This window comes from Salvia splendens, chromosome 16 (genome assembly GCF_004379255.2).
Source record: "Salvia splendens isolate huo1 chromosome 16, SspV2, whole genome shotgun sequence".
Taxonomy (NCBI): domain Eukaryota; kingdom Viridiplantae; phylum Streptophyta; class Magnoliopsida; order Lamiales; family Lamiaceae; genus Salvia; species Salvia splendens.
Window position 1 is genome coordinate 8,779,504 of NC_056047.1, and position 140,452 is coordinate 8,919,955.

General features: G+C 37.5%; 13 protein-coding genes and 1 long non-coding RNA gene across 17 annotated transcripts in view; 6 read left to right on the top strand and 8 right to left on the bottom strand.

Annotated features, from left to right (window-relative positions):
- LOC121769997 (paired amphipathic helix protein Sin3-like 3) overlaps nt 1-2,292 on the bottom strand; it is a 7,757-nt gene extending 5,465 nt beyond the window's left edge. Inside the window, exons 1-7 of one of the 3 annotated variants that reach the window (XM_042166789.1) lie at nt 1,954-2,292; nt 1,681-1,846; nt 987-1,142; nt 715-901; nt 530-628; nt 272-439; nt 27-183 (exon numbers count right to left, since the gene is read on the bottom strand). In XM_042166789.1, coding sequence (XP_042022723.1) covers nt 27-183; nt 272-439; nt 530-628; nt 715-901; nt 987-1,142; nt 1,681-1,754 — 841 coding nt within the window. In that variant the 5' untranslated portion in view covers nt 1,755-1,846; nt 1,954-2,292. Of the gene's footprint in view, nt 1-26; nt 187-271; nt 440-529; nt 629-714; nt 902-986; nt 1,143-1,680; nt 1,847-1,953 lie in introns of all 3 variants that reach the window. The other 2 variants (XM_042166790.1, XM_042166788.1) reach the window with 2 other exon arrangements.
- Nucleotides 2,293-15,475: 13,183 nt separating this feature from the next.
- LOC121771788 (glycosyltransferase family 92 protein RCOM_0530710-like) lies at nt 15,476-17,487 on the top strand. The gene has a single exon (XM_042168669.1). It carries the CDS (start codon nt 15,493-15,495, stop codon nt 17,293-17,295), a length of 1,803 nt encoding a protein of 600 aa, XP_042024603.1. The 5' UTR covers nt 15,476-15,492; the 3' UTR covers nt 17,296-17,487.
- A 404-nt stretch (nt 17,488-17,891) lies between these two features.
- LOC121771787 (G-type lectin S-receptor-like serine/threonine-protein kinase At4g27290) lies at nt 17,892-21,372 on the top strand. The gene is made up of 7 exons (XM_042168668.1): nt 17,892-19,481; nt 19,574-19,711; nt 19,795-19,952; nt 20,016-20,226; nt 20,313-20,550; nt 20,618-20,768; nt 20,849-21,372. Exons 1-7 carry the CDS (start codon nt 18,215-18,217, stop codon nt 21,161-21,163), a joined length of 2,478 nt encoding a protein of 825 aa, XP_042024602.1. The 5' UTR covers nt 17,892-18,214; the 3' UTR covers nt 21,164-21,372.
- Nucleotides 21,373-22,835: 1,463 nt separating this feature from the next.
- LOC121772339 (serine/threonine-protein phosphatase PP2A catalytic subunit) lies at nt 22,836-26,889 on the bottom strand. Its single transcript, XM_042169401.1, has 6 exons — nt 26,317-26,889; nt 25,165-25,279; nt 24,269-24,377; nt 24,113-24,190; nt 23,468-23,659; nt 22,836-23,391 (listed from the first exon to the last, which is right to left on the bottom strand). The coding sequence occupies exons 1-6, from the start codon at nt 26,567-26,569 to the stop codon at nt 23,218-23,220; spliced, it is 921 nt and encodes a 306-aa protein (XP_042025335.1). The 5' UTR covers nt 26,570-26,889; the 3' UTR covers nt 22,836-23,217.
- A 1,901-nt stretch (nt 26,890-28,790) lies between these two features.
- Nucleotides 28,791-30,345, bottom strand: LOC121771140. Its single transcript, XR_006043943.1, has 2 exons — nt 29,915-30,345; nt 28,791-28,981 (listed from the first exon to the last, which is right to left on the bottom strand). It is a non-coding gene; the product is annotated as an uncharacterized LOC121771140 (long non-coding RNA).
- A 738-nt stretch (nt 30,346-31,083) lies between these two features.
- Nucleotides 31,084-42,980, bottom strand: LOC121771650 (phospholipid-transporting ATPase 3-like). Its single transcript, XM_042168478.1, has 27 exons — nt 42,287-42,980; nt 40,981-41,046; nt 39,624-39,685; nt 38,346-38,427; nt 38,129-38,239; nt 37,602-37,679; nt 37,294-37,390; nt 37,022-37,128; nt 36,648-36,713; nt 36,255-36,376; nt 36,088-36,169; nt 35,925-36,002; nt 35,735-35,851; nt 35,428-35,574; nt 35,250-35,354; nt 34,752-34,894; nt 34,582-34,683; nt 34,436-34,499; nt 34,135-34,347; nt 33,827-33,992; nt 33,656-33,735; nt 33,317-33,556; nt 32,707-32,928; nt 32,463-32,630; nt 32,009-32,371; nt 31,815-31,921; nt 31,084-31,727 (listed from the first exon to the last, which is right to left on the bottom strand). Exons 1-27 carry the CDS (start codon nt 42,449-42,451, stop codon nt 31,403-31,405), a joined length of 3,678 nt encoding a protein of 1,225 aa, XP_042024412.1. The 5' UTR covers nt 42,452-42,980; the 3' UTR covers nt 31,084-31,402.
- A 4,815-nt stretch (nt 42,981-47,795) lies between these two features.
- On the bottom strand, nt 47,796-50,361 carry LOC121771359 (transcription factor BHLH089-like). Of its 2 annotated transcripts, XM_042168148.1 has the most exons (6): nt 49,940-50,360; nt 49,494-49,685; nt 49,238-49,303; nt 48,534-48,602; nt 48,362-48,427; nt 47,796-48,275 (listed from the first exon to the last, which is right to left on the bottom strand). In XM_042168148.1, exons 1-6 carry the CDS (start codon nt 50,201-50,203, stop codon nt 48,147-48,149), a joined length of 786 nt encoding a protein of 261 aa, XP_042024082.1. In that variant the 5' UTR covers nt 50,204-50,360; the 3' UTR covers nt 47,796-48,146. The 2 variants fall into 2 exon arrangements, with proteins under 2 accessions (XP_042024082.1, XP_042024083.1); XM_042168149.1 differs by lacking the exon at nt 48,534-48,602 and having other exon boundaries at nt 49,940-50,361.
- An 11,568-nt stretch (nt 50,362-61,929) lies between these two features.
- Nucleotides 61,930-65,545, top strand: LOC121772108. Its single transcript, XM_042169087.1, has 9 exons — nt 61,930-62,316; nt 63,031-63,108; nt 63,209-63,664; nt 63,891-64,026; nt 64,133-64,295; nt 64,382-64,510; nt 64,745-64,939; nt 65,139-65,261; nt 65,383-65,545. The coding sequence occupies exons 1-9, from the start codon at nt 62,127-62,129 to the stop codon at nt 65,488-65,490; spliced, it is 1,578 nt and encodes a 525-aa protein (XP_042025021.1). The 5' UTR covers nt 61,930-62,126; the 3' UTR covers nt 65,491-65,545.
- Nucleotides 65,546-73,776: 8,231 nt separating this feature from the next.
- LOC121772662 lies at nt 73,777-78,920 on the top strand. Its single transcript, XM_042169851.1, has 4 exons — nt 73,777-74,477; nt 76,999-77,601; nt 78,089-78,368; nt 78,622-78,920. Exons 1-4 carry the CDS (start codon nt 73,857-73,859, stop codon nt 78,657-78,659), a joined length of 1,542 nt encoding a protein of 513 aa, XP_042025785.1. The 5' UTR covers nt 73,777-73,856; the 3' UTR covers nt 78,660-78,920.
- A 4,092-nt stretch (nt 78,921-83,012) lies between these two features.
- Nucleotides 83,013-85,472, top strand: LOC121772496 (dnaJ homolog subfamily B member 4-like). The gene is made up of 2 exons (XM_042169622.1): nt 83,013-83,971; nt 84,739-85,472. The coding sequence occupies exons 1-2, from the start codon at nt 83,469-83,471 to the stop codon at nt 85,184-85,186; spliced, it is 951 nt and encodes a 316-aa protein (XP_042025556.1). The 5' UTR covers nt 83,013-83,468; the 3' UTR covers nt 85,187-85,472.
- LOC121772497 (thioredoxin H2-like) lies at nt 85,412-86,194 on the bottom strand. The gene is made up of 3 exons (XM_042169623.1): nt 86,003-86,194; nt 85,798-85,920; nt 85,412-85,712 (listed from the first exon to the last, which is right to left on the bottom strand). Exons 1-3 carry the CDS (start codon nt 86,144-86,146, stop codon nt 85,581-85,583), a joined length of 399 nt encoding a protein of 132 aa, XP_042025557.1. The 5' UTR covers nt 86,147-86,194; the 3' UTR covers nt 85,412-85,580.
- A 1,160-nt stretch (nt 86,195-87,354) lies between these two features.
- On the bottom strand, nt 87,355-90,785 carry LOC121772243. Its single transcript, XM_042169263.1, has 4 exons — nt 89,976-90,785; nt 88,911-89,113; nt 87,909-87,983; nt 87,355-87,801 (listed from the first exon to the last, which is right to left on the bottom strand). The coding sequence occupies exons 1-4, from the start codon at nt 90,673-90,675 to the stop codon at nt 87,460-87,462; spliced, it is 1,320 nt and encodes a 439-aa protein (XP_042025197.1). The 5' UTR covers nt 90,676-90,785; the 3' UTR covers nt 87,355-87,459.
- Nucleotides 90,786-102,918: 12,133 nt separating this feature from the next.
- Nucleotides 102,919-104,793, top strand: LOC121769718. The gene is made up of 2 exons (XM_042166457.1): nt 102,919-103,585; nt 104,125-104,793. The coding sequence occupies exons 1-2, from the start codon at nt 103,062-103,064 to the stop codon at nt 104,540-104,542; spliced, it is 942 nt and encodes a 313-aa protein (XP_042022391.1). The 5' UTR covers nt 102,919-103,061; the 3' UTR covers nt 104,543-104,793.
- A 5,762-nt stretch (nt 104,794-110,555) lies between these two features.
- On the bottom strand, nt 110,556-112,486 carry LOC121772323 (homeobox-leucine zipper protein HAT5-like). The gene is made up of 3 exons (XM_042169373.1): nt 112,102-112,486; nt 111,640-112,022; nt 110,556-110,937 (listed from the first exon to the last, which is right to left on the bottom strand). The coding sequence occupies exons 1-3, from the start codon at nt 112,202-112,204 to the stop codon at nt 110,653-110,655; spliced, it is 771 nt and encodes a 256-aa protein (XP_042025307.1). The 5' UTR covers nt 112,205-112,486; the 3' UTR covers nt 110,556-110,652.
- Between the last annotated feature and the right edge of the window lie 27,966 nt (nt 112,487-140,452).

The window sequence follows — 140,452 nt, forward strand, 5'->3', positions numbered from 1 at the left end:
CAAAATCTCACTCTTACTGTACCTACCTTTAGGTAACTGGTCATTCACAGAATCATCTCTGCCTGCAAATTTTCTTGCACTGTCCAAGTTATCATCATAATCACGCTCAGTTTTGTTCTCTTTTGTATTAACTCCCCATTGCTCAGAATCAGGGCAAGCAACAAACTGGTCACCTGCAGCAGGCTTCTGGAACAAATGTGCCAAAAGAGATTTATTTATTTTGCATAACCAAGTCAACCAGAAAGCAGTGATTCACTAAAGTGAAAGTGACCTGCTCAATGGGTTGTGTCATTGTCATGGGAGAGCCTCCACTACTCTGCAGCAAGATATGATTTTTAACGGGTTGGGCATGATGGACGGGGGCGGCAGAAGTAGTATGAGGTAAAAAGTGAGTGAACTCTATGAGTAGGTCAGCATGATCCTGAAAAAGAATTGAAACCTACAAACAAGCATCAAGAAATCACCACTCAAGAACATTATACCTGTTTATAATTATACATAGTATGAATATGAACTCTGAGTAGAGTACCTCCTGATAGACTTCTGTTATTGACATATTATTTTTTCTGTATATATTCAAGATGTCAAGAAACGCATTGTATACATGATGATCACCCTGAAATCTAGTCTGCAATTAGGTTAAAATTTGTTAGACCGCAATTCTGATGGAGAAACAAGAAACAGAGGACTATAGTGGCATGTTCGCAGCTGCACCTTTATTTTGTTTACAAAACCAATTGCTTCTTCAAAATCTACCGGCTTCTTTTTTGGAAGTGGTTCATCCTCCTCTGGGAGGGTAATCTCGTATCCCTTCGGTAAAAAGGCATTGAAACCAAGAATTAGGTCTCGGTCCCCTCTAAATAGTTCCTTCACTTTCACTATAACACCAGATGTATCGATTCTACATCCAGAACAACCAAACATAAATAAACACATTAACATTATGAAATCCAGACTAAGACATAAAAAGAAGAGCACAGTTCTACCTTTGAGCCTTGAACTCTTTCATGACATCGAGAAACTCATTATACATGTCCCCTTTGTCCTGAAACTTTTCCTTCACAACTTTGAGGTACGACAAGGCATCAGTTGTCTGGAGCTTCTGAACACTTCTTGCAGTTGACATCTGGGCTTGCCCGGAACTTTATCGTCCACCGAAATATGCAAATTTCAAATCCTTATCAATGCACAGTGTTCATAATAAAAGAAGGCAACCTTCCTTGCCTCGAATAAGCAAATTTTCATATCCATGACGATGCATAACCATTACATTATCGTCCCAAAAAAAGGAGCAGTATAAAGCCAATCTTCTGAATCATATAGTATATCTTATAAAAATATCACTTTCCAGACAATCAGACTTATGCAATCACTCGAGATTCAATTCGCCTCTCAGTTTCTACGAAAAAACAAGCACAGTCCGTAACAGGAAATACACTGAAAGCTCGAAATATTGGCATAAATTGCAAACACAAAACACCACTTCAATGATAAAAAAAAGTTCACACTAACAGCCAAAAAAACGGAGCACCACTACAGCTAGAGATCAATCTCATTGCTAAAATCCTAACAGCACAAAACTAACCAATCACAAAAACTCAACCAACTAATCATCAAACGGCAAAAAAAAAAATAAACGCATAAAATGAAAAGGAAGAGAGAGAGAAGAAAAAGTCTCACGGTTCAGTTGGAGAAGGAATGGCAGAGCCTTTGGGCAGAGAATTCACAAACACATCATCTCTAGACCTCTTCATCGCTTTGCACCAGAAAAATTATCTCCTAAAACAGATTATAAATTTACCACATTTTATTAACTTGGACTAGAAAAATTCCTGATCCAAGAGGCCTGCGGGAAAGCAATTAATAAACAATTAAGCTAGCAGCAATTTAAACAATGATAATTAGATCTATTAAGCGGAAAATTAGAGAGTAATCGTGAGCCTTAATCCATACCTCGAGGAAGATCGCCTCTAATCGAAGAGGAGAAGAAATCGCGATAGCAATTCAAATTACTTGAATTATACGAAAAGTATAACCCAAAAAAGGCATTAAAAAGCTTGGAGCTTTTTGCAGCAATGGATCTTCGGAGTCTGGCTAATGAGCGAGCACAAAAGAGTTCATTATAGCAGAAATGGTGTGCATATATAGTTTTATAAATTTATGCTCTGCACAAATTATGCAATGCACAGAAGGATTTTGATTTTGGAAGCGGTTTATAATGATAATTGATAGTCGTAATATTTATATTTAGAGAGAGAAAGAGGAGACGAGATTTTACTCTGTTTTCATGCGTCCTTTTTCTATAATTTACTCTACACAAAAAGGGGAGATGAGAACAAGGACAATATAGTCGAAATTTATAAGAGGGTATTTTTTGGAATAAAAAATGTAATTGGGATTAATCCATTTAATTTAGATTGAGGGATTAAGATTTATTATAACATTTCATTTTTTATATTTTTGAGTTAGGCTCGTAAGTTGATTAAAGAAGAAAAAAAGACTAAAATTGGTCATTTACAGATATTTTTTTTAAAAAAAAGCAAAAACTCGTTGGTCCAACGTAATAGTGTATTATTTTCTAGTCTTAAACACGTCTTCTGTCCCACGTTACTTGAATCACTTATTTATTATACTTGTTTTGGAGAAATGATAGTACTACTAGAATATTTAAAGTGGAGTAGATGATAGTAAAGGGAGAGAGAATACTTCGAAGAAGACTATTTTTTATATTATTCTCTCAACTACGTTTTCACCTGATTAATGAGTTAAATATGTCACATGAAACCAAATGCGGAGTAGAATTTTGCAAATGTATGAAACAAATTTTTTACTTTGGTTTAATTAATTAAAATAGTATTTCTACTACATTTTATTTTACTTGTAATACTCTCAATTGGACGTTAATTTTTTAAGTAATGTTAGATATGAATCAAAATATCTGTGTAGAACCTGAAGTTCACTTAATAATGCAGGACTGAAAAATTAGCTAAATATACGAAATTGATTTTGGACCTCTGTCAAAAATTAAATGTACTATAAACCTTATTTTTGTAAAACAAAATATATGTCATGCATTTTTAATAGTACATGTATTTATGAAAGTTATTTCATTCAACATCAACTCAAACACTATAGTAATAATCTCCAATAAACATCGACGTAAAAAGAAGGAATGATGAGCACGATTTTTAGGTGTAAAAAACAAAACATGTTATGAAAGTATTGAATTTAAAATAAAGTATGTACACAGTATTAAATTTTTGGCTGGTCTGTTTTTTTTAAAAAAATTAATAATAGTTCTTTATCTATTCCATGGTGATTCAAACTTCTTACGATCGAGGTATCTTACCAATTAAATTGTAGGAGTATTTTATTATCATAAAATTTTAGCTAGTTCAAACTCGGTTTATTGCACCAATAAAAGTACTACTACCAGTATAGATCTATCCATCATAATTAAGAGTTTAGTTTTTTATTCAATCTAGCTCATATTTTATTAATTTTGTATTAAAAATTTATATCTCGTTATCAAGATTATTAATAGTTGGTGAAGAGAGTATATTTTGAAACATATGATCTTCGTTGGTTGTAGATTATATGATTTGAAATGTCAATTATTAGTAATTTCGTCATGTTTTATCATGTTTAAGATGCCGGAATTTTATAATAAAAACAATTATCCACTCTCACAACATAGGAACTATCATGTGAACCATGTATACAAAATTCTAGTACTATTAAGTTAATAGCAAAACATGATAATAGTATATTAGTTTTCAGGGGAATAATGTATTATCTCCGAGCACAAAATTATGAATCGTATTTGTCAGTTGTTGTCTTTAATTTATTTTTAATAATTACATATCATAATCCATAATTTAGTGTTCAATTTTATTTTTATTAATTATACCTTATTCAACACCGAAGAAGAAGACAATAACAAACGTTCTCGGTCGGTGATTTGATTTGTGTCTTTGAAAATTAAAATGGAGCGTTTGGTAATAGAAAATTGTTATTTGAACTGCTGAAGAGGTCTATATTTTCCAATGGTGGAGTTGGGTTAGTTAAGCTGAAGAAGGTGAGGTTTATATTATTTAGTCTTCATTCTTCAACATTACTAATCTTGTCTACCAAACAATTACTTTAATTAAGTCTGGATTAGCATCATATCTAGGGCTAAACTAGTTTATGTGCCTAACGATTAACATTACTTTAAAGTTTAAACTCCAAATTATATATGCTTTGTCAAAATTGTTATGAATTATAAGAAATATTTATCTAAATCTCAAATTATTGACGTTGTAATATAAATATCATGCTCCTAATTTTTGGATTATATTTTTGATACATCGGGAGTATTTTCTATTAGTTCGAGATATTTTTGATAAAAATGGATATAATTTGGAGATTAGTAATATTTATCAATATAATAATTATATTTTTTTTTATCTAAAAGTAAAGATGTAACTATGCACGCTCCTAAATACTTAGCCACATTAAAAAACAAAACAAAATTTATTATGTACTGTATACAAAGTTGTGATGTGATAGTGTGGTGTGTTCACAATTAGGAATTTAGGGTTAGGGAGTAACGAGATTTTAGTTGGGCCTTATATTGGGCCTGGTCATGTACTATGGTGGGCCACTAAGTCCTCACAACTATTTGAAAATTTTGTATATTCAAAAAACAGCTAAGGTCTAAACTTTTAATTTGGTATGTACTACTAGTATTCCACTTATGTGACAAATGAAAATCACAAAAATTCCCCAATGCGACTTACATTCTATCTGTGAGATGGTTTACCAATTAATTATTGTACTCCACTATGCTTACTTATGTAACCGTGAATGGCATCCTTCATAAATCATGTGGAGTGCGTAGTTTACACACACACAAAAATTGGATCTACGATTTTGGTTTGATATACTCGAATTTGTTTGACATTTCATAGAAAAAAACACAGAGAAAAATGAAATTGGGTCGGATTCTGAGAATCGTAAAGATTTGGGCGTGATTAGAGGTGTGATGAAGTGAAGGTACAACTAATGTTATCCATTTAATCATAGTAGGGGGAATCTGCAGTGAATTTGGTGGGGGGTTATTGATAATTTGAAATCAATTAATCATAGGATTACGACATCCTTAAAAGTTAAACTACTAGTATGATGTATACGTGTACAAAAGGGCTGCTACAAAATTAATTTTAATCGAATTGAATTTTAGTGGTTGCCAAATGCCAGCTCCTTATTCGCTTTAGCCCACTAGTTTTCAAATAAAACACGTTTTCTCTCCGCCAAGGAAATTTGCATTACACGAGGAAATTCATAGTGTAGGAAATTAAAATAAACAAATACTATATGATTATTATAGAATCATGTTCAACTCATCCTTAACTATTTTATTATGAACAAATTATTAGTATTAGTAAAAAGTATGATCATATATCATAGAGAAAAACATTATTGATGGTGTAAAGAAAAAGCATATTCCGTTTGAGAATTAACTATGTATGATCCGATCAATAAATATTTACCGTTTGCAAATGATTTTCTTATAATACAATTGTACTATAGTATATTGATAATGCCATATGCATAGATTAAATATGGGTATTATTCATAACAATGACAAAAAAATCAAGTAGGACAAGCAACTAGCTAGTTTTAGAGAGTAAATACATGTTAAATAAATAGTAGTGCTAATTGTAGTTATATACTTCAAAATGAATCACATATTTTTGGGCAAAGCTTATCAAAAAAAGTTATAGACAGGTTGTGAACACAAAGCCTTTGTCGTCTATACTTTTCCAGTTTTCCTTAATGTGGCCACGTAGCATTTCCCAATATATAACTACTATAATCACATTACTCAGTCATTATTTTCAAAATTACATTATGCACAAATATGATATTATTACGTTACTTCCAAATGGAATGGGCACATGACAATCGTTGACGTCTGCTATAGAAACAAATTAAGTATGAATTTAAACAACTAGTATCAATTTTGTTAATGGTATTTCTGCTACCTCCAATTTCAGCACATCTATGATTTTAATATAGTAGGTGCAATTATATGTAATGGAAGATATGCAGCATTTATAGAAGTTCGTATCCTGTATCCATACAATTATATCATATTGATAGTTTGTTGTCACATTAAATCTACATAATTTAATATTCACATTGTTGTTGTAACATTAGTAAATATTCCTAGATGAACTTATTGGTGTGATAAATTGTAAGAAAAAAACTAATCAATATATGACCCTACATATGCACAAAATTAATGCAGTTGAAATGGAAACGACTTTAACTAGAGGATGCACATAATAGTGTTATATGCATTAATATGCTATAAAATAAAATATAATAATCGAAATAATTAATAAGGAATAAGTGATGGATTCTTCATTCTTGCATGCCTGCAAAGTGTGGTATAGACCGCTTTACACGTAACAATCCCCAACTTGCAATATAAACTAATGAAATTTAGAATTTGTTTATAGACTACTATACAAGCACCTTTAATCATTATGGGAGTAAATTATGCAACACACCTAAAATTCCACTTGCACATACCCTTTATATAGTTGACAAAAAGAGTGGGAATTCAGCAAAATTGCCCTTCAAAGAGGATTTATTTGGTGGTTTTCATTAAAAGCATAAAGTCGTTACTTTACTTCGGCAAAGTAGCTTCCTTGCCACACAATTACTCAACATATCAATTTAGGACTTTGGAATTAGGAAATGCCATAAAAAAAATATAACAATATCTCATACTTAAAGGAAATAGGAGTATATAACAACATTTGGAATAAAATTAAAATCATATTCCTTCTATATAATAAGTGCATTTGGGCCACAAAACTTGACCTTTATTTCAAAGGCGACTTTTCAAATGTATAGTTTCATAAAATAAGGCATCACAAATCTTAAACAATCAATGTTTTCATGGTATATGTATATATATTTTTAAAATATTATTTTGATTTACATTTTGAATACACACACAGTTTGTTACTCCACATTTTCTACTAAGAAACACTAAATTATCCACAGGAGAGATTAATTTTCATTAAACTTATAAAACTTCAATCTCATTTGAATCAATAGTGATCAATTTTTTTTTAACATGTCAATTTTACTACAAATAAAAAAATCTAATTATAGAGCATTCCTAAACTAAAAGTCGAATCATAATTATATGATGCTGTAACTCGTAAGCAATGGACCAAAAACATTGAAATGGAAGAAAACATTGAAAATTCTGTAATACCGTTTGACGAATCAAATCATATGGAATTTTTGTAAAACCCGACAGCTTGCAGATTCGCAGCAATGAAATGGAAGAATCCATATTTTTGAGTTTTAAGGAAAACGCGTTCACTGCCCAAAAATGTATCCCTTGATTCTCTCCGACATTTACTGCGCTTCGAGAAGAAACTACTCAACTGCGCTGTCGGTATTTAGACAGATCTTCCCCGGGAAATTCGGGTTTATGGGGGAGTTTACACTAAATATTACGTAAATGTACCCATTTTGTTATCTATTCCACAAATGGGAAAAACGCCAACCACATTGGCGTTTTTATTAGTAAATACGCCAACGTCATTGGCGTGTTTTAAGGTAAATACGCCAACGATGATGGCGTTTTATACTTGTGCCGTATTTTGGGTGTATGCTCTCGGATTGTAATTACGATTAAACACGCCAACTTGGTTGGCGTGTATAAATAAAAAACGCATTTGTAAATGGCGTGTTTTCTTTGTTGAAACGCCGAACATATTGACGTTTTGTAAAAGACGCCAACCGGAGTGGCGTATTTACTTAATCATGAAAAACGCCAACCTGAGTGGCGTGTTTAATCAGACTGATATACCAGGCGTTCCTCCCCCAAATCGCGAAAACCTCACAACACACAGCCTTCGCGATTTCTCCAGCTGCGCGCCTTCTCTCCGTGATTTCGGCCTACATTCATCAATCGGTGCTATTCTCCCCCAAATTCATCTATTTTATTCGGTTAGTATGCTTACCTTTTACATAATTATAGTAATTGGTGGATAGCTAGGGTTTGTAATGGGTTGTGAATTGAGTAGAAATATTATGCATTTTGGATTGGTTGAATGATATTATTGTTGATTATTATGTTGGATTGTGTTGGGTTTAAGTTAATTTGTGTATAAATTTGATTATAAGCCTAAACCCTAGGGTTTTTATAGCTAAAAAATTGGGCAAATTGTTTTGATTTATGTGGGTTTTGGTTGATTAGTTTAGATTGTTAAATTTGTTTATATTGTTAGGTTTGTCAAATTGAAATTGGACAAATTGAAAATGTTAGATTAGGCAAAATTGAAATTGGTAGGTTGGGCGAATTGTTAATTGAAATTGTTAATTTTGTGTAGGTGAATTGGTTTATGATTTTGAATGTGCAATGTTGTGTAACTTGCTTATTTGATGTTGGTGTTCAATTTTGTGATATTGGATTAAATTGTATCTAATTATTGAAATGGTTTATGGTTGGTTATTGTTGAATTTGGTTTATGAAATTGGATTAAATGTTATGGTTGGTTATTGTTGAATTTGAATTATGTAGGTAAATTATGGCATCATCTTCAACCTCTCGTCGTCGGCTTGCATGTGGTCCTGCGGATCCATCTGTATTATATTTTCAGAGACAACACGTCTCTAACAACATATGGGCAGGAGTTCCATCCGAAGATGTACGCTGCCGACGATTTGAAGGAAAAATTTGGGATGTTCCCATCCAGCAACATGTCTTGGCAATAGTGGACCAGATGGGGTTTGGGGGTATGTTAAGGTGTGGTAAACCAAAAGAAATTGACCACCATCTTATCACAGCTCTGATTGAACGTTGGAGGCCAGAGACTCACACGTTTCCCTTTCCAGTCGGTGAAGCGACTGTGACACTGGAAGACGTGGAGGTCTTATGGGGCCTGAAAGTTGATGGAGAGGCTCTGACAACTTACATCCCCCCGACGGACGCGGGATATTGGACAGACAGGTGTATGGATTTTCTAGGATTCATACCGGAAGCATCCGAGTTGAAGGAAATGGCTTTTAAGCAGACGAGCTTATCGCACCAATTGAGGATTGAGCTGTCTGATGACCACGAACACTACATATATGCTCAGCGGGCTCGTATCTATTGTCTGCTATTACTTGGTGGTCTGATGATCCCCAACGCCACCGGAAATAAAATTCCGTTCTTCTACCTACACTTTTTCATGGATATAGAACGGTGTTCTACATATAGCTGGGGTGGGGCGACGCTTGCTTGCTTGTACCACAATTTGTGTGAAGCGGCCGTTGGTAAGAGGACGGATGTAGGGGGAGCCTTAACTCTATTACAACTTTGGGCTTGGGAGAGAATCCCAAATATTAGACCGAGGATGCTAGATCCCGTGCATACAGACTATCTACCATGTGCAAGCGCGTAAGTTGTTCATTAATTGCGTTATTAAACTTAATGTTCATCAATTTTCGTGTTCTTCGCTCATAATTTAAATTTTTTAGATGGAATGGCCCGGCGTCATATGTAAAAGCACCCGGACATTGTGTTGAAAATTTCCGAGATCAGTTCTCCATGATGCATCCTAATCAGGTACTTCATATATTTATAAAATGTTTTTGGTTTTTTGTTTTTTGTTTTTATGGAAATTATTTTGAAAAATTTGTATCACATGTAGTTTATTTGGAGGCCTTATCTCCACCGGGAGTTGCCGGAAAGTTGTGATGCCGGTCGTCCTATATGGATGTCGATCACAACGCTTATTTGTTGGAATCTGGCTGAGCCACACCGAGTGTTGCGCCAATTCGGGATTGTCCAACCGTATATCCCGGATCTCCCCCGGTTCCACGGTTCTGATTTTTTGAAACAGGATCGTCGTGGAAAAGCTGGTCGGAATTGGGTTCAATGGCACGCCAATTATATACAGGAGTGGGACAACAGACACTTTACGATATGGACTGATCTGGAGGACAGTACTGAGCATGTTGCAACGGAAGAATATATGAATTGGTTTCGCCAGATCACTGTGGTGTATTTAACCAAACCCGGCGTGCATGCTGAACAGGGATTCCACGAAACGACATCTTCTCATAACTTTACGGTACATTATTTATACTTAACTAAACCCTGATTACTTATTTAAATTCATATTATGATATGTACTTAACTTTAAAAAATTGTAGGTGGAGACGCTTCACAATATACGCCACTTTCTAAGTGGCCGAGCTGCGACAGGACATTTCTGTCCGGATATGGAAACCATTTCGAGGATGGTTGAAGAAGGACTGCAGATATCCGGGGAGCCTCAGCTGATGGACTATCCTCCTTCGCAGCGCTCTGCAATGGACGTGGACGTACCCATAAGGCAAAAGGCAAAACGACGAACCAAGCAGAAAACCACCCGCGGAGAGTCGTCATCTCAGTTCGTACACAACTCCGATGACGATTTTGAGGAACCACCTCCGCCGAGCTCTGCAGTTCGAGGCCGTCATTCTATTAGCCATACCGGTGGTACCGGAGAAGATATTGGCCTCAGTGATGTCCCCGTTTCTCCACCGCGGTCGTCTGTGCAGGAGGATCTTGAGAACGCTGTTGTTCAAGATACTCCTCCCTCAAGGATCCCTAAATCTACATCCACTATTGGGAAGGGGATACGGCGTCTGTTTATGCGGAAACATCGTGACGATTGAACTAATTTGAACTCTTGATATTACTGTAATTTGATATTGATGTTTTTTCATTTGATTTGAACTCATTGATTTTAAGTCTTTATGATTAAGTCTTTGGATGTCTGAATTATTATTTCCTAGTAGAAATGAAAATGAAAACAGGCAAATAAAGAGATATTGGCGTTTTTGTGAATGTAAGTCTTGTGAAAAACGCCAATGCTATTGGCGTTTTTAAGTTAGTTTATATTTTGCCCGTTTTTTCTACAACGAATGCGGACATTCTGAACAAACACGCCATTCCAGTTGGCGTTTTTAATTAAGACGCCATTCCCGCTGGCGTGTTATTTAAAAACGCCAACGCCATTGGCGTTTTTAAGTTAGTTTTTTCTTTGCTCGTTTTTTCTACGCCGAAAGCGGACATTCTGAACAAACACGCCAGTCCCGTTGGCGTGTTTCAGCAATAACACGCCATTCACGTTGGCGTTTTAAAGTGAAAAGACGCCAATTAAGTAGGCGTCTCTTTAAACACGCCACTCACATCGGCGTGTCCTATAAAAAACGCTCCCACAGATAGAGTTTTTAATCATTTCATCATTATTCAATATATAAGTACATACAAATATTACCCTATACATTAGTCCAAATCTTGCTAAATACAGAAATCCAATATTACACAATGCATACGTTCAATTGTCTCGCCTTTTCCGCGTAAAAAAGCTACGAATCCCCTTCCCGATTCTGGCGGTTGAGAGTCTAGACGGAGGAGTCTCTCGCACAACGACATTCTCTAAATCAACCCCAAAATATTCGTCTCGCACAGAAGACCGAGGTGGAGAATGTGGGACATCACTGAGACCGATGTGTTCGCCTGTACCACCAGTGTGGCTGACAGAGTGACGACCTCGAACTGCATATCTTGGTGGAGGTGGAGGCATAAAATCGTGATCGACATCATCAGTGTGACTGACAGAATGACGACCTCGAACTGCATATCTTGGTGGAGGTGGAGGCATAAAATCGTGATCGACATCATCAGTGTGACTGACAGAATGACGACCTCGAACTGCATATCTTGGTGGAGGTGGAGGCAAAGAATCGTCAGCGGCATCATCTATCAACTGAGTATCCATCCTTGGTGGAGGTGGATGCATAAAATCGTCAGCGGCATCATCTACCAACTGAGTATCCATCCTTGAATGAGCATTCGGGCAGTTGCGCCTGTCGTGACCTGGTTGACGGCAATGTTTACATCGGCGTCGGGCTCGTGGCTGGTCAGCTTCACGGACATCCATCTGATTAGGAATCCTAGTAGTACGGTATCGACCGCGACTTTTAGGCATTAACTGAGCTCGTGAACATTGCAAAGTCCATTCAGGCACGGCCCAATAATCTTGGTGTCTGGGTGGATTGAACACCGTAGAATATTGGTGTACCCAAACACTTGTGCGGTATACGGGATCAACAAGCGACAGCATGTTGTCGTTTCTAAAACGCGCAACTGCCGCTGCATGTGAACATGGAAGTCTCCACATCTGCCACTTTTGACATTTGCAGTGCGAGTCCAAGTACTTTACCTTCCACTTATTAGCGCCCTTTCCACCAATTCGACGCTTTGTTCGAACCACATAATGCCCTGCAATTGTGTTGGGTGCTCTCACATTATGCAATTGACCTTTTGCATCATTTTTGCACACCTTTTCATGTGCCCACGGGGTAAGTGGTGTGGCACACTGTGTTGATGCAATTGACCGGTCATTGAACCATTCTATTGTCCTCCAGAATATCATATCAATGCAAGCTTTAATTGGGAGTTGTCTTGCGCCTCTCAACACATTGTTGTAAGATTCCACCATATTAGTGGAAACCTCACCCCATCTTTTGTGTTTGTCATACGCCAGATTCCATTTTTCTAACTCCACGGCATCAAGGTACTGCAAAGCCTCGTTGTTGACGTTTCGAAGTAAACGACGTCTGATCTTAAACTTGCGCTTCTTGGTAGCAATACCAATTTTCCAAACAAGTCTTTTGACCATGATACCTTTGTGATTCTGCAAAACATTCTTTCTAACATGTACCAAGCAAAATCTGTGATGACCCACATTGGGTTCTTCTTTCCATATGGGAGAATTCATTGCATCTATGATTCCCACATGCCTATCAGATATGACACATATTTCATGCTTTGCTACATGAAGTCTAATGCGTTCCATAAACCAATTCCAACTTTCTTTGGTTTCCTCATCAACAATGGCATATGCAACAGGCAAACATTTCTTATTAGCATCAAATCCAACGGCAATAAGAATTTTACCTCGACATCGTCCACGTAGATGAGTTCCATCAACCGTTAAAACTGGTTTGCATAGTTGAAAAGCCTCCACAGCTGGTCCAAAAGCCCAGAATACGTACTTGAATACCTTGTTCATACCATTGCTTAATATGTCATCGTGCATCCATTCCACAATTGTGCCAGGATTTTGTCTTTGCACTTCATTCAAATAAGCTGGTAAAACTTTGAACGACCACTCCCATCCACCGTATACAAGCTCAATCGCTGTCCTCCGAGCATACCATGCTTTCTTGTAACTAACTTTGACATGAAATCTATTTTCAATATCCGCCACAATTGCTTTTACCTTGTAGCAAGGATCGTTTTCTATCTGATGGCGAACACTCAACGCTATCATACCCGACGAAAGATTAGCGTGGCCATTATAGTTACGATCCCCCATGCAAGTATGAGCAGTGCTGAACACTCTAATTTGCCAGTGTTCATCATGCTTCCTCAGTGTTGCTCGGCACTCCCACAAACATTTAGGTAAGGACGTATCTTTCGGATTTCCCTGTGGCCACTTACAAACTGCATGCCATCTCTTTCCTTTACTTTCAACAACTGTATATTGTCGGATTTTTTCCAAATGCCAATGAGTCACAGCTGCCTTCAATTCCAACTTCGTTCTAAATTTAGTATGCAAACCGACATTGGTAGGATCCTTTTCACTCCAATAATGCACACTGGGATCATCACGCTCAAAGTTTTTGGGATCAAAACTATCATATGGACCTGGTAAGGTGCGAAAGTAGTTGATTCCAGGCTGTGGGAACTGTGGAACTACTCTTCCTCCAACTGCCCTTCCATCAACTGATGTTTCTCCAACTGCTGTTTCTCCAAGTGGAATGGATGGTCTTGAAGCAACAAATTGTTCATCATCCGACGGATCACCATCTGAGTCTGTACTAACCGTGTCGGAATCTTCAGAATTATAAGGTGATTGTGGATCAAGAAAGTCGGCTTTATCAGGACCTATTATGTCCTCCACCACATCACAATTGTCACGATCCCCTAAATGCACGCCTCCAGCTTCAAAATCTTGTGTTGCAGCTAAATATGGTTCTTCGGCTCTCGTAGACGTACCAACATCAAAATCTTGTGTTGCAGCAAAATATGGTTCTTGGGCTCTCGTTGACGTACCAGCATCATAACTTATGACATGATGACTATGATGTTGAGTAATTGCCGAATACTCAACATATAATTCAATTACACCTCCAATAACCATACTCTCACTAAACATTAGTTGCATGCATACTTCTTCTAGTTGAACACCTATAAACGTGACTCCGGATCCAAAGCATATAGTACGTTTCCATATTATTTGAATATTGTTTTCATATATGCTTATCCCCATCCTTTCACAAATTTTTTCCACAAGGTCATCGTACGAAATTGTTTCATCCAACATAATGAATCCTTTAGCAAAAGGAGGATCATACGAAATAACTGCTCCGGGAATTATCTTTCCACCCCAATATAAATTGACACACCACGTCATACTATCTGCAATAATGTAAAACACAAATAAATATGTATTATTTTTACATTCATCATTATGTAGAGTCAGCCAAAAAATTGACAAAATAATTCTATTAAATACACTACAATATGTATTATCATAACAATCCATAAAATATACTATAACATATAATAGCATAACAATTGGTCAAAATATTTCCATTAAAATATATAATATCATAATAATCCATCAAAATATTAGTGTACCCATAATAATTGGTCAAACTATTATATTAATTACACTACAATATATATTATCACAACAATCAATCAAATATTGGAAGACTAATGTTTAGAAGAATGAGTCTAAAATTTGATAGACTAACCGATTAGAAGGACTAATGGTTGAAAGAATTAGCCAAATTCAAAATATCCACGCTTAAATCCACCACCGGGTCGACCCGAGCGAAAGGTTTTTATGCGTTTGGGAAGGGTTTTCGCGTTTTGGGGAGGGAAAGTGTTTAGGGTCGCGATGTTGGGGGAGATCTGATAAGGATATGGTTCAACAGAAACACGCCGCTCAAATTGGCGTTTTTAAGAATAACACGCCAACCTCAGTGGCGTTTTTATTAGTAAATACGCCTACTGCATTGGCGTTTTATTAATTAAACACGCCAACTACATTGGCGTTTTAGCTTAAAACACGCCAATGAAGTTGGCGTTTTTTACCGCCGCTGTATTTGGCGAAAATACACCTCCAATACGACGCGAAGATAAACGCCAATGAGGTTGGCGTTTTTACTAATAAAAACGCCAATGTGGTTGGCGTTTTTCCCATTTTTGGAATAGATAACAAAATGGGTACATTTACGTAATCTTTAGTGTAAAGTGCCCCATAAACCCGATTTTCCCGATCTTCCCCACACAAAAACAATTATCTCTCTAAACATCCTTCTTTTCATCCCAAATCACTTAGAAAAAATAAAATAAAGTTAAAAATGGAGTCTTCCGATCAACGCCGCAAGCGGAAGCGCTTCCTCAAACCCTCACATTTGCTGTCTGTGAGATTTCCGATTGTGTTTATCGGGTTTTTTAGCTTTCTCACTCTTCTTTCTTACACTAGCCATTCTACCTCTTCTTCCTTCCGCCCGGTTTTGGTGGTGCCGAGCTTATCTTTATTGTCGTCTTCTACTTCAAGAACGGTGAAATCGGTGAGGGAATTTGGTGGGTTTTTCTCGCCGCTGAGAGTTGAGAGTAGAGTTCTGTTTCCGGATCATGTTTTGTTGATGGTGGCTGGCGGTGGGGGAGTTGGGTCGGTGAAAAGGAGCGGTCTTGATAAGTTGGAGTGTGTTTACTATGGTAATGATGGGTCTGTGAAGAAGAAGAAGAAGAAGGTTTTGTCTGCTGATGAATTTGATGGGTTTAGGTCGATTGTGAGGTGCCCAATTGGGCCTCGGGATTGCTGTGAGGCTGTGCATTTGAAGAGGGTTGGTAAAAACGGGATCTTGAGAGAGAGGGATAGGAATCAGACGGTAAAATCATGGGATAATGTGGCGTATGCGGCTATGAGGGATGGGGAAACTGCTGTTGTGTTTGTGAAGGGGTTGAATCTGAGGCGGGATAGAGAGTCCAATCCCAGTCAGTTTAGCTGTCATTTTGGGTTAGGGAAGCTTGATGGTCGGAGTGGCCGTTTCTCCCTTGTTGAGAGGGCGATCACGGCGGCTCAGGAGGTCGTGAGGTGCCCCTTGCCGGAGAGGGTGATTGCAGGTCTTGATAAGGGTCATGGCGTTCGAGTCACTGTTGGATTGAGGCCACCACGGCCTCGTGGTGGAGGCCGTGAGCGCATGCTTATGCCGTCCGTGGCCAAGATTTTCCATAACGGGAGTGGGAGGAGGATGAGGAAGGAGGGGAAATTCGAGCTCTGTGTGTGTACTATGGTGTGGAATCAAGCCTCTGCAATTCGTGAGTGGATAAAGTATCATTCTTGGTTAGGAGTCGAAAGATGGTTCATTTATGACAACAATAGTGATGATGGGATTGATAAGGTTGTTCAAGAGCTTGATCTTGAGAATTACAATGTGACTAGGCATGTATGGCCATGGATCAAGACTCAGGAAGCAGGGTTCTCACATTGTGCTTTGAAAGCAAGGGATGAATGCAGTTGGGTTTCGTTTATGGATGTGGATGAGTATTACTATTTCCCTTATTCGAATTCCGGACAGGATAGGTTCAGGACGTCAGGGTTTGCGCCTCAGGGCTCGCTACGTGCATTGGTGGCGAACCTCTCATCTTCCTCAAGTAGCATTGGGGAGATCAGAACATCTTGCCATAGCTTTGGCCCATCGGGGCTGAAATCTCCCCCCTCACAGGGAGTCACCATAGGGTATACCTGTCGGGTGCAGAGCCCTGAGAGGCATAAGTCAATTATCAGGCCAGACGCGCTAGACGCCACCTTGCTCAATGTGGTGCACCATTTCCACCTGAAGGAGGGGTTTACTTACCTCAATCTACCCCAAAGTAGTGCTGTGATCAATCACTATAAGTACCAAGTGTGGGAGGTTTTCCGGGCAAAGTTTTACAGGAGAGTTGCGACTTATGTTGCTGACTGGCAGCAGAACCAGAACGAGGGCTCTAGGGATCGAGCTCCTGGGTTGGGGACAGAGGCCATAGAGCCGCATGATTGGCCGCAGAGGTTCTGTGAAGTTTGGGATACAGGGTTGAGGGACTTTGTTATGGCCAATTTGGCTGATGTCTCAACTGGTTTACTGCCATGGCAGATGCATTCTGCTTCAACTGTTTGAGGCTCGTTGTAAATGAGATAATCACATAATACTCGATTCTTTGATTGGTTCTTTCACAATTTGTATCTCATTTTTTGGTTCTTTATAGGCTTTAGATTTTGATACAGGAAAAGTTTATATAGTTTTGGTTACTCTTGTGAGATGTAACTTTATTTGATTGATCACTTAGATATATGAATTCCTTCTTTTTGACTTGGGTCTTTTATGGTAAGATTAGATGAACTTCATTTGCAGAAACCAGACAGCATTCTGGTTTTTATGATTAAAAGGTTGAATCTTGGATAAGACAAAGCTCCAAGAATCCATTTTTAACAATATGAACCAGAATCTAATTTCAAGAATTTGATTGCAAGATTGTGCATCTTGCAACTCATGAAACATGCTCATGGTATTTGAATGTCTGAGACTAAACATCATGTTCCATTCATTAAATTTTTTCTAGCTGTTTTAACCCAACTTGTTCAAAATTTTTGATGCCATGTACTAATCATTTCAGGTCAATTTTGTTAGACTAATGTGTCCCGGATAACAGGTAAAGAAAAAGAGGGTGTGGGTCCAAATATCTTGACTTATCAGTATCCAAACTTTAACTCATACTAATTGATTCCATTTCCTAAAATGTCTCGATCCCAAAAAATCAAATTTTAACTTGGAGTAGCAATTTCCAGTGACAAGATTAGATTAGATTAGCTTCATCGATGCTGCAGATTTCCATCCTGATGTCCGAGCTGGCAGCGGTGAAAGCTCCGGTTTGGACCGTTGAACGGGTCAAGTAGAAGAGTCTTCGCTTTAGGACAAGAGCAATGCAGTTGCTGCCATTAATATGTTGTAAGCTGCTACTGTTTTTGGCTGTGCTATTTGAATGAATATTAATTCGATCTTCTGCTGAAAATAGAGAGGTGTTTAGAGATCTAACACCATGGAAACATTCTTTCGAGTTATCTCTTCACTAGTTATCACAACATCCTTGTTGTCTTCTGCTGAGAAAATGTCTCTTGCAATGGACACCATAGCTGCTACTGATGTCATTAGAGATGGAGACACGTTGGTCTCGTCCGGTGGGAGCTTCGAGATGGGATTTTTCAGCCCGGGAAGCTCCAAGAATCGGTATGTAGGGATATGGTACAAGAAGGTATCGATTCAGACTGCTGTTTGGGTTGCCAACAGAGGAACTCCACTCAGAAACACATCAGGTGTGTTGAAATTCATCGAACCGGGAACCTTGGCTCTTCTTTTTGAGTCCAACCGCGTTATCTGGTCAGCCAACACGTCGTCTGCAGTCAAGGATCCCATTGCTCAGCTGCTCGACACTGGAAACCTCGTTGTCAGAGACGCGAATGACCCTGAAAAGCTCCTCTGGCAGAGCTTTGATCATCCAACCGACACCCTTCTCCCGGGGATGAAGCTTGGTTGGGACTTGGCAGCTGGTGTGGAGTTCTACCTCTCGTCGTGGAAGAGCTACGATGATCCAGCATCTGGGGATTTTACATACCACTGTGATCCCACTGGTTATCCGCAAAATGTTTTGAGACATGGTAAAGATAAGAGGTACAGTACTGGACCATGGAATGGCCACACCTTCAGCGGCTTACCAGGCTTGAGGAGAAATCCAGTTTTCAGATTCGGATTAGTTATGAACGAGAACGAGGTGTACTATCACTACGAGCTTCTCAACACCTCAGTGATTTCGAGGTATGCTTTGAGTCAGAGTGGGGTTGGTCAGAGATGGAGTTGGGATGATCAAATGCAGAGTTGGCGGATTTATCTCACTGCGCCTACCGATAACTGTGACTTTTACAATCTCTGCGGCTCGTATGGTGTTTGTAACACGGCCGTCTGTGGATGCTTGGAAAAATTCGTGCCTAAGGATGAAGGGAGTTGGGAGCGTGGGAGCTGGTCGGGTGGGTGTGTCCGGAGAAAGCCTCTGGACTGTCGGAGTGATGCCTTCGTGAAGTACTCTGGTATCAAGCTACCGGATACAGAGCATTCTTGGTATAATCGGAGTATGAATCTCGAGGGATGCAAGGAGCTATGCTTCAAGAACTGCTCTTGCACAGCTTACACGATCATAGACGCTGATGCAGGAGGCCCTACGTGTTTGCTTTGGCTCAACGATCTCGTTGACATCAAACAACTGTCCGCGGATGGACAAGATATCTACATTCGAATGGCTGCTTCCGACTTAGGTGAAATAAAACATTTCATCTGAATTCTAAAGCTTGTTTTCTGCTGTATTTGTTTTTTTCATACATCATTATCTGAATGAAATGGTATGCAGAATACGGAGGGAGGAGAGGGAAAGTGGTTCTCATCGTGGTTTTGACTGCGTTGGTAGCATCGTTACTTCTGCTATGCCTCGGCCTATTTCTGTATTCGCATAGAAGAAAAAAGACTGATCTTTTGCCTAGGAGAGGAGGTAGGCGAGATGATCTAACCATTGATGTAACTTCTCCCTTTCAGACCGAATTCTAAACCCCCTTGCGTCGTTTAATGTTGCAGGCAGCTCTACGCGTGAAGATGTGAATGATTTGAACGACGAAAGTCATAGCAAAGACTTGGAGCTGCCCCTTTTCGAGATGTCAAAAATCTGTAAAGCTACTGATGATTTCTCATTCAATAGCAAGATTGGAGAGGGTGGATTTGGCCCTGTTTATAAGGTAAAGATAATTGGTTGTAAAATTTTAGGCGTCGTGTAATGAGAAACGAGATTTTGAGTGCAGGGCGTGCTGGAGGGGGGGCAGGAGATCGCTGTCAAAAGATTATCAAGAACATCCCTTCAAGGAGTGAACGAGTTCAAGAACGAAGTAATCTGCGTTGCAAAGCTGCAGCACCGGAATCTGGTGAAGCTTCTCGGGTGCTGCATTTGTGGGGAGGAATACCTTTTGATCTATGAGTATATGCATAACAGAAGTCTGGATTTGATTCTATTTGGTAGGATTGCTCGTCTCAGGTTATCTACGTTCGTTCGATCTTTTCACATTCGTATGACGTTTAAGATTCAAGAATTTGTTTGGCAGATCCATTGGGAAGCAAGTTGCTTGGTTGGCCAAAACGCAACCACATCATCAATGGCATTGCTCGCGGCCTTCTGTATCTTCATCAAGATTCACGCCTCAGGATCATTCACCGGGACCTCAAAGCCAGCAACGTGCTGCTGGACTCGGACATGAATCCAAAGATATCAGACTTCGGGCTAGCTAGAAGCTTCGGGGGAAATGAGACTGGAGCCAACACGAGCAGAGTCGTGGGAACATAGTAAGATTTCTTGAATAAATGAAGCTAGTTTTGTTGAAAGTTGAACTAAAAATACTTGGTGATGCAGCGGGTATATGTCACCGGAGTACGCAGTAGATGGGCTGTTCTCGGTAAAATCGGATGTCTTCAGCTTCGGTGTTCTAGTGCTGGAGATTGTGAGTGGCAAGAGGAACAGAGGGTTCTCTCATAGAGATCACTTCCACAACCTGCTAGGACATGTAAGTTGTTAAGAAGCAACAACCCTATCCCTATGCATCAAAAAGTGTGGACTAGTTAACAGAGCTTCGAATTTGGATAGGCATGGATGCTCCACGTTGAAGGGAACGCGTTGGAGCTGATCAAGTCGTATCACATCAAGCCCGAGTACTTATCAGAAGTGGCGAGAGCAATCCACGTTGGCCTTCTGTGCGTTCAGCAAAGCCCCGAGGACAGGCCAACCATGTCCTCGGTGGTTCTGATGCTGCTGGGGAACCAAGGTGAGCTGCCTCAACCTAAAAAACCTGGCTTTTTCACCGAGAGAAATGTAACCCACACTGACAACTCCTCGCTCAGTAGCTCCAATGCTTACCATTCCACAAATGAGATGAGCATTACGCTGCTCGAGGCTCGATGAAAACAATATTCATGCCTTCATTTTGCATTAGGTTTCGAGATTGAAGATTAAATTTGGTACCATTTCCCATTTCAATCACTACCTTTAATCAAGGACTAGTATCTACCAAAAATTATTTAATATGGACTATCATTTTATCATTGCAAAACTTTAACATCCCCAAAATATTTGATATATGCATATATATTTTTTCTAAAGTTTTCATCCTATTTTTTTCTCTATCCGGCTCTATTATTAATAAATCTATGTCTAACTCTACTTTTGATAAATCTATATTTTCACTTTGAAATAAATTTTTACAATATGCTTCCAATACACTCCCTCCTTCCCCAAAGAATATGCACTTTGGATTCGGCACAGATTTTAATGCAAAATAGGAAAGTAAGAGAGATGGAGACAAAAAGTAATTAGAGTGAAAAGAGTTTCCAAAATTGAAAAGTGCATATTCTTGTGGGATAGACTAAAAAGAAAAGAGTGCATATTGTTGGAAATTCGAGATCGGAGCAAGATAAAAAACGATTCAAGAACACGAGGATATAACGTGGTTCGGCCTTTCGAGCCTACGTCCACAGGAGAATCACGAAACACCTTTATTTCTCATTATCGAGGTTTACAATCATACAACTCATGAGTACACTCAAGAATCAACAATCTATCTTCTCTCAAGAACTCACATCAATAAACGAAGATGATACTCACTTGATTCCTCACAAAGATAATGCACTCACTCTCTCAAGTTGTTGATTGTGTTATGAGCTCTCAGCTGAATCTCTCGCTCAATTCCCAGATTTGGAGATGCTCTTCTCTCAGCTAATATGTGCAACACGGCAATACTTACAGGAATTGCATTACTTCATGCAGTTGAAACTGTCGCTGCAAGTCTAACAGCTTAGTAGCCGTTGCACAACTAAATCTTGAACTCTTTCTTCTTGATCATGTGTTGCACACTCCACGCTCGGTTCCCATGCACGATCACTCGTTATCATCTCAAAACTCCTAACACATATTCTTGTGGGACGGGGAGAATAATAACCAAACTCTTTTAAGAATTTATGATGTTTGCACCAAAACATAGTTCAATGACATTTCTGAAAATAGTCCCAAAACTCTTTCTTTATATTAGTATAGATTTTGTAATAGATTTCCACTTTTGATTTTAGTTGTAATTTCGTTGTTTGATTTCAGTGTAGACATTCATTAAAAGCCAATTGCTACAAAAAAAATTTAGGACATGAATGAGATTCTATTATTGTTCATCACGAACTCCATTAATTTCTCACAAATAATGACTAATAAACACTATTGCTAACCTTACAACTCAACAACTATGTTAAGAAATTAGATTATTCCAAGAAGAGATAGTAATCAATGCAAACTCTAAATATTGTACAAATTCAATATCATAATCTGAATCGTTAGAAAATGTTAACAGAAGACAAAATAATAGTAACAAAAAATATCAACACAGTGTCAAAAGTTGATGCTTTGTTGACATTACATTGACACAATATTGACATTATATTGATATTCTGTTGATATTATAATCTTAAAATTTTATACTGTATTGACATTGTGTTCATATCAAAATCGTTGAGGAGCTTATACAATATATAAAGTTTACATTTTATCACCCTATTCCAAGAAAGCTAAACAATGTAAATATATTTGTCTGTCCCCTTACCATAATCACTTCATTAACTCAAAATATTCAAAGAAAATCAATCTAGAAGCTAATCACTCCAAGCAATGAGTTTATTTTTCAATGCTATTTGTGAGATTTCTGAAAACTGGATCCTATCAAAGCCTTTTTAAATTACAGAACACCATATAAATTGTTTCAGCTTTGAGTTGGATTTGGGACAAAATATACAAAATACTCTCCCTGCCATGGTTAGTACCGGTGAGTATCTCAAGAACAAAACGGGAATTCAGGAGCTGGGCCTAACTCCAAACAAAGAATGATGTTGACAGTAATCCTCGAATAACAACACTCTTTTTCTCTTAAGACACATCAACCGTAATATTAACTGCAAGCATGCAACGGACCTTAGAGCTCACAAGAAGTAATCTGGAGTCTTGCGAGTTGTGTCGGGCTCAATTTGCCGGGGAGCTGGGTCAAACTGAAGGAAGTTCTGCTCCATGTGCTCCCCAATTTCAAGTATTGCAGCCATGTTTCCGCAACGGTAGCAGTAGTTGGGGGCGCTAAACACTGTCACCACATTCTTTTCCTACAAAAAGGAGGTAAATGGATAAGTTTGGATTATTGATTTCCACAAAAGATTGATCATTCAAACCCAATCCAACCTGACACCAGTTATAACCCTCCATGACAAGCTGGTGAGCCCTCGAAATTAGGGTGAGGCCATTCGTGTGGTTGAACTGAGCAGCTATATCCTGTCCAAAGGTGTAGCCAGCCCCACGTGGTGATATGCCCCATCCGCAACGATCATCTGGATCAGACCATAAAAGGTCGCACATTGGCCCTTCGTGTGGAACCTATCAGGACATTGAAGAAATCAACTCAGGGGAAAAACAAATTAATAGACCATTCTATCAAGGCCATTAATTTTTAAAGCAAATCAACATTTAACTCTAAAAGCCAACAACAGACATGCGAGCAAAATGAAGATGAAATTTTAGGAAGGTTACCACCTTTTGTTTATTGCAAGAAAATAACAAAAGGTTTTAGCATTCCAATTTGCTAAAAATTTGCCGAAACAACATATCAGCCTCAAAATGAAATTGGAGACTAGCACTCAAATCAGAATATGGGAGCTTTTGCACTCAAATGAGATGACAAAATTAAAATCTACCCCTCCCACACTATGCAAAAAAGTATACTAAATCATAAAACACAAATATCATGATAGTTGATAATAATGAGACACTTGAAAGCTTTTGTAGTCGTTCAGTAAAGGAAAAAAAAAGGAAAACGAAGCTCAGTTTTACCTCCTGTATGCGATCTAAAGCTCGAATATTATCCAAGGTGTCAAGTGATGGTGAAAGACCCCCATGTAAACAGAAGACCTACAATAAGACAATATCATCAGATACAGTAAACATGCTATAGTTAATACAGAGGTGCTGCGTTGTCGTCAACCAAACCTGACTCTCAATAAGTGCTGTCAATGGCAAATAATCAAAAAGGTCAGTGAAAAACTTCCATACGTTGGCATTGCCATACTTCCTCAAGCACTCATCATAGAATCCATACCTGATACAAGAACAGTGTGTAAATGATCCGTGGACATTCCATGTATAAAAAAAAGTCAAAATCTAAAACTTGAATTCTGAATTATTGTTAATTTTGTCACTTCTTAAATTTTGTACTTTAGGAATTTCTGCGGACCTCTTCCATTGACATGCCTAAATTAGAAGAGTCCCTCACAAATTCAACAGTTGCTAAAAGTGCGGATAAAAAAAACCCTACAATGACTTTAGACATCAGATATCCGATTTTATTTTAATTTTTAATTCAGCATTTTGTTAGGCCAGAAATCTTTATACTATAAGAGAGTTATGCATCAAATCTTAGAGCATCTTCTTTGTGTAGAATCTAAAACAACACAGACACCACTAGAATCACCCTTGCACTGCCCCTTTGGAGAAACTAAGGACAAAGAACATCACAGGAGACTAAAATATAAATACTGATCATGGACGCCTATACAAAATCGAACAGCCTTGTACCCATATTTTGCCAAATGGGTCATCCCTAAGCACATTTCAAAAATAGTTTCCCTTATACTCAAAAGGTAAATTCATAAAGCAAAAGAATCAATCCTTTTCGCACACCAGTAATTACCGGGATAACCAACATAATCACCCAATAACATTATCACTTTTTTATGACACATTTGGATGTCAGTTACCCTAGGAGGATATGGAAATAAAATCATTTTTTCATGGACTATAATATTTGCACATCATTAATTGGAACTAGACATCCATCAAAAGAAATATGATAGGAAGGCCATAGTTGAATAAAATAGATGTCATACACTTGAGTGATTTGCCGGCTTTCATGGTTTCCTCTGAGGATTGTGATTCTATCTCTATAGCGAACTTTCAAGGCCACTAAAAGTGTGACCGTCTCCACCGAGTAGTACCCACGGTCTGCAGTATGCATGTTTTGTTAATCAGATGCTATGATGCACTTAGCAAGACAGAATGACAGAGAAGATCACATAAAGCAAAACCATTTAGATATACGCAGCAGTGCGAAAAATTATGAAAAGAAAAGGAACGAACAATGAAAGGTGAAAAAGCAAAATCTCCATTAAAGGATATTCTATTATGCACAAGCAAAATTATCCCATCTCCACAAATAAGTAAAATGTCTAGAGCCAATCTCAGTGTCATCTTGGAATAAATAATAACTATGTCATCGAGGAACAAATAATGAATACGGCATCCAGGAATTAATAGTTGAAATAATGACTAGGTCGTCCAGCAACAAATAACGGATACATGTCCAGTAATTAGTAGTTGAAAATTATACGTTTCTAAAGATAAACTTTCTCAATTACAGGTCAACTTTCCACATAAGCATCTGCCTTTATATAAAAGAAACCACAACAAGATTAAAACAATTCAGTATAGTACTATAGCCACGGCAGCCAGCATTCAAACAAGGCATAATGCAATCAGCTTGAAACAAATATACAATCCCGCTTTTCTGCAATTGACTGGAATGAAGCAACTCCGTCGTATCAGAAATTTCTTGCTCCAAAATATCAACGTCATGTTTAGTACACAGAAAACAAGAAATTTACTGTGTCTATATAGGTAAATCCCAGCGATCAACTTAAACAATAAAATTCCAGCTGACCAGCACGTCAAATAGCTCAATAAGTAAGCTACAATCTTCACAAGCTATGACAACTAGCAAGGAACATATAATGATATTTTGCATCAGCTACACAATATAGTATAGGATCATCTTTTACTTGCAATTTCCTAAAGACTAACCAAGACGAACACGCTATTCAGCTATGAATCAATTCAGACATCCACGCCCTACGAATCAAAAATTAAAACGAGCAAGAGAAAAAAAAACTAGAAAAACAGATACTTTAAATTACAAAAAAAAACAAATTTGCCCCGACAAAGAACCAATTAAAAAAGGCCTCAATAAGCTCGACAAAACTCACCGACGTAGTCCCCCATGAAGAGATAATTTGTATCAGGAGCATTGCCGCCAATCCGGAACAGCTCGATCAGATCGTAAAACTGTCCGTGGATATCGCCGCACACGGTGACGGGGCATTTCACGGGCTGCACATTCCACTCCTCCACCAGAATCGCCCGCGCCTGATCGCACAAAATCTTCACCTCCGCCTCCAATAGCGGCTTGCACTCCATCAATTGCTCTATTTGCCTATCCAGATCCCCATGCCCCGGCATTTTCGCCTCAAAAAAAATATACCAGCTGCCTAATTACCGATCTAAAACTCCTTTAATACAACAACAAAAGAGAAAAAATATTTCGGCCGCCGAATTAACCGAGATCTAGAATCGGAGATTTCTAGGAAAAAATATCACAAACTCTTGATGATTTTTCCGACCTGAAACTCGCAGTCATTCTGTGATAACATAAATTGATTAGAAATTTTCTCTACATACAGGAACTGTATGTATATATTGAATGGAGATCTGTGTGTGCATCTGTTTGTTGCGGTGTGTGTGTGAAGAACAGACGAAATGGTGGAATGCGAAATGAAACTCAAATGAAATCCAAATGAAAGGAAATTAGAAATTTCTCGCCCCGCGCCAAGTCGGGTCAAACAAAAACGGTGAGCTCCACGTGGCGGCCTGGCGGCTATAGAGAAAGTTTTTCTAGGCTGCGCATACGGCGTAAGATAGCAGCCCATGTCCTCGTATAAAATATGGGCCGGGCTATTTATTTCGTCGGACTAATGGCTAAACTTTTTTTAAAACATTTGAAATAAAATTACTACTAAATTTTTATTACAGTAGTGTTTTATCGAATAGGATGCTTGATCAATTATACAAGTGTTGTTTGGCCATAAATAAAAGTATATAACTGTAGTTTGGTAGATTATACAATCAAATGGCCACCAATCTAAACGATTACGATTCAGTTTTTGATGAACCGAGCTTTACAATGTAATTCAATCAAAACTTATAGTAAAAATAGGAATAAAAATATAGATACTAATAAATCCATGATCAATTAAAAGAAGAATATATTGTTATAGTACTACCAAATAATAATTGAGGTCAACCAAACCAGTCAAAACTAAATGGTTTAGTTGGACTTCGCTAAAGCATAAACCTATCCAACTAGATGTAACTAATTTTTTTTAGAAAATTGTGTGTACAAATTTATATGCCTTTTTCAGGTTAGAGAATCTAAAAATAACTTTGCTTGCAAGTTTGAATGGACCAAAGACCAAAACAGTGTCACTTCCCCTAATAAAGAATCTATCAAAAAGACTAAACCCACAGCCACAACCAACTTTATTTTCTTCCTTTATTAATCTAATTTTCACCTTTAAATGGGTGATTCCCTCTTTTTTTTGGTGTTTGGAACAGATGCCATCTTCACAACTAATAACTTTAAAATATTTAAATAGGCTAAAGTCTATTTTTGATCCCTACATTTAGTCTAAAAAACTTTTTGGTCCTTTACATTAAGTCTGTGACCTTTTGGTCTCAAACAATATGTTTTGGTCTATACTTAACTTTTCCGTTAAAATTAATTGTCAAATGTATTTAACCAAATTAATGACTTAATTATAATATAATTAACTTATTTAATTTAATTTTAAAATTTATAAAATATTTTTTTACTTAAAATAATAATTGATTATTATTAAATGAAAATTTACTTAAATAAAAAATTGACTTAATTATAATCTAATTAACTTAATGAATTATTATCCTAAATTAAAATATAAAAACTACCTCTTACTTAATGAAAAAAACATTTACGGGACTTCACCCAAAAATAACATGGAATATTGATTGATATTTGGGGATGGATTGAAAAAAAGTATGGTCGCGTAAATGTTAATTTTATACCAAAAATATCATAAAATATTGTTTACTTTTTGAGGATGGGTCGAAAAGAAGTATGGTCCCGAAAATGCTAATTTTATTTTATATAAAGTCCCGTAAATGTTAGTATTTTCATAAAATAAGAGATATTTTATATTTTAATATAGAATAATACTTAATTAAGTTAATTTGGTTACTTAGAAATAAATAAGTCAATTTTTATTTTAAATAATTTTTAATTTTAATTCATTTTTATTTTTTAAGTAAAAAATATTTTATAAATTTCAATATTAAATTAATTAGGTTGATTAGATTATAATTAAGTCATTAATTTGGTCAAACATGTTTGACCGTTAGTTTTAACGGAAAGGGGTTAGGTTTGGACCAAAACATATTGTTTGGGACCAAAAGGTCACAAACTTAATGTAGAGGATCAAAAAGTTTTTTGGGATAAATGTAAGGGACCAAAAATGGACTTTAGTCTATTTAAATATTATAGAAGCAAAAGCTTATATGTTACTCTTGTTTTTTTTATTTGGCGGGTAAAACAATTGTCTGATTGTTTGTCTTTTTTTCTCTTGGTATTATAAGATAAGATAGCCAGTAATAAAAAATGTAACTAATTAAGAAAGTTCGATTATATTTTTTCACATAGTACAAACGAGATGGAATCCTACAATTAGGTTGAAATTATAACTAGTCTAATGTGGCTTATGTCGCACATCATTTGTAGCCGAGGATCTCGTCTCGTGCACCTAAGCTTTGCCCGGTGGTCGACGAGAGCTGCCAGTTCTTCTGTACCAAATAAAAAAAATCAATGAAACTACATGTACATCGTCATGCTATATTTATAAATTAGACGTGTACAATTTAGTCAGGTGAAATATAAGTACAATTAATAAAAATTAAAAATTCTGGCTTGTACTATTAAGTAGAGTACGTACATAATTAGAAGGTAAAAAAAATAAAGTGGATGGGGGAAATGAGGAAACTCAGACACAAAACCAACATGAAAAGTTGAAAGCCCTCAAAAGTGTAGATAAAAATATGAAATTTATAAATGAGCTTTAATAAATCTGTCAAAGAAAGGATAAAGCGGTAGTGAAACTCTTTTTTTTTTTTTCTGCTTTATTTGCAGAGTCTAATTTTGATGATAAAGCAAACTTTGTCATGAAAAATCTTAATTTATCGTGCAAATAGCTGGCAAATGCAAAACTCTAGCTCTTTATTGTGTTTTGAATATAATCACAAAACAAAATAATGAAATTATGCAATTCTTAAATTAGTCGTTTGAGAGAAAATGAGAAGAAGAAAAATAATTGACTGCTTTGAAAGTCCTTCATACCGAAAAAATTGTCGTCAATACATAATACTACTAGTATAACGGATAAATATAATCTCGACGTCATTATTGTGTGTGCATTTTACTACACAATGGGAATCAGATAAAATAGTACTTATGACATTATTTTTTAAAAAAAGGAAGAAATTATATTTTTTTTGTATTTAAGAACAATTTTGGACAGACAAAATTACAATTATTTGTATAGAAAATCGGAAAAAGAACAAAATACGATCGTCGGGTGGGGTTGTGCCGGAGTCTTGGTTCTGTCTCTAATAATAATAATAATAATAATATTCTAGCTAACGGCATGTAATACACGAATGTAGTAAAACTATATTTGACGTGATGTAGCATATGAATCGAAAATAATAATAATGACAAACCTGTTATGAATGGGGTCAGGTCCATTGGGAATTTTTCTTTTGTTGACGTAGTTGAGATCAAATTTGGAAGAATCCCAAATTTGCTTCTCTCTTGCAATATTCCTTCCCAATTCGCGATGCTTCCAGTTTCCGGCAGCGGCGGCGATGATCGAGACCACCACGAGGAGCTGCAGAAGCAGGTGGAGGACCTTACTCATCTTTCTCTCTATTTATATACTACTACGAGGAATTGTCCTATAAATATGAGGTTGAGACAGATGTTTGCTTGTTAATATGTATGTAGGATTTGAGCTAATAAAATGATTTTCAAATTGGAAAAGTGGAGAGATATTAAGTAATGGTTTATCTTTACTGCATGGCTCTAGCTTGGTTGGTTTCTTTATGGCTTTCGACTGATTCTCTCTACTTTTCTCGAGCCGAGAGAGAGAGAGATATGGGAGAGAGTGGTAGCACTTGCTTTATAGTGTGGTATTACAAGGGTTTAGATGAGGATAGACGTATCGACATAGGGATGTATTCAGATTCATAAGTTAAATAGTGTTCAAAATCAAAACACTTATAGTTCATTGGATCTTATGATCTAATGGTCAGATTAATGTCATGTGTCATCTAATAATGTAACTTAGCTAATACTGTACTATTTTAATAAAATAATATAGCATTTTAGTCTAATAGTGTAGCTTGACTAATAATGTAACATCTTAGTCTAATCTTAGTCTAATAATGTAACTTATCACAACCATCCAATCTAAGGATCCAATGGTTGAAATTTGCTTTTATTTTTTTACAGAATTTCACTTATTGACCATAGTGCGTCCCGATAGACATATATTTAGTGAAACATCAAATATTTATGAAAGAACATGCTTAAGTTGGACTAGTTACTTACCATATAAGAATAAGGCCAATTCAATAAATATAAGAAAACAGAGATTATAAAAAAAATTAACTCGATCATATACAATAATGTTACGCATATATTTGACATGTTTTCTAAATTACTACACATAAACGTATATAACTAGTTGTACAGCATACATATACAATAAATTAAGACACGCACATGTGTGTGTGTGTGTGTACAAATACTATTATAAGTCGTGATTGGGTTCTTTAGATAAAATAATACTCCTTATTTAGGTTTAAATTAGTAGTGGAAATGAGATGAATAATCAGAAGAAAAAGCAGAGCACTAGAGATTGAAGAACCTCAGAAAAAGGAATGTATATTGTGCAATTACCAAAGAATCGCACTACAACTATATACTGAGCTTAAATTAGAAACTTTAAAAGTTGGCCAAGGTAGAGAGAGAGAGAGAGAGAGAGAGAGCTACAGCCACTATGAATATTACAGCCACTATGAATATCAAACAAAAATTCCTAACATGAGAAATTGCTATAGTTGTTTGGATATGATACATTCGAATCTACAAATTGCTATATAGAAACTGAGGGGATAAAAGGGTAAAATTTGTACAAACTTGTATGATTAATTCCTCTGTGGTGTTCTAGGGGTTCTCGGCGTCTTCGGCTTGCTCCTCATGCTGGCTCTCCGAGCCACATCCCACGCCTTTTGTGGCACGAAAACGCCAGCTTGAGACGCGAAGAACGACTCATAACCAGGGGAGTCGAAGGCGAAACCTGTGTGCCTCGATTTCTCTCCTGGGAGTTGCATTATGGCGTAACTGCGCACCTCATCTGGGGTGAGTTGGCTCTGTCCGACCTCGAGTAGTCCGATCCTGCTTGTGTCCGCCTCGTGCCTGTGGATTTCTTGAACAATCTGGTAGTCATAGGGGAAGAACCAGCGCTGCGCCCTGAAAACAGAGTAAACGAGAAACGCATTGAACAAAGGAGAGGAAACACCATATATAGTGATGGGGGATATTGGTCCTAAATCTTACCCCATGTATAAGAAGTCGCAGAAAAGTGCGGCGACAGGGACGAGAATGAGAGTCAGGTAGAAATAGATGGTACTCATCAGGACATAGATGACAAAATAGATATTCTCCTGCAGAATATGGGGAGAAACGCAGAGGTTAGTGTCAGCATCTGATTGGGATGAAGGGTGTTTGAACGAATGGTAAAGAAACATTACCTGCTCCTTGTTAGGTAGGACGATACCCGAGTAGATGAAGACGAATATGAACCAAAATAATATGCTTCCTCCAACGCTAATGTGATGCCATCTCGTAAGTGTGTTGCACATCATGAGGAGACGCAGATTGACAGTCACAACAACGCAGGTGAAGGCCATCGTACTAACGTCCCACAGGCCAAATAACTTGCCGGATGAATTAATGGCCCGTTTACTTGAAGCAACAACAAAGTAGTAGAGAACCAGTGATTGATAGATTGCAAAGAAAGCCCATGTCGCCACGACTCTCCATCTGAAAAAGGCATTCCTAATTCCTTCCTTGTACAGCTCAGGGTATTTCTTCGAAAGGTTAGCGCTCACATCCTACAGAAAATGCGTGCAAGAAATAGTGAATACTTTACACAACAAAATTGAATAAGTTAGTCACCGACATGATAAAGCAAACATTCAGAACCTTGTCAAAAAGTCCAATAATGATCACAGGTAGGGCTGTGAAGATGACATTGTAGAGGGACTGGAACCAATCATCATATAACCTTTGGCCAGAAAACCCAGTTTCGAAGGTGAACCAAAATTGAGTGAGTGTGAATGTTAAGTTCTTGTAGAAGAAGTACGTCACAACCTACACAGAATTTTAAGATGATAATTGTCAGTCTAGAAAGAATGTTATCAGTAGGTAAAAATCTAGAAGAACAAACCTTGCATATTCTATGATAAGACCATCGACCATGCACCAGAAGTAAATCGGTCAAAAAGCGGAACTGTGCAATTGCAAAATCACTGGCCATCACCGCTTGCATACCTTCCTGCCCACTTATTCCTACACCAACATGAGCAGCCTGAATCATGCTAACATCATTAGCACCGTCACCTATACTAAGGGTAATCTTGTTTGCACCCTTTTTAACAAGGCTTGTAACCTGAAAGCAGAAGACATTATGAAGTCAGCTCTCAAGTTTGTTTAGTAGATGGATGAGGAGAATCAATGACCATAAATGAATGCTGATTGGCTAATCAACTCCAATTAAAATGTTATCTGTTATGAGGGTCATCACCAACAGATGAGGATAATAGGAACCTTCGGAATTGTTGGCAGTGCCTTATATCTAGAAATAACAGGAATGAACAAGAGAGGACTAAAGTGGCGTGTCCATATCGTGGTGGAAAGCTATCTGAAGCAATTTGAACTCATTTAGACATGTCATACTTTGATTGAGTTATGGTAATACCTCAACCATAAGTCCAGCCCTTATTTACTAAAGTGAGCAAAAAATGTGTAACATGAAGATGCCACCTTAAGAACCTTACTTGTGCCTTCTGCAGTGGAGAAACTCTGCAGCAAACTACAGCGGTGCAATTCAAGCTGAAATTTAGGAGCATTCCGCGTAAACTGGGGTCCAATGCATACATCAAACACTTCCCATCAATTATTAGTGCCAATTTTGGTGCTGAATCCATATGAAGAAATTTTTGTGCTTCTTCATGACAACTTTTAAGCTCGTTCTTCACCACCTCCTTCATATAGCGTGCTAGCTCTATTTGATCACCCTATCATTCAATTAACAATAGGTTAAGAGGTGGGATACAAATGAAGGCTTATGCAACACATACTAGATGGGAAAAGCATGAGCGGGAAGTATGACATGCCTTATCTTCAACTTCTCGGATAGCCTCAGTTTCTGAACTGATTACAAATTGCTTCATGCCATTATTTATTAACTTGCATGCTGCAGTAAACACATATAGTATCATAAATCAGCTAAAAGTTACTAGGTAATCAAACCAGAAAGGAAAAAATGAAATCACCAACTTCACTACCATATGCAATATTTATTGCTGTTTCCATCTTGTCTCCTGTTAGAACCCAAATTTTGATTCCAGCTCGAGAGAGGGTCTCTATGCACGCTGGTACTCCATCCTGAAGCTTGTCTTCAATAGCAGTACATCCAATCAAAATAAGGTCTTTTTCTATTTGTTCTGCAACCTGAAATTTTGTTATGTTGGGCTGTGAATACGGATGACCAGCTAAGCAGATTGACCAAGAAATTGTTTAAGCAGAATACAATTAGTAATGCAAAAGAAAATTGCACCGGACCACAAACATATATAAAAAACTGTCTACATACTTCATCCAATTTCTTCTCTCTATCCCGCAGAGCAGATTTTGCGTGAATATACTTCTCATTCCAACTTTCATATACATCAGGCTTCAAATTTTTATAAGCCAAGCAAAGAGTACGTAACCCAGAGGCTCCAAATTGCTCTAAGTGCTCCCTACTCATTCTTTTCAAATCAGGATTACCATCCGCCAACCTCTCGTATATCACAGTATCCGCACCCTGTAGGTCCATCATAAATAAAGCTGTCAGTTTATTGCTCTTACTTAATTTCTAACCACCATATACAAAAAATGGCTCAGAAAGTAACCTTGCAGTAGAGTACAAGTCTACCATCAGGATATCGGCAAACAACAGATTGGCGTTTCCTTGTACTAAACCATGCCAAAGAGTTGGTTGATCAAAAACAGTAGTGATAAAAAAAAAATTGCTGAAGCAAATTGAAAAAATGATTACCTGTTAAACTCAAGAACATTTAAAATTTCATAAGGAACATCCTGGACCTTTCCCATCTTGTCAACGTGTGATTCCCGGACATAAATCGTTGTGGGGGTACGTCTGCAGGAAATCAACCCGTTTAAGCAATAATGTCCTCAGATAAGTAAAAAACCACAATGTTCACATACCTATAGAAGAAAAAGCCAAAATTCTTCGCAGCTACTACCAAAGCAGCCTCATCAGGTGATGCAGCTTGATATCGAATCCTCTCAGGGGATTCATCACCTTCTGGAAGCACAGTATGGCATATTGCTAGGCACCTAAAGAATTCCTACACAAACAAATAAGAATAAGTAAAATTTTCAGATAAGGAATACTCATCAAGTAGAGGAATCAGCAGAAGAAGTAGATGAATAAAGGCGTGCAGTAACCTAAAAAAATTTCAGCAGGAACCCTCTTACAGAAGCATAAATAAATTGACATGATAACATAAGTTCAGTAGTGTTTCCAAAATACACAAAAATTGAGCATAAAAAGATAATAAAAAATATTATCATTTCATAGTTGTGAACATTGAACATGAGAGATGAAAATGCTGGATATTTCAGTCTATGCAAGTTGAGAGCATGGGTAAAATTTTCAATAGATTTAAGCTATCAACTTTTTCCTGAATTAAACCAACATACTTTGCAACAATCGGGATTAGGTTCATTCCTCCAAGCTCCTCTCATAAGTCGTGCATCATCAAAGTTGAAACCCTTTTCACTTGCTGCACTTGATCGCTTCTGAGCCTGAAATCAAAGGCATAAAATCAAGACATATAACACCTCACGTTTTAAAACTTTATTGGCAACTAAAACTTACATCAACTTTAACACCAGTCCTTTGAGCCGTTCCAATCTCTGTTTCACTGACACCTGTACCATATACCTCTCCTCCAATTGAACATTTGAAAAACTCCATTAAGTTACGAGTCAAGGTCCCAGTTTTGTCAGAGAAGATGTACTCCACCTATCAAAATAACAGATAAAAATGAAACAAAACAAATCTCCTGAATGGGTTCGTGGACATATTTTAAGTATTACATAGAACACTTATGCTCAATCACTTTCCAGCTCATAGAAAGAAAAATGAGAAATTCCTTATAAGGTCAGCAAGGCAGCACATCTACCTGCCCAAGTTCCTCATTTAAGTTAGACGTCCGTGCCAATGCAGGGGTATTGCTCTCAGCATGGTACATGCGCAAGTCATTGTTGATGAATTGGGTGGATTGGATAAATTTAATCATCTGAGGTCAACAATAAATCTCTTCATATTTAACAACAGTAGCCCCGAGAAACAGAAATAACTGCGAAACTTACCTCCACAGAAACATACAGAGAGATTGGAATGATTGGTGAATACAGAGTTATAAGGGTAAAAAACGTCAAGATAGCAACCTATAGAGCACAAAAGATAAAACAAAAAACTGAGAAAATGGAAAAACGTCATGGCAGACAAGAAATGAAGGCAATAACTGCATACCACAAATCTGTGGTCAGGATCAAACTGTGCCTCTGATGTATCAAATCTCAAATAGTAATACTTGCTGTTTATGAATACACCACTGAAAACATCAAGAAAGAGTCGCATACATATCTTAGAAAATGTAAAACAAACTAGGTAGAAAACTTCAATGATGATAGGCAAACCTGCCAATGGATCCCAAAAGACACATGCAGAAAAGCACAGTAAATAGTGCAAGTATAAGCTTGTCAAGTTTCTTTTCTAAGGTGCTTCTTTTGGAAGGGATTTTCATGGAGTTCATCATAACCTGAAATTAGAAAATTGCAACCACTCATATACACAATATATGAAGTACGAGAAGAACATTAAACATGATTACATAGTCTTAAATAATATAGACTTAGTGTTCTACAGAGTCTGCGAGGGTAAAAAATTATTCGATGATCTCCCAACAGCCATAGATACATCCGAACATTACTCAAGGTAAGTATTTTCCACCACAAGGGAAGTTACAAAATATCAAGTTGCTAGCAAAGAAGAAAATAAGATAAAAATAACAAGTAGATAACTGAAGATACCTTTGTCTCATGTCCTGTAAAAATGACAGCACCTACAATGTACTCAGTATTTCTGAGACTACACCCCTGGAAACATGTGAAACACTCAATAAGAGAGAATCGACTTGAAACTCAACTGGTATAATAATAGCAATTATAGACAATAGGTTGAAATTTTAGAGCCAGATTCTCAGGACATACATACATTAAGTATATACAAGCACAATTTATGCAGATAATAACTTCAGGAAACTACAAAATTGAGAGAGAGAGAGAGAGAGAAAGTAAACAATCTCATCCAGTAAGAAAGGTTACTTCAATCTAGCAACTACAAAGGAAAAATAAAATGGAATCTGATATACTAAAGAGAGAGGGCCAAAGATGCGAGTTCATACACGTAAAAGAAGTTGGTTTGGACTGAGAGGCAAGATTTGTTTATCAATGATCAAGTTTCCAGTGAAGGTATATAGAGAATTATTTGGTTGCTCACATTGAACCTCACCTGCATCACATCAAAGAAAAGGGCTTGTTAGTTTTTATTTCCAAAAAACACCCTGCCAATTGTTTAATACACTAGACACTCAAAAATGTTTCTTCTAGTTATTTTTTCATCAACACCTATAATGAAAACTTTTTTTCAAGCCAGGCGACAAAGAGTCAACATAACCTTTGAATTCAGAAGCTTTGTGTGGTGACACAAAATCCCACGTCCTTTCCGGTGCCTTCCGTATCTTCAAGTTAGTTTCTCCATCAAGATTTGCAGTCTGCAAAAGAACCATTATACAAAAATGAATAATAGAATGAACAAAAAACACATTGACACGTGCAGATCATATTCATTCAATGCGCACAAACACACGGGAACAAGAAATACAGAAAATGACAGATGAAGTCTTGAACCAGATCTTCAAGTATGAATTATTTACCATAAATTAAGGTTAGAAAGGCAATTGCCATAAAGCATATGGTGCTAACCTCAACATAGCAGACACCGTCAGGGTTTGTGCTGGCAAGGAACATTAAATCGGCAGGAAAGAATCCATCCTGATTCACCTGTGATGGGACAAACAATCATTTAATTAGCAAAACAATCAGACGAGTAACTATATATGAATTTAATAAAAATACTTCATAAATTAGTCTTAGAAAAATAACATCTAATGGTTTCTACCATTTCCCCATTGAGTGCATATATACACAAAAGTACCATATACTGACCATTAATAGAAAAGGGAATCTGGTTAGAGGTCCAAAAAAACCCACTTGATTTCGAGTGCACAAGCCTTTAATGATTCTGTGGGACTAAATGCATTTATAACTTCTTTAATACATTAATAAACATTCAATACTCTCTAGTATTAAACTGCTAACATGTTATCTGTTTCTAAACCACAGAAAACTAGGTAGGTTTTTTACATTTAGACAGCATAAAATTGAAGGTCTAGCCTTAGCAGGTTGAGATTAGCTACTTGGCCGAGAAAAAATGAGAGCAGCTGGCTTACTCTGATAATATCTCCAACCTGCAGCTTCTTCCAAGGAGTAGGTACCCAATTCCAGTCTTGCAACACTTCTACGTTGGAATTATTGATTGACATGTCATTTTGGAAACGTTTCTTCATGTAGGAATCAAAAGAAATACAAGGAAAAAACAATGTGAGCTACTGGACTTGGATTTTTCTCTGGTAGGTGGCTGAACAGAGGAAATGATTCTAAACTCACCCAATCTTCCCACGCTTCCTTTACGAGGGACACAAGAAGCACCAGTGACAGTGGAAGCACATTTGTAATTGGACTTACAGGACTGCAAGGAAACAAAACTTCATAAGATGATGCATTGCAGAATAGTTTGTTAACTCCAAATATGTGTCCAGATATCAGACTGGGTATTACCAACAAAAGAGAATAGTAACGGACACAGCCTTACTGAAGAATGTAAAGTGGATTCAGCTAGTTAATTAAAAGATGCTTTGAAATGGCCATGACCCATGACCCCCTCCTTCGGGACCTCAGACTTATAAATTGGCCTTTTTATGATATAACAGTTTTAGTTCAAGCATGTAATTTAGACATTATGCGATTGGAATGCTGTTACTATTATATACTACTAGAGAGTGTTAACTTTGGCCTGCACTGAAGGAAGCAGTAAAGATTTAGTTCGGAATCAGTGTTGTTAGGGTCACGGGTCGCACCGGGGCGATTGAGTGAAATTTCGGGTCGCGGGTCGACGAGTCGAATGGGTCGAGAGACCCACGAATCGGACATGCTAATAGTGCAAAAATTGCATAACATGCTGAACTTTTATTTTTATTGACCCACCATTGCATTCTTTTTAATATAAATAAACTATAGAAAGGTTTGTGCTCTTATTATAATAAAGATAATGTATTTATAAGAAATGAAGAGCCGAGTAAGAGAAAGAGAGAGTTGGAGTACTCCATGTGTTAAATATTACTAGTAGTGTTTATGAGTAATGAGAGAGAATGAGAGACTGCCTATTAATTATCATAGGAGAACGTGCACCAGCAGACCTGCACAACTATTTAATAAATCATTTATGTAATCTAGAAGTGTACATGCTGTATTCCATTTATTAGTAGTATTTAAATATTATGGGACTGTTCATCTTCTTCAATTTCCTTTCTTCTTCATTTGACTGCGACCCACAGTATCGACCCAGTCGCCCCCGCCGACCCAGCCGCAACCCCGTATCTCGATCAACCCACCCAAGTTGGGGCGGTGCTGGCTGCGACCCGGGCGACCCGAGCGACCCAAACAACATTTTGACAACACTGTTCGGAATGCAATTCATACTAATAAGGGTCTCCTTGAGCATGTGTCCAGTCAACTAGGATTAGGATTTTTTTAGTCTACATTGAAATTTATTCAAAAACATGCCCGTAGTAAGTATGATAAGGATATCTGACCCTATAATTGTATAGCAAAGTTACTTGATTTTGAAAGTCATTAAAGAGGCAAAACTATATGGTAGGAGCATACCTCACAGGAGTGCATGATAAGATTGAGATCATGAGAAAATAGAGGTTTGCAACTCTTCTGAACTGTCAACACAGATTAAATTAAAAGGAATCAGTTCAAGCACAAATAAAATGGAGCTTAGGGTTTTATTGTCCAATGTTGTAAAGTGTTCATATTTTCTTCCTCGAAAAGCAAATGAAATTTATTTGTCTTTATATTGAAATATTGCTGTTGTGTGTAATAATAGTTTCAAACAAATTTCATAAAGCAAGTCAATCTCTTCTTTATGCGAAAGAACAATTTGACAATCCAATATGGTCTCTATACAGAGCTAAAGGACCACTTGTTGCAAACAATATTTGGAATAACCACAGGTCAAAGAAAATCCTTAGGCCATGTTTGTTTGGTAGTTTGCTAGGATTCTGTATAAGACAGTAATCACATTCCTGATTTTTAAATTGTGTTGTTTGTTAAAGGATGTCAATTAGTTACTTGAATTTAATTGGTTAATATAAGTTCATAATCCTAATAAGTACTCCACACACGGGATAAGTGATCAATTAGATTCATATTCCCTAGAGTCATATTCCGAGGAATTATAATCCCCAACAGCATTAATTTCCTGACATACAAACCAGTGTTGTCAAAATGTCGTTCGGGTCGCTCGGGTCGCCCGGGTCGCCCGGGTCGAGACCATCACCGCCCCAACATGGGTGGGTTGATCGAGATACAGGGTCGCCGTTGGGTCGCCTGGGTCGCCCTAAACACATGCTATCTCTGATTTTCTCAAATCTCTCACATGTTTTCTGACTATCTCAATCATGATTCTCTATATATATGCATGCACCACATCAAACTTTTCAAACCTATTTTCTACACTTTAGAATTCGGCCTCTTCACTCCTAAACAAATAAACAATTCAAAGATCTTTTGCTGTCACCCTTCATATATTCCTTTGTTTTGATATTTTCAGACAATGGTTTCAATTATTTATTGTGTTATGACTTATGAACTGTTTTGATATTTTGATCATTTCTATTTTCCACTTTATCTCTATTCACATGAATTGCGTCTACATTTATATTATTTGATATATTATAAACATTAGAGCAATATATTTATTTTATTTAATAGTAAAAGGCAAAAAAATTAGCCTAGATTTGTGGGTCTCTCGACCCCGTCGACTCGTCAACCCGCGACCCAAATTTTCACCTCATCGACCCGGTGCGCCCTGCGACCCTAACAACACTGATACAAACGAGCCCTTAAATTTTCAGAATATTCTAATTAAGATCTTTAAAGACATTGGGTTGATCAATAATCTTTGAAGTTTAGCACTGGATTAGCTAATCATGAAATAAAAGCAACAAAAACATACCTGCTCAAAGAGCCCCTTTGGTAAAAAGGTAAATACATCATACTTTGTTGTAGACACAGAATTACCCTGAAAATGAACATAATTAATCAGGCTACCAGCAAAAGAGAAGTAATTCACACTGCTCGGGCCTTCAGTGATAAATTTCAATTTCAATTTTTTCAAGGTTTGTCACAATAAGGTAAATCAAAGAATCCCACCAGCAGCGGAAATATGAATATGCAACTAATGCACACTTTCAATAAATGGCCATAAGACATTATTTCAAAATCTGTTAGTTTTGAGAGTAACTACATCCTTCTCTAGAGACTCCGTCAAAATATTGTGCTTGTAAATTCCATAATCTATAATACAGCCCAGTTGGGGTAGAAAGTACTACGAGTATAAAGGATTAACACTGAGAGGATGCAGGAACATTCAAGAAAAAAACATAGTGAACATTTTAATACATTTTGGGCTAGGCATTGGCAAGTAAGGATATAATCATATGAATGACACACAACACATTGTCCCATAAAGGTTTTCAAGTTTCAAACCTAAAAGGAAGAGATAAATAGTACGGAGTAGTAAAACTTAATCAGGGAAGTGTCTGTCCTTATTGCCGACGTCTTTCTCTACCTCACTTGTACTAAACTAAATCAATGCAGATCAGCATAACCATTAATAGTTTTACAGAAGGAGGTTCCCTGGCATCTCGTAAATACCTGAGCCAAAGAGGAAAACCTAACAAGTGATACCGAAGAGCACCCTTCAAGCCAATTGTCCAAAAGAGAAGCCATTGTAGACTATCACCAGACCAACTAACAAAAACTTCAATATCATGAACCCATGGAATCATCTGAGATTCAATATGATTCGCCTCACTATGTATATATATGTTCCCAATCAGTTATTAGTCAAATAAAGGTTTGTATCTGCCACAATGCAGATGATCATGATTGACAATGAGCAAAACTGGAGTTTAACAGCATCGAACTAGACCAAATGTTTAGGTACTCAAATTTACAGTATATCTCAAATAAGGCACCTCATCCTCCTCCACTTCCCCATAAACAAGTTCACCACTCCCATTATCAACAGACAAATTTTCTCAAACAGTTAAATAAACTTGTATAGTTTATAATTAAAAGCACTAGATCGCTCCTCATTTTCCTAAATTCAGGGCCCTAAACACCACAAAATATCACAAATCTAGCCCCTTCCACGAACACCTTCAAATTTCACCAGACAATGCCATAAACCCAGGATTCATTTCCCCAAACCTCACGCTCCAAAAGCACTACCAAAAAATCAAACAAGAAAAAAAAACCTTATATTTGGCGAGCGAATTCGCCTCGCGATCATTGCAGAAGACGGTCCTGTGACCTGGCGCCTGCGGCTGAACCTTCCCCAGACGGACAGTCTGAGACGACGCGATACGGTCGTGGGAGGGCGCGCCGTCGCCTCCGCGTCTAGATCCTCTCCACCCGGCCATTGTTTTCCTCCGATCGCAGCCCCAGATTCAGAAAACCCTACGATATTCCCGGAATTTGCAGAGACTGTGTCGAATCCCAATCAAATGGAGACAATGAAGGGGGAGAAAAATGGGAAGTTGAGAGTTGAAAAAAATGAAAAATAAAATAAAAAATCAGTAGAAATTGGGGGAATTGGTGGTTGAATTGCAATCGCGATGGAGAGGAGGTGGTGGGGTGTGGGAAGGGCCTCAATTTCTATCAGAGCCCGAGATTTCATACGTCAATTTTTCCAATCCGCGTCGAAATTGGGTCATTGAACACCACGTGTTGCTCAGCTGCGGGAGTAGTGACGCAGTGAGTGTAGAAGTCGAATCTCGGTGCAACCGTGAGGGGCGGCGCGTGAGCGACTGACGGCGTTCTCGCGCAGCTGTGGTGGGAAACGGTTGCTATTTGAAAATGGAAAAATAGAGGGGATTTTGAAGGAGTCGCCGATGTTTCTTTCACGGCCAGATTGCAGACATCAGCTACGACTAATTTTACTCTTTTATTTATTTGAATCATGTGACGACGTGTTCTATCTACGAGTCAATATTTGTGGAGATTAAAATAAATTATTTTTTGTGGAGATTCGAATATTTTCGATTTTGTTTTCCAAATTGGGTAAAGGAAAGTTTATGTTCCAAATGTTATGTTTGCCATGAATTTTAGGATAAAAGTTAATTTTATGTGGTCTAAATTTTTGTGGGATATTATTGTAGCTATTTTAGATGAGGACAATATTTTTTATGCACTGAGTATTTTTTTCCGTGTTATTTTTATTATAAGTAGATGTAGTAGTGGAGTACTCTAGGATCAGATTCTGTAATAAATGTTTGTAATAATGTATAGTCTATAATCTATGTATGCAAATTGTAACAATAATATCAAATGTGGCTTGATTTGAAGACCAAAAATATCATTACTGTACTGACCGCCTAATTTCGTATAGTATACTCCTATATTTCGAGAATTTGCAACCATATACTTATGGAAAACAGATTGAAATATTGCAAATTATTACAGCAACAGCTTGCCACATTCAATTATATTGTTGAACATAGAAAAAACGTCAAGTAAATGTGTTTGTATCATTGAAAATCATATCCAGCAGTTTGAATATGCAGGAGTGAGCTACAGTATGAAATTTTTTAGGAATGTTTATGGGAACGTTTAAAAGAGTAATATTTTCTGGTTTTTTCTTCAATTTTTCCTGAATTTCAATATATAAATTTTGATTTTATGAGTTTTTCCCAACCAATTATTCCGATGGAATTAGACTTGATAGGGACTATACATGGCATATTATGGTCTACGTGGCTAGAAGTGGCTAAACAATATGCAGTATACTGTTTTTTTTAATATATAAATGCACAATTTTTTGACATTTTCTGATATTTATTCTGAACTTTATTTTTTTTCAAATCTCGTACTACATGAATGTTGATATTTTCTGTTTTTCCAACAAATTGCAGCTATTTTTTATTTATTTTAAGAGGTGATGTTGGATTGAATACGAGTTTTGGAAAAGGGCATTAACAATGGATACACCCACCCCCCTGTAATCGTCTCCTCCCTCTCTAATCGGCAATCGGCATCCATATATGTGAACGTGGCTGATGATGAGACATTGGGATTTAGTTGAGCTGCATATGATGTCGACCAAATTATTTTTATTTTAACAGTATATTCATGATTAGTTGGAACCTGAGGTGTCAAAGATTCCATTTAAGTTTCATTAGCTAATTATAAAATGTTTATTTGAGAAGAAAGTTTTCATCATAAATTTTTTTTAAATGGTTTACACCATTAATAGAACAAAGAGTTGGACATCAACACAGAAATTATTGTTAGGAAAAACTCAAGAAAATCTTAAAAGTCAGATGAAAATTTATAGTCTCAAAAGTTCATATATATTTTTGTAAGCGTAATGTAAACTCTATATATTGTTCAAACTTCAAGCTCCTCAATATAGTATTAATACAGTTTCAACACAATATCAATACAGTATCAGCACAATGTCAACACAACATCAACCGTTGACACTGTGTTGACATTTTTTATTATTATTATTTTATCATATTTTGATATTTTCTAACGGTCCAAATCATAGTTTTGAGTTTGTACAATATTTAAAGTTTACATTTGATTATATCCCTATTTTAAAAACAATAACTTTTTTTCTCTAAAAAACAACGTTTTAGTAATAATTGTTTTTTGCCACATTGGCATTTTCAACAAACACATCTTCAATTTGAGGTAAACATTAGTACTTTGCAAGTAAATAAAATAATGCTAAAAGTTTTATGCATTTAAATTCAAAAAACAAACATAAAAAAACTAGAAAATATTGAAAGACCATATATTTATAAGCAAATAGTAATCCTCTATAAAGTATACTATCTTTTATTTCGTGCACACTCAAACCAATTTTCAACCGTCTAAACAATGAACAAAGTAGAAATTAGTGACTGATTTTTCTCACTTCCATTGTAACTGATTTAAGCATTAGTAGTGTTACGACAAATAGGACAATTGTGTAATCGACAAACGAAAGAACGTAAATAGACACAGAATTTACGTGGTTCACCAATGTTGTGTTGGCTACGTCCACGAGCAAGAACGGAGAACAAATTGTATTATGATTGCGGTTACAAATGCAAGGTTATTTGCCTTATTTCTATATAAATAGGTACAAGAGACGAACTGGGCCTAATACAACAATTATGGCCCAAAACAGAAACATATCATAGCGTCAAACAAAATTTATTCAAGACATCCTAACAAATCTCCACCTTGACTTGATTCCTCCTTCCAAATACGTCATCATAATACCAGACGAACAAACTTCTCCATTCTTGCCTCAAATTTGCCCTCCACGGGCAACTAACAACTCATGACATTAAGCAAGTTCAAACAATGTTGAAACTTGCTCTGCGTGACCGGTTTGGTGAACATATCAGCAGTGCCAACTTTCTTCACCTCAATTCTTTTCTCATCTCTTAGAAAATGATACCTCACATCAATATGTTTAGTCCTCTCATGGTGGACTTGATCTTTGGCTAAACAAATAGTGCTCTGTCTATCACAGAACACAATAGCTTGATCTTTATGTAAACCAAGATCATCAACTAGCCCTTTCAACCATATTCCTTCTTTAGCAGCTTCTGTCAACGCCACATATTCTGCTTCAGTAGTAGACAAAGTAACTGCAGCCTGCAAAGTTGCTTTCCAACTAACAACAGAACCACCAAGAGTGAAAACATAACCGGTCATAGATCTTCTACTATCGACATCTTCAGCATAATCAGAATCAGAATAACCAGAGTCTTCCACTCTTTGAACTTCTTGAATGCTTCACATTTATGTTTCATCATAATCATCCAAGTCATCCTCGAGTAGTCATCAATCATCGACACAAAATACTTGTATCCTCCAACAGATTCAACACGTGAGGGACCCCAACAATCATATAATGTAGTCAAGTGTCCTCTTCGTTCGATGAACCCCCTTCTTTGGAAACCTGTTGCGATAAAGCTTCCCAAATACACAGTGTTCGCAGAAATCAAGTTTCTGCACTTTATGCCTAGAAAGAAAATCACGATTCGGCATGATTCTCATGCCACATTCTCTCATATGACCGAGCCTCATGTGCCACAACTTGGTCATATCCTTGGTTGCCACCTCGGATGATGCAATATCAGCAGAATTTGCCATGATGGAACCTCTCAGAACATACAAGGTACCCCGTTTCAAAGCTGTCATAACCACCTTCGAACCTTTCAGAATACGCATTACTCCACCTTCACCTTTGAAACTGAAACCCTTACTGTCAAAAGTACTCAGCGATATCAGATTCTTCGTCATTTGTGGAACATGCCTAACATCGTTCAAGGTGCAGAAGACCCCATCATACGTCCTAATCCTGATTGAGCCGATGCCAACCACTTTGCAGACAACACTGTTGGCCATGGTAACATTGCCTCAATCTATCTGCTCATAAGTGGTGAAATACTCCCTGTGAGGACAGAGATGATACGATGCTCCTGAATCCAAAATCCACACATCATTAGAGTGTGGCTGTTCATCCGCAACCAAGGCGGAACTTCTTCCGAATTTGCGTCATCAGGTTCTGCCACAGTCGCAGAACCTTTAGCATCCTCTTTCTTACCCAATTTCTTCTTTATCTTTGGACAATCAACCTTCCAATGCCCTTACAATATTTGCAAATGTCATCTGACTTAGGGGCTTTAGGACCTTTTGAACCTTTGGTTCTGCTTCTTCTGTCCGAATTTCTTCTGTCCCTTACCCGTAACAGATAATCCCGATGCCAGATTTTCTGTGGCTGAACTCGTTGCCTGTTGACGATCCTCTCTGATGTGAAGAGCAGATCGAACATCCTCCAAAGACAGAGTTTCTTTCCCAATCATAAAAGACTCAACGAAATTCTCGTACGACTCAGGCAAAGAAACTAGCAAAATTAAAGCAACATCCTCGTCTTCTACTTTAACATTAACATTACGCAAATCCAACAAAATTTTGTTCAAATTTTCCAGATGATCCCGAAGGGGCATACCTTCCTGCATGCGTAATCGAAACAAACTTTGCTCTAGGAGCAGCTTGTTGGTTAGAGACTTCGTCATGTATAGACTCCCCAACTTCGTCCAAAGGGCAGCAACAATCTCTTGATCAGCAACTTCGATGATAACATCGTCTGACAGACACAACATGATGGTCGAGTGGGCCTTTTTCGTCTAAGGTTGTCCACTCCTCATCATCTCCTCCATTGCCTTCTTTGTTTTGAGCGGCGCCTACAAACCGTGTTGCTTCAGCAGGGATCTCATCTTGATCTGTCATAAGCCAAAACTATTTCTCCTGATGAATTTGTCAACCTTTACGTTCAGAGCAGACATCTTTGATCGATTTACTAGAAAACCCTAGCAGCGGAATTCAAAACCCTTGTTCGAAAACCAGGCTCTAGATACCAGTTTGTTATGCCAAATAGGGCAATTGTGTAATCGTCAAACGAAAGAACGTAAATAGGCACAGAATTTACGTGGTTCACCAACGTTGTGTTGGCTACGTCCACGGGCAAGAACGGAAAACAAATTGTATTATGACTGTGGTTACATATACAAGGTTATTTGCCCTATTTCTATATAAATAGGTACAAGAGACGAACTGGGCCTAATACAACAATTAAGGCCCAAAATAGAAACATATCATAGCGTCAAACAGAATTGATTCAAGGCATCCTAACAAGTAGTATGGAATGGGTTCATAGACTACATCGATCTTTTATTTGGCATTATACGAAACAGTATACGATTCCTTTCAACATCTCCAGACACCTTTATATATGAGGCAAAAAATCACAAATAATTGCAAAACATTGCAGGAATACGTAAATCCAAAAATAACATTGAGCTTTTTATTCACGTAACCATGGACTCGATAGTAGATTTAGAATTTAGGAGTTTGAAGAACCTCTGCAAAGATCACTCATTCCGTGACTCTTTCGTCGGCACCAAACCATGTATACACCCCGGTTCCTCGCTTGCTCTCTACACCATGTGAGGGGGAGATGGACCCGATCCAAGAAGCATATGCTGGTATGGTTTTAAAGAGGACGAATCATAGATTGTAGATTTCGATTTATGGTGTGGATAAAATTTCATGTCATGATGTTCGATCAAAGCCGCTACCAATCTGCATGTGTAGCCACTCTGGTGACGAACCCCAACTGTATTCACGTGCGCTCTGAGAACCAAAGGCTAAGCCAGGGACTTCAAAAGTTTGTTGAGTGAACTGTAAGAAAGAGGGGAAGACGAGACGTGTCAAAAGATCAAGAAGTTTAAGCAAGATGAGTTTGAGATCATGTTAGACGCGCGCACATCTTTTGAAGGATATTCATTGATCTCCCCTCTTGAATTTACGGTTTCAAGCTTCATAGATAAGAACTGCGACGGCAAAAAAATAACTGTGACCAATGGATTATAGAGGTGAACGACTCTCATCATAAAGAATTACAAAGAAGTCCTCGTACAGATAGAGACAGAAAACTACCTCAACTTGACTTTGTAAAGATTGGATGTAATTAATAATCTCATCAAGCACTAGAGCTTTGCCAATAACCTAAAATCAGGAAAGTAAGGCTCTCAAAGTTCTATATTAAAGAAAAAAAAAGGTTCTATATTAAAGATATTAAGCAAATATTTATCTTTAGAGTCTAGACAATAAAAGAGACATTAAAATTGAGGAACAAACTATGATCTAAAAACTAGCAATTCAGTTTCACTTTAACAGGGATAAAATTTTGCTAGATGGTTCTATTTTCAGGAGAGTGAGACAGAGATGAACTCAACAAGTGATATCCTATGTCAAGAACACATGATACCTATTGCCAATTAGTAATCTCATTCACTCGTATCAGCATCTTAATTATGGCCAATAAAGCAGATGAAAGCTAGAATCCATCACAACAGAACAAATATATAGGAATACTGTTGTTTATTTCTGTCATTCTTATTGAAGTGCATAATGTTTATATATTTGTATCAATATACAGTTAAATAAAGGTGACCAAACAAGAAATTACAGGCAAAAAAAGTTTGGTTTGACATATAAAATCGTAGTAGTATATTCTAACAGAGATGAAGCCCATTACTGATCTCATCAAAGTTCAGAAACATATCCATATACAGTATATACATATATAAACATTTAACAACAAGCGAGAAAAAATGACCAACACTAAGTTGATAACTCACCTTATTACAACCAGGAACTATGTCCTGAAGAATTTTCATCCTCTCACTAATCTTTTCTCTTCTAGCCTGTACCAAGATTGCAAGAGATAGCATGAGAAAAAATCACCCAAAATAAGTTCATCATTTACGATTCTACTTCAATAATTCATCAATCTAAAAATCTACTAGTAGTTTAGATTTATTCAATCCTACTTATAACGAACAAGCACGATAAAAAATATCATAAACACGAGAGCATTTCAAGTCAGATCATTACTCTTTCTGCTAAGCTATGACTATCGGTAGCTTGACCTCGTCTCGCTCGAACATGGATGTAGTCTTGCTTTGGCAGTTCCTCTAGCTTCGGCCCTCGTTCTGCCTCCGCCTTGCCTGAATTCCCTTCCCTTTCAACTTTAAGTTCTCCCACTGCCTTTAGCCGTTTACTATCACCTTCGTTTCTTCTTTCATTCTGCCCAAACAGAGCAACACTATCACAATTAGGTATTGCTTGAATAACTCACATTACATCAATCTTCAACCTAAATCCTCTCTCAATTCAATCAGCACTTCTATCCACTAACGCAAACACAAACCTCAAATTAAACTCGCCAAATTGCGATTTCCACATCGTAATCAAATAGGCATACACAGTAATCAATACTCCTACTAATAAAGTATCAGATGCAGCTACAACAACTCAATAGTATCAGTTCAAAACAATACCGATACGGTGTTATTGTTGTTGCAGCTGCCGCCATTGCTGCTGCTGGTGGAAGCTCCTCCTCCCTTACCGCAATGCTCATCTTTATCCCGCCGCTTCCGAGAATCATCATTCGATCTCTGATCCGTCAACATCGGATCCAAAGCCAAGCCGTACGACGCCGCATTGGCGCTCATCTGAAACCGCGGCCAGATCTCCGCAAAGTTGAAGGCATCTCCTCCTCCTCCTCCACCGCCGCTCATTGTCTCCAACCGCCTCGGATCCATTTCCCTACGCCTACTACCCGCCAAACGACGGCCGCTGCTTAATTTATGCGTTGAAGTTATAGGAAGAGAAGACACTTATTAGTTGCAGACTTTGAGTGAAGTTCAGAGCATTTTCTGTCTTATGGTTTTCATAATATCTCTCCTACATCTGGCTCACCTACACCGCACCTATAAAGCTTGGTACTTAGCAATAATTCAAGGATAAGATCGGAAACTTAGGCGAGCTTATAATTATTTACACTTAGAAATTAGAAAGTATTGTAAATAAATACTCCACGTATATCGGTATAAAATGTGATATATGTAAAATTCAACCTTATTGTAGAACACAGAATAAATACGAAGGTCAATTTTAAATATTATAGTAGATCATTGTTAGTTTTATTAGGTTTTTTTAGTAGAATGACCTAAAATAATATTTGTATTTCTTAAAATCCAACTTTTAAAAATGAAAAACTAATTTACATGACATATGTATTATCTAACAATGATAATTATGTGTTATGCAATAAGATGCATAATTTTTTTACCATTAGATTACATGATCACAATAAGACTTATAACAGTAAAGTAAATAAATGCATGCGAATATTTTTTGGTTTATGAGTGGATGATGAGTTTAATAAACTTAAATTATGCTTATATTATAGTCGTAGAGAATGTAAATTATTTATCTAGGAAAAAAGGATATTCACAATTTTTCCATATTAAAACGAAATTTGCATGCCTTCCACGATATAACTTGCATGATTCAAAATTTCATCGCTAGTGATTGAAGCAATAAGTAACAATAGCGAAGTTGCTGTCATGTGCCTAACTTTGTCCACAATTTATCTAATTTAGTTAGACAACCATAATCACTTTAAAGATTTCAGCCCACTTTCTCTAAATAAATCATGCATTTTAAATATTTTCAAGGTTTTAATTATAATCTAGTTGGGTGATTGGTTAACTAAATAGCGCTTCTTATGTGAACAAATTTATAGGCAGCAACAACGAGGCAAAAACATATAGTTGCTCATATAATTAATTAAATAATTATAAATTAGTTAAAATTAAAATTAAGAAAAAAAATGAAACAACGATAGTTCAAATTAGAATCCTGCACATTATCGAGTTGGATGAATTTGCCCAGATTTATTTAATTAGATTATGTTGGGGTAGGTCAACTCCTTATAGAAAAACGATAGTCGGATGTGAGTCACGACCAATAGTATATGCTCTTGTCCAAGTTGTTGGATAGTTTTTTCCGCTGCCGACATATATTAAGTAAACATAATTTCCTTATTCTCCAAGATTCGAACCAAGTTCATTTTCAACCTAATAAATTACGTAACAAATTCAGTAATTATACATGTTTGACACATCAAACTAACGTGATAAAAAGTGGAGCGATTCCACCCATCACCTACGTACTTTTAAAATTCGGACCAGTTAATTTGAATAGTCAACCAATAACTTAACTTAGTCTGTCTCAATTTGCGTATACTAAAAATGAAATTTCAATATTCTCCAAGATTCGAACTAAGATATTGAACCACAAACGATTGTATTAAAAAGTAACGAAAAACGAACTCTAAATATTTTACTCTGGTAAAATGATATTGTGTAGTAGTACTAAATTATAGCATGTAGTATAATTAAATATTAACTTCATAATGCATTAGTACAGATGAAGCGCACAACGATTGATCAAAAAGTAATAAAGCACCACCAACTCTAGATTGATGAAATAGGACGCATCTACTGTTAAAATTGTAAACTGAATAGGATATTTGATTTATGTATAAAGTAATTAATTTATTTAAATATTTTCATTAATTATATTTTAATATTTCCTTAGATTTAATATAATTGTTATATACAATAGTTTTAATTATAGTATATAATTATAGTTTATCATGATTCACTACTATTTTGATAATATATATATTTAATTATATATAGATATAATATTATGGCCTTATAATTAAGATATTTGACCTACTGAATTATGAACCGATAACTTTACTGATTATTTGTTAATTTTATGAGATTGTCCTACTTGTATACTTTAAATTCAATTCGATTTAATGCATGTGTTTGCAATCTATAATTATGTCATGAGTAGTCGTATGATATAACAATATAGTAGTAATAAATACGATACAAAATAATGAGACAATAACCGGGTGAAAATACAAATAACAATAGCATGCAAATCATGTCCAAACCGAGGCACGCCATGTGACAAATTCCCTAAATTGGCGATGCAATTGCAATCTTTCAGAAAAAAATGTTTGTTTCATTAGCATATTTATACTTATTATTTTTATGAAGAAAAAATATATTCCAGCATTTTAAAATATTTATTGTAGTATTTATTTCTAAATTAAATCTTATATTCAATATATGTTTGATAGTACGATATTCCACGTTTCCACCTTCCTACATTATTTTTAAGCGATCTTAATTAGCCACCTTGAAATATAGTTGATGACAACTAACTAAGTAGGTATTGTAATAAATAAAATTAATGACCTAACTATCCTGAATAATAAACTAATAACCAAAGAATTTTTTGCGCTAAAATTTTGTCTGAGAGTAGGATAATGAAAAAAAAAAGATTTGGAGTGTATTTATATATCATATACGGATCAAGATAGCGAATTCGTTAGTAATCAAATTTGGAAAATTAAAGAATTTGTTATAACTATATCTATGTCTATGGAGTAGAAAATAGGAGTAGTCTTGTTATGTAAAACTTGAATTACCTAAGTAATATACTATCTATGTATATAATGTGAAGGATGATTTGGATTGGAGTTATAGGGTCTTCAATAATTTAAAATTTTGTACTACTTCTGAAATTTAAATGTAGTACTAGGCTACTAGGCCCAAAAAAGCTGGGATATACTATTTTAATTCATAGCCCATATTATAAAATGCCATTCCAGTGTACAATAAAAGCCCAATGGGCCCTGATATAAAATTGTACACAGTCATAGTAGATATCAAAGACATTAATTGGTTTTTAAAGATTAATTCAATTTTTTTAATTATATTGTTGTGTGTGAAAATGTATGAAATTTAGCATTTGGAATAAAACAGAACTAATGTTCGACTATATTAACATTTTTATCAGGTTCACGGCAAACATTCGAAAGTTATCCATTTTATCTCAAATTGTAAAACTTGTAGTATCATTTTTTTTTTAATTTTAGTATTTCATGATATTGGACGCTAAAAAAATCTGTTATTTAGCCCACAAATAAGCATATACTATATCTGTAGATATTAATATTCCACGCAAGGACCCTACACACCATCACTCTGTATACTTCTTTTTAAAAAAAGAAAAATAAATTTTTTATCACGCCGCCGCAATACTTTGTTATACCATAACAAATCTCAGTATATATGGAGTATGAGGTAGTGTAGTTTGAAAATAAATTATTTGCATATAGTAGTAGTAGTATGTAAACAAGCACTAACCGACGAAAGTTATCATTCACCAAAACAAATCTCAGTAAACATTAATATTTAATTGGTTTGGGGAAAATAATAATAATAATAATAATAATAATAATAATAATAATAATAATAATAATAATAATAATAATATTAATATAAACAATTAATTTTGAAACTAGGGTTATGAAGGAGTACTTGTCTCTGACTACATAACTTGTTCTATAATTGCGGTTCATTTATGGCAATGGAGTTTCACTATTTATTGAATAAAAGTGAGTTTTCCGATGCAGATTTTTAATAGTTCTTCCTATTTTTGCAGTCAACAGTAGCAACAAATATTGAAATTAAATAAAGTTGGCTATGATGTGGACTCCTATTATCATTTGCTATTTTTTGCCCCTACTACCTATGTACTAACAGGTAAAATTAAATTAAAACGATAAGAAGGACTGGAGGAGAAGATAATGATCACATCAATTGAATATCAAGGTAGTTGAAATCAAATATTTCGCCCCTATATAGATGAGAGAATGAAATTTTTATTAAAAAATGATCTAGTAACATAAACTTTACTAATAATATCTATATTTATTTTGATGGTAAATTAAACTTACAAGAATTAAATAGAGTTAAGGAGTTGAGAAATTATTGGCGTTTATGATGTACTCCATATCTTTTGAATAAATGAAAAAGGAAAACAATCCAATATAATTGGGACAAAATAGAGTATTTATTATGTATAAAGCATATTTATGTGTATTTGTGTGGGTAGAGTTTAATAATTTTCAAGTGTAACATTGTTAAACTCTAATTAGCTATCGATTAGTAGCTTGGGCAGCCACACAATAATTTTTGTGTTATGTATAATTGGGTTCTAATTATAATAAATGCCAAGTACCACTTACAATTTTAAACCAATAATTTCTCAAGTTCGTATGGCTTTTAATTTAAATAGTGGAGTACTACTAATATTTTTGTATGGTTGATAAAAAAAATTAGGATTGAGCTTCAATTAACGAGTTCATCGATATTGCGATTATCACCTCGAGAAAATATTAAATGCTTTTCTGATTATTAACGAAATTCGAACTTTGACTAAGATGGGTACGATTCACTTCACAAATACAATGGTCAGGAAAGAATAGATTAAGCTATAAGAGCATCATTAACCCCGTCCTCCATTTAGGCTTCAAGTCCCCTCCACATCATCATTCCCTTAAATTTGAATCCCAAATCACAACTTTCTCCACAATAGTTCGTGGACAAACAATAGCTCAGCCACAAACTCATCTATCACATCAGCAACACTAAATTCATCATGTCATATCAGCAGGACAAGCAACTGGACAAGCAATAGCTCAGCCACATCATCTGCACTAAAAACAAATAATTAAACAATCACACAAAATACGGAATTAAATTTACGACAAATATACGGGAAAATTCAATAATAATATTAAAATTTTAAAAAGTACATTAATTTAAAAAAAGTCAAATAAAAAAAACAAAATTGCGCTCGCCGGTCGCTCGCCGATCGGGAGGCTGCAATAGGGGCGAGCCGATCGGCGAGCGCCCGGGAATCGGCGTGCACTCGCCGAAATTCTCGCCGATTTGGCGCTCGCCGGCTGCAATAGTTCGGCAAGCGGACTGGCGAGCGCCAAAAATCAGCGAGCCGATGCGCTCGCCTCTATTGCGGATGCTCTAACCCTGCAGGTCCCATCCCAGACCACAACTATTAAATTACACTATTCACATCTCCAGCTTATATTACTCATAAAAATTGAAAACGTTAAGCAATTATAACACGAAATTCATTTTTAATATAAAAATAATAAATTATAAACTAAAAAAATTAAAAATTAGAACATAAAAGAAAAGTACAAAAAAAAATTAAAAATATGAAAATCAAAATGGTCAGACACGTCGCCCCTCCCCCTCTGCCTCTCTCCCTCCTTCTTCTTCCTCTTCTAAATGCGTAAAAATTCAGAAATTGGGGCCCAGGACCGGCCCGAACCCCCCTCCAACGCCGGGCCGGGACGCAACGGGTCACGGCCCCGAAAGCTCCATCGCCGGCCAGGCCAACCCCGGGACGCGACTGCGTCACCGGGACAGACAGGAAAATGTGCTCGTTTAACGCGTGGGCTGCGGGCCGGGACCCAGGTGCGGTCCGGCCCGCTCGGTTAATGATGCTCTAGTAATTGTTTGTATTTTGGGTCTAATTACTTCAGTTTGATCTTGTAAAATAAGGTTTACTGTTTTAGGTTCATGGAAATAAATAAAATGATTATCGAAGTAGTAGTATCAATTAAATAAATGAGTGAACAGTCCCTGAAAAATGAGATTCATATATTTCAAGTCACTGGGGAGTGAAAATTATCACCACAATCCTATTTTCCTACTTGGCCTCTACATTCAAGGCCTCTATTTTACTATCTTTTTCAGTTTTCATGTGATACTAATATTTTTCAAATTTCAGAAATTTAGAAAGTTCAAAGTTCAAACCTATTTTTCATTGACTAAATTTGAAGCTATTCTAAATTAATATTGAACCTAATTTTTTGTGGTCTCAATGAATTATGTAAAATATTTATCAACCTTGAAATAGTCATGACATAGCATATTACAAACGAGTATTGAAAATCATAGATTGCCTTCCACGCACGTCGACATACTAAATTGACAAAACATATAATGTTTTTTGTTTCATAAATTTTGTGAGTGTAACGCAAGAATCAAATTACAAATTTGTGGATTTTTATTGCTTATAGAGAGGGCCATATGTCCATATCTACAACTCAAACATCAATCTTTTCTCCAAGCAATATTTGCTGCTAACCGCATGTTGAAATTATTAGCTATATCTATTTCAGCCAGTTATTAAAAAGTCAATTTTATACTCCCTCCGTCCCCGAATAAGAGTCGCTAATTTCCTTTTTGAGCCGTCCCCATTAAGAGTCACTCTTCATTTTTATCATAAATGGCAGTAGGTCCCACATTCAATTAACTCACTCCACTTACATTTTATTATAAAATCAATATAAAAAGTGGGTCTCACATTCCACTAACTTTTTCAACCAACTTTTCTTTACATTTCTTAAAACTCGTGCCCGGTCAAACAACGACTCCTATTAGGGGACGGAGGGAGTATTTGGTACATTATTTTCTGAGGGTGACCTTTTCTTATTCATAATGCAAGTACATAGTTTTTATTTTTTTATTATTATTGTTATTTTATTTACTTGTCGTTTACCCAACTTCAAAGTTTATGACAGCAAATAAAGTGACTTGTGTTCCTATACGGCAGAGAGCAGATGTCCCACATTCATTGGTTGCCACTTTTGTATTTTTCCCCTTGTAATTTGTTTTAAAAAATCTCCACATTTTTACAGCATGAATGTAAAACGTTTCTCATTCCAACCCTATTAATATTTCATAATTCGAGTATGCCACACATGTAAAATTAAACTCGAGAGGGATTCAAGATTTTCATCGTCATCGAAAAAAATTATACTACAATATTAAATATGGACAAATTGTTAGTAGTATTATTTTCTGTCCCAAAAAAGTTACACAATTTTATTTATTTTAGAATAAATGTTATATTTTCAATTATGAAGAAAGTAAACTATCATTAATATAATCACTAATTTCGTATATGAATACATCATATATGCCATTCTTCTATGAATTGCTTGAAAACGTTTTTTTTTTTTTTTCATTTTTTATTCTTTTGTTACATAGTCATTTTCACTAGCTATATCTATAATTCAATTTGCCTTATTTTGCAAGAGGACTATGCAACCATCAAAAGAAAATTTAGTGGTCCAAATAAATTGTCATGTGGTATGTCTAGTTAGTTCATCACAATTGTATAAATCATCTATCTTTCATTGTTTTCTCCCTTTTTAAAATTGTAATCAATGTGATAATGTGTCTGAAGCATCAACTATTTACTCACAACAATCATACTGGTTGTGTTTTTTTTACTTTTGTCATGCACCTTTTCCAATTTCATGTCAATATTGCCACGAATTGCGAAAATTAAATATTAATCCTACTTATAAAATACAAGCAGGATGGAACATGTAGTATTAGGTCTGAAAAAAATCTATTTCAAGGCTATTTATTCATATATTCTGATATTTCCGTGAATAATAAATGGAGTAAAAAATCGTTCAACTGTGACCATCATCACTAAGCCATCAATTGAGTCACTATTTAAAAAATTAATTTTAATGGCAACAAAACAAATTTTAATGTATGAGAGAATGCCAATCATTGTCTTTCGTCTTTGAGTTAATAATGTTAATCGCGTGCTTAAAAAACTGAACGATGCAGTTAGTTAGCACCTAATTTATTTTTATAATCTTATATATACATGCAGTCCAGTCAATCTCGGAGGCTATACGATTACATGATTTTATTTAATTTATTGTAAATGTATTTTTGCGATTCAGATATTTGCAAGAATATTCTAGATTCATTTTGGTGTAGAAATTGGAAAAAGAAGCAAAAGCATATAAAATTGGAAAACCAAAATACGTGGGTCCATAAAATGCATTATGCCATTTAAAATGCAAATATGTGCCCTCTTTATAAAAAGTTTTAATAAAATACGTATGTATATCATTGTTCCATAACGGATACCTTAGTTGCTCAATCATTGAGGTAAAAGATTATTGACTCAAAATTTATATGATAAGTAATATGTCACCAAATAAACGTCTCAATTGTTAAATAGCAAGAGTTTAGTTTAATTTATAGAACTGTAAAACACTAAAATGTAAAGTTTTAGTGCAACGGAACACTGATTTATTTTGGGACAAAATTACTTTTCAAACATATACGTCACAAGCATCACCTATATAGAAAAATAATTTAAAATTAATTTGGCTTTACGCCACAACTAGTAGTACTTCATTTGCTATGTGGAATAAATCTTTATTAAGTAATGCTAACTACATAAGCCAATCGTGTGTTGTTTTATAATTCTTGCGTGATATGTCGTTTTCCCTTTTAAAAACAAATATTTATGATGATAGAAAAAGGAAACAAGCCTATAAAGATGAAAATAACTATTTGATGTAAAACAATTTGCATTTATTGTTGGGGGGATCTAAAACCAAATAAATAGTTATAATAATTGTACTCCCCTGATTCAAAAAATTCAATGATTTTCTGATCCTAAGATAGAGATGGTGGTTGTTGAGGTTTTAATGACTTCATAAATTTTACTGTATTTACTTACTTTGTAGTAGGTGAGAAAAGTAGCATTCACCCATGTAAAAATATTGATCACCAAATATCGCCACGACAGCATATAAAAACAAATGGAGTAATATATGTAAATTTCATTTTTTATTTTATTTCCCTTGATTTAGTTAATCGCATAATGTTAAATACTTTGGTAGCATAGGCAAAAAAAACATTTACGATTCATCCATAAATTAGTAAACATATCTCAAATCTGTATCATTTAATCATAATTGCAATTACTATTTTTTGCGGCTATCGCCAGCCGGCAATTTTCATTGTATCAATAAAGGAAAAACTTTGAAAGGGACATTTTCCACAGTTACTGAATAAGTAAATTAATTAGTTACGGTCACGGAACTATCTCTAGTAGTAATTCACAATCTTTTTTCAAACACAAACGAAGGAAATGTATTCAAATATAAAATGTAAATTACGTAAAATATAGATTTGACTATTATCATAGTGATCAAAATTTGTACCGTCGTAAATAGTGTAATGATAACATTTGAGCCTCATAAAATTCAACACTGGGAACAAATTATTAAAGCAGAGGTCGTCCTTTTTCTGCTCACTGGTCGAATCACTGAGGCAAATACTCCCGTCGTCCCGTCCCGTCCCCCAATTAATTGTCACTCTTTGATCAGGCACATATTTTAAGAAATATAAACAATAGTTGATTGAAAAAATTAGTAGAAAGCGAGGTCCACTTTTTTATATTAGTTTTATAATAAAATGTGAGTGAAGTGAGTTAGTAGAACGTGAGACCTACTTACCATTTATGGTAAAAATGAAGTGTGACAATTATTAAGGAACGAACCGAAATGAAAAAGAGTGACAATTAATCGGGGACGGAGGAAGTATGTCACATTTATTTTTATTTCATAAATGCATATAGAAAAATAAACAATAGCAATTTCAGCACATAAAACATTTTTCTTAATTTGCAAAAATAAATTTCATTAATGTATGAAAAATCAAAAGTAGAAATAGGCAGTGGGACCATCTTGTGCAAGATTATGCATGTATAAATGATGTCGACCATATTCTCCATGAACCACGTGCGAGCCGGGCTTTGATAATGTTGAAGCGCGCTTGGAGAACCCCGAACTCCCTCTCCACATCCTTGCGAGCAGCCTCTTGCTTCTGCGAAAAAGAGTCTGTTTTTCGTTCACCGGCCTGTTGAACGTCTTCACGAAGGTTGGCCACTTCGGGTAGATGCCGTCGGAAAGATAGTACCCATTTTATACAGCCGGTTGTTAACGATGAAGTTTTTTTTTTTTTTTTTTTTTTACCCCTATTAGCGATGAAGTTGATGGCCGACGCTTTACCATCCAAAACTTCGGCGAAGAGGTCAGATTGGTTGAGCACGTTGACGTCATTGTTCGATCCGGGAACCCCGAAGTATGCATGCCAAATCCATAGCCGGTAGTCGGCAACGGCCTCAAGTATAACGACGGAGTGGGTGCCTTCATGGCCGCTCGTGTATGACCCCCTCCACGCCACAGGGCAATTCTTCCATTGCCAATGCATGCAATCGACGCTGCCAAGCATCCCGGGGAATCCGTGCACTTCTTCGTGAAGGTGGAGCAAAAACTGACAATCTACCGTGCTTGGCTTCCGGAGAAATTTGTCGGTGAAGGCTGCCCGGACGCCTTTGCAGAAGTTCATCAAGCACATTCTCTTAGTGCTTTCTCCAATGTGGAGGTATTCGTCGAACAAATCCGCCGTTTGTTCAGTAGCAAGCTGAATGATTGTTGTAGTACATTTATGCAGAGTCGTGTGGCTAGGACGACCAACGACGTCGAACCCTTCTTGAAAGAACTCTTCCTGGGCTGGCAATGTATTTGCGATATGCAGAAATCTCAGTTTCCGAATGAAGAAGCGGCGACGGAAGTAGGTCTCTCCCCATACCGGGTTATCACATAAGTAGTCGCGTACTAACCTTGCGGCGACTTCCTCCCGGTTACGATGGATGTAAGTCCGGGATCGTCGTTGGGGCGGCGCGGCTTCCTCCGCCTCCCTACGTCGATCTTCTTCAAGCGATTCTTCCATTATTCGTCGCATTTGCTCAAATGGATCCGTGAATGGATTAAATTTGGGAGAAGAATAAAAGAGATGATTTGAGATGAAAATTGGAGAGGAAATAGATGATTTGAGAAGAATAGATGTGTGTTTGTGTGTGTGAAAGATGAATATTTATAGAATAAAAAAATTAAAAATTTAAAAACAGTAATAAGACCGTTGAACGGTCATATTACCGTTTTTTAATTTTTAATTTTTTTATTAAATTCGATTTGTTTTAAAAAAATTATTTATTGCGCCAGCGTGACGAAGCCCACTCGCGGGCAGGCGAGTGGGCGCCAGCGCGTGCCAGCTGTCTCGGTGAGACGTGCGTCTCGGCGAGATAGGGATGAGACGGGACGCTGCAACGCTTCTCGCGTCCGTCTTGTCTCGGAGGGACGAGATAAGAGACACCCGCGGGACGCGTTGCGGGTGCTCTTAGATTTTGGTGAGCGAAAACCAGCCACCATACACACGTGCGGAGCTGAATAACCACACGCTTGAACACCCAGATTGCCGCCACGTGTCCGGGGTCCCCGCCATAACCCCATTTCTATCTAACTGCCGTCACTGAATTTAGTCTTCCATTTTCCATTTTCCATTTTCCATTTCATTATTTCCATTAAATTTTTTACTAATAAAAAATATATCAGGTTCGTATAAATATGACTTCTCATTCTCATCAGCTTCACCACAGTAATTAAATCCTAATTTCTTTTGCAGAAGAGCTCTGAGAAAGATTGAATTTCATTTCACACACACACAGAATGCACGCATTTATTAGCGTGATATGATTAATGAAATATAAAATCGATTTTGTGAATCTCCATGGAATAGAAGAGATTCAATGCAGTAAATTGGCGACGAAAGATTTTCTATTCAATTATTACTGTAAAGAGGAGAGAGAGAGAGAGAGAGAGAGAGAGAGAGAGGGTGGGTGGGTGGTTGATGGGGGTTCTCCTCCTTTTCACGCTTTCTCTATCTAGAACGAGTTCCTTCTCTCTCTAGACTTATATTGTGGTGGATATTTTGCGAGGGAGATAAATGATCGCGTGCGATCAATTAATTTCTCATGCTCTCGTCATTGTGAAATAGCTCTCTAAAAGGGGTGTAATTTTTCGGTATTTTGTATTGGATCTCTGGTTTTGGAGAGATGGGGGCGTGTGTTTCCCGGCCGGAAAATTGCGTCGGATGTAAATCAGGCAGTTCGAGGAAGAAGATGAGCAGGAAGCGCAGAAGGTTTTTGAAGAAAAGGGCGGCATCTAATTACCTTTCCGATCGATCATCGGAAAAGCTTCCATCTCTGCCTTCTGATCGTTCCCCCAATAATTTGCCTTTCAATGGTTTCATTTCTCTCTCTCTTTCTCAGTGTGTGTGTTTAATGCATGCTCGTGTTGAGTTATTTTCTGTTGCGAGGTTCAATTAATGAGTGAGGTGGTGAAAGTTTTGATGTTTAGTGATGCTAGAGTGTGAAAATATATCATTGGACGTGTCAAGTGATGGTGTGATTTCTCTTTATTTTGGGATTTTGGTTTGTAGCTGATAATGTAGCTGGCTAAGCCAGGTTTTGGAGATTAGAGCTCAGCAATTTTAGGTATTGCTTTGTTGTAGAAGATAAAGATTACAAGTGGGAATTCCAACATTTAAATAGCTGCTTTTGAGAATCTCTGAACTCGATCAAGATTGATTATTTTGCCATTTGGATTGTTTTTTTTCCTTCTATGATTTAGTAAAGGAGAAGGAGAATTGGAACTCAGAATGGGTTATGGTGTCTACGACGGTTAAGTTGGGATGTTTTAGCTGGCTAATGAGTGTGTTTAAAGTGTAACTCATGTTCGTATTATAGCAACCGGATACGTGATTATATGTTTAATTTATCAGGTAGATCATTAGGAGCATTATTGATTTTTATTCATGTGAACTCATGCTGTATAATAGGCTTTGGTGACAATCACAGTTTAGTTTGATAAATTTTAGGCAGGTGAAGACATTTATAAGATCAGAACTAAAAAATGAATTCTCGGAGTATACTTGGTCTTCATTGCTGGCATTGACAGGAAGTGGTGAAGAAGCGTGGTTTGATCCTGCTCTTGAATGTGACTGGAGTGATGAAGATTTCCAAAGCATCCCGGATGGTCTGTAGAAGTCTTGCACGTTGCTTTTCTAAATACTCATTCTTGATTGTTGCAAGTAAGGAAGAGTGGTTGTTAACTACTTGTAAGTGAAAATTTGCAGATGTGCCATCTCTAAGCGGTTTGGAAGGACCATCTCCGGCGAGCTTTGCTTCTCCCAGAGATACAAGTCAAGTAAACTGTGATGTGAACGTACAGCACGTTTCGTCTCTTGATCATCACGAGGTGTCGTGTAATAGCAGCTCAGCACGCAATTCTGTCAGCGGAGTATCAAGAAGCTCAGTCCATCCGAGTGCTTCTGACTTGAAACCGAAATCTGGTGAGCTGCAGAGTGGAAACACACCAGTATTCGTTGATGAAATTTCCTCATCGGCTGGGGAAACTGCTGGAGGTGATGACAGTATATTGGACAATTGTGGACTTCTTCCAAATAACTGTTTGCCTTGTTTAGCTTCAACTGTTCACACCGATGAAAAGAAAAGTAGCTCTAGTCCGAGAAAAAAAGCTGCCTTGAAACTACCCTTCAAGTGGAAGGACGGACATCCTGCAGCTACTTTATGTAAGTAGTGATTAAGTATTCGATTTTTGATTAGTACTACAAACTCTTAATCTTACAAATAATCCTAATTAACTTATGGCTTCTTGTCCATGGATGCGTTTCGTTTTCTTTGCAAACTATTTGCTGGCTAAGATTTTGAATTTAGTCCTTATGTCAATCACCTACACACACGCACACATACACCCCCCACATATGTATCCTGATAGAGTTTTTTAATACATTGCAGTTTCTTCAAAGGCGTTACTGCAAAGACCTATTTCTGGTTCCCAAGTGCCATTTTGCCCCTTGGGGAAGAGAGTGCCGGATAGTTGGTCGGATGTCGAGCCAGGGACTTTTAGAGTCAGGGGAGTGAATTATTTTAGGTACGTCTCTAAGCATTTGAGATTAGTGAATTCATATAAAACAATGTAGATATCCTACATCTAGTAAATCTTATTCTTTTGTTTTGGTCTTGGTTTCGTCTGGCAGAGATAAGAAGAAGGATTCGGCTCCCAACTGCGCTGCATATTATCCTTTCGGTCTTGATGTGTTCTTATCTCAGAGGAAAATTCATCACATTGCTAGATTTGTGGAGCTTCCTTCTGTCAATTCTTCTGGGAAACTCCCATCGATGCTCGTTGTAAATGTTCAGGTACTGCATTGTTAAAAGTATTTGTATGCTTGATCGAGCAGTTGTGCATGTCCTAAATGACACCTGGATTTTTTCTGTTTGTGCAGATACCATTATATCCGGCAACATTTTTTCAGGGTGAAACAGATGGGGAAGGAATAAACTTCGTTTTGTATTTTAAGCTGTCTGAAAGCTTTGCAAAGGACCTTCCAACCCATTTTGTAGAGAATGTTAGGGTAAGTTAATTATAGAATTGAACTTTGCTGTTTAATGTTTAATATTAGATCTACTTTTGAGTTTTGACACAATAAGAGTATTAAACTATTATGATAAGACTTTTTTCTGTATTTGAACTGCAGTACTTTTTGCTGCTTGATCTTTTCTATTTCAAAATACAGTATTAGGCAGCTTACATTTTCCTCTCTTCACTATTAACTACATCTTCATTGTAAATGCTTATCCAACCACAGAGGTTGATTGATGACGAAGTGGAAAAGGTTAAAAGTTTTCGTACTGAAACAAGCATACCCTTTAGAGAAAGGTTGAAGATACTGGGTCGAGTAGCAAACGTGGATGACCTTCCTCTGAGTGCAGCAGAGAGGAAGCTCATGCATGCCTACAACGAGAAACCTGTACTTTCACGTCCTCAACATGACTTTTATTTGGTAGGTTTCATTCTGATATCAACTACTATCAAATAGGGTTCTAAGTACCCTTTCAAGTCTTTCATGCTTATGATGTTTACTTATTCCTTCGAAGAAATAATATCAGTCATTTAAAGTTATTGCATTGTTATTTGTATACCATAAGCCTACGAGTTAGTGTCTTCGATTCTCATAAGGTTCTTTGCCTCCTCCCTTGCAGGAAGCAAATTATTTTGAAATCGACTTGGACATGCATAGATTCAGCTACATTTCGAGAAAAGGGTTCGAGACATTTCTTGATAGGCTAAAGCTGTGTGTATTGGATTTTGGATTGACAATTCAGGCAAGTATATGTGTTTCGGGTGTTTCGGACGATGAGTTATCACATGCTTCTTGCCCTCTGTCTTTATATTCTCATTTGTCCAGATATATTCATACTCACATTTTCTACTATTACTTTACAGGGTAACAAAGCCGAAGAGATGCCAGAGCAGATTTTGTGTTGTATACGGTTAAATGAGATTGATTATTTAAATTATCATCAACTTTGTTCCGAAGAAACTATGGATTAGAAACTGTGTAAGCATCAAGATGATGGTGGATGAATGCAGTTTTTTTTACATGGAAGATTTCTTGTCCATTCTATTCCTCCCATCTCTTTCTCTCTGTCTCTCTCTCGTGTGTGTGTGCGCGTGCGCGCGAGACATTTTTCGTTTATCTGGGTTTGAAATAATAATTACATCACATGTCTCTATAAGTTGCCAGCATTTTCCTGAGCTTTGTACAGAAATTTCCTGAGTTTGAACTAAAACAATAAGGCTAATGTTCATGAAAGAAATATTAGGTCTCAAGGTTGACAGAGTTTGAGTAGTGAGCTACATGTTTCTTTGTTTCTGAATAAGTGCCTCTTGGGAAGTCGATCAGAGGGTCCCGTGTGGAATTCTACTGCCCTTGAGAGAATTACTTGAGAGGTCTAAGTCCTTCAAGTTCTTGAACTTGAGAATTCATCTGGTATTTTCCCGGTTAAATGATTTTTCTGCAGCTTCAGGCTTCCATGGACCTTGTATTCCCCAGTGCTGCTGGCAGCTCGGAGTCGCTGTTGTAGCTCAAATCCTGACTCTTCATCGACTCCAATCTCCTGATGGAATCAGGTAATCACCTTTAGGCATCGCCATGCCTATGTGCTCGATGCCACCCTTGAAGCTATTTTCCGAAAGATCAAGAAACGTCAACGATCCCCTGGTAGATCTACTTTGTATCTGAAAGCCTATTCCCAAGAACCTGCTAACTTGTTGGAAGGGATCTTATCTATCACGCTATTCAGTGATAAGTTCATCGTATAGAGCTTACTTAGCTTACTGATCCAATCTGGGGTGTTTCCTGTGAGACGTTTCACTGATATGCCGAGCTCTTGTAGTGGACTCGGAGTGATCACTGACCAGGACATTCTCTGATAATCTACCTTGAATATTGCAGCCGGCCAATAAAATCCGAGATAGCTCAGACTGGGAAGGCATCATCTGGAGCCATTTGGTGATGTAAGAGAAACTCAGCTTCTCGAGCGTTCATTGAACTTGGAGATCGCCCTCAATCTAGTTATCGAAGATGGGATTCGTTTGGGTAACGAATTGTGTGACAGATGAAGCTCCTTCAGACTCTGCAAATCACCAAATTTTGGACAGGAACGTCACATTTGTGAATCAATTAATATGATGGTCGAGAAAAAGGGTCAAAAAAGAATGGGGATTATTTATTTAGTGAATGGCGAAAAGATTAGTAATTAAATAAGCTGAAAGCTTAATTAATTTCATGGGATGTTGGATGAATTGTGTTTTGTCTTTCTTCACTTTCCCATGGTTTCACAGTATTAGTATATGGTATCAAGTCTCACTTATAATGGGAAAGAAAGATAGACTGCATTATTCGATTAAAGTATCTTCACAGCGTTAAAACCTTTTGGGCCAATTAGGCTTTGAATTGGGCCCATTTTTGGTTCATGAATTACCAGCTAGATAGAGGAGATTGATATTATGAATTTATGATTATCAATCACCCAGAACTGATTAGTGTTGACGATCTGTAATACGTGGCATGAAATTGGATATTAATTGCAATCACCCAGAATTGATTAGTGTTTATATAATAAAAAAACTTAGCTTTAACTTAATAATTAAACTCGGACAAATGGCAAACCAAGATGAGTTAGGAATTTTGTTACAATTTTAGGCATGCAATCTCTTATAACTCACTCACTTAATCAATCATTCAAATTTCAAAGTACACCTATAACCGTATAACGTGTTCCAATAAACACTCAATATTTGCAATGTATACCATATCTTAATAGTACTACTAGTAAGTTTGTAAGTTATAACTCTTTAGAGTCCAAAAAATAGATTATTTCGTGGTAAGTTAATTCAGAAGTAGCATAGAACTAATTTAAAAACAATTAATATTATTATGGGGATTTCGATTGATTAGGTTTAATGTCAAAAATTTCAAATGATCTTTTATGTGTAACTGTAACACGATACTAATACGAATAATTTCTTGACAACTAAAGACTCGGTAAAAGCGTGTTCCGAGGTTCCGTGCGCTTCTAGAAGAGATAAGCATTCCACGTAGATTCCCACAACCCACGCGCATACAAAGCAGTAGTGGTACACTCGCCTATTCCACAACAGAACTTCACCTACTTTGCCACCTATCAACTTGTGCTTCACAATGTTAATATCCCTTTAGTTACATTCTCATATATACTACTTATCATTTTACTCAAATAATATACATCTATATACTATCACATATGTTTGGAAATAAACTATTGTTAGATTTCTAAAGAGACGTCCAAGCTTAAGAATTGGCTGATACTTTTACTTCTATATCTGTTTGGAATTAACTTTCTACCTTTGTACAATTTTTTCTCCCCAATTCAAAATTAAATACATCTTCTTTACTAAAAAAGTTTTAATTGAATTACACTCACACAATTTTGAAGCATCAAAGACTTTATACTCAGGATATTCAACTTGTTTAATTTAAAACACGTATCTAAATGTTAGATAATAACTAAGAAGTGTGAAGTATATATATTTTTTAATTGTAAAAGTTAAAGCAGCAGACACGTTGAAGGATAAATACAAAATTAATAATGTAATACGAGTCACGAGTGCAGACAGTGAAAGTGGGACAAAAAATTTCAAGTGCTCCATCCATTTATTTCTAAATAACTGTTATACTTTCAGAATCCTAGAAAAATAATGATGTCTAATTTTTAAGATACTATTCTATATATGAATATATGCTAAAGAAATAAGTAAATCTCAGTGGGGTGTGACAGTACAATCTGTTTTACTACATGCACCGGAATTTAACCTAAAACGTAGCGGGATTTAAATACTAAAAAAAAACATCTGGTAATAGGAATATTTTTGAGTGGCTTAAATTTGCCACTACAATTAGTAGTTATTTAGTTGCACAAAATGACTTCCATTTACATGCTAAAACAGTGCATCAGATGCTTTTCTATGAAGACCATCATGTGTGTGGAGACAAATACCATTGATTCAGCCCACACTATATGAGGACCTAATCACACTCGCACCCCAATATTATTTCCTTTTCCCCCCCAACTACACCAACTCCCTTTTCTGGATTTATCCTCAACTTTTGTTTCATATGCTCAAATTGTGTGACTATATGTATAACTCAAGAACTAGTTATGATCACGACACGATAACATAGTGGTGCAATGGACTTGTTAAGACAAAAAAAAAAAAAATAAGCCCGAGTTTTGAGACTCGTCAATGCATTCTCGGTCTAATCCATCTAACTGTGAAAATATGATTTACTCAGTGCGTGACTATATGTATATTTCCCGCTGTAAACATATTACCGATAAAGAAAATCGTGACTATATGTATATTTCCCGCTGTAAACATATTACCGATAAAGAAAATCGGATCACAAGTTTAAATTTAGTTTCACGTTGTTCATACATCTCTTGAGTTACTTAAAAGTAGTACTATTATTACTATACATACTTCACACAATGACACTTGCCTAGCAAATCATGTGGTTAATTCAAAGGCATATAATGGCCATATATAAAAATATGCAATTCAATTTTCTATAAAGCTAAATTCAAGAAAGAACAAATCAATCCAATCCCACTAGGTCTGCCTCTTGGGCGCACGAGTATCAAATTATTCTATAAGTCGTACACAATGATAATACTCCCTCAGTCCCAGACTACTCGCACATTTCCTTTTTGACACGGAGATTAAGGAATGAGTGTATAGCAAAGTCAACAATTGCGGCTGTAGGTGATAATTTTTACTAAAAATGGAAAGAGTGCAAATAACTTGGGACGCCCAGAAAGGAAATAAGTGCAAGTAGTCCGGGACGGAGGGAGTACTACTTTTATGTACTTACTGCACTAATAAAATTGTGTAGCAGTAACAAATTTGGGAAAGGGCAACCTCAAAAAACTATGCTGGAAAAACAATAGTTTAGAACTGGAAAATTGTTTATCCATTCTATTTCCAAAATCGAGAAGAACGAGGATCAGAGAGTGATGTTTAGTCCAATATTTTAAATGTATAATTTTCGAATTGATCAAAATATCAAGAGAAACAACTATTTACATTAGTAAGCAAAACCATAATATGTAAATCATTATTAGATTTTTGGTGTTTAATTCCATAAGACTCCACACTCCATAATCGAGACCGAGCTTTAATTTGGTGTTTTAACCTTTTATTAATTTTTTATTACATCTGATATTCTTTCTATTCTTTTTAATTAGTTAGTTCATATTGTATCTTATTGCATGACTACTAAAATGAATCTTTCCTTTCTCTTTTATTTTTTTCTTTTCTTTCTACCAATTCAGATTGCATCTTATCCCATGTCTAACAATTTTCCCCTTTTTTTTCCTTTTATTAATCCATATGGAGTACATCTTATCTCATTCTTTGCTCTTATTTCTTTATTTTATTAATTCATAATAAATGCTAACTTATTCTTTTTTCTTTCTTTCTTTTATTAATTCATATTACACCTTTATATTTCGTATTTACTGAAATGGATCCTTAAAATACTTTATGCTTAAAACTTTTATATTGTTTTTAAATTTATAGTTAAAATTAATTTTTACTATTTTATTTTATTCATTTTAAAATACTTAATTTTGCGATTCATATTGTATCTTAGGAGTACTACTATCTATCTTAAATTCTTTGGTAAGTTATCCCACTCACTATAAACTAACATTGAGAATAGTCGCTAGGTATGTTGAGAGATATATTTGGTCTAATAACAAAAAAATAAAATAAAAAGAAATATTTCCTCCATCCGAAAATAGGAATCTCGATTTATTTTTACTATAATGGTACTCCTTCCGTCCTAACTAAATTGAGTCAGCATTATTTTATTACAAATGATTTTACCCTCTCTAAAATTGTACGGAGTATGCTCGATCATTCAGTGTATATAGTTCACACGTTCCCCTTCTCGCGTAAACAACATACATCAAAACTAAATTCCAAAACCTCGAAATTTCAATACACCCAATACGTCAACTCTTTCCCATTTCCCCTCAATTTAATTAACCCATCTCCCACACCAAGAAACAAAATCCCCACATGATGGAGTACGGACTAAACAAGCCCAACAGCAGTGACGGCCCATCAGCCCAAAGCCCAAGGAAGAGTATCAGATCGGCATTACCAAAGAGTTCGGCCCCAGCCTACAGCTCGGTAAAAGCCGACCAATCAAGCTCTACTCTCAGACCGGCAAAAGCTGCTCGACAATAGTTCAGCAGTTCGGTCTCAGTATTTGACCGAACTGGGAGATAGTCAACTCATGTCAGAACCTCCACGATCTCCACTACACCCACGATCTATTTAGTGGTGTCAAGCAGTCATTAACTCATGCAGGATAGTGGGCCCATGCAGGATCGCATGACCTCCACGACATCCACAACCATCATTAGTGGTGATGCAAGCCACGATCTTAGTTCAATGTATAAATAGAACTTAGATCAGATAGATTAAGGGGACTCTCTCTCTCGCTCTCTAGAGATAAAATATCAAATAGCAAGTTTGTATTTGTAAGCTGTAGAAAACAGATCAAGCAATACAACTCTGCCCTCTTTTCTTCCCGTGGACGTAGATTTACTTCAGTAAATCGAACCACGTAAATTCTTTGTGTCGTGATCTGTATTTTCCTGCATTCACTAACATCAGAAATTCGCGGATTCATCACTGGCGCCGTCTGTGGGAAACAGAGAACCAAATTTGTGATAAAGCGAGTTTTTGATCCTCTTCTACCAAAAAAATGCATACCAGATCACATAACACCCGTGCCTCCGTCCGTGATAACCATGAGGAAGCTAATCCAGCAGCCCATAGGCCTGGAAAGCAGCCTCGTGAAAAATCTACTTCCAGTTCTCACGGAGAAGGAACAAGCCGCTCAAAAGGTCCACACACCGAGTCTTCCCAGCAGCCTGATTTGAATGAGGCTGTCAAGCTGTTCTTGGCTGAGAAGCAGGATGAGTTCTTAGCCTTCCTGCAAAAGAGCCAAGAGCCGAAGACGAAAAGGGTGGATTCTCCTTCCTCCTCCAGACATGAAAGTCACTACCGCAGTAGTGCCGTGTCTTCCGGAAAGAAGAATCCTCAACCCCGACATGTTCCTGTTCCTCCTCGGTACCGGAACCACAGGAGAACTCCATCTCCTCCGTACTGAAGAGATGTCAGTTCGTCTGAAACGAACTGCAATAAGCCAACGATTGTGAAGTCCAAGCTTCTAAAGAGGATACAAGACCACAATTCCGCTTAAGAAACAAGCACTTCGTCTGAAACGAACTGCAATAAGCCAACGATTGTGAAGTCCAAGCTTCTAAAGAGGATACAAGACCACAATTCGGCTTAAAAATCAAGCACTTCGTCTGAAACGAACTGCAACAAAAGTCCGATTCACGCGATAAAACTTGCCTGAATTAGGACAAGGGAAAGTCCGATCCACGCGATAAAACTCGCCGAATTAGGACAAGGGAAAGTCCGATCCCCAAATTAGGACAACGGAAAGTCCGATCCGAGCGATAAAACTCGCCAAATTAGGACACAAGACGAGTCCGGTCAAAGATGTTTATTTCATCAGACCAAAGACGAGTCCGGTCAAAGATGTTTATTTCATCAGACCAAAGACGAGTCCGGTCAAAGATGTTTATTTCATCCGACCAAAGACGAGTCCGGTCAAAGATGTTTATTTCATCAGACCAAAGACGAGTCCGGTCAAAGATGTTTATTTCATCAGACCAAAGACGAGTCCGGTCAAAGATGTTTATTTCATCAGACCAAAGACGAGTCCGGTCAAAGATGTTTATTTCATCAGACCAAAGACGAGTCCGGTCAAAGATGTTTATTTCATCCGACCAAAGACGAGTCCGGTCAAAGATGTTTATTTCATCAGACCAAAGACGAGTCCGGTCAAAGATGTTTATTTCATCAGACCAAAGACGAGTCCGGTCAAAGATGTTTATTTCATCCGACCAAAGACGAGTCCGGTCAAAGATGTTTATTTCATCCGACCAAAGACGAGTCCGGTCAAAGATGTTTATTTCATCAGACCAAAGACGAGTCCGGTCAAAGATGTTTATTTCATCCGACCAAAGACGAGTCCGGTCAAAGATGTTTATTTCATCCGACCAAAGACGAGTCCGGTCAAAGATGTTTATTTCATCAGACCAAAGACGAGTCCGGTCAAAGATGTTTATTTCATCCGACCAAAGACGAGTCCGGTCAAAGATGTTTATTTCATCCGACCAAAGACGAGTCCGGTCAAAGATGTTTATTTCATCAGACCAAAGACGAGTCCGGTCAAAGATGTTTATTTCATCAGACCAAAGACGAGTCCGGTCAAAGATGTTTATTTCATCAGACCAAAGACGAGTCCGGTCAAAGATGTTTATTTCATCAGACCAAAGACGAGTCCGGTCAAAGATGTTTATTTCATCAGACCAAAGACAAACATCAACTTACCCCGTACCTTTATCCAGAATGCCGAAGTGACTCGCTTCGCCGAAGTAATTCACTTCGCTTTTCGGGGGGGGTAGTGATGGAGTACGGACTAAACAAGCCCAACAGCAGTGACGGCCCATCAGCCCAAAGCCCAAGGAAGAGTATCAGATCGGCATTACCAAAGAGTTCGGCCCCAGCCTACAGCTCGGTAAAAGCCAACCAATCAGTTCGGCATTACCAAAGAGTTCGGCCCCAGCCTACAGCTCGGTAAAAGCCGACCAATCAAGCTCTACTCTCAGACCGGCAAAAGCTGCTCGGCAATAGTTCAGCAGTTCGGTCTCAGTATTTGACCGAACTGGGAGATAGTCAACTCATGTCAGAACCTCCACGATCTCCACTACACCCACGATCTATTTAGTGGTGTCAAGCAGTCATTAACTCATGCAGGATAGTGGGCCCATGCAGGATCGCATGACCTCCACGACATCCACAACCATCATTAGTGGTGATGCAAGCCACGATCTTAGTTCAATGTATAAATAGAACTTAGATCAGATAGATTAAGGGGACTCTCTCTCTCGCTCTCTAGAGATAAAATATCAAATAGCAAGTTTGTATTTGTAAGCTGTAGAAAACAGATCAAGCAATACAACTCTGCCCTCTTTTCTTCCCGTGGACGTAGATTTACTTCAGTAAATCGAACCACGTAAATTCTTTGTGTCGTGATCTGTATTTTCCTGCATTCACTAACATCAGAAATTCGCGGATTCATCACCACACTTATTAAATTTCTCTAATCACCCAAAACCCAAATTCCTAATAACTCGACAAACAATCTCTTTTTCACCCACCTAATATAAATTTCTTGCATGTCTCAACTATTCTCCAATTAGTAGCACATCTTTTTCCCCCAAAAAATGGAATTCTTCACAAAGACTCCCGCCGTGAGGCTCAAGAGCCACCTCAACAAATACCTCGCCGCCGCCGACGATCAGTCGTCGACACGGCAAACCCGCCGCGGCGACACGAGGCGGACGCGCTGGCTGGTGGACCTCGTCGACACCAACCCGCACGTCGTCCGCCTCAAGAGCTGCCACGGCCGCTACCTCACCGCCGCCGCCGATCCCTTCCTCCTCGGCATGACCGGCCACAAAGTCCTCCAAACCTCGCCGGAAAATCCAGCGAGGGATTTGGCGATCGAGTGGCAACCGATCAGGGACGGCTTTCAGGTCAAGCTCAAGGCGGCCGCGGCCGGCACCTATCTCCGGGCGAACGGCGGCACGCCTCCGTGGCGGAACACGGTCACTCACGACAGCGCGTGCGGCGGAGGCGCCGCCGGGGATTGGGTTGTGTGGGACGTGGAGGGGGTGGAGGTGGCGGAGGACGAGGCGGTGGAGGATTATTGGTCGATGGTGTCGAGCTTCTCGTCCGTGACGGAGGAGATTTCGGGGCTGGATATCGGGTATGGGTTCGAGTCGCCGATGAGGTCGCCGGCGATGACTCCGGCGACGCCGTCGAGGTGGTGGTCAATGAAGAAGGTATGTTTGTTTTTTTCAAATATGAGAATAAGTTTTTTTTAATAATTTAATTTTGTTTGCTTAATTTGGAGATTAATTGGTTGATTTGACGTGATTATCATGAATTCGTTATATTTCTTGCGGGTTTAGTTGCTTGGCAGATATGTTTTAGATTTGGTAATTAGCTAGATAGATGAAATGTTACTAATTCAGGGTTTCTGTGATTAACTTTAGGGAGTGAGGAGTGTGATTAAAATGATGAAAGTTGCTAAGATTGAATATTGATTTATTTTTTGAGGGGCTGCCTTCAGAAGAATATGACGGGAGAAAATAATTTGAGCAATAAATTCTATTACGTCGATAGGTTAGTTAAATAGTTGATGATAATTTAATGGAGCTATTTCTTTTATTAATTGTTAAGTACGAATTTTGATCTAATTTTCCACTTTAGTTGATAATTTCAAACATTTTAATGATGTCCACATATTTTATCATCGAATGTACGAGCCACAAAGTCTAAGCCGTCAATTTGAGTGGTTTGAAAAGTATAGTGTTTCTAGTTTGCCGTAAACATTAATGAATTTAAAAGTTGAATTTATATTATAAACTGAATAAAAATTCATGAATTATTTGATGATATTTATTTTCTTTTTTCATCAACATTTTCTAGGCTAAGCTCGATGACTACACTGATTTTCTTTATTAACTATGCCGTATATCATAAAAGCTGATTTTTATTACGAATCTCCGATACTATTGTTGAATCTAAAATTAAGTCATATAAATATTGAATTAAGTACTCAGGAAAAAAATTCTATATGTGGAATTTCATACATTAAATATCATTGAATACGAAAGTTGACTATGAAGAACCATTTGCCACTATTTATAGCCGGTCAAATTTGGTGACCCCTCAATATTCAGAAAGACTTTCAGTTGTGATATTTTCAATCGTGTAAAATGGTTTAGAATCTTCTTTACCTTTTATATTAGTAGTACTACTTATTATAGAAAAAGGGGAGATATAAATTCATTTATTTTCAAGATTTATTTCACATAATAGATTGATTACGCTTAGTAGCATTTTATTCGATGTTTAAGATTGATTGATTGCAACATAAAGATTATCGGTAATACTAGTTAATAAAATTGTGATTTAAGCTCTCATCTACCGCTAAAAAGAATACAACCAACAAAACTGACAAATATTTATAGTAAAAACAAAAGGTAATTGATTTAATGAGAATGACTTGCATAATTTACAATTAGTTTAATGAAAGGGCGTAATTGTGAAGCTTTAGGATCTTGAAAGGTGTGGTTATGACATGACTAGGAGGCCATTAACCTCATTATTTAATTTTATAAGATGATTAGTATTGGATTAATGATTTATCAATTGGGTTATTCATGGTAGGCCATACATGTTACCTTCTACTGCTATACATATATATAGACACCTTGTATTTATAATTTATTGGTTGATTTGTTGCATAACTAATTACTCCCTTTTATAAAGATGCAAAAAGCATGCTACTTTTATTAACCGGTTAGTATTTGTATTTGTTTTTGTCTTTGTCTTCGTTTATTGAAATGGTTCTGATATTTTAGGATTTTGAGACTAATTTTAAGGTGGTGAGTTAATGAAAGATGCACAGAGAATAATATAGTGACATAGTATTAATTATCAGTCTATGCTCTATCAATAACAATAATTTGTATTAGATGTAGCAAACAGGAAAACAAAATGTATTACAATTCACTTTCTTATGTTCATCAATGATTAAATACTGCTAACAGCACTTCACAATAATTGTATATAGTAGTAACATAAACTAAAAATTAGTTAATGAGACCAACCCACACTAAACCTAGTAGATTATTGAAGTCACGTTTTGAACTATTGCAGATTCCTAAATCAGGTGATATTTGTTTAAGACTTTAGACTATTACTCCTCCGTCCCTGTCCTTGTTAATTGAGGCACTTATTTTTAGAATGAAGATTAAGAATAGTGTGCTAAGCAGATGATAAATTAAATAAAAGAGAATAAAGTAAGAAATATTATGCCGAAACTTCATAAAATAGAAAGTGAATAAAGAGAATGAATAATTTTTACTAAAATAGAAATGACTTAATTATGTTAAAATTTCTTAAAGTAGAAAATGACTTAATTAACATGAATCGATTAGTATGGAAGAGTGAGAATATTTATATAATGTACTCCATTTTGCAGATTTAATTTATAAATATTAACTAGGTGGCTAGGATCCACTAATATATAGTACTAGGAATGTTTTTTTACTTAAAAAAACAAAGAAAATTGAAATCTTGTAAAGAACTTAGTCTCACATACATGTTCAGATGTTTTCAATTTTCCCTTAAATTAAGAAGGCATATATTCATAAAATAAAACAATAAATATTTCAACACAACAAAAATATGACAGCAAAAAACCCAAATTAATGTAGTTCAAATCACACTAATTCCCCACCAAAAACCTAATCCCCAATTTTCTACTTAATTTTTCTCTCTATAAATGTGCAGCATCATCATCATCAACATCTCTTCTCCATCGGGCCACGAATGTCAGCAATCGACTCATTTCAGAACTCGAAAACGGTGCGGCTGAAAGGTTCGCACGGCAAGTACCTCGTGGCCGAGGACGACGAGGTCTCCGTCACGCAGGAGCGCAGCGGCGACTCAAAATCGGCCAAATGGGCTGTCGAGTTCGTCGAGAGCTCCGACACCATAATCCGCCTGAGGAGCTGCTACGGCAAGTACCTCACGGCGTCGAATCAGCCGTTTCTGCTTGGGATGACGGGGCGCAAGGTGCTGCAGACGCTGCCCCCGCGCCTCGACAGCTCCGTCGAGTGGGAGCCGATCAGGGAGAGCGGCGCCGTCAAATTGAAGACTAGGTACGGGCATTTTCTGCGGGCTAACGGCGGGCTTCCGCCGTGGAGGAACTCGATCACGCATGATATTCCGCATCGGACGGTCACAAGAGACTGGATTCTTTGGGAGGTTCAGGTTGTGGAGTTTCTGCCGCCGCCGCAGATCGTGGTGGAAAAGGAGGATTGTTTTGCCTCCGACGAGACCTCGCCGACCACTAGCCAGTCGTCTCAGTCTGCTAGCTTTTCTAGGCCAGAGGTAATTTCGACTATTGAGCTTTTTTTTGTTCTGATTTCATTTGTTTTGTTGATTTCTGGTTTGTTCCATTTGCGATTGAACGAATTGGAATGTTTAATTAATTGAATTAATATTCAAAAAATGATGGTCGAATTTGTGTTGAAGCAATTGAATATCTAAATTTTTCCCATTCTCTGTGTAAGTTCATACTCTCCAATGGTGTGTAATGTCTATAGATAAAAAAAATTGACAATATGAATTAATTTCTGCTCTTCAGCTAATGATTCTTGGTGTGTGTGTTTATAGATAAAAAACTGGACAAAAAATGAATTGATTTATTTCTGCTATAGGAATGCAGTTCATATGATTTACATTTTCATCTATGATTCTTGGTGTGTGTCTGTGTGTTCATGCTTACTGTGACCAAAATGAATTGATATTGGCTATCATATTCATGAATGTAGTTGGTTTGATAGAATGATTTTGGGAGTGTTTAATTTTGGTGCAGTGGGATGGTTCGCCTCCAAAGGGAAGCGATGGCAGGCTGATCTATTTCCAACTAGCCAATGAGTATGGCGAAGTCGAGAATGAGTCTGAGGAGCTCTGCATTGCATTCAAGGGCTTCCAAGTGAGTGAACTGGCGGGCAGGCTGGAGGATGAGCTGGGAATCCCTGGCCTCACTGTCTGCACCAAAAGCCCATTGAACGGGAAGCTCTACCCTCTCCGCCTCCACCTCCCTCCCAACAACGCAACCATGCACGTTATCGTGCTCCCCCCTTCATCAAAAGGTGACCCTTCTCATATTATACCTGATCCTTGAATATTGAACGAGCCCTTGACTCGAAATGCTTTTATCTCTTGGTAGCCAAGTTCATTGACTGATTGTGCCATCTATATTATGTGTGTGTGTATAATCTTGATTGTGTTCATTCAGCTTTGGTGAGCTCCTATGCTACATAGTTTGTTTTCTTGTCAATTTGTGACGTGTATTGGTGAAATGAAACGTTTATGTGACGTCTTCTCGTGTTCTGGCAATGTCAGTGAGTGAAGAATCGAAGAAGACTGTGGAAGTATTGTAGAAGGAGCTCAGAAATATAAACAGTTTTGCATGTTTGATAGTTAAACCTCGGAAGATACATAAAAATCCTCAAGATTTTTGGTTCGTATAAAGTGATAATGTACAAGGTAATAAATGTTAAGTGTAATTGCTAGTTTCTTATGTTCCCTCCCCCTTTTTTTCATCAATATATATCTCTATAAATGGGATATTATGGTGTTTGGAACAGTTAATTTATGATTGGCTGATGAGTTTGTTGATAATGTAATAATGTCTTCAATCATGCTAACAACTCTATGCGACTGAATTTTGTATACTGTCACAAGACACAACTTCCATTTTATGTTAAAACCTTAATCTACAATTCGAAGTACATTGCTCTAACTTTATTTGTCCTGATTAATATTTCACGAAATGTCACGCGATATTGAGGATAAGATGATTAAAGAAACTCAAAATTAATCAATCTATAAAATAAACAGTCACTTAATTTAGATTATTTTGTAATAGATTCGTCTTACTGCTCAAAATAAACATCCTCTTACGATGAGATAGTCCAAGATAAGCTAAATCTATTGTAATGTGCCGAATAGGCCCAATAACTTGGGCTATGGTTTAGCCCAATATTCCAGTACTAACTGAATAATAGGCTTTACCTTTGATAAATAATTCCAATAAATCAAGGTACAATAATACCTTTTTAAACTTCTGTTTAATGAGAGTGTAAATGAAATAAACATGGAGTGCTATGTCCCAGGACCTCATTACGACATTCAATAAGCATGTAACTCAGTGTCGGACCTTATTACGACATTCAATAGATAAAAAAACATCTCAATGGAAAAGGTGTTCTCATCTCTCTATCCAAAATAAAAGAAATTGGAAGTAATAATGATAGAAAAATAATGAATAAACCTTCCCTCCCAATCTACATAAAGTAAAAACAAAGTAGGAAAATAAAGATCACAAGATCTTGGCCAGAATAATAGCCACGTTTCAAAACTCTAATAACCTCCACTTTTTTAAGGGGGGTCCCCTCTTTGTGTTTATATAGAATTAGAAAACTTTCATTTAAATGAAAATAATAAAAACTTTAAGGAAATGGACAAAATAATTATTGGGCCAGGCAAATAAAGTTTTGACCCACTTGATAGTGACCCATTATTGTTAGTTATGAAATGGGCCCAAAATTATGTCGATGAGCAGATCCCAAACGACGCCGTATTCGGACGAATGATAGATTCCTTGGAAAGTAAGCACACGCATTTCACATCGCACGAGTAGACACTAGCGGTGGGCCCCACCCGCTTACGCGTCTGCACGTTCTCGCCCTTTCCACACATGACACACACTTTCTATTCTTTTTTCTTTTCTTTTTAATTTAAAATTTTAAAAATTGTGTGTGCTTTTTTTTAGCTGAGATAAAGAATAAAAGTGAATTGTTAATCTCTCGATATTTGGGGTGCAACTAGAAAATAATTTACTTTTAGCATTCGAGGGGTGTGTTTGTTGTCTGAAAAGTGAAATGGATGTCTTCTTCTTTTCGTTTTGGTCAACTATGGTGAAAAGGAAACTAAGGTGGAAGCCATATCTTGTAGAGGCAATGTGTTTTTATCGAAGAATTCAATTTATTTTCATTAGATGCTTGTTATCTTTGATCATCGTTTGATATTGAGTGATTGTGTTTAGGGCAATTATAGTATGGAAGTTTGAAAGAAGTGTTTAAAAGACACCTATTGGTTTTAAAATTGGTTTTCAAAGAGAATACTACTCCCTCCGTCCTGCACTACTCGCACATTTCCTTTTGGGCACGGAGATTAAGGAATGAATGATAGACAAAGTCAACAATTACGGCTGTAGGTATAAATTGTTACTAAAAATGGAAAGAGTGCAAATAACTTGGGACGTCAAAAAGGAAATAAGTGCAAATAGTGAGGGACGGAGGAAGTACTTTGTTTGGAGATGAAGGGAGAATGATAGTAAAACACAATCATGAGATTTTGAAGATGATATTTAAATTTCACAAACTTTAAGATTTATTTGGGGAATTGATGGAATCTTGAGAAATATGGATGTAATCAGTGATAGTACTTGTACTTTTCTTTGCAATGATGTATGCGTCAAAACTGCATACCATTATTTTCCGAAGAAAATTGGAGTATATAAAATTACTTCCATTTTAGACGTGGACTGAGGGAGACAAAATATACTACTCCCTCTTTCATAAAGAGTATGAACTTTGGATTCAGCACAAATTTTAATAAATAAGGGAAAAAGTAAGAGAGAAGGAGAAAGGGTAGTGAAAATAATATTAGTGGAGAGTGTGGTCCATATTATTATAATGGTATAAGTGTTAATGGTAATGATATAAGTTGTAAATAAAATGATGTGTAGGATGACTATGTTGTTTGAATTTTTTAAAATTAGAAAGCTCATACTCTTTGAGACTGACGAAAAAAAATACTAGTTCATACTCTTTGGGGACAAAGAGAATATAACAATATAGTTCTGCTAAATTAGTAGTATTTTATTTGTCCCATTAAAAATAAAACGTTTTTCTTTTTGAGGGTGTACCACTAAAAATAAAATATTTTTTAATATGGAAATAACATCATTTCTATTTTTCCTCTTTTTTCATCAACTAACAAAATAACATTACATAAAATCTCATGCCGAAAAATAAATGTTTCATATTTATTATAACAGCGGGAGTACATATTCTTACTATTTTTTCCTTGAGCGTACAAACATGCACTACGATAATTTTAGCTAATTTGCATTTAAAATCTCATGCTATGCACAAATTAGCGCGTAGGAATGCATTAAGTTAATTTTATCTGACAAATACTAATACACTCGCACAATATAATATGTCAGTGTGTATGATTTGCATTTCATAGATAGATAAACATAAACTAGAATACACATTCCAACAGTGAATTGCATGCGATGACGAGGATGTGAAGTTGAGTGAAGGAAGATGATCAAAGATAAGGAAGGATATAGAGTGGAGTTACGGGCACCCGCTACCGCAATAAATGAGGGGTGCCGGAGCGCGAGTTAGGGTGCTCAGTGCGTCGTTGGGAGGGGTTCAGAACCGAGATAGGTTTGGGGTCACTGGAGGGGTAGGAGATCGCTCGTTGTCTCCTCGTTATGATTTCTTCATAATTACTCTATGATTTTATTATCTTATATCTTTAGTTAAATTTTGATTGCAAGATGTGACAAAGTTATCTTATTTAGGTGTGATCATATCAGTTTTTTTTGTGTATTGTGGTGGTTTTTTTATCATGTTAATTTTTGCCGAATTTGATTGTAGGTTTTCTTGTGTTTTGGTTCAATAGTTATTAATAAAGGATATTGTTTGAGGTTTTTGATTTCATGGTTTTATATGAATTGGATTGGTGGAATTTGTATGAACACGTATAATGTTATATGAGATAAATATGATATGAATCGACTGAATTCAACTAATCCATACTAGTAAACATAGTTAATTCTAGTAGTATGAATTGATTGAATCCATGCAACATAAGGCCTTCCGCAACGCGTCCCTTACCCGTCACTTATCTCGTCCTGGAGTGACGGAACGGTTAAGGGACGGCGTTGCAGCCTTCCGTCTCCATCCCGTCACGGAGAAACACCCGTCCCGGAGGGACAGCTTGCGAGACGTGGCGAGCTCCGGTTCGTCCGTGATGCCCACTCGCCGGCCAGCGAGTGGGCGCCGTTTTCATGTCATACGTATTATGTTGACTTAACCAATACCAAGCAAGTCTAGTAAGTATGTTATGAGTTCAATTAATTCATATAAAATGATACTAATGTACCACACTCACTAGTATGATTTCAATCAAGTCTGATACGCTGATATATTGAAACAATATAACTTTTGCTACAATTCACATTAGGATTTTCAGCATATCAGAAATCCCTTGTGTATATCATGCATAACAAAGTTCATTAACTTTGGCGGCAATTTTCAACTATAACGACAATTTTTTGACTGTACATAAATGAATCAACAAAATTTTAGATTAGAAGTAATAAACTACTCTAGTGTTTTTGTAAGTCAAGATTATCTATAATATTTTGTATTTATGAAATGTATTAATTTCCATTATATGAAGAAGTCAATTTAGAAATCACCTTAAACAAATTTGTCCACTTTTTTAGTATACATTTTTTGACCGCTAAATTTACGTTTCAGCTCTTACTCAAATAAAAAAACTATACCTTCAAATCTTAATCGAGTCATTTTTTTTCTTATTTAAGACGCAAAAGCAAAAGATTTCTACTCCTTGAATACTCTTAAAAGATCAAAATAAACTCAATTTATAAAAAATAATTTAACTTTTTGAACCCACAAACATTCAACTATACACTTGGTCACCCTATAAATTAATCTGCCCCAGGCAGAAGAAACATAAAATAAAACAACACAATTGAAAAAAAAAGAGTAGAAAACATGTTTCTTTTGCTGTTACTTTTGGTAAGTACTTTTGGTTGAGACGGAATTATTCTCGTGATCATTCCCAAACACGCCCTAGGATTTCACGACCACTTTTCTTCCTCTCCTAACTGTAATCTCAGATTCTCCCAAAACGCCACTTTAACCAACCACCTTGAAAATATCGACACTCACCCACCTCCCTCTTCCCCAATTCCAATTCCTCACCGGAAAAAAACCCCAATTTACCGTCTCCCATTTCACCATCTTCCCTGAATTTTCCTTATCGCACCTCGAAGCATTCCAATTTTCGATTTTTTGGGGGGTTTAGTGCCATAGAAGAGGGGAAAACGTAAAAAGGTGGAATCTTTATTCAGTTCCGAAATGGGGGTTGATTACTACAACATACTGAAAGTGTCTAGAAACGCGACGGAGGAAGATTTGAAGAAATCGTACAAGAGATTGGCGATGAAATGGCACCCTGACAAGAACGCGGTCAACACTAAAGAGGCGGAGGCCAAATTCAAGCAGATTAGTGAGGCCTACGATGTCCTGAGCGATTCGCAGAAGCGGAAGATCTACGATTTGTACGGAGAAGAGGGGCTGAAATCGGGTCTCTACCCGCCGCCGAGCTCGAAGGACATGGATTCCGGCTACGGCGGCGGAGGAGCGGGGTTTAAGTTCAGCCCCAGAGATGCAGAGGATATTTTTGAGGAGTTTTTTGGTGGGATGGATGGAGGGAGGAGTGGCGGCGGCGGCGGAGGAGGAGGTGGGGAATTGAAGAAGGCGGCGGTGATGGAGAGTAAGCTGGCGTGTAGCTTGGAGGATCTGTATAAGGGGTCGAAGAGGAAGATGAAGATATCAAGAATTGTTCTTGATGGGTCAGGGTAGGTGATTTGTTTATTATTTATTGTGTTTCTTGAATTTTTAATTTTTTTGTATCTAATTGTGATGAGATTTGTGAGGTTTATTGCAATTAGTCTAAGAAAGTGATTTGTGAGAATTTTTGTTGCTTGTGAAATTAGTATGAATGTTATTTTTTGTGTGGTAATGTATGGGTTAAGAATAAGGTGCTTGTTTTAAGGTTAATTGATATTCCTTATTGTAAAGTTTTCGGCTTTGAGAATATTGGGTTTTTGGCCTTCTTGTGATTGAAGTGTGAATGAGGTAGGAGACAGGTTTTCCTTTGTTCTTATCTTGATTTGCTATTTTGAGAAACAGTATTGCTTTTAAAGATATATGTTTCTTGTTTTAGGTGTTGGTGGATAGATGACATAGAGATAAACTATGCTTCTTTTTTCTATAAGAATTTTCTGATGTATGTTCCGCGCAATGCTGCATTGCTTGCTTGGGTTAGCTTGAAGTCCTTGGGTTCATTATAGTGTTGTGGTTGTGGTTGTGGTTGTGGTTGTAGTTGTGGTTGTGTGTGCATTCTTGATTTATCCCAATATGAGTTTTGCTATGTGGGATGTGTTCATGTCTAACTTAGTAGTTTGAATGTTGTTGTCAAAGTATATGTTTTTCACTCGTTTCTTGCTCGTCCTTTCTGAGCGCAAATAATATTAGATTCACAAACAAATTTGTCAAGATGCATGAGTTCTTAACCAGAAAGATGATGCTAGAGATATGATAAGTGTCATGTTGTCTATTGCAGCAAGCCAGCCACGGTTGAAGAGGTTTTATCAATACACATCAAGCCCGGTTGGAAGAAGGGAACCAAGATTACCTTTCCTGAGAAAGGGAACCATGAAGCTGGTGCTGCCCCGGGAGACCTAATCTTCATTGTGGACGAGAAGCCACACCAGGTCTTCAAGAGGGATGGCAATGATCTTATAATCAACCAAAAGATCTCTCTGCTCGATGCTCTCACGGGAAAGACTCTGAAAATATCAACCTTAGACGGACGAGACCTCACTGTCACAGTGTCGGATATAGTAAAACCTGGCTATGAAATGATGATCCAGAATGAGGGCATGCCTATATCGAAAGAACCAGGCAAACACGGAGATCTACGGATCAAGTTTGACATCAAGTTTCCCTCGAGACTCACGTCTGATCAGAAATCGGACCTCAGGAGGGTTTTGGGCAGGACATCCGGTTAATTCTGGGGTCAGTTGGAATGCTTATTAATTACTCGTCTCAACTCTATTGTATATTCTTGAACCAATCGATTTTCGGAACAGAAAAAAAAAAGTTCCTGTGCATAGTAGGCAAAACAGATTGAGATTGGTTTCCTTTTCGTGCTTAGCGAATATCTCTAGCTCAGACTTAGCAGCTAAACAGAAATGTTCCCTTGAAATTGATGTGGAAATCTGTAAAATGCAATATTTCTTTGTAATTTTGTTTCAAGTTATATATCTTGATTTCTTGGTTGTTTCTTTGGTGGAATCTTGTTTGTTCATTTTTTAACACAGAGAATTGTTTCCTTTGACTATTTGTTTGGCCCAACTCATCACTAGAAACATATGGATTGCACTGTCTCAACCATTCGTGTGTTTAGATTCTATGGTTGTCAATCTTCTTCCTCAGGTCTTCCTTCTTGGCTCCGACAACCTTGTCGACCTCTCTCCCTCTCTTCATCAGCACGAAAGTCGGCATTGTCTGAACCTCGAATTCCTGTGCCACATCCTGTTCATATAATTACAGAAAGATCAGTTTTTTCAGACATAAATGGCTAGAATTTTGACTGAAAAAGACAGGGCATCGTCCCTACATCCAACTCATCAACATCAATCTTGACGAAGTCCACATCTCTGTATATTTCTGCAAATCCATCCACTGCAGGTTGAATATACTGGCAGGGCCCGCACCACGCTGCTGTGAAGTTGACAACGAGCTTTCAACACAAATGGAATTTGTAAGAATCTCACATCAGTTCAGGTATCAAATTAGTAGCAAGTAACAAACACAATATTTACCAGTTTCGGGGTCTGTTTAGAGGCTTCAAAGTGGATTTTCCAGGTCTTCGATGAATGGAAAGCAACCACATGGCCTTTCCTCGTCGCTGATCCATAAGTTCCTGCAGGTGAAGTCTCATAACCAGTTGAAACTCCAGCTCCCATCTTCTTCTTCTTCACTAATTTGAATGTATATTTTGGTTTGAATTGAGCATTGCTAGTAATGCTTGATTTTATAGTGGTTGATGATCCACTTTTTCCATGCAGAATATGTTCCTGAATAGACTCTTTCTTTATGTTGATGGCTTCTATTGATCACTGGAACTATAATATGGTTTTCTTTGTAATCTATTTCTCATAAAAGAGTCCAGAAATTATTGTGGAGCACTCTTTATTCTAATATTCCTGACTTTTCATTTTTTTAATTTATATATAAATGTTCTAGTAATTGTTATAATTATAGTAATATCTTTTGGTAAGAGTGCATGGAACCAGTGCTGTGATGAAGCATAAAAATGCTTCATACTACTATATTGGAGTGGAAAGAATAAGCATATATAAAAAACGAAGTAGGTATGGTTAGGATGCCTACGAGTATCCTTATCTTGAATCGATCAAATGAAGCAAACTATGTGCTCCCTCTTTATACAATTTTTTTTATGATTATGCAAATTGCAAGTGCTATTCCATTTAATACAAGTCAACTTTCATACGATGAACAAAGTATAATGTTCTTTGCATAACGTGCCAAGTGTAAAAAGGAATCTCTATCGATGGCAAAAAAAAACAACTTAGAATCAAACTTTATGTGTTGTGTAACTTAACCTCTGTCATCTAGATAATGAGGATTCCCTTTTTAACTACAATCGGCGTCTTCTTCAATTCGATTATTTTTTCCATAAGTTAGTTCAGCTTTCTTGTTTTTTCCTTTGTAGCAAGAATATGGTTCGTGTTGAGTTAGGTGTAACGAGTGAAAAAGAATATAATCCACATATACAAATACAATTATCTCACACTCCTACGTGAGAATTGTGAGGAAACACTATTTTGTCATCTCATGCGTCGCCCATCACTTGGAAATCATTCATTCTACGTAAATCATTGCACTTAAAAAAGAAATATATGAAGATAAAGACGTACGTAATGATCTTAAAAAACTTTATTTGCTAATATCATTATTCCCCCTAAAGCTGAATAAAAAGCGTAGACTGATGCCAAATGGCTCGGGTTTGAGTCCACTATAGCATAGTCTTTAAATTTAAATTCATAAATCCATAAAAAAAAGTATAGCATCTAGACTAACGAGATCACGATACCTTGAACGAACAATGAACGTGCTAATCGACCAGTGAATCCTAGCTCAGACGGGCAAGTTTAAAGTTCAAAAGTATTTCATTTACTCGTCAATGTACTTCCACATTAAACACCGAAAAAGGGTGCAAAGGTTTTTCCATGATACTACTACCTTGGAAAAAGATCTAGGATGCAGTTTGAGCGTTGCCAGGTGGGCCCTGGTAACCAAAGTTTCCACCCATACCCCTGCCGCCTCGGCCTCTGTAGTTATAATTGTTCCTTGGCTGATAACCACCAGGCTGATCATAGCCTCCCCTATTGCCCCCTCGCCCTCCACGGCCATTGCTGTATCCTCCTCTGCGGCCATTACCACCACGTCCACCTCTGTAGTTCTGATATGGCTTACGAGGGGTGTGATGCTGCTCCTTCATGTCAGCATCTGTCAAGTCTTGATAAGCATCACTGTCGGGTATGCCATGCTCTGTTTCGGCCTGATCTTCTGATTGATTTTGTACATCTAATCCTCCCTAAGACCAATATGGCGGAGCATTAATGAATGGTCAGGGCAGAGAACGGAAATCAAAGTGCGATGCCTCTAGCTAGCTAAATACTTGTACTAAGGGGAAAGGACTACCTGGTGAAGTTCAACTCGTCCGGCTGCTTCATCACCATATATTTCATTGTCTGGGGAATTGGGTGACTGTTCTTCCTGAAAGACACAAGGCTCGGTAAATGGGATACAAAGGAAAAGAACATTACAACTAACATGAAATGACAAATATCAAGACCAAATTAAACATGTAATTTGTAGAGTTGGAGGAGTACAGATTCTGACAAATATGGTCTCATACCCACTTCTGAGTTCTGATTAGCATACTTTGACACCAAACTTGACCATGATATCCACTATAAGACCAAAGAATGCAAGAAAATGACCCACTTCTCAGTGCTCACTACCATAGTCATAAAGATATTCAGCAATCTTTATTCTGACAAAGTAGTACTAGTGAATGGGTTTGAAAAAGATAAATTAAAGGAATTAAAGATGCTGTGGACATTCTTGGGAAAATTCTTGTCTGCTCTTTTACTGGAAGATCATTGGAGAAGAAGATAGAGAAAGAGATGAATAGCGTTGAGGAAAAAGAGTTTATTTTGACTTCAGAATTTTTATTTATTTACTGATGATATGGATGACAACAGTTCATGATTTAAACTAATATAATCAGGACATTTTGATATAACAGAAACAGTTTCGCATTTAAATTGATGTTTATCCAATTACACAAGGTCTTTTGAGGTTTTGAACAACAGGCATAAACTTGGTCACGAAGAGATTCGTGAAGGACTATTCTGCGAGTTATTCAGCAGTATAGATTTCTAAGCCAACTACTTGATCAGTTTCATGGTTCTAAAAAATTTATAAGTACAGGAACTTCCTAAATGATATACATGAGGCTTTGGGGTCCTGTTGCTATAGTTAATCAAGAATTCCAACATTTTCTCGCACAAAGAATGACAGACAGAAAAAGGTAACACATAAAAATTCGACATCATTCGATTGAAGAACTTCCAATTGTATAGACAATGTCAAACTAGTACAGTTTAGCGATATATACATATATCATGATGATCTTACCTCTTGCTGAAACTCAGTACCCGAGCTTTCCACTGGGACATGCATGCTGGCTGGAGGAATCACAGAACCATGGACTGGCAGCACCTGAAAAGTATAATTTCCAGCAGCAGCAGCAGCCACATCAACTGGAGCCTTTATCTCTGGAGTAGTTGTAAAGTACTCTGACGCCATAATTTTGTTTAACTTTTCCCTCAATCCGGCATCTGAAACAAATCATGTGAGTGAAAAATGTAAATACTAATTCCTCAATAAACATCATTTTGCATAGTTGAAAACATATTTTATGAAAAATAGGCATCAACAAAATCACATAACAGAACATAATCAGGGATCAGCAGCATAATCACATTTCAAGACAGAATCAAAGTACCAGCCACAAAATCATATTACAGGATAGAAGGTATTTACATAAAAATCACATTACAGGACAGAGTCAAGGCACCCACCCTAAATCATATTACATGACATGAATCAAGGTACTCGCAACAAAATCATAATACAGGATACAATCTATGTATGAGCCACATAATTTCATTAGAACAACACAATCAAGAATCACAACAACAATAGCACAATTAAAGTAATATTAAAGTTATAATAATACATACTACGGCCATACAAATAGATAGATAGATAGATAGATAGATAGATAGATAGATAGATAGATACACATGCAAATATGAATACCGAGACAAGACAACTTGAAATGATATTAGCTTCACAAATCAGTACTTTAACCAATAAGCTAAAACAATAGTGATAATGTCAATCAACACCAGGCTAATCATGCATCGCAATTCACATATGCACAAAAACTAGCTATGCATTGCCACAATCAAAGGAAACATCTCTATCTAAATGATTAAACTCAAACAGACCAAAAATAGCCAGAAATTGACAGCAGTAAAAAAGAAACAGACACTCCATAACTTCAACCAAAACTAGAATCTACGATACGACAATCACACAGTTATAACAAACACAACGAAGAATACGCATAGCATTCACAAATGTAAACAAATCACAATCAAATTTCAACAAACAACGATTGCAAGGTGTTCATACAAGTGATATTTGACCCCGCCTCAATTGGTTGGTCAGCGTTGGTTAGCCATAGCTTAGCATGCTCAGCACACTTCTCCAGCGAATCCTTATGTGACAAGCTCGAATTAACCGGTCGTGAAATCAACAAACCCCCAACCGCCGCAATCACGTCCAAATCTAACTCTTTCAGAGGATCGCCAGCAGCATCATCGTCTGTAACGTAGTCGTACGTCAAGCAGCAATTCCTCTCGTGCGTCCTCCTCAGCATGTTATCGTTCGCACTCATTAGAGTCTGCACATCGAAAATGATACCGAAATACAGCAGATTTAGCAGATCAGAAACCGCAGAAGCGTCGCCGATCTGTTCCTTCCCCTCCGGCTCGGCGGCGGCGACTCCTTCGTTCGCGAATTCGCCCGTCGAGCTGTCAGTTTTGTGGCTGTTCTTCGCTAGAGCGAGCTCAATTTCCTGATCAACGGCGCTGAGGAGCGGCTGGCGGATTTTCTCGAACTCCTCTATGCCGGCAACGACGTAGGGTTTTGAACGGACGGTTTCCTCCTGCTCTTTGTTGAGAGTTTTACCCTGAGCGCGAGATTCTTCCATCTGCGAGATGCGATTGAGCTTCTTCCGCAGCGCGCGGAGACGCTTGTTGACTAGATTGAGAACCGGTCCTTCGTTCGCGATTTCGGATTGAGACGGTGCTGGTGCTTCCGCCGCCGCCATTTACAGTGGTTGGGGTAAGTGCAAGGGAGAGTTGAATCGGAGAAGGCTAGGGTTTTGCGCGGCGGGAGAGAAAAAAGGCGGGAGGAGGAAGGTGGGGTTTTGGAGAAAAAATTCACTAGTCAAGACACACCAAGGTGTCATTATGACATGGCATGTCTACCCAATAATTATGTGACAAATGGAAAGTGATTAATACTCAAACTAATCATACATAATATATCATTCACTTCTTTAGAAAAAGGCCAAAATATGGTAACACCTTTTGAACTTCCTATATATGAAAAATATGCATCCATGTATATTCACATAATTTCGTGATTAGTCTTCTGAACAAATTCATTCAAATTATTTTATTTAACTTAATTTTGTTAATCTTTATGATATTAAACATGATGTAAAATATTTTAGTTAAAACTTAATTTTCATATGATATTACTGTAATTAACTTTTTTTTAATTTTCATATGATATACACTTTAGTTACTTTTAATTAATTTAATATTATTAATTTTCACATGATATTAATTGTGATGTAAAATATTTTTGCGCATATTTAAAATATATATGGTTTAGTTTTTTTTTTTTGCCATTGCACATCATTAACCATATGAATGATTAGAACATTATCAAAAAAAAATAATATTATTACATCAAATATATCTATATGGTATGAAAAAACTCCAAAAACAAAATACAATAGATCTACTCATGTAAAAATAGCAATTAAATTCAAAATTAAAAATAATTAAAATAAATACTAATCGTGATCACATTAACCCTTTCAAAATTAGTATATAAATAGTTAATATAGTATTAAATATCTGTGTACATCATAAATGAATAAATATTACTAGTTCAAACTTAAAATTATGATAAAAGTCTTTCAAAAATATTTTCTTAATATATACGTTGTATATGTGTGTGCATATGAATGCATATTTGAGATTTGTAGGAGTATATAGGAAGTTCACAAATATTAACATATGTAAGTATTTTTCCAAATAAAGTTAAAGTCCCATTAGGTGAGATTAGTTTAGGTGTTAATCTATTTCCATTTGTCAAATAATTATTGGATAGACATACCATGTCATAATGACACCTTGGTGTGTCTTGACTAGTGAATTTTTTCTCGGGGTTTTGTGGACAGATAGATGAAAGGGTTTAAGTGAAGAGAGAGAGTGGATTTTTATTCAGTGTTTCGGAAGAGCTGTGAGGCCATCCACAACGCTGTTCCTATACCGTTCCTATACCGTTCCTTAAACCACTATTTGAGGGCCCCACTGTACTTTTTTACTCCATTCCTTAACTAAGGAACGGAACCTGCAACCCTCCGTTCCTTAACCGTTCCTTAAATTACTATTCATTCTATTTCAATTTTTATTTTTATTTCCAACTAAATTAAATTAAATAAACACACTTTATTAAAAAACAAACATACTTTATTAAAAAACAAACATACTTTATTAAAAAGTGGGTGGTTGGTACCCACCCGGCGTCGCCGACCCCTGCGTGCCCGGCGTCGATGACCCAGAACCACCAAGTGTGTTGTACATGGTCTCCCAATCGCCGAACGCGTTGAGATCCCACCCTCCGGCGCCGCCACCACCGTAATTGCCGTCGCCGGACATTTTTTGAAGAGATAGAATATGAAAATTGGAGAGAAATTGATGTTGATGTAGGAAGAATAGATGTGTAGTTGTGTATAAAATGAATGAATTAGGTGTATTTATAGAATAAGAAAATAAAAATAAAAATTAAGAAAAAGTTAAAAAAACGGTAATGTTACCGTTTAAAAAATTTTTTTTTTTAAAAAAAATTCGATTTTTATATAAAAAAAAATAATTATTGCGTCATTGCTGACGTGTCCCACTCGCGGGCCGGCGAGTGGGAAGCACGCACGCACGGGGATCGGCCACGTCGCCCAGGCGCGTGGCGGCTTGTTCCGTGCCGCGTTACGTGCCGTCGGCACCCGGCACGGAATGGGAACGGGACGGGAGCGGAATGCAGCGCCGCAACGCGTTCCGCGGCGAAACCGTTCCGGCGGAACGGCACGCGGAACGCCGGCGGCACGCGTTGCGGGTGCTCTGAGATAAGTTACTAATCAGAGCATCCACAACGGTGACCAAGATTCTGTCCGTTAGTCCGTCCCAGCGGCACGATACCGTTGTCAGCCGCTGCGCTCTTGCTGCTGGCACGGCGCTGCTCGATGCATCGAGCACGTCCGTGCCAGCGAGTAGCTGACGTGACGCGTTCTGATTAGTCAATGGCATTTCCGTTGAAATTCAATTTTTTTTAAAAAAATGAAAATAATACAAAAAATTAAAAAATATATATATTCAGAATCCCAAAAATCTGGCCGTTTTTTTACCGTTTTTCTAGATTTTTTTTTATTTTTTTATTTTTATTATCCACAAAATCATCTATAAATACACACATTCATCATCCATTTTTCACATCAAATCATCTCTCATTCATATTTTTTCATACAACTTATATCTACTCATTTCTCTCTCAATCAAACCCTCAAATGGATTTCACCCATCTCATTGCGGAAGCGGAGCGCGAAGAACAAAAATACTATGAACAACATCGTGCCGCCTATGAAGCCTATGTCGCAGCGAATACCCCCACCCCTCCTCCTCAACCAACTAGATCAACTGGCCGACACACCCATCGTGACTGGAAGGGAGCCAACGAAAGGCTCGTTGCCGACTATTTTTCCGACCAATCGCAGTTTCCGGAAGATTACTTTCGGCGTCGTTTTCGCATATCAAAACGCTTGTTTATGCGTATTGTCAACACATTGTCCGCCCGTGTTGAATACTTTCAAACAAGTACAGACGCAGCCGGTCGACAAAGTCTCTCGGCGTTGCATAAGTGTATGTGTGCCATCCGACAACTTGCTACCGGGAAAACGGCTGACCTCTTCGACGAGTATTTGCATGTCGGTGAGTCCACTGGAATCCTTTACCTTAAAAATTTTTGCGAGGGCGTTCGTAGCTTTCGGGGATGAATTCCTTCGGGCACCCACCACCGATGATTGTCAACGGTTGCTTTGTCTTCACGAAACAGTCCATAGTTTTCCCGGTATGCTTGGCAGCATTGACTGCATGCATTGGAGGTGGAAGAATTGCCCGACTGCTTGGAGGGGGCAACACTTAAGCGGCCACAAAGGCGGCGGCCCAACACTTATCCTTGAAGCGGTCGCCGACTACCGCCTATGGATTTGGCATACATATTTCGGTGTTGCCGGATCCAACAACGACTTGAACGTGCTCTATTCTTCACCACTCTTCAATGATGTGTTGAATGGTGGAGCACCGGCGATCGACTACACCGTCAACTGAAATGCATACCACATGGGTTACTATCTCGCTGATGATATCTACCCAAGGTGGTCGACTTTCGTGAAGACGCTCAGCAACCCACAAGACCCGAGACAGGTTCTTTTTGCGCAGCGTCAAGAGTCCGCTCGTAAAGACGTCGAAAGAGCTTTTGGGGTCCTTCAAGCCCGATTCAACATTGTGAAGGCCCCGTCTCGGCTGTGGTAAGTGAAAAATATCACCGACATCATGTACACGTGTATTATCTTGCACAACATGATTATAGCCGAGGAAGGGCCGAGGGCGGTTAGCTTTTACGACGAGGATGAAGCCGGAAGCTCAACCGCGAGGTCTCCCCCACGCCGAGGTGTGCATACGACGATGGGTGAGAGCAGGGGCGGAGCTAGGATAAAGTCTCAAGAGGGGCAAAAATATATTTAGAGAAAATTTTTAAGAATTTAAGGAGGGGCATTTAGTGAATAAATGGTGCATTATATCTACATTGTAATGAAAGTATAGATAAATATATGCATGTGGGATAATTTGAGGAGGGGCAAATGCCCCACCTGCCAATACATTGGCTACGCCCCTGGGTGAGAGGATCGAAACAAGACACACAATGCGCGATACCCGAACCCACGTTGAGCTACAAGAAGACCTACTCAAACACATTTGGGCGAAATTCGGCCACAATTAGTGGGTTTTTTTTAATTTTATGAATTTAATTATGTACTTTTTAATTTTTAGGATTAAAATTATGTAATTTTTAATTTTTAAGACTTTAATTATGAAAATTTTAATTTTTAGGATTTTAATTATGTAATTTTTAATTTTTTTGTAATTTGTAATAGTATTCCGGTTATTTTTAATGCATTTTAATATTGTGGAAATGTTTTTATTTAAATTGAATAATAGAATGGTGAAACAGCTTGTCCTTGTGGAAGAGCACGAGTGTGGATATTGTGCTCTTGCCTAAGATCAGGGAGTAAAAGTGGGTCCGGCCCACATCCGTGCTCGTCGGTAAGAGCACGGATGTGGATGCTCTTACTACTACCATTTAATAGTACTCCATTATTATGCCATCAATATTTTGATACTAATATCCAAAAGTTTGTGGGAGTAGTATGAAAAATCCTTGGTTATATTACATATTTTAAAAATAGCAATGTAATTTGCTTAACTATGCTTCCTTGCGAGAATGACAAAATTCACTCGATGAATTCAATGCATAATGAGAATCTTGCACAACATAATTAGAGAGGAGATAATTCGACTTCTATAATATTACATCACTTCACAAGTATTTTCAAAAAGAGTTAACTACATGAACCATCCCTGACGTTTCCATTTATTTCACTCCAGACCCCTTACGTTTAAAAATATCGTCACAAGTCTCTTGCCTTTAACATAATTACATATCAGATATTTGTAGCCATTTTTCGGACTAAAAGACCCTTATGTCTTGAAGGGCATTTCAGTCATCTTGCCCTCTGTTGCAGGCCTACTCTGCATGGAGGCTGCAAAAGTGCAGAAATTAGATTGTCAATTCAAATTTGATGTTTCCCAATATTGTGTTCTTGCATCTATATTTTAAATGTTTGAACTACCCTTTTTGTGAAAATTACCACCGATCTTCCCATGATTCACAAATGAAATTTCCCATTGTTTCCCAACTCAGATTTGATTATTATTAATATTATTATTACCACCGATCTTCCCACCTTCTGCTAACACGTATACCTTCTCTTTAGTCGACAGCGGCAGGACCGTTACTTGAAGCTAACAGACAAACTGCATTCTTTTCTTGGAGATCCAAACTTTATCTTCATAGCTTCGAAACTTGTATAATGGCGTTCGCCACTTTCATTTTTCAATTCTAATTAATTCTTTAAATGTCGCATGCCATTTTTATCCTCCATCACTTAAATACATGTATTTAAATTTATTATTTTGTAAAGTATAGTTTAAACTCTCATCGTCAATACCATTTTGAAACTTTTAACAGAGTTTATTGCAATTGGAGTTTGTACCGTTGTAGAACTTGTAATTATGTTTAATTATGATACTTTCGATCTATGGTAATTAAAACCCAAATAAATGAAATACAATCATTTTCCAAAATCTATAAATCATAACACAAGCCAAAATTCATCATAAGCATTGTTCAGAACTGAGCAGAGAGCCTCATCCTGCTCAACAACTGCAAGATGTCTACTGAGTACTACTAACAGAAGTAGAAATGGCAAGCAAAGAGGAGTACATAATCTGGTAAAAATGATCACATCTAAATCTATATCAAATTTCAGTATATCAAATTTCATCTCACGAAAGTAAAATTGACCTTCCTCTTGGGGACTGCCATCAGCTCCATAGCTCCGCCGAAACAGGGCGAATCGATCAAATGAGATCCCCTATTATTTTCAAGCGGCGGCAATGTGATACGGAAATGGTGGTTGATGGCGGTGGCCAACGGCGCAGGTTGAGCCAATGAGTGGGCCAGACGCCGGAAGCTTGTGTCCGCTTTTCTGCCGGCGTATCTTAGCATCAAAATGGACTGTAAAATTGTTTGGAAACTACCCTAGGAGTGAAGAGTGAACTACCCTTAGTGATCATGACGGCTGACGCACGTCAAATCAAAGCCAGGTTGCAGGCTACCACTGCAGAACGCAATGTGATATGACCGTAATGCCCTTTTAGGGCTGAAGGGTAATTTAGTCTGAAAAAACCTGATATGTGATTATATTAAAGGCCGGAGACTTATGGCGATATTTTTAAACATCAGGGGTATGGAGTGAAACAAATGAAAACGTCAGGGATGGTTTATGTAGTTCACTTTTTCAAAAAAATAATGACAGGGTAGGTAGAGATATACATCGACACATTACTCATGATTTCATGGTATGTGTTTATTTTGAGCATCTCATGTAATATATATACTACTTGTTGGGATTCGCACACACAAGGCTTTCACACACTCAAGAAGATCACACACACACTCACTGTTGTATGAGATCACACAATGCAGAAACACACACACTCACACTTTGAGTATTGAAGATGATAATCTTGGAGAGAAACTGGAAAACTCTTTATTGATAAAACTCCTACTCTTACTCTAAACTACATACACGGTTTATGAGCTATTTAAAGCTCTACAAACAAGTAGCAACTGCTACTAACTAACTACAACAAGGATCAAGAAAACAAGAAGAATAACCGCTACATCTCAGCTAACTAACTGCTGCTCCAACGGCTAGTTCGGCTAGGTTGCTTCTTCCTTCTCGGCTTAAGGCCGAACTCCCTTCTCGGCTCAAGACCGAACTCAAGACCGAACTCCCTTCTCGGCTCAAGACCGAACTCCCTTCTCGGCTCAAGACCGAACTCCCTTCTCGGCTAGTTCCAGCTCAAAGCCGAGCTTCCTTCTTCTGCCTTCTTCTTCTCGGTTAGTTCCAGCTCAAAGCCGAGCTTACCGAACTCTGCCTTCTTCTTCCAACTGAAATGAGCACTCCATTATTACAATTCTCCACCTGAGGGCTCATCTCAGTTCTTGCACAAACATTGATCAACTTCTTGCAATGATCAAACTTGTCTCTACCTAGAGACTTTGTTAGCATGTCAGCCGGATTGTGCAAGGTGTTAATCTTAATCACCTTCACTCTCCCCTTCTCAATCTCGTCTCTAATGAAATGCAACTTTATGTCTATGTGCTTGCTCCTTTCATGAAAACCCGGATGTTTAGCCAAGCACATAGCTGAGCTGCTGTCACAATGAATCACCATTGTCTTTTGGTCAAAACCAAAGTCAGAAATCACTCCCTGAATCCAAAAACTCTCCTGTACAGCTGCAGTGAGAGCTATATACTCTGATTCTGTTGTTGAGAGAGCAACAACACTTTGCAAACCTGATTTCCAGCTGATTACAGTTCCAAACATGGTGAAAAGATAACCTGTTTGGGACTTTCTGTTGTCCAGGTTTGCAGCATAGTCTGCATCACAATAGCCCTGCACAACCTCCTCAGATTCACCTTCCCAGCCATTGAAGACAATTCCCCAGCCACTGGTTGACTTCATGTACCTCAATATCCACTTAAGAGCATTCCAATGCTCCTTCCCCGGGTCAGCCATGTATCTGCTAGTCACTGAGATAGCATGTGCCAGATCTGGTCTGGTACAGATCATAGTATACATAACACTTCCAACCACACTAGCATAAGGAATAGACTCCATCTCCTCAGCCTCTTGCTTAGATTTAGGGGCCTGCTCCTTTGAAAGCTTAAAACTCTGGGACAGAGGAGTTGATGCAGCTTTTGCATTTTCCATTTTGAATCTCTGCAAAACTTTCTCAATATAGTCAGTTTGCAGCATCCACAGCTTCTTGCTGCCTCTATCTCTCTGAATATGTATGCCTAGGATCTTCCTTGACTCTCCTAGATCCTTCATTTCAAAGCTTGACTTCAGATCTTGTTTAACTTTCTGAATTTCTGTCATAGAAGGCCCTGCAAGTAGCATATCATCCACATAGAGTAATAGGTAGGCAATGGGAGTCCTGCCTGCCTTCTTGATGTAAATACAATCATCATATTCTGACTTGGAGAAGCCAATCTTCTTCATCTGTGCATCAAACTTCTTATTCCACTGTCTAGGACTTTGCTTAAGTCCATAAAGACTTTTCTGTAACAGGCACACCTTGCCTTCTTCTCCAATCTTCACATAGCCCTCTGGCTGTTCCATGAAGATAGTTTCCTCTAGATCTCCATTGAGGAAGGCTGTCTTCACATCAAGCTGTTGTAGCTCCCAGTCAAGCTGATTCACCACAGCCAATAGGATCCTAATTGAAGTGTGCTTCACAACAGGTGCAAACACTTCATTGAAATCGATTCCCTCCTGCTGTGTAAAGCCTCTAGCCACCAGCCTTGCCTTGAACCTGACTCTATCCTTATCAGTGGTCTCAATCTTTCTTTTAAACAACCACTTACAGCTTACCAGCCTCCTTTCCTTACCATCTGTACTCAGCTTGGATTTGTCCACCAAAATCCATGTTTTGTTCTTGAGTAAAGACTCTATTTCCTCATTCATGGCTTCAATCCATCTTTCTCTATCTTTACTCTGCATAGCTTCTTTATATGTGAGTGGATCTGCACCATCAATACTTTCAGCTGCACACAGAGCATAATACACAACATCAGAGAACTTTGTTGGTGGCCTTGTTTCTCTTCTAACTCTGTCCCTTGCAAGCTGATAGTCTCTGATAGAGTCTGATATAGACTCACCAGCCTGGTTGCCCTGAGTTGGAGCCTCTTCTTTATCTGAATCAGACTCACTCCCTGAGTCAGTAACTCCACCTGCTCCTAGGCCAACCCCCACAGGCTCCACCTTGAAGAAATCACCCTCATCTTCACTGGAGTCCAGCTTATCTTTCAGGTATGGCATCTGATCCTCCAAGAACACCACATCCCTACTCACCAAGACCTTCTGCTTACCGGGCTCAATACACCAGAGCCTATACCCCTTAACACCCCTCTGATATCCCAGCAAGATACATTTCAGAGCCCTAGCTTCAAGCTTACTTTGCCTAGCATGAGCATAGGCTGCACACCCAAACACCTTGTATTTTGAGTAGTCACTATGAGCTCCATACCACATGTAATCAGGAGTTTCAGATTTCAGGGCAGTAGATGGGCATTTATTGATGAGATAGGCTGCTGTATACACAGCCTCACCCCAGAACCTGCTGCTCAAACCAGAACCAAGAAGTAGGCACCTCACCCTCTCTAGGATTGTCCTATTCATCCTCTCCACAACACCATTTTGCTGAGGATTACCAGGAACAGTCCTATGCCTCTTCATACCCTTCTCTTTACAAAACAGATCAAACTCAGCAGACAAGAACTCTAGGCCATTGTTTGTTCTTAAGCATTTAACACTCCTTCCTTTCTCTAGCTCCACCTCCTTACACCATATCTTGAACTTAGTGAGTGTTTCAGATTTTTCCTTAAGAATATATACCCACAACTTCCTTGTATAGTCATCAATGATAGCTAGATAATACTTTCCTCCACCAATTGAACACACCGGTGAAGGCCCCCAAAGATCACTATGTATGTAGTCTAAAGGGGCTGTAGAAGAGTGAATACCTGTAGGATAGGGTGCCTTCTTTGCTTTTCCAAGTATACACTGCTCACAGGGGTTCATCTTGTTGAAATCTCCAGAGATCAGACCCTTCTTGATGAGTTCTTTCAAGCTTCCTTCAGCTGGGTGGCCCAATCTCTTGTGCCATAGCATTATGGAATCATCTGACACTGCATTGCTTTCTCCATCAACAGCCTTAGCCTTCAGATAATAGAGAATATGCTCTCTGTCAGCCTCCATCATCACTGCATCTCCAGATTTAACAAACAATTTTCCTTGACTCATCAATATGGTGAACCCTCTCTGCTCCAGCATTCCCAATGAGATGAGATTCCTCTTCACTTCTGGAATATACCTCACCCCAGTTAGGATCTTTATAGAGCCATCTTGTAGGCTTAGCTTTACCTTCCCTATTCCTCTGATCTGACAAATGTGATTATTACCCAGCACCACAGTGCCGGCTGCTTCTTGAAGGTCATGAAACCAGCTCCTATTTGGGCACATATGGAAGCTGCACCCTGAGTCCATAATCCACCTATGACTGACCCCACTGTCACTAATATTCATGAGTTGAGCCGGGGGATCAGCACTCTCCACACAATCAGATTGGTTGTGTCCCTCAGAGGCTATCTTTCTCTTCCATGCATGACAATCTTTCTTCAAATGTCCAGGTTTCTTGCACCAATAGCAAGCTCTGGTTTCCTTCTGAGCATCAGAACTTGAGGGTTTAGGGCCCTCAAACTTCTTCTTGAAGTTCTGCTTCTTGAACTTCTTCACATTCAAGGCCTCTGCAGCTTGAACATTGGAGCTTGCAGAGCCTCTGTTGGCTGTCTTCTGGAGTTCTTTGGCCATCAAGGCTGAATAGACTTCTGCATAGGTGATAGGTTTATCTCTTCCATAGATAATTGCATCACTTAACTGGTCATACGAGCTAGGCAAGGCATTCAATGTGAGAATGGCCTTATCCTCATCTGAAATCTTGACATCAACAGATCCCAGGTCATCAATGATCTTGTTGAACTCCTCTAGCTGCTCAATGATGGACCTATCTCCAGAAAAACTATAGGCATACAGCCTCTTCTTGAGATACAGCCGGTTAGCCAAGGATTTGGCCAAGTAAACTTCATCCAACTTGTCCAAGATCTCCACCGCAGTCTTGGCTTCTTGAACATCCCTCAAGACCTTATCTCCAAGGCACAGAATCACTGCAGAATGTGCCTTGAGCTGCATCTCCTCCATCTTTGCCTGAGCTTTATCATCAAGCACTGGAGCCTTTCCTTTCTCCTCTGGTTTTGCAAGAACTGCGGCCAAGCCTTGTTGAATCAAAACCGCCTTCATCTTCATCTTCCACAGGCTATAATCATTCTTGCCTGTGAACTTTTCTGCATCAAGCCTTGCTGCCATCTCTGAAACCGTTTGATCCTCTGCAAATCAGCTTCAATATCCCTTCCCACAGACGGCGCCACTTGTTGGGATTCGCACACACAAGGCTTTCACACACTCAAGAAGATCACACACACACTCACTGTTGTATGAGATCACACAATGCAGAAACACACACACTCACACTTTGAGTATTGAAGATGATAATCTTGGAGAGAAACTGGAAAACTCTTTATTGATAAAACTCCTACTCTTACTCTAAACTACATACACGGTTTATGAGCTATTTAAAGCTCTACAAACAAGTAGCAACTGCTACTAACTAACTACAACAAGGATCAAGAAAACAAGAAGAATAACCGCTACATCTCAGCTAACTAACTGCTGCTCCAACGGCTAGTTCGGCTAGGTTGCTTCTTCCTTCTCGGCTTAAGGCCGAACTCCCTTCTCGGCTCAAGACCGAACTCCCTTCTCGGCTCAAGACCGAACTCCCTTCTCGGCTCAAGACCGAACTCCCTTCTCGGCTAGTTCCAGCTCAAAGCCGAGCTTCCTTCTTCTGCCTTCTTCTTCTCGGCTAGTTCCAGCTCAAAGCCGAGCTTACCGAACTCTGCCTTCTTCTTCCAACTGAAATGAGCACTCCATTATTACACTACTAACATACTTTTTAAGATTACAATTTTTAATACTAGCATGTACTATGTAAGTAGTATATTCTTCACACCATTTTTAACTATCCTTAATTCGTGTAAAAAATGCTCCATAAACAATTAAACAGTCCTATTTGATTTTGACGTATATATTGTAATAATGTGATGCTTTCTTATTTCTCTATGTTCCCATCATTTTTTTATAAATTCACAGCTTAAGTTTCAAAGAGGTTATTGAAGAAAAGTTGAGTTTCAACAAGTCATGGATAAAGCTTGGAAGACCAACTACAATAACAAGACGCAACTTCCGAGGGCATTTTGAATAAGCTTCACTTCAGCCACAACTCTGTTTAATATTTTAGTATTTTTCATTTTAACTACAACAACATCTACAATAGATAAACTCCATTTTCATTTTCAGTCGCAACTATAAAAATTTATAAAAATTTAATTAAAATATGAATAACTAATGTAAAGCTTTAAAACTACTTATTTAAAATTTGAACAACGAAGTAAGTAATAAATAATTAAAATAAATTAGCTTTAGAACTACTTATATAAAATTTGAACAGCTAAGTACTAATAAATGATTAAAAATAAATCAAATAAATTATTTGAATTAAGGAATTCCATTATAATCAAAATGTATACAAGTACAATGTTTTGACTTTAGATTGCACTAAATCATAATCTATTTTTTATATGGATTAATTGATTACCCACAGCTATATACTCTGATCTTACTGGTAAAAGATTGGTGAGAGTCGTGTGACTAAATACGCATGATCTTTCAATATTGCCTAAATAAATTCCCAAAAATTGAAAAAAGAAAAAGTTTATAATTTTATCCAAAATCATGGAAATGCCGCTGCCGTTCTCTATTGCAGAACCCTCAATTTTCCATCAATGATTGCCGTTCTATCATTCTCTTCTAAAACCATTTCTACTTCACCTCAATTCAACTCCAATCCCAAACTCCCCTCCCAAAATGCTCGTTTCTCTCCATCCCAAAACCCTCAAATTCTCCACAAACTAAACTTCTCCCACCTGGGCCGTCGCAATATCTCCTTAACCCGAGCAAAATCCAACGAATATATCCAGAAAATCGCCAAGGAAGAACCTTTACTAACCTCCGACGCGAAGCCATTGAAATTCCTATTCTGGGTGTTGCTGTTGGCGTCTGTCTCCGTTGGGCTCTACGCATTTTCCGGCGAAGCCAAAGCCGCTGCTTCAGCTATCGCTTCCGATTCAATTAGGGCTTCGGGCTTCGGCGTCAGGGTTGCTAACGCATTGAGGGCTTCAGGCTGGCCCGATGAGGCTGTTGTCTTTGCCTTGGCCACGCTTCCTGTGATCGAGCTGCGTGGCGCGATTCCTGTTGGTTATTGGCTGCAGATGAAGCCTGTGATGCTCACTGTTGTGTCTGTTCTTGGGTTAGTGTCAATTTTCTGCACATATTTTTTGGGATTTTAAAGTTCAATTTTTGATTAATTATGTATGTAATTTGACAATGTGAGGTATGTTGCTTGTCTTTAGTTTTTTGTTTTGAGGCTATTGGTTGTTAGAGAACAAAATTGTTAGGTTTTCTTTGTTTGAGAATTTAGGTGAATTGGGAATTCTTGAAAGAATGTGTAATAATGAGAGCTTGTTCTGAATTGGGGGAGAGTACTTTGATTGCACACGTCATTGTGAAATGTGGGAAATGAAATTCGAGTAAGTTTTAGCTTTTCTATAAATTAAATTTTTGCATTCCCTTTAGCTAGAAGTGCGTCTCATTGAATGAATCTTGAATTCTATAGCATTCTTTATTTGAGATATGCTCTCAACAAGTACTAGGTACTATAGTATGATTTAAGATGTAGTAATTCATATAAATATAGACAGCCAATCTAGCTTTATCCTGCTTAGATGATGTTGTTTTTGTCACTAAACACAAATCACTATTCATCAACACACCTTATACTTGCCGCAGGAACATGGTCCCCGTGCCCTTTATCGTTCTATATCTGAAAGCATTCGCGACTTTTCTAGCTGGAAAGAAAGAATCACCGGCTTCTCAATTCCTCGACATGCTATTCAAGAGGGCCAAAGAGAAGGCTGGGCCAGTAGAAGAGTTTCAGTGGCTCGGGCTGATGCTGTTCGTTGCAGTGCCATTCCCTGGCACCGGGGCATGGACAGGGGCCATCATTGCCTCCGTATTGGACATGCCCTTCTGGCCTGCTGTCACGGCCAATTTTGTCGGAGTTGTGCTAGCCGGACTTCTGGTGAACTTGTTGGTGAACCTTGGGCTCAAATACGCCATCACGACCGGTATTGTTCTATTCATCATCTCCACATTCATGTGGAGCTTCCTTCGAGGATTGAAGAAGTCTTTCTCTGCATCAAACTAATGTAGCAGCATAACACATTGTTAGCTTGGATCAAGAGCAGATTCCTCAATTGTTTCAAAGGTGAGATGAAACCATTTCTTGAGGGGTTAGATGAGAGAAATCCGAGGCCATTGTCCGTTTCTATGTTAAAGTAGTAGACATTTAAAGTGAGGCTTATTGCACAATTGCAAAATATGTGTCCATTAGCTTTGGGTTTATTGGAGCTTTTACATGGTAACGCAACATTGAATTGGCCTCAATCTAGGCCACACCCACGAGCCCATCGGGCCATAATGGCCCGGTCTTAAATATGTGTTTTTTTATATGCTCTTTAATTTTGTAGAAATTCGAATTTACAGAACATTACATTGCATTAATAAGGATTAGATTCACATTACATTTCATTTAAAGTAAAAAAAAAACATTTTACACTTTGACATATAAATTTAACTGTAGTTAATTTTTAAATTATTTTCATTTCGGTGGTTCTTATTCGAATCCCATAGTGCATTTATGATTTATGCAACCACTAAAGTGTACTTGCTTGATATATACTGTCTGCTCCCTTCTCCGTTTATTAATTATTCACTTTTGTCATTTCGATTCGTCCTCCATTAAAAGTCCATTTTTCACTTTATTTTTAACAAAAATGGTAAATAAACTTCACGTCTATTTACTCATTCACTCATATTTTATTAAAATCAAGTTTTACTAGTATATCTCAACTCGTATCACTAATACTTTGGGATAATATGCCATGAACACATCTCAAAATCGCAGATCAAATCCAGAAAATAGAAAGACAAAATTATCCAACAATGACTATATTCTCACCAAAATTATACTCCTTCCGTTCCATAGTAATGGAGGCGTTTCTTTTCGATACGGAGATTAAGAAAAATTGTGTTAGGTGAGTTAAGTAAAAGGGAGAATAAGTGGAAAATGAAAAAGGTAGAAAGAAAGAGTTTAGTAGGCGTTGAAAAATGTGTTGACTTTTACTAAAAAGGGAAATGACTATATTATTATGTAACGTACCAATAAAATGAATTTATTACTATGGAACGGAGGGAGTACTCCTCGGTCCTCACCCAATTAAGGTAGGACCACCGCGACTTGCGATATGGGCCCAATATGTAGTTGGGAGGGGGACCCGAACCCGAACGATACGAATGGGGCCCGTAATGTAGAGTTAGTGAAATTAACATACATCACCTTCCTCTTATTGAATGCATCTCTGGAATAAAAACGCGCGACAACGACGTGGTCGCTCGCGTAGGCCCGGCCCGCACCACCACCGTAGGATGCGCGCCACGTCTCAGGCCCTGTCACGATCAGCCCACTGTTGGCGGGCCCATTAGTCCGTGGCGTAGGCATCTATCTGCTGCTCCATCGTAGCATGGTTTTGACGTACGATTTGATGGGAAGGGACACGTGTGTGGCTAGTGTTCGTCATGGATGGGTCCCACTTCCTTGAGATTGATATTCAATTTAATTGAGTGGTTCTGCTTATTTCATGTTGGGATCTTTGTTTAGCATTCTAAATCAGAGATTTGGAGTATGTTTCTATTGAATAATTTAAATATTCGTATGATCGAATATTAATTTTTTTAGTAATTTTTTTCTTCTTATTTCATGTTGGGATCGAATTGGGATTCTTCGTTAGAATGTCAATTGAGTTGTTCAACGAGTTTGGGATCAACCTAATTTAAATAACTAGTTAACTAGGTTAATAGATACTCCCTCCTCAGGTCCCTGAAGAGTATGCTTCATTTTCTTTTTCGTCCATCAGTTAAGAGTATGAATATTCAAATTTTAGAATTCTTTTTTCTCTAATGAGGTGAGACTCATTCTCTACTAACCACATTTAAAAAACTTTCACCATCTCTCTCTTACTTTACCAAAAATGCATTAAACCGGTGTTGAACCTAAAGTTCATACTTTTTTAGAACGGAGGGAGTATAAGCTAATCAGACATAAACTTTATCGAGTTAGAAACTTTTCAATACTAATTCTAAAGGCTCAGATTGAGCTAGTCCAGTGAATTAATCGGATTGACGACAATAAATTGTCATTTAATCATTTCTGTGCATAATGATGAAATCTAGGCGATCATGCATAAATACTAATGGTGTAAAAATATATGATATCAAGGAAAGAATTACATTTAACAAATCATGAGTTGTTAAATTATTTAAATTTAAGAATATATTATGATGGATCATGACATTGAACATCTAATTTATGATTTGATAAACTAAAATAATAAATAACTCCTATATTTCAATAAATTTTAAAACATGTTTTAGAATTCAAAATATTTCTTACAATGAATAAAAATTTCCAATTCTTTTATTTTCATTATGTTATTTTTTAAAAAATCTATACTTAAATAGTACTACTAGAAAAAATAAAATATAAATTTTTTATAGTTATATAGTATAGAGTATATTATATTATCGCCATTGAAATGTCAAACAAGATAAAAGTAGTGCACTTAGGTCCTACACATCGAGTAAGTCCACCGGTTTATGGATCAACCCTACTTTGTTGCAAACTAATTGGATTGTAAGTTTATTGCACCAAATATTTTTAACTATAACCTCTTATTTAGCGGGATATTCACACCAGTCCTCGAGTTTCAGACTAAATTAACATTTCTATTTATATACATTAAATGTACACAATATTATTTTCTAATTAAGATATATATTGTACTATCTCCATCCACAAAAAATAGATTAGTTTTACCATTTTATACCGTCTACCAAAATTAGACTAGTTTTAAATATAGAAAGTTTTCTAAACAACATTCTAACCACACATCATTTTATAATATGTACCTCACAATCCACTAATTACTACTTCTGTTTTCATCACATATTTCCTCCATGTCTCTTACTTTATCAATTAGACATTAAATCTCATGTCATTACAATTTTATCTATATAAATTAAAAGAAAAGTCAATTGTGCCTGAATTAACATACATCCCTTATAAAGTAAAAAAAGGGTCATTTGTACATTAATTTCACAAGTATCCCTACTAAATACCAATAGTATGCCAAGTTTTTTAAAAATATCTCAGATTAATTAGACTCATTTTTTTGAAAAAAAAAACTCTTGTTTTCTCTTTTATATGCACAAGTACATAATTTAACCTTATATTGATTCTTTGTGTAAATACTGGAGTATATGCACAAGTACATAGTTTACGCACATGTATCATACAGCACACTTCCTTTGTCCCATTTTAATTTGTCTCAACTACTCAATTAAGTATACGAATACAAGTTTAGAGTGACAGTTTTAGAGTCACGTTTAAGCCTTTCTTTAACAGTTTAATCTCTAGCTATTTCAACTTTGAAAAACATTAGCATCCAATATAGCATTTAATCAAAGATTAAGATTTGAGTCTGGGATTAGCCTTCAACTCTTGAAAACATTACAAATTATCAACCACCAAAGTCGAAATCAAATATTTAACGAATAAATTAATAGCGACGTCTGTCACGCAATTCTGCCACGCCTTCCCAAAGTCTCACCAAAATCATAAAGTTATTCCATATAACGACATTTTTAATAATTGAAAAATCCCCACATAAACATAGGAGTTTACGCCAATCAGCGTCTCACACATTCACTAACTTAATATATAATCATTAATTAAAAATCAATGGTAGCAATAGCATAGTTTTACGCTAGTGTAAACAATATTGTATATTTGTATTGTCCCAACTTTGAATTTATCGAAATAAACTTTAAACAAAATATTGATATATTTATCAATCTCACAGTGTGAACAACAAAATGTCAGCATCAATATAGTCTCAGGAGTCATCATTGCTCTGAAGTAAAAGTAATGTACAATCTAAGGTCACCCGCAACGCATCACGCGGGTGGCTCGTAACCCGTCACGCCGGGACGAGACGGTAGCGAGACGCGTTACAGCGTCCCGTCTCGTCCCCATCCAGCCGAGCGTCCCGTCCTGCCGAGACGAATGGCGAGCCGTCTCGTGAGTGGGCATCGTCACGCTGACGCAATAAATCAATTTTTAAAATTCGAATTTAAAAAAAAATAAAAAATCAAAAACCGGTAATATTACCGTTTTTTCGACCGTTTTTATTTTATATTTTTTTACTCTATAAATACTCCTAATTCATCCTCATTTCACACACAAATACACATCTATTCTTCCAAAATCATCTGCATTTCCTCTCCAATTTTCATCTAACCTCTCATCAAAAAATGTCTAGCGACGGAAACTCCGGCGGTGGCGGCTCCGGCGGGTATGACATCAACGCATTCGGCGACTGGGGGGCATGTACAATGTCATGGGTGGTGGTTTCGGTTCGTCGACAATGGGCAGCCAGGGTTCGGCGACGCCAGGGGTACCAACCACCCCATTTTGATGTGGATGCATACGCCCGTCCCTCCGCCCCGAGGTATTCGCACGGATTATCCCAGATTCGGGAGGATTATTCGGTTGAACCCACTCTGGAAGGAGGCCGAGGCGGTGGAAGCTCCAAGGCGGAGGCGGACGAGGAGGATCTAGACCGACATCCGTACAGCCCCAAGGAAACGCTGGTTGTGTACAACGCCTGGATCAGTGTCTCGTACGTTCCCATCGTCGGTAATCAACAATCCCGGAAGTGCTTCTAGGAAAGGTCACTGAGGCCTACCACGAGATTAATCCCAATGGGTCCCGTCGCCGCACATTTAAGATGCTCCGCGCTCAATTTGATCGAGTTGACAGAGAGGTCAAAAAAGTTTGCGCCATCTATAAGAGTGAAGCGGCTCATTACCAAAGCGGAGCCACGAGAGCCGACATTCTGAGGTCGGCTTTGCGAGTCTAATTCGACGACACCGCCAAACAATTCAAAAATGTCGATGTTTGGGAGGTCGTTAAAGACGAGGAAAGGTGGGCCGACAGTGATCGGTCCAGCTCGGGTTTGACCTCGAAGAGCATGAAGCACACGGCGGGTGTACAATACTCGTCTAGTGAGGGCGGTTCGGGCAGCGCCGCACAAGAGTTTGCCTTGGAGGAGGTTGAGGGCACGACAGACGATGCCGGGGGGTCCTCCCGTGGGCGCTGTCGGACGCAAGGGAGAAATGCGGCGAAGGCGGCTAGAGGGAGGAGGGGCCGAGCCGAATCAAGCCAGGCGGGCTCGGGGGCACCCTCGAACTCCCTAATGTCCATGTACATGACCGCCACAATGGCAGACACTTCCCGCATGACGCATCTCCAATACCAAGCCTATCTTACCGGAATTGAGTTTATGGCAAGACAACTTGGTATTCCGCCTCCAGGTGGCTTCAGTGCACCTCCACCGCCTTCGGGGGAAGATTCGCCGGTGGAGTAGTTTTTTTTATTTTTTATAAAATTGTATTTTAAATTATGTTAATTTTTATTTTTTTAGGATTTTAATTATGTGTTTTTTTTTGTTTTTTTTTTAATTTTAAGTTGTATTTTTATTTTATGCTGTAATTTTATTTTATTTAATGAAGTGTGTTTTTTATTAATTGAATTTGTTGGAAATAAAAATAAAAAATGAAAATGAATGAATAGTAATTTAAGAGATGATTAAGAGACGGATAAGAGATGGAGGGTTGCAGGTTCTGTCCCTTAGTTAAGAGATGGAGTAAAAAAGTACAGTGGCACCTTAGAATAGTAATTTAAGAGACGGTTAAGGGACAGATAAGAGACACCGCTGTATATGAACTAATAATTTGACTTTGTTGTCCTAATTTATTGCGATTCCCAATTGTGAATATCAATATTATGTGGCAATTCTTTTCCATTCTAATTATGAAATGAAAACACCACATTGTGTTTCAATTTTATAGAATTCTTTTTCGTAATTTGGGATAATATTTTTATAAACTAAGTATATTATTTTTATTATTCTCTGTTTTATTTTTATGCAGTAATAAGGGTTCCGAGGTTTTTTTCCAGAGAAACTAAAATCATGACTTCCCAGTCAAATTCCATCACAATCATCAGGAATACTAAAACAAGAAATACATAAGAAGAAACATAAAATGAAAACCTTCCATTATTTCATCTTTGCCCTTATCAACACACATCCACATAAAATTGGAGCAATGAACAAATACTTATTCATAAACCCCAAATCAACATTGCCAAAACCACGTTCCTTGATTTTGGACAGGAAATCCAAGGTTGCAAGAATTAGGTTGCAAATGATCATCATAGTATTCACTCTCAAGCTTAGGCAAACACAATCTTTGCACAAGACTCTCATCATCTTCACCATCTTGCTCCAAAGCCGACGTCTGATCTGCCTCAAACACATGCGACGAGTTGCTCGAAGCATCCTCTTGCTTGCAGGGCGCAACGTCAACAGGGGTACTTCCGTCATTTCCCTTCTCCACCAGCTTCGCGCTTAACAGACAAATCTGCAAATAGCATTTAGTAAGAGAGCATGTACAATCTATCAGGATTGGGATCCCTCAGCTGAGCAGTTTTGCACAACAGCCCTTACTATTCCTAATACGGCCAAGTTTGTTCATACTTTTTTCTATTTTATTTATTTGTATATTTATCTATTTTTCAATTTTTTAGTAGGAACAACAATGGCTGCTGTGCAAAATTGCACAACAAAAGATCCCTATCGGATGTATGATCAGCCCGTCGGCACTCCTAATGCAGACAACAACATTGTTCGTCTGCTGCAGACGAACAATGATGAGGGCAGATTCAAGAAAAAAGAACTCCAGTGAGAGTTAAATTTTTAAAATTTTGAGCTTTAGATTTTGAAACACATTTAATTACTATCTGACTTGGTAACGGAAAATAGTATTTACACAAAATATCGCAAAAATTGATCTGCCACAACATTTCGGCATAATTTTTTTTCGGTGGGGCCTACGCGTCTAGAAGCTTTTATAAATTAACCTAAAATACTACAATAATTTAATATAATTGTAAAGAAAGATTTAGAAATTATTTTGTTTAGTGGGAGCTTAAGCCCCCCTTAGTTCCACCAATGACTAGGATGAAGATTTGAAGTTTTATTATTGTTATTTATTATTAGGTCGAATTTTATTACTCCATAAAAATGTAATTTTGGTCGTTTATATTGAAAATTGTGCATATACCTCGTTTCTAAGCTTCTCATTATCTGAGGAAAGGGAATCGTAATCGGACTTGAGCTTATCGTAGGACGATTTCAATGAACCGTATTCTCGCTCGAGAACTTTGGTCTTGGACCGGGCTCGCCGGTTCTGGAACCAGATCGCGACTTGCCTCGGCTGCAAACCGATTTTTTTTGCCAGCTCTGTTTTCCGGTCCGGTTCGAGCTTGTTCTCCACGGCGAAGCTCTTCTCTAGGAACTGAACCTGCTCCGCCGTCAGCCGCCGCTTCTTCTCCGGCGGATGGAGGAGGCTACTGTCGAACTCGTCCTCGCAGTTCTCCGCTCCGCCATCGGACTGCCTTGATCGGCTGCTTCTCTCTCCTCGCGCCTGCTCGAAGTTCACCATAGCTGAGACATTCAAAATCGATTGAAATTAGACATATGGAAACCTAGAACAGCAATTTGAAATTTCAGTGTGATTTGTTACCGTGAAATTTAGGGGAAGAATTCGCGATCCAGTGAGAATCGGAGGGGATTTCGTCATCACTCAATAGAGAATCGTCGAAATCTGTGGAGCTTTTCATTTTCATGATTCCTTTTTGCTGGAAAACAGATGTGAATTTTAGGGAAGAAGATGAAGATGCATTTAAGCTTAAGGTATGAGAAATTTAAAGCCTGTGGCGGAAGAAAGTGGTGTGGAGCATAATGCTGATATAGGAGTTGTGTGAGAGAAAGAGAGGGCTCAAGAACATCGCTCAGAAGAAGAGAGAGAAAGTCAGAAAACCATGCGCCGCGATTTGTGAGTGTCGCAAAGGGGATGAAGAAGAAAGGGGATGAAGAAAAAGAGCAAATGGTGAAACAAAAATTGGGGATTAATTACTTTTTATAATATTAATAAGCTGCTGTTTCTTGTTGCGCTGGAACTTGTTTTGTTACCAAATTGCCCTTCACTATTTACAATATTGACCTATTGCCCTCTCACAATTCTTAAAACGTCCATATTTGATTAAATTGTTCTAGTTTGATTAATGTGAATAGTATTAATTAAAATTATTTCAACTATTTGCAATATGTTAGGTTTGAATTCATTTATTTATATCTAGAAATATAGTTTGAAGATTTCTGAAATAGGTCGTAATTAGTAAATGTTTCAATGCATCTGAGATTGTAATTCTATTCTATGTCTATATATTGTTTGCTTGCATTAGTTTGATTATTTGATTATTGATCATATTGTTTAAAATTCTTTGTGATCTATTCGTTTGAAATAGGAAGAATATACTGTATCTATTAACATCGTATAAAATTTAATATTTTTGAAATAGCCCATGATCTAGATATCGTTTTTTGTAAATTGTTAATGAGTCATTGGATTTGAGACTGGATCCTTTAGATAAAACATAAATTGAGATAATACAACAAAATAGAAACGCCACAATATATCATCCATATTGAAGGCTCCATTAAGAAAAATATTGTGTGTTTGTTCACACTTTGAGTTAGGCGCCTCCATTTCTATTCATTCTCACAATATTTACACGTTTTCTTCCTATGTAGGAATATATAAAAGTACTTTGTAACATGCAATGTACCAATTAAATCACTCATAAATTCAACCTAGCGTCACGAATCGAAACTGGGACAGGCAGACAGCTATAATTACTACTATCTTCGTCCCAACTGGGATGATACACTTTCATTGTCAATTTGTCCCAATCAAGATTGACAAATTTCTATTTTTGATAACTTTATTTCTCTAAGTAATACAACCAACAACCCTCTTCTCTCGTCAAATAAATATTCAACTCTCTTTCCCTTTTCAATTAACCACATTAACCAACAACTCTAAAATCTCGTACCGGCTAAGAAATATGTCATCTTAGGCGGGACGGATGGAATAGTACTTTCAAACTCAGCTTCTGCATTTTGATGAGCTGCACAAACTCTTCTACTGTGCATACACAAACTTGAAAAGAATAATTTATCTTTCGATAGACATAATTTGTTATGCATCAAAACAATGAAACTTCTTATCGGTAACATTAATTTGAGCATACACATAATCTGTTATACAATGTATACTGCCCTTCATGCCTCAATAAATCAAATAAAAGACAACTTGCTGGATCACAATTTAAATATGCCTATGTTTCCTTTTATTTTATTTTATTTTATTTTATTTTAAAGGACAATGTGATTTGTTGTCTTTAGCGCAGGACCGCTCTAGGAGTGGGGATTCCTAGCTCTACTTTTTGATAGATAATTTTAACTCATTGTGCATGGTTCATTGTTCAACCTTTTGAGGGACAACTTTGGTCATTGTCTTTTTTTGCAGGACTGTCCTATAGGTTGGGTTCACATTTCTATCTTTTGAGGGATAATGTTGATTCAATGTTGGAGCTAATGGACGTGGGGTTAGTCCGTAAATAACCGATTTTTTTTTATCGTTTTGGTTGTTTGATCTTGAAAATATCTCATTGTTTAGGTGATTACCATTTAGTACCCATTGTTTCATTTTTGAGAATAAAATGTCGTGTAAAGAATCATAAGCGATCGAAATATCGACTTAACCGCCGAAATTACATGTTGATTATTACTCAAATTACACGCCGATTGAATAATTGACGTGTAATTTAGCTGACACATTGATATTTCAACCATCAAAAGCCTTTTTGCAGTACATTTTATTCAAAAAATAAACGATGAAATACTAAATGACAATAATAGTGAGACATTTATGAGAAAATGCCTCAAACGATGGGACAAAATCGTCCGTTGTATTGATAGTGAGGCCATGATAATTAGTTGACAATTAGGAATAGAAAGTTTACTTCTTCTTCTTTATAGGTAGTGTAGGCCCAAACAGGGTGCGAAGCCTAATTAAATAAATAGATATTGCTAATATAGTTTATGTCAAGAACAAGAATATTCAAACATTATATGTAATATATTTAGCAATGCCGTTGACGACGTTTAATTTGGTTTTGTGTGGAAACTACAATTGTTTTATGTTTTGTATAGAGCAAAATATAATATGGATTGAAGACGTTGGGTACTAAATTTACAACAATTTTTGTACACGGGCATTGTATATATGCAACATGAAACTGACTTCATTGTAACATGTTACTATGATTTTGGGTTATTTGTATTTAAATCACCACTTTTGATTTAATTTACCATTTCAATACTCTTTTTGAATATTTCCAATAACGAGAAATATTAAAAGATCATTCACCATAGTTTTCTTCTATAGTCAACGACTTTTTATTGTTATCGTGAGGCAATTTCTCAATCACATATTTATTTCAGTCTAAATTGTTTAATTGGGCTTCTATTTTCAAAAAAATGAGCCTGTAATATTCATATGCATGACTTCCAGTTTCGCTTTTGATGTTTGGGTCTTTATACGGGCTTGGGCGTTGAGTTAAACGGCTTGTTTTTAAATAATTTAAAAATAATAATCGTTGGCTAATTAAATACTGAAAGAGGCCTAGTTCTGGATTTAATTTATTGGATTAGGCTATGGTGTTCAAACAAATTCGTTTGACAGAGTCACAGAATAGAAATAATTATTACTACTTTCAACATTAAAAACTGATGAATCCGCGAAATTTTGACGGTGATGAATGCAGGAAGATGCAGATCACGACACAGAGAATTTACGTGGTTCGATTTACTGAGGTAAATCTACGTCCACGGCAAGAAATGAGGGCAGAGTTGTATTGCTTGATCTGTTTTCTTACAGCTTACAATACAGACTTGCTATTTTGTATTTGATCTCTAGAAAGCGAGAGAGTCTTAGAACGTCCCTATCTATCTGATCTAGGTTCTATTTATACATTGACCTAGATCGTGGCATGCAGCCATTTACTAGGTAGTGGATGTCGTGGAGATCGTGGCGATCTTGCATGGGTCCACTATCCTGCATGAGTTAATGACTGCTTGACACCACTAAATAGATCGTGGGTGTAGTGGAGGTGGAAATCCTGCATGAGTCCACTATCTCCTAGTTCGGTCGAATACTGAGACCGAACTGCTGAATTATTGCCGAGCAGCTTTTGCCGATCTGAGAGTAGAGCTTGATGCCGACCTGAGAGCAGAGTTTGATTGGTTGGCTTTTACCGAGCTGTAGGCTGGGGCCGAACTCTTTGGTCGTGCCGAACTAAACTCTGATACTCTTTAGTCATGCCGAACTGATACTCTTTCTTGGGCTTTAGACTGATGGGCTTTGCTGCTGTTGGGCTTGTTTAGTACGTACTCCATCACTACCCCCCCCGGAAAGTGAAGTGAATCACTTCGGCATTCTGGATAAAGGTACGGGGTAAGTTGATGTTTGTCCTCGGTCTGATGAAGTGAACTCTTCTTTGACCGGACTTGGCTTTGGTCTGATGAAATAAACATCTTTGACCGGACTCGTCTTTGGGCTGATGAAATAAACATCTTCGACCGGACTCGTCTTTGGTCCTAATTTGGCGAGTTTTATCGCTCGGATCGAACTTTCCGTTGTCCTAATTTGGGGATCGGACTTTCCCTTGTCCTAATTCGGCGAGTTTTATCGCGTGGATCGGACTTTCCCTTGTCCTAATTCAGGCAAGTTTTATCGCGAGAACCGGACTTTCGTTGCAGTTCGTTTCAGACGAAGTGCTTGATTCTTAAGCTGAATTGCGGTCTTGTATCCTCTTTAGAAGCTTTGACTTCACAATCGTTGGCTTATTGCAGCTCGTTTCAGACGAACTGCTTGTTTAAGCTGAATTGTGGTCTTGTATCTTCTGTAGAAGCTTTGACTCGCAATTGTTGGCTTGTATATGTTCTAAGAAGGGGATCAGCCTTCGAAGAACAAGATACCTCAGTACCATTTGTAAGAGACGACACGCACAGAGACAGACAAAACACAAAAAAACGCACAGAGACAAATAAAGACCAAGTAAACCAAATAAAGCACATTGACTGAACAGGACTCAAGACTGACTGACCGGACTGTCTCTTACAAATGGAACTTTTTGAGGTTGGAAATGTGCCATGTTCGGGGTACCTGTTCTCCTGACATGTGAGCCAATTTGTAAGACCCTTTGCCGAGGACTTCTGACACCCGATACGGACCTTCCCATGTGGGTTCGAGCTTGCCCAGCTTTTCTGCTCGGCTTACTTCGTTGTTTCTCAAGACGAGATCTCCCACTTGAAATTGCAGCTTCTTCACCCTTTGGTTGTAATACCGGGCTACTTGCTCCTTGTACTTGGCTGCTTTTATGCATGCCAATTCTCTTCTTTCTTCGGCAAGATCTAGCTCGGCTCTCAGTCCGTCGTCATTCATTTCTGAGGAGAAATTTAGAGTTCGGGGACTGGGTACGCCGATCTCCACCGGAATTACGGCTTCAGTGCCGTATACCAGACTGTACGGAGTTTCACCGTTAGAGGTTGTGGGTGTAGTTCGGTAGGACCATAGGACTTGAGGGAGATTTTCTACCCATTGTCCTTTGGCTTGTTCTAACCGAGCTTTTAACCCTTTCACCAGGATACGATTTGTTACCTCCGTTTGTCCGTTTGCTTGTGGATGAGAGACTGAAGTGAACCGCTGTTGAATATTCAGCTCTTGGCACCAATTCTTGAACGTCTTGTCGGTGAACTGAGTCCCGTTATCCGAGATGAGGATGTGGGGTATGCCAAATCGGCACACTATGTTCTTCCAGACGAAATCCAATGCCTTCGAGCTCGTTATCGTAGCTAATGGTTCAGCTTCCACCCACTTCGTAAAGTAGTCCACGGCAACGATTAGGAATTTCATTTGCCGAGGAGCTTGAGGAAGTGGTCCCACTATGTCTATGCCCCATTGCATGAAAGGCCAAGGGCTTTGCATAGTGAATAGATCGGTCTGCGGCATCCTTGGGATATTTGCATGGATTTGGCACTTCGGGCATGTCTTGACGAGCTGCACTGCTTCTTGTACCAAGGTTGGCCAATAATATCCCCATCTTAGAACTTTTTTAGCTAAAGCTCTAGCTCCGATGTGGCTGCCGCACGATCCTTCATGAACTTCTCTGAGGATGTAGTCCGTCTCTTCTGGTCCTACGCACCGCAATAACGGCTGGAGGTAAGACTTTCTAAAGAGGACTCCTTCATGAAGTTCGTACCGAAGTGCTCGGCACGTGATCTTCCGAGCTTCTCTCTTATCCTCGGGCAATTGTCCTTGATCCAGATACTGCAAGATCGGCGTCATCCAGTTCGGCGAGCTGGACACTGAATGTACCTCGGCTTCATCAATGCTTCGATGCATTAATTCTTCCGCCTTTGAGCTCGGATCTGAGGCCAACTTACTTAAGGTATCTGCTCGGCTATTTTCCGCTCTGGGAACGCGGATTATCCGAAAATAGGAGAAACTTCGGCTGATGCTTTGCGCTTTGTCCAAATACTTCTTCATTCTCTCGTCACGAGCTTCACTTGTACTCAACATGTGATTTACTATGACTTGTGAATCACAATGGACTTTGAGAGATTTGACGAGCAGACTTTGCGCTAACTGGAGTCCGGCCAGGAGGGCTTCGTACTCGGCTTCATTATTAGTAGTGGGGAATAGGAACCGAAGTGAGTAGGTTACCTCGTGTCCGTCGGGAGCGACGAGTAAAATACCAGCTCCACTTCCCATCTTGTTTGAAGCTCCATCTACGAATCCGCTCCAGCAGTCTGGCGGCTCTACTTCGGATTCCAAGGGCTGTGCTAGTTCGGCATTGGCAGAATTTTTCTGTTCGGCAATGACAGGGATTGCTTGATCGAACTTGGCCTCTGCAAGAAAATCTGCCAAGGCTTGTCCCTTGATGGCTTTTCGAGGTAGGTACTCGATTGAGTGTTCTCCCAGCTCTATGGCCCATTTGGCGATTCTGCCTGATGCTTCTGGCTTGGTCAAAACTTGCCGAAGAGGCAGATCGGTTAAGACGCATACCTTGTGAGCATAGAAGTATGGCCGCAGTCTCCTTGCTGCATTTACTAACGCCAGAGCAATTTTTTCCAGAGGTTGATACCTTGTTTCTGGACCTCTTAATGCTCGGCTTGTAAAGTAGATGGGAAACTGCTTTAGGCCTTCTTCTCGTACAAGCACCGCGCTAATGGTTTGATCGGATGCCGCTAAGTATAAGAAAATTACTTCGGCTTCGGTTGGAGCAGAGAGAATAGGAAGCTCGGCTAGATAACTTTTGAGCTCGTCAAAGGCCTTTTTCTGCTCGGCTCCCCACTCGAACTTTGGTGCCTTTTTCAACACCTTGAAGAACGGTAGTTGCTTTTCGGCTGCTTGGGAAAGGAATCGATTCAGTGCGGCTAGACATCCGGTTAGCCTTTGCACGTCTTGTATGGACTTCGGCATTGCCATGTTCTGAACGACTTGAACTTTTGAGGGGTTTGCCTTGAGTCCGTCCTTTGAAACCAAACAACCCAGAAACTTTCCCGAATCTACCAAAAAGGTACATTTTTGGGGGTTGAGTTTGAGGTTGGCTTTTCGGAGCACGTTGAGAGTGGATTTGAGGTTGTCTTCATACTCCGAAGTGCTTTTGCTTTTGACAACTATGTCGTCGACATACACTTCAACCTGTTTTCCGATTAGGTGCCGAAAAAGCTTGTCTACCATCCTTTGATAAGTGGCTCCGGCATTCTTTAAACCGAATGGCATCTTTTTATAAGCGAAAATGCCGAAATCGGTAATGAAAGCTGTTTTCGGAGCGTCACTCTCATCCATCAACACTTGGTGATATCCTTTGTATAAATCAAGAAAACAGAAAATTTCGAAGCCGATCAAAGCTTCTACTTTTTTATCTATATTCGGAAGGGGATAGCAATCTTTAGGACAGTGCTTGTTTAGATCGGTAAAATCTATGCACATCCGCCATCCTCCTTCTTTTTTCTTGATCATCACAGGATTAGCCACCCAAGAAGGATATTTCACCTCGAATAGTACATCCGCTTTTAGTAATTGGCGGACTTCGTCATGGATGACTTGGCTTCTTTCTGCCGCAAAGAGTCTTTGCTTCTGTTTTACTGGCCGGATTGAAGGATCAATATTTAACCGATGAGTGATTACCTCGGGGGGCACTCCGGTCATGTCCAATGGAGACCATGCAAAGACATCTTTGTACTCCTTGAGGAGCTGAATGGTCTTTTCCCGGAGTAGAGGCGTTCCTGCGAAGCCGATCTTGACCGCTCTGGATGGATCATCTTCGTATAACTGAACGGTCATTGAGTTCGGCTCTGAAGTGACTTCGGTCATCTTGCTTGCCTCTGACTCCGGTTGCTGTGATTGCTATGCTTGATGGTGCCGAACTGATTGCTCGGCACTTTTAAGCGCAACCTGCAGACATTCTTTTGCTCTCTTTTGATCACCTCGGATGACCGCTATCCCACCTTTAGTGGGGATCTTGATGGTGAGGTGATAAGTAGAGCAAACGGCCCGAACTGTGTTGAGCCAGTCTCTCCCCAGGATGATGTTGTACGGGGACCGAGCTTTCACCACAAAGAACTCGATCATCGTATTGGAGCTTGTAGGCGCTTTTCCCACCGTGATCGGAAGGCTGATAATACCTTCAGGGCGGGTGTCCTCCTGGGCGAAACTTTTCAGAGGAAGTGGAGCCGGACTGAGCCGAGCTGGATCCACTTCCATTTTATCGAAACATTCTTTAAAAAGAATGCTGACTGACGCTCCTGTATCCACAAATACTCTGTGGACCAGTTTGTTTGCCACTCCGGCTTGAATGACAATAGCGTCTTGGTGAGGAGAGATGGCTGGGACAGGATCGGCATCTGAAAATGTAATCACTTCGTCTTTCTTCAGCCTTTTATGTGTTGGCTCCTCTTGATTGGAACCTCTGCGTTCTGCTTTTAGGGACGACTTAGTCTTCCTGGCAGGGAGAGCATCAATAGTCTGGATTACTCCATCATATTGCGGCTCGTCGTCGTCTTCGGGATCCTCATGCCTTTTCGGATCCTGAGGATTGCAGTTCGCACCTCTCTGCCTTTTGTTCTTTTTCGGCTGCTTGCTTTGGTATTTTTTTAACGTTCCTGTTTTCACAAGAACATCAATACCTGCAGCCAAATCTCGGCACTCCTCGGTATCGTGACCGTGGGTTTGATGGAAGGAGCAATATTGATCCTGAGGTCGCCGCGCGGCTGATTTCGTCATCTGCTTTGGTCTTTCGAACATATCGGAATGTAGTTCGAAAATTTCCGCTCTTGACTTGTTCAGCGGTACGAACTGAGCGGGCGGCTTCTCGGGATTGAGACGGGGTCCCAATCTGTCTTGCACCGGAGCCCTTTGAATTCTTTCAAATGGAGTCCGGCGAGGATGTCCCTGATCGCTATGATCGGGCTTCCTTCTGTCTCCTCGGGACGATGAGCTGTCTAACGACCGTTTGCGACGGTCTGCCTCATCGGCCCGGGAGTACTGGTCCACAATGTCCCACATTTCCTGAGCTGTCTGCGGACCGCACTCAACGAGCTTCCTGTAGAGAGCTCCAGGCAGGATTCCATTTTGGAATGCCGAGATGACAAGCAGATCGTTGAGATCGTCTACTTGCAGGCATTCCTTGTGGAATCTTGTCATAAAGTCGCTGATTTTTTCGTCGCGACCTTGACGAATAGAAAGCAGCTGAGCCGAAGTGATCCGGGCTTCCGCTTTCTGAAAGAACCTCCTGTGGAAAGCATCCATTAGATCTCGGTAGGATCTAATGCTGCCTTGAGGAAGGCTGTCGAACCACCTTCTGGCGTTCCCGATGAGCAGCTCGGGGAACAGCTTACACATATGGACCTCATTGAGACCCTGGTTCGCCATGTTATATTGATAGCGTCCCAAGAAATCATGAGGATCCACGAGTCCGTCATAGGTTATCGACGGAGTTCGGTAGTTCCGCGGCAAAGGAGTTCGGGTGATATCGTCCGAGAACGGAGTCTTTAATGCTCCGTACATGGCGAACCCGACATCTCTTCGGTACGGAGGAGATGGAGTTCTCCTGTGGTTCCGGTACCGAGGAAGAACAGGAACATGTCGGGGTTGAGGATTCTTTCTCCTGGAAGACACGTCACTACTGCGGTAGTGACTTTCATGCCTAGATGAGGAGGGAGAATCCGTCGTTGTCTTCTCCGGCTGTTGGCTCTTCTGCAGGAAGGTTAAGAACTCCTCCTGCTTCTCGGCCAAGAACAGCTTGACAGCTTCATTTAAATCGGGCTGCTGGGAAGACTCGGTGCGATGACTCCTGGAGTGGCTTGTTCCTTCTTCGTGAGAACCGGAGGTAGATGTCTCCCGAGGCCGTTTTTCAGACCTGCGAGCTGGACTAGCTTCCTCACGGTTATCACGAACGGTATTATGGGTGTTATGTGATCTGGTATGCATTTTTTTTTTTGGGTGGAAAAAGGGTCAAAAATTCGCTTTATCACAAATTTGGTTCTCTGTTTCCCACAGACGGCGCCAGTGATGAATCCGCGAACTTTTGACGGTGATGAATGCAGGAAGATGCAGATCACGACACAGAGAATTTACGTGGTTCGATTTACTGAGGTAAATCTACGTCCACGGCAAGAAATGAGGGCAGAGTTGTATTGCTTGATCTGTTTTCTTACAGCTTACAATACAGACTTGCTATTTTGTATTTGATCTCTAGAAAGCGAGAGAGTCTTAGAACGTCCCTATCTATCTGATCTAGGTTCTATTTATACATTGACCTAGATCGTGGCATGCAGCCATTTACTAGGTAGTGGATGTCGTGGAGATCGTGGCGATCTTGCATGGGTCCACTATCCTGCATGAGTTAATGACTGCTTGACACCACTAAATAGATCGTGGGTGTAGTGGAGGTGGAAATCCTGCATGAGTCCACTATCTCCTAGTTCGGTCGAATACTGAGACCGAACTGCTGAATTATTGCCGAGCAGCTTTTGCCGATCTGAGAGTAGAGCTTGATGCCGACCTGAGAGCAGAGTTTGATTGGTTGGCTTTTACCGAGCTGTAGGCTGGGGCCGAACTCTTTGGTCGTGCCGAACTAAACTCTGATACTCTTTAGTCATGCCGAACTGATACTCTTTCTTGGGCTTTAGACTGATGGGCTTTGCTGCTGTTGGGCTTGTTTAGTACGTACTCCATCAAAAACATTATAGACTTCTGTTCACATTATGTCCAAAACCAGTCTGCATATAAGAATTGTAGGATAAAATTAGTAAAACATTCCTAAATTTTGCTTGCTTGCAAATTCAATCTATTTTAAAGATTCAATTAGCAGCTCCTTCCCTAGGTTAGATTCTTGAACCGCTGGAATAATTTACTGACTAGGTTTCTAGAAATGACTAGAAGTCTAATAAACCTTCTTACCAATAAAAAAAAGGTAAATATTATAATTGGAGTCCCATTGTTTTGGCACTACTTAGTTTAATATATAATCATGTGACATGACATTTTCCACTAAATATACAACCCCTAATGATTAACCCTTTATGTATAATTTAACTGTTAATTGGAAAGCAAATTCTGGTGAATAAAATCTAATCACTTTGGCCATACATGGAAAATTGGAGTACAGCAAGTTCTGGTGTATTTAATTTATTTCTCATCTTCAAATGAGTTATTAACTTATAAATGATAAGTATTATTTAATAAAGTGATCAATAAAATATTTATTAGGTAGTTACTCCATTTTGTTTTTCTAATTTTAGAAACCTCGAAAAATCAAATAATTCAATCTGTTAAATGCAAGTGTAGTTGGTTCAGTTTGATTCTTTGTTTTTTTGTATTTTATGGAATTAGTAAATGACACTACTATATTACTTGGGTTGGCTGGATAGAGTTTAGTGACGTACTCTTTATTTTTAATACATTGTTTTTATCACGTATTCTTCTTCTCGAACTCAATAGAAGAACAAGAACCGAATTAAATATTCTCCCCAAATATCGACTGACCAATAAAATAGTATTAAAAGAATTATTTTGTTCATGATGGGAAAACAACGCTTCATAAATTACTATAGGATTCACGAAATTACTAGATAATTTATAAATTTAATCAACTCGTATCGCTTCATGAAAGTTCACCCTCTATAACAAAAAAATATAGGATTAAATTTACGGTAAAAATTTCCGCTATTAAAATTTAATTTATTTGGGAAGAAAGATTGTCCGTGCTTTCTTGCATCAGCCCCTTCGCATTCGTAAATAAGTCAAAATTTTTGATTAATTAATTTAAATTATTAAATGATCGGTCAAACTATATGATAAATATCTGATTCCATTAAACTTGACTTGAATAAATTTATGCTATGTAATGATTTATTTATTAAGAGCCAAATTGCGATTTATAGTATTTTTTTCTATCAATTAATTATTAGTAATTGATAAATGAACTTATTCAAGCGTCATATGAATTTTGTTGACTTTTCGATCACAAAATTGTACCTTTGCTACAAAATTAATTAAGGGAATTATATATAGGAAGGAAAGTTGATTTAATTGAGTTGCTATGCCGCCATGTTAAGAAAGTTTTTTTCGATAAATCAAAATTCTCAAACCACCCAAGATTTTGATGTAGTAGCGATTTACCTTGTGTATGGAACGGAAATTTTTCGCCCATTATTATCGGATTTTGCTTATAGCGATTCACCATGTGAATTCACTCTGTCGTTCGATCATGTAACATTTTATATAAAGTATATAGAATAGCTAGGCCATTTAAATTTTAATATTGCTGCTTGAACGTTATTTTGTTAAAGTCTAAATTATAACTAGAATATCTGAATATGATATTATCAAGTTTTTCAGAAGTCGTATAATCAAACTTTGTATAGTACAAAACACGATTAAAACATTAAAACTTCAAGGAATTGCAATTAATAATGCCAATACTAGTAATACAAGTTGCATGTGATGCACAAAAACGAAATTGTAATAAAATAAATGAAATTGAGTAGAGAGTCGTGTGAAAATTAACACCCCGTACGCACAAATACGGAAGTGATTTATTGAAAGTTTATCCAATTGTTTGAAACATAAATAAATCCAAAATAAGCATTCATAAATCATAATAGTATTAAGAATACTAGTTTGTCATCTTGCTAAAGTTTCAAACAATCACAACCGCTTGTAGTCATGCCAAATAAATTAAACCAACGCAATTTAAAAAAATTAGATAACTGAGAACAATGATAAACGTCGACATTTCCAACATAATATGAATTTAAAAACAAATATTAAATTAAATGCAATTCAATATATTATAAAAAATAAATCAAAGTAAAACAAATTCCACCACCTATTGACAAATTGATAATCGATAGAATATTTCCGATTATATAAATGTAAAGGTAAAATTAATTTGTCACCTAACTTTTACTCTATTCGATTATCTCCAGCATATGTTTTTATACGCATATGTTACCCGTGTATGTATAAGAGCCTTATATACGAAACATATTTTTGATGACTCGAATTGAAGGAATAATCCTCGTATGTAAAACATGTGGTCACATTTCTATTTTCTTCAAACTCATATAAAGTGACAGGCTGAGTGATGGATTACTATATCTTTTATTAACTACATTATTCGTTCTTATATACTTACATGATACACGTATGATGCATCAGTGTTATAGATTAATATTTTTATCATTTATTAACATTAATTACAAAGAAATGCATGCAATGAAATTAGTCCAAACGAATGTAGCATAAAGGGAGACAAAATTCTGTTGATAAAATTCTTTGAATACCTTTTTTATGATTTTTTTTCATTGAACACTTAAAACATAGAAAACCCCTCAATAAATAGACGGGAATATTATATTAGTACAACTTTATAGATCCTCGAAGGGAAAATAGAGAAAATCTTAGTGTAAATTTTATGATTTTGAGTAGGAAGATACAACCTGAAAATTCGTACGTAGATCCAAGTAGCCGCAATATGAATAGAGTTAGCTTTTAACAAGACAAAATGATAAATTTCAGCTCAATTAGCTTACACCCAATTAACCTGTAATTTAAATAAAATTGACCTAAAGCTCGATTGAATAGTCCACTGGATTGGCCTTAGATGCAACTATTATTTTTATTTTTTTTACCTTATTTCAAAACTAATTTGGTAATGATTTTAATAAGATAAATAACTATGCATAAATAAATAAAATATAAAAAACTCTTCCATATATATAATATAAATTTATGAATTCTAAAACTTACTTAAAATTTATCAAAATATGATTATATATTTTTATTGTAGCTTTACAACTTTAAATAGTATTACTAGTACAATTTTGTTTAATATGCTAATATTCCTCTTAGTATATTTATATGTTAAATCATTCGATAACTCTAAGTTTCATAAAACGTTATTATTCCTATCCAATGTCTTAATTTTCAATTTTTATACTAATATTAGTATTTGACTGTGTAGAGTAGTGATATAGGAAAATCGCAACATAAATGCATAACTAGAGAACACGAATTTAGTTCACTATAAGAGTGATTTAGTTTACTATAGGAAGGAGTGAACCAAAACGCCTTTACAGTGAACTAAATCATTCACGAAGTAAATATTTCACTATAATGGTATTTTGGTTCACTCCTTCCTGTAGTGAACTAAATCACTCTTATAGTGAACTAAATCGCACATATAATGAACTAGATCATTTTGATCTAATGGCTGATATTTATTTTTTAGTTATACACTTAATATTAGGTATACTTTGATCATCTTCCTGACTGTGTATGTTTTATATACCATTAATATCTTCAGTATCCCCGTAAATGTTTATATATTAGTATAAAATAAAAAATTCTTAGTCTGATTAGTTTGTTGGGCTAGCCCGAAACACGAATTCACATTTAGGCTAGGATTGTAAATATATGATCTGATAAAATTTCAACCTAATTAACTATAGTCAATTAACCCGTAAAATGAGAGGACTAATCCAAAATTTGATGGACTAGCCCGATTGACACCCATAATTTCGAGTATTTAGTAATTGTCATGATATGAGCTTCTGGAAGAAATATTCTATATACTCCTATTCTTATTCTCAAATCTAGTTCTCACAAGCCACATAAAATGAATTGAACGAAATCTTCTTGGTTCCATATATATCCATATCTTTGGGTCCCTAATGATATCTTATGGTGACTACCATTTTCTTTGCATTTTCAACCTCATGTTTTAATTAATTATATATGTATATATTGTTGGAATTGTGGTGAGGTGTGTTGCTTGAGCTGAGATTGATGAACAAGAAGAGAATTCGAAGAAGAAAAATCTTATTGCTGAAAGAGAGAATCGCCGAGAGAGAGCTTACAAACTGAATCAAGGAACTAAACTAACAAACTAACTAACACAGCCTTTTAAAACTAACGAGCTGATCCGACGGCTCCTGAAGCTCAAGCTCGAGTAAGCTCAATCTTCCATTCCTTGATCAATCCGATCATGACTGCAGAGAACTTGAGTTATCAAACTCACAAATCTCCACCTTGATCACTCAAGCTACTGTCAGTCTATCTTACACAAATTCACAAGCTGCATACACAACTCAAGCTTGTTCCTAGGCAGTGGCTTCGTTAGCATGTTAGCTGGATTTTCAGCCGTATCTACCTTGAACACTTTCACCTCACCCTCTTCTATCTTCTCACGAATGAAGTGTAGGCGCACATCGATATGTTTACTTCTCTCATGGTACACTTGATGCTTGGCTAAGCACAAAGCTCTGCTATTATCACATCCAATAGCCACCACATCCTGAGTTATGCCGAAGTCTTGCAAGATTCCTCTGAGCCAGAAACTTTCCTTCACAGCTGCTGCAAGAGCCATGAATTCTGCCTCTGTGGTGGACAAAGCAACTAATGCTTGAGGGTTGCTTTTCCAGCTTATGGCAGATCCATATAGTGTAAATATGTAGCCTGATTGTGACTTTCTTGTGTCTAAGTTTCCTGCAAAATCAGAATCTGACCACCCCATCAAAGCTCCACCTTCACACTCTCTTGCTCCATCAACAAGATCCCAACATTTGTGGCTCCTTTCAAGTACTTCATCAGCCATTTCAAGACTGACCAGTGATCCTTACCATGATTAGACATGAATCTACTGGTTGTTGACACAACTTGAGCTATGTCCGGCCTTGTGCTAATCATAGCATACATTGTGCTACCAATCATACTAGCATAGGGAATTCTCTGCATCTCGGCCATATCTGCTTCAGATTTTGGTTTCTGATCCGTTGAGAGCTTGAAGTGTTGTCCCATAGGCACGACAAATTCCTTTACATTGTCCAGATTATATTTCTTGAGCATTCTGGAAACATAATCAGACTGAGATAGTAATATTTTTCTCTCCTTTCTATCCCTGAGTATTGTCATACCCAGAATCCTCCTTGCTTGCCCCAAATCCTTCATTTCAAACACAGCTCTCAGATCATCCTTCACCTTCTGAATTTCTTGCTTGCAACTTCCAGCCAAGAGCATATCATCAACATACAATAATAAGTAGGCCATAGCAGCTCCACCTACATATTTAATGTAGACGCATTCATCATATTTTGAGCTCACAAATCAAGTACTTATCATGTGTTCATCAAATTTCCTATGCCACTGTCGGCTTGCTTGCTTCAAGCCATATATACTCTTCTTTAGTAGACAAACCTTGCCTTTGTCCTCTGGCCTAACAAAACCCTCAGGCTGGGCCATGTATATAGTCTCTCTGAGATCACCATGCAAGAATGCGGTCTTGACATCGAGCTGCTCAAGCTCCCAGTCCCTTCTTGCAACAATAGCCAGCAACAATCTGATGGAAGCATGCTTCACCACAGGGCTAAAGACTTCATCAAAATCCACTCATTGCTCCAGTGTGAAAGCCCTTGCCACCAAACTCGCTTTGAATCTCACTCCATCCTCCTCAGTGGCTTCAATCTTCTTCTTAAAAACCCATCTACAACTGACAACTCTTCTCCTATCTGGTTTATCCACCAAGACCCAAGTTCCATTTTTTAATAAAGATTCAATCTCCTCAATCGTAGCTTGCATCCACTTCTCCCATTCCTTGCTTTGCATGGCTTCATTGTATGAATTTGGCTCTGAGTACTCAACTTCTTCAGCCACAATCAAAGCATAGAATAGAAACTCAACATCTGAGTATTTTGCTGGTGGTTTGATGGTCCTTCTAGTTCTGTCTCTGGCAAGATTCCAGCTTCTTAAGTTCTCTGGTTCAGGCTGCTGGAGGGCATGTTCAACTGATGGTGGATCAGGTGGATCCTTAGGCTGACTCCCAGGCTCCACCTCAACTGCAGTAGTGGGCTCATTAACACAATAATCACCAGAATCACCTGTCTTCTTTCTGAAAGCCAACTCACTTTCTCAGAAAATAACATCTCTACTGATGATTATTCTTGCATTCCCAGGCTCTATACACCAAAGCCTATAGCCCTTAACCCCTGGCCGATAGCCCAGCATAATGCACTTCAATGCCCGAGGCTTCAACTTCCCTTGCTTCACATGAGCAAAGGCTTTACAACCAAAAGTTCTTAAATCAGAATATCCACCATAACTTCTATACCACCTAAAATCTGGGGTATCTCCATCAATGCTAGACGAGAGACATTTATTTATCAGCTTGATAGCAGTGGAGGTTGTCTCTGCCCAAAATTTCTTCTCCAATCCTACAGCAAGAAGCATACACCTCACCCTCTCCTATATGGTTCTATTGGCTCTCTCTGCCACCCCATTTTGTTGGGGATTCATTGGCACTGTTCGATGCCTTTTTATGCCTTTAGATCTGCAAAAATCATCAAACTCCCTGGACAAATACTCAAGTCCATTATCAGTTCTAAAGCATTTCAAGCACATACCCTTTTCTGCCTCAACCTCAGTACACCATTCACTAAATTTCCTGAATGATTCTGATTTTTCTTTTAACACATAAAACCATATCTTCCTAGAGTAGTCATCAATTATACTAATATAATATTTGCCTCCCCCAATAGATTTCTCTTGAGAAGGCCCCCACAAATCACTATGTGCATAGTCTATTGGCTTTGAGGAAGTATGATTACCTTTTGGGTATGGCATTTTCTTGGCCTTGCCTAGTATGCATTCCTCACAAGGGGCTGTTTCATCTTTATCAATGCAATGCAAGATTCCCTTTCCAACTAGCTCTTTTACACTGCCAACCGATGGATGACCAAGCCTGCTGTGCCACTAACCCAGGCTGATGGAAGTAATATTGTAGGACTCTGCACATCCCTTGCTGCAGATAATTGCTGTAAAATAATAGAGACTGCCTCTCCTTTCTGCTCTCATGAGCACCTTTCCAGCCTTACACACTTCCATCTTCCCATCCACACAAGAAAATGAGCACCCCTTTCTCTCCAAGAAGCAAAGTGATATCAAATTCCGCTTCACATCTGGGATATATCTAACTCCATTCAGAACTATCACAACCCCCTTGTCACCCCTCAACTTCACTGAGCCTATGCCCTTTATGGAGCACACCTGGTTATTACCAAGGATGACAGATCCAGTAGCTTCTTTAGCATCTTCAAACCAGTCAAGATTCGGGCACATATGAAAACTACAGCCTGAGTCCATGATCCAAGATCCAGTGATCTCAGTATCTATTACATTCAGAACTTCATGGACCTCCTCAACTTCCACAGCCTCTGCTGAGTTGACAACCTTCCCCTCACTCACTTGCTTTCTCTTCCAAGTGAAACAACCTCTCTTCAAATGGCCAGGTTTCTTGCACCAATGGCATGAACGAGTCTTCTTTTGGCCAGATGATCCAACCTTGAAGGAATCTTGAGGTTTCTTGAACATCTTTTTGCCTTTGAACTTCTTGATATTGAAACTTTCTGCACTCTGATCAATGAACTTTGACTCACCCTTTTGAAGCTCCTTCGCTCTCAATGCAGTCTGAACTTCCAAGAGAGTGATGGTTCTGTCGCGACCATACAAGAAGGCATCACGAAATTGATCAAATGAATGCGGCAGTGCATTAAGCAGTAGGATGCTTATCTTCATCACCTATCGAGACATCAATATTCTCGAGGTCATCCACTGCCTTATTGAAGTCTTCAAGCTGCTCCAATACCCCTTTTCCCTCGAAGAACTTGTAAGAGTACAGGCGCTGCTTCATAAACAGCCTGTTGGCAAGAGATTTCGTTAGGTAAAGAGCTTCCAATTTTTGTCAGAATACCCGCTGCTGTCTTCTCCTTCGCGACTTCGCGAAGAACCTTATCTCCAAGGCTCAACACGATCGCGCTATGTGCCTTTGCTTCAATCTCGACCTTCTTAGCAGCCGCCTTCTCATCCACGACCGCTTTCCCCTTTTCTCCCTCTTCTTCAACCGATAAAGCCGATGCCAAGCCTTGTTGAATCAACATCGCTCGCATCTTCATTCTCCACAGAGTAAAATCATTTTTGCCCGTAAATTTCTCCGCCTCAAATCTGGAGGCCATCGCCTTCGTGAATTCGCATCCAAACAAAGAATCAATCGCAACTCAAGAAATTTCCCTCTTCCCACAGACGGCGCCAATTTGTTGGAATTGTGGTGAGGTGTGTTGCGTGAGCTGAGATTGATGAACAAGAAGAGAATTCGAAGAAGAAAAATCTTATTGCTGAAAGAGAGAATCGCCGAGAGAGAGCGCTTACAAACTGAATCAAGGAACTAAACTAACAAACTAACTAACACAGCCTTTTAAATCTAACGGCTAGTTAGATCAATGGTTGAGATTAAAACCTAAAACTAACGAGCTGATCCGACGGCTCCTGAAGCTCAAGCTTGAGTAAGCTCAATCTTCCATTCCTTGATCAATCCGATCATGACAGCAGAGAACTTCGAGTTATCAAACTCACATATATTATTCTCAGTATGGAAGCATCACCATTTTTCTCTGGAACTATAACACACCAGTCACCAATATTGAAAATTTAGTAAGACAGATTCTTTTTTGTGATGAAGAGGATCCACCTCAATATTCGAGGTGCATAAATTGTTTAATCATGTTCCTCTATACTGTGGAAATCACACGAAATAAGTAGGTATATTACATTTAGAATGAGCAAAAAATTTAGTCCTCTAATAAATGCATTATAAATTGCATCAGATGTCTCTGAACTAAGGCTTCAATTCATTAATTATTTTTCCACTTTAAACATTTTCTTTTCATTTTTACCAGTTTCAAGGATATTTTGCCGTTTTGTTTTCTTATTATTTATAACCCTTCGTAACTATTTTTTGAAAAATCCAAATTTTAGTTTTATCATGTTTGAGTAGATTAGATTGTTCTTGCAACTCGACCCAAATATCGGGCCTTAAAATATGATTATATATTCTGATTTTTTTGTATAAATCTTAATAATTATAAATATTCATATAATGAACTTAGAATTGAATTTTATTCCAAAGTTTCATAACTGAACCGAATTGGAATATATTCATCTCAAGATTCCCAACCAAAAATTACAATAAGAGCATCCACAATGGGACGCCCGATGCGTGCCATTGTCCGCGCCCTAAGCCCACGCCCGATGCATCGTCCGCGGTTGAAGCGCGGACGATGGGCTATCGTCCGCACCATCGGGCGCCCCATTGCGGGATCGGCGGCGCGTTGGCCGCCGATCCCAACAGTCCGATGTTTGGGGAGGCGCATTGGCCGGGTACAGAACCCTACGAATATCGGCCGTTTGACGCCAACACATAATACGATCCCGAATTCAGTACGGAATCGTACGGTTTGGAAGACATGGAGCCGGGGGTTGATCGATGAGTTGCGCCGGAAGTTGGGAATTGCGTAGATTAGCCAACTTGAATCGTGTAACTTTTGTGTAATTATTAATGCAATATTCGCCGGTTTTGGGTATGTTTTTAAATTAGTTTGCATTATATATTTGAAAACATTTAAATTAATTAACAGAACAATATTAAAACATATAGGGCGCGCCTTAGGGCCCTCATTGCTAGTGGGAGGGTAGGAGGATAAAACTGCTGACGTGGCGCGCCTTAGGGAGCCCCACTGTGGAGGCTCTAAAATTAAATAAAAGTAATTTTAATCTTTTTTTAATATGAATGGTAACGTGACAAGCAACACGGCGGCGTCAATGGAGATTATCACGTGGCGAACAGAAGACTTTTTTTTTTCTCTCAATTTCTAACAAATAACGGAAAGCGACATGGTGGACCCCATCTTCTATGCTTAATGAACACATTAACTACGGATTATGATTGATCGCTGCATTTTTTTTAACTATATAGTATTAATCTTGTTAATTCCACCTCAACATACAATTGCAATATGCCTATATTAATTGTCGATGTATACTATGCTTATTCTTATTTATAACAATATGTGTTGTCTCGCTCTGAGTTTTGTTTTTCTGTCAGAAAACTTAAATTTACTTATAAGCTTTTATATTTATTTTAATAAAATAATGTTGTGACTTATATTTCTAACAGGATGAATTACTATGGTAGAATACGAAAGCAAAAAATAATTCTATAATTGATAAGTCACAGGTACATTATTTTAGAAAATGCAAATTACTAGTATATTATAGAGGGATAGAAGACCAAGCGACTAATCTAATTAAAATTATCGTTGCAGATGAGGCCGACAACTTCTGACTATTTTCATAATTTAGTAGTTACTCATATTTCGGAGCATCAATTGACTATATGTACTAAGAAATTCACCTTTACAAAAAAAAAAAAAATTCAAGAAGTCTACATGCGTCGAGCAGCGCCGTGCCAGCGAGCAGGCGACGTGGCGGCTTACGATTGGGCAACGGCATAGCCGTTGCCTTTGAATTATTATTTTTTAATTTTAAAATTCGATTTTTAATTATATAAAATGATAAAAAATAAAAAAAAATATTTTCCAAATCCCAAAAATATGGCCGTTTTTTCCCCTTTTTTCTGATTTTTTTTTAATTTATTTTTTATTTTTTCCCCCAAAATCATCTATAAATACACACATTCATCATCCACGGTGGTCGACTTTCGTGAAGACGTTCAACAACCCGCACGACCTGAGACGGGTTCTTTTTGCGCAGCGTCAAGAGTCTGCACGGAAAGACGTCGAAAGAGCTTTCGGGGTCCTTCAAGCCCGATTCAACATTGTTAAGTCCTCGGCTCGGCTATGGTACGTGAATAATATCGCCGACATCATGTTCACGTGTATTATCTTACACAACATGATTATAGCCGACGAAGGGCCGAGGGCGGCTAGCTTCTACGACGAAGACGAAGCCGGAAGCTCAACAGCGAGGTCTCCCCCACGCCGAGGCGAGCATACGACAGTTGGCCAAAGAATCGAGACAAGGCACACAATGCGCGATACCCGAATCCACAATCAACTACAAGAAGACCTAATCAAACACATGTGGGCGAAATTCGGCAACGCTTAGTGGTTTTTTTTAATTTTTAGTATTTTAATTATGTAATTTTTAATTTTTAGGATTTTAATTATGTCGTTTTTATTTTATTTGTCATTTGTAATATTATTTAGGTTTTTTTTAATAAATTTTAGTATTATTGAAATGTTTTTGTTTAATTGAATTTTAAATTAATTGTGCTCGTCCTTGCGGAAGAGCACAGCTGTGGGTGTTGTGCTCTTGCCAGAGAGCAGGCAGAAAAAGTGGGGCCGGGCCCACAACCGTGCCTCTGGCAAGAGCACGGTTGTGGATGCTCTGAGCAAGCGATTCGAGTGGGTGGATCAAGCTATATGAGAGATAACTGAACCGAATGGACCAGTTAGCAAATGTCATTGCCACTTGATTAAGGCGATCTCGCTCTCGCTAGCCAACCAACGTAATTTATACTATAACTCCCAATTTTGCACTACTTTAACAGTAAAGCGGCAAGTTCGGAGTCGATCCCACAGAGAAGCGAGTGTATCGAGTGTGTGCGTAGTGAATATGGTTCGGCTGCTGCCACGCTTTAATTTTGGGAGTTTTAACTACTGAGTTTACACTATGCACAAAGTAAACTATCTACTGGATCAAGTCACTGATTACTACAGGATCAAGTTAACGACATGCTGAAAATAAGAACTCAACTAACTAAGCATGCTACGGAAAACATGAAACACCTTGCTATTCAACATGATTAAAAACTGAATCGAAGTCTGAAGCGAAATTAAACTAGAACAGTGAGCAAACGAACGGAAACGAAACCACTCCAATTTTATATCCAAAATTCAGAACAATGTTGCAAGCATACGGAATACAAAACGATCGTTTCTTTAACTACGAAATTAAACTAAGCTAACACTTCGGAGAATACAAAAGCAAGTAAAACCGAGAGGTCCTCGACGGGAAACTTGAGATAACGTCGACAGATATCGAGAATACTGTAGCGCTTCCTTCGGTCGCCCTTTCTAACTAAACACTTCTCTATCTAAGCTATATCTGGAACTGAGCTAGACTAAACTAAACTAAGATAAAACTGATGACGGAAGAAGATGGTAAAAGCTAAACTAAAAGAAGGGTCCTTTTATTGTGGTGGCACATCCTCTATTTATAGGCTCGGCAACGACCTCCAGCTGGATAATGATCTTGGCAGAGGATATTCGCTCACACTGTGAGCGAACGACTCATTGATTGCTACGTGCTTTCCTTCTAGAATGACGACGCTTTTCAGTAACAGATTGATGACTTAGCTCCGTCCTTGCGTCTCATGTATCAGCACGTGTCCCCTTCTAGAACCTCGTCTTTGATAACAGAATGATGCGCCCCATCCAGCTCATTATCCTCACGTGTCCTTCTTCTGGAAGCCAGTGGTCCCCTCCTTAACTGCTTGATTACTCCCTTTGATCAACTCCCCCGATTTTTGGCCTTTTTTCGCCTGTTGTACTTGCTTGATCAGTTTGGCCTTGTTGCCTTGGTCAAGCAGCATTCCTGCAAAATTAACACTTGCTTTTGCGCGATAAACTGATCAAGTAGCGTACTTTTTACCCCTAAACCGATGCATGAAATAGGCCTTATCATAAAACAAAACATATATTTTTCACTTTGGGTTCGCCCTATCACAATTTTAATATCCGATGAGTGTTGTATAAGTTATTTGAAACATTTTATATAACTATAAGAAGAGTTTAAAAGTTATTTTTTACTTTGTATTTGCAGAAATGAAAGACAAGATTGGAGACTAAAATGTTAACCATATCACAATGTAGTTAACAGTTGAGATTTCCGAATCTTATTTCAAATTAAAAATGCTTGGTCTCTGTTGAAATTGATAAAAAAAAAAGAATAATTTTCTTGAAAGTTTTTTGCAAGTTAAATCCAAAAGATTGACAAAGAGTTGAATGGAATCCCATGTGATACTTATTACGTGTGACTGAGTGTGACTAAATTTGAGACTTCAATTTCACATGTTTGTCTTTTTTCATAAAATTTTGAAAAAAATATAAATATTGAAATCAGTAGTTAATCTACCTCTCAAAATCAGAAGACGACAAAAGGATCTATTGAGTTAACTTATAATCTAATTGTCCAACTAATTATGCTCTATACTAGTCTACTTCATACTCCATCCGTTCATCATTAGATGTTCATTTTGAGTTCGACACGAGTTTTAAGAAATACAAAGGAAAGTGAGTGAAAAAAATAATGGAATGTGAGACCCATTTTTATATATAGTTTTATAATAAAATTTGAGGAGAATTGAGTTAGTGGAAAGTAGGATAACCTACCATTTATGATAAAAGTAAACTGAGACTCTTAATGACAGACGAAGAGAGTAGTAATTATTTGGTCTTCCATTTAGCTTTGATAACTTAGATATATATAGTACAAATGTACAATATTTATGGTAGAAAAGTTGGATTTATGTTTGATATAGGATACACTTATAGGAGTCGACCGTTTAAACATATAAACGTTAGACAATTTTAAGCGTCAATTTGAGAATAAAATCAAATCGATCAAAAAATACTACTGTTGTAAGCTATGTTAATTATACTCTAGTGAAAGTGACCTTTTATTGTGTAACTTAGATAGATAAATTGGTTTTGCATAGCTACGTTGGATGAAGATCAACACAACAATGGTTGGAGCGAGTATGGGGCTATGTGAAAATCGAGTTCGACTAGTTTCTTGCCGAGATCTGCTTCAAGATTTACGAGATTTGTAACTTTCAACACAGTGTGGTACCTATCGCCGAATCTACGTGAGTGTTGCTATATGAGTGTGGCTTGGATTTGTTGTGTGCTCTTGTTACCTAAAATTAGCGAATCAATTAACACTGATATGATAATTTCTCGATCTTAGGGCATCACTCATGTAAATTGGTTAAATCTTCTTAGCTTTTTAATTACCTAGTTGCAAAAGACAATCTTATATGCGGGTGGGTGGCGCCCATAAGATCGATACCTCTATATATCGGGCCCGATATCACGATGAGGTAACTGATTTTCGTTGGTAACTTCTTTGTTGTTCACTTGCGGTAGTTCTATTATTGTACATACTCCTAATCAGTGGCGGATCTATTCAAGAACAAAGGGGTACGAGTGTATCCCCAAAATTGCAACTAGCCTATTTACAGTTTCTATGCCTTAAATATCATAATATATTATTTGTTCTCTCGTTGTTTTATACTACACAATAAATAATGTATTGTTGGATATAATCTTGATTAATTGTTTATAGTTTATATCTAATGTTTGATTAAATAATGTATTGTTGGATATAATCTTGATTAATTATTTATAGTTTCTATCTAATGTTTGATTAACTATAATAATTTATTAGTATTTGTTCTCTCATTTATTTCATACACAATAAAATATGTATGATTGAAAATCTATATTACTTATGATTTCTAATGCTCAGATTTGGAATTACATAAAAAATTATGTGTTTTGTTTTAGTTTAAATATTTAAAACTTTTTAATAACTAAAATAAATTCTTTGCTATATAAATATTTAAAAACTTTCATTTCTAATTGTGAAACATTTTCTAAGTAATAATATCAAAAAACTAATCTATTTTTTATATAGATAACAAAAAAAAGATAGATTGAATAATAAATCTCTAAGTCGGTGTAGTTATTTATCGTACCCCAAGTATAAAATTTCTGGATCCGCCACTGCTCCTAGTTATGCTACTAGTTATACTGTCATCTTATATAGACTATACTCATTTTTCACTCATTAAGAAAATCAATATCAACCAATAACTGAATTAATTATATTTTTTAATAACGTGAAAATCTTTTCTAAATTGACCAATCATTAGTACACTCATTACTCAAATCCTTTTTTTAAGTAGTATTGTTAAGCTGTCATTTTAGGTATAGCTTTCCAACACTTCACTAGTAGAAAGGCAAGCAATATAATGACTTATCCTACATGGTATAGCTTTATAGGTTTTTATATAGTTATCTTTCTTTAAGATGTTAATTTGATATGACAATTCGTCTGCCCAATACAATTTACTTATTTTAACAAAATTATTCTGCCCGTGAAAACTCGAAATATCTGTAACGAGAAAAAACTACCCAATCCACTTCCGTTAAACCCTAGCTAATTACAAAGTAATTAATCAAACATCTTTTTTATGCATGCGAAATAAGTGACATATAGTGGAAATTGCCCTAGCTTGTTAGGCCAAACTAACATCCTAACGTAGCTAATTCCAACATTTTATAAATCAAATTTATAACTGAATATACAACACATAAAACGAATTTATAAACCGGCTTTTAGCTTAATTAAAATACTGTCTCTACGGTCGCTTTTCCCACAGTTCTTGCCCAATAGCAAGATTTGCAAGTGATGGGCGGCTTAATTATGTAGGGCTTAAAAGCAAAGCTTTTGAACCTACTTGATCTAAAAAGATCTTTACTTTAATACAATCAAGATTCCATCTTGTGTTCCTTTTTTATCAATACCTTATTAGGCTTATTACCTTCGGCATTTCCTTTTCTAACTTTTGTTTTTATTTTTTTCATTTTAGCTCAAAAACGAGAGATCAGTCGTATACCCGTGACGTATATTGTTAGAGTATTCAATAGCCATTAACGCATGCGGTTTGGATTTTTATGTTTGTCTGTCCTAATACTGTGTACGGTTTATGTTTGACAGGATGTGTGACGAGTAAAAATGTCGGTTCATAAATGCACCGATGCACACGTATGGGATCAAACACCTGATAAGTAGTTTTGTGTACTTTATAAGATAAATATATAATGTACTCCATATAATAGTTTATTTTACAAGAAGCTATTAAATATGAACGGAGGAAGTAATATATATATCGACCTAGAATGATGCTCACATCATCATTAGAAAAATATATTTGTAAAAATTAATGAAAAATATCTAATTCTAGTAGACGGACCAAAAGTATAAAACTAAAACTATTGAATGTGGATGGAGTATATAATACTCCCTCCGTCCACGAAAAATAGGGCTATTCCATTTTTGTCCCTCGTTTTGGAAAAATGATAATAAATAGTCCTATTTTTTGTGGACGGAGGGAGTATATTGAACCTTAATATTTTACGTGTAAAACAATCTATTCATAAAAATTGCACAATATATTCACGTAATTAATGGAGCAAGTGCCGACGAAGTATGCATGTTATCTCTCTCTATAAAGCTTATTTTAAATTGAAACACACGCACACATACAAGGTGCGAGTTCGATTCCTGCATAGCATATTAACTATTCCATTGTATTTATTTATTTTTTTAAATCTTTTTTGGATTTTAAGCATTTTAATTATTCTTTAATATATTTAAATTTTTTAGTTTTTCTATTTTCTTGTAAAAAATTTTAATCTTCTTTTAATGCATTTAATATTTTATCTTTTCTCAACTTTTAGTAAAGCGTTTTAATTTTTTTCTTTTTTGTTCCTACAACTTTAATTAGGTCTTTGTCTTTAAAAAACAGAAAAAAATGCAAATATTATTACTAATAATTCTTTATCCTCCATAGTCATCAAGGATTCCTCTGTAAGACAAGTCAAGATTAATCCAAAGAGGTCCTTTTGCAACGCGTGTACCTAAGATTAATTTAAAGAAGCAATTTCTATTTATTATATAATTTCATCTATAAAACTAAGGCAAGTTGACTGAGCTATCACTTATTTCAACAGGGCCAAATTTCTGTGATAGAACTGATTCACAATATGCCATAAATAAGGGCATCAACGCTTTCACATTTAATATATATCCATTTTATTTTGGTCAAACGTCACAAAGGTATCACAACCTCTTTTTCTTAATTACAGTAGGGATTCGATGCTCCCTTTAATCAATTTCATCTCTTCTCCACTAGAAAATTCTTATCTCCTATAAATACAAAGACTATTGCAATAACAAACATACAAAAATGTGTATTAGCATGTTATAAATCATATTATCGTCAAATTGGGTAAAAGAGAATATGATACTATAAATTCATAAATAAAATTCTATGTAGAACAATATAATACCCATTAAGTCATTAGACTGTATATATAAGAAGAAATTATCTTTTTATGATTCATAATTTTGTCACAACACATATAAGCATGCCCGAAAGTGAAATACCAACTCACGCTGTATGCTATATATCAAAATTAATTAGTTGAGTTAAATGTACTTTTTAGAATCTCTACAAAAGAGGTTAAAGTTCATTACATTTGACTTTAATGCAACCTAAGCGATGTTGTGAAGTAATTTCTAATTAAATCTATCATCATACAAGTTTACGCCTAATTGATAACTTTAGTGTTCTGGTTGCCACCACCAACAAGGATTGAGTTTTTCTTGGGGGTAAAATATCGATAGTGGAGGTAATTAATTAAATGAATTAATTAGGATTGGGATATACATAAACACAGACTATTCACGATAAGAATTT

Bases quoted from the DNA above. Each gene is read 5' to 3' on its own strand.
- LOC121771788 (XM_042168669.1), top strand. From the start codon at position 15,493: ATGGAGTCTTCCGATCAACGCCGCAAGCGGAAGCGCTTCCTCAAACCC.
- LOC121771787 (XM_042168668.1), top strand. From the start codon at position 18,215: ATGGAAACATTCTTTCGAGTTATCTCTTCACTAGTTATCACAACATCC. The intron at 19,712-19,794 runs GTAGGCGAGATG...TTAATGTTGCAG, and splicing joins TCTTTTGCCTAGGAGAGGAG to GCAGCTCTACGCGTGAAGAT. The intron at 20,769-20,848 runs GTAAGTTGTTAA...GAATTTGGATAG, and splicing joins TCCACAACCTGCTAGGACAT to GCATGGATGCTCCACGTTGA.
- LOC121772339 (XM_042169401.1), bottom strand. From the start codon at position 26,569: ATGCCGGGGCATGGGGATCTGGATAGGCAAATAGAGCAATTGATGGAG. The intron at 24,378-25,164 runs GTATGACATCTA...TTCTTGTATCAG, and splicing joins AGCCGGCAAATCACTCAAGT to GTATGGATTCTATGATGAGT. The intron at 23,392-23,467 runs GTTGGATTGGGT...TCCTTTTTGTAG, and splicing joins AGGGTTATAACTGGTGTCAG to GAAAAGAATGTGGTGACAGT.
- LOC121771650 (XM_042168478.1), bottom strand. From the start codon at position 42,451: ATGGCCGGGTGGAGAGGATCTAGACGCGGAGGCGACGGCGCGCCCTCC. The intron at 39,686-40,980 runs GTATGTTTTTGT...CTGTGTTGACAG, and splicing joins CAAAGGGGCTCTTTGAGCAG to TTCAGAAGAGTTGCAAACCT. The intron at 38,240-38,345 runs GTGAGTTTAGAA...TCCTACATGAAG, and splicing joins AGGAAGCGTGGGAAGATTGG to AAACGTTTCCAAAATGACAT.
- LOC121771359 (XM_042168148.1), bottom strand. From the start codon at position 50,203: ATGGATCCGAGGCGGTTGGAGACAATGAGCGGCGGTGGAGGAGGAGGA. The intron at 48,603-49,237 runs GTGAGTTATCAA...TCCTGATTTTAG, and splicing joins TAGTTCCTGGTTGTAATAAG to GTTATTGGCAAAGCTCTAGT. The intron at 48,276-48,361 runs GTGCGCGCGTCT...TCTTTCTTACAG, and splicing joins ATGAATATCCTTCAAAAGAT to TTCACTCAACAAACTTTTGA.
- LOC121772108 (XM_042169087.1), top strand. From the start codon at position 62,127: ATGGGGGCGTGTGTTTCCCGGCCGGAAAATTGCGTCGGATGTAAATCA. The intron at 63,109-63,208 runs GTCTGTAGAAGT...GAAAATTTGCAG, and splicing joins TTTCCAAAGCATCCCGGATG to ATGTGCCATCTCTAAGCGGT. The intron at 64,296-64,381 runs GTACTGCATTGT...CTGTTTGTGCAG, and splicing joins TGCTCGTTGTAAATGTTCAG to ATACCATTATATCCGGCAAC.
- LOC121772662 (XM_042169851.1), top strand. From the start codon at position 73,857: ATGGAATTCTTCACAAAGACTCCCGCCGTGAGGCTCAAGAGCCACCTC. The intron at 77,602-78,088 runs GTAATTTCGACT...ATTTTGGTGCAG, and splicing joins CTAGCTTTTCTAGGCCAGAG to TGGGATGGTTCGCCTCCAAA. The intron at 78,369-78,621 runs GTGACCCTTCTC...TGGCAATGTCAG, and splicing joins GCTCCCCCCTTCATCAAAAG to TGAGTGAAGAATCGAAGAAG.
- LOC121772496 (XM_042169622.1), top strand. From the start codon at position 83,469: ATGGGGGTTGATTACTACAACATACTGAAAGTGTCTAGAAACGCGACG. The intron at 83,972-84,738 runs GTAGGTGATTTG...TGTCTATTGCAG, and splicing joins ATTGTTCTTGATGGGTCAGG to CAAGCCAGCCACGGTTGAAG.
- LOC121772497 (XM_042169623.1), bottom strand. From the start codon at position 86,146: ATGGGAGCTGGAGTTTCAACTGGTTATGAGACTTCACCTGCAGGAACT. The intron at 85,921-86,002 runs GTAAATATTGTG...TTGTGTTGAAAG, and splicing joins CTAAACAGACCCCGAAACTG to CTCGTTGTCAACTTCACAGC. The intron at 85,713-85,797 runs GTAGGGACGATG...TTATATGAACAG, and splicing joins TTGATGTTGATGAGTTGGAT to GATGTGGCACAGGAATTCGA.
- LOC121772243 (XM_042169263.1), bottom strand. From the start codon at position 90,675: ATGGCGGCGGCGGAAGCACCAGCACCGTCTCAATCCGAAATCGCGAAC. The intron at 87,984-88,910 runs GTAAGATCATCA...TGTGTCTTTCAG, and splicing joins GTACTGAGTTTCAGCAAGAG to GAAGAACAGTCACCCAATTC. The intron at 87,802-87,908 runs GTAGTCCTTTCC...TATTGGTCTTAG, and splicing joins GACGAGTTGAACTTCACCAG to GGAGGATTAGATGTACAAAA.
- LOC121769718 (XM_042166457.1), top strand. From the start codon at position 103,062: ATGATTGCCGTTCTATCATTCTCTTCTAAAACCATTTCTACTTCACCT. The intron at 103,586-104,124 runs GTTAGTGTCAAT...TACTTGCCGCAG, and splicing joins ACTGTTGTGTCTGTTCTTGG to GAACATGGTCCCCGTGCCCT.
- LOC121772323 (XM_042169373.1), bottom strand. From the start codon at position 112,204: ATGAAAATGAAAAGCTCCACAGATTTCGACGATTCTCTATTGAGTGAT. The intron at 112,023-112,101 runs GTAACAAATCAC...TGAATGTCTCAG, and splicing joins TTCTTCCCCTAAATTTCACG to CTATGGTGAACTTCGAGCAG. The intron at 110,938-111,639 runs GTATATGCACAA...TGCTATTTGCAG, and splicing joins ATGAGAAGCTTAGAAACGAG to ATTTGTCTGTTAAGCGCGAA.